We start from the raw sequence: 144,179 nt of genomic DNA on the forward strand, positions 1-144,179 counted from the left end.
TCTGGTGGAGAGCATACCTTTCACCTGATCTAGGTTCCTGGTGTTGTCTGCTGCGATGATCAAATCATCCACCCAAATGACGATTATCACTTTCCCTGACTCTTTTGACTCCCTTGAGTAAACACAGGGGTCTACTGGATTCTGTAGGAAGTGGTCCTCGATGAGGCATGTGTTGTCTGATCTCAAACATTTTACTTCCCCATAGGGGGCTACATCGGCAAGGAACTTTTCCGTGGCTTGGAGCGCATCACTCTTTGCTTTGAGGAAATAGACGAACACTACAAGGACAGTACGTAGTTAAAGCCACCTATGGACTCGTTCCTTACTGGACCGGCTAGGTCAGTGTTAACTAGCTCCAGCGGTCTCTTTACTTTCTCCGTGGGGCCCCTGTTCCTTGTTTGAGTAAACTTCCCTCTTATGCAAACTTCACATTCTTTGTCAGGTCTATGCCTCTCACCTTTAATGTGCATACCGTCTGTCACTGCTTGTAGCTTTAGCAAATCCTCGTGATTACAATGACCCATAATTTCATGCCACGTCTGGATGTCATGGCTAACAGTCACATTTGTCATTATTATTGCACTCCGTTTGTAAGTAATTGTGAGATTGTGGTCTGGAACACAGCCCAATTGCTGAATACACAGGAGAGGAGATAGGAGCGTTTTCAAGGGTTTTAATGAAATGAGCAACACAGGAATTGGGGGGAATAGAACGGGGTTATGTTCTGTCTTGTGGCTGCCGTGGTGGCAGCGAGCGAGCAAGTGGTCTTTGTTCTTGTCTTGGGAGCTGCTGGGCTGCAGCGGGTGAGCAAGTGTTCCTCTTCGGGGACAGGAAACGTCCAGGCAGGGACGGCGGTCCTTGGGGCACAGGAGAGAACAGGTTAGAGTAGGCAATACAAAGGATGGATTCCAGCAGAGCTTTAGGTAGAGACGTCGTACCTGGGTAGTGGTAATTAATACCACGGCGGCTTCTGGTCAGCGTCGAGGAGTAGAAGTAGGCATCTCATCAGGGGAGGATAGGGTGCAGCTGTGAAGAGTGAGGTGCCTGACCGCGTGTGAATTAGGGGGATGGAGTGCAGCTGGGCTAGGTGGCGTGAAGTTAAGTGATGCTGGACGTATATAATAATAATTTAGGACCTGCTCCGAGGTCATCAATTGGCACACATGCGATGCATGCATGCAATTCGTATCTGCGATTAACCCATCCCGTCGTCCTTCCCCCCCAAGGGCAGCCGGGAGCAGACAGGCGTCAACGTGAGCCGCGCCAGGGGACCAATCCAAGTGCTCCTGTCCGTCTTCGTCAAGGACGCCACAGCGTTAGCGATCTTGTTGTTGTGCATGTTTTTCCATTGGGTTTATCTTATCGGGGGGGAAACCCTTGCGAGCACGGGGAGAACATGCAAACTCCACACAGAAAGGCCTGGGAGATACCCCACCTGGGTAACTGGCATCATGGAAACCTGGTCCCCAAGCGGGAATCGAACCCTGGACCTTCTTGCTGTGAGGCGACAGTGTTAACCACTACACCACCGTGCCGCACATAAGGGTAAATGGAGGAGTGGATGGAGAAGGAGAGGATGAGGAGGAGTGTGTAGTGGATGGAGAGGGGGATGAAGAGGAGCGTGTGGAGAACGTGAGGGGAAAAGGAGGGGGAGTGAAGTATGCCCGTGCTGTGATTATGACAGTAATACATTCTCCCATATACGTCGATATTAAACCGCGTACCATCTCGTTCTACAAGAACATATTTACCTTCACTGAAGAACACTTTGGCACCGTTAGCAGTAGCAGATTTGACTGAGAATAGTTCTTGTGGGAACGAGGGTATATATAAAGCATTCTTTAATGTCACTGTACACCGGCGTCCCTTACTGTCTATAAGGCGTACCTGTGCGTCTCCTCTCCCTTGCGCCAACCCGTAGGTGCGCTTCCCGTCTGCCAGCTCCATGCTGTGTCCCTCCGGCTCGAAGGATTTATCGAAGTTCTTGAAACTGCTCCTGTCGTTGATGATGTGGGACGACGCACCTGTGTCTACGATCAACCCCCTCCTCGGGAGCTGCCGGTGCTGTGTTGGCCGGGTGACGCATGTAGTCCGCGCCCCGAAAACGAAATCCTCTCGTCCCGCCGCTCTTCATGCGTCATCTCGACCCATCACACGATCTCTGTTGCCGCCATCTTGTCTGTAGTCGCCATCTCGTCCACAGTCGCCATCTTGGCCGCGGCCGCAATCTCTCGCGCCGCCTCGTCTCTGGCCGACATCTTGCCCATGTGCGTATCGGGCGCTCTGGTCTCGTTTCTTTCGGCACTCTGTGTCTGTGTGCCCCGATGATCTGCAGAATTTGCACCAGACTGTCTTGTTGCAGTTATCTCTCCGATGCCCGTTCTCTCCGCATCGCCAACACGTCAGCTCCGTCGTGGGCCTGGCCCTTTCCCTCTGTGTTGCTCGGGCTTTCAGTGCTATCCCCCCCGCTTCCGCGACGTCTGGGTGGATATCCTCTGAAGCCTCAAAGTTCTGCAGCTTGGCTTTGAACTGCCCCAATGTCATGTCCGTTGAACCGTGGGTAACCAGTAGCGCGAACGGCCTGTATAACTCCGGCAGTCCTCTCATCACCATTGCCATCATTAGCCCCTCTCCTGGTGCCTCTCCTGCACTCTTGAGCGCCGTCATGATCTGCTCAGCTCGGATGATGTATTCTGTCATCGTCTCTGTGTGCCCCTTCTTCAGGTCCGTTAACGTTACGTAGAGGGACACTACTCTGGGCCTTCCCCGTCCGATGTAATGCTCCCTCAACACTCCCAGGCTTTCTTGGCCTTTGTCCTTCATGTCGCGGAATATTAGTCCCAAGCTCGTATCGTCGAGCAGCGGCGCCAACTCACAGTATGCGTCCGCGTTTAGTTTGTCGTCTTGTGCTTGGTCCTCCGCCGTCAGTGGCCCAGCAGGGGCCACCAGGATCACCGTCTTGAGTCCCGCGCTGTGCATGCAACATAGCATGAGCTCTTCCCAGAGCTCATATCCTTCCGCTTTCCCGTTAAATGTGGGCCACTTGCTTCTTCCCCTGGTCGCCATCCTCTTTCTTGGTGGTAGGTGGTTGGTATAGCTTAAGCTCCGTTGGCCTAGTATCTAGCCACGCGGTACTCCCGGTGCTGCTCTGGCCTACACGTCAGCTAAGCTAACTACCTTTATTATTTTGCCCCTGCGAGATCTGGGCCCATAACCTGTTAACAGATTTGGCAATGGGGCGACTATAATGTACACAAGAGGCATGGTATTCCAGCTTTGGCCTTGCTCTGCTGGCAGCGGTTTATTTATCACGTTGTCTCATAATACAGCAGCACATATGATCTCCTCTCCTGGAGGGGCAGAAGTGAGAAGAAGGAACAGTGGGAAGGAACCACGGTTTATATAGTCCCAACCTGGTGTAGACAGTAGACGCTACGCCTACAGTGCCCTCCAGTGGACACAGATATACATGCAGTCATGAGGGCAGTAGAGAGCAATTACAGTCAGTTACAACCATACATACACCCTCTATATTCAACAGTACCCTTGAATAAGTGCTCCTGCCAGAGTCTTCAGGGTATTCTTGTTTACCAGAGAGGAGATTCGGTACACGAATCTAGTTAGTTGGTTGACTTTTTTGATTACATTGGATGCCATTTTGTCACAGGAAAGATTTGCCTCTAGGATGAAACCCAGGTATGTAATTTCATCTTTCCTTGTGACAATATTGTCACCCACTGTAACTGAGAAGCCGTCGGCCTTGCTGAGTTTGTTATTTGAACCGAAGAGAATGGACTCTGTTTTACCCAGGTGTAATGATAGTTTGTTGTCAGCGAGCCAGGTGCAGATTTTGCCTAGTTCCGAGCTGAGTACAAGAATCCACCTCTGCAACAGGTGTCTGTTTGTATTTTTTATGCTGCTTTGACACTTTGAGTTAAACCCTGATAAAGGCAGTGGTGGATGAAACTTGGTGGTGGTAACATAGTCCTATAAAATATTTTTCAACAGCATGCAGGACTCGGGACTAGAGAGTAGGGGGTATCTGCAGAGCCGCAGAGCCAGGCTGGACGGGTTGGAGGCAGGGCTTCGTGGTCTGGACAAGTATTAGTGGTCTGGACAAGTATTGCGGATGAGGGGGGGGGGGGGGGGGGCTCTCTCGCTATGTGTTTGGAGTGCGCAATGTGTATGCGCATGCGTGTGGACTGGAGCACGTGAGAGTATAAAGAGTCAATTTTTTCCTAACTCTTTCTCACATCACAACAAGAAAAGAAGAAGAAGAAGAAGAAGAAGAAGAAGAAGAAGAAGAAGAAGAAGAAGAAGAAGAAGAAGAAGAAGAAGAAGAAGAAGAAGAAGAAGAAGAAGAAGAAGAAGAAGAAGAAGAAGAAGAACTCTTTCACAGTGTGGTGTGCGCGCACTGCGCCGGCAGAACAAGATGTCTTTCAGTAAAAACCAGACCAGCTGTGCAATCGAATTTAATTAGCTAACTGGCTCTCTCTTTCTCTCTCTGCTCTCTCTGCTATCTTTACTAAATATAAACGTGCAAGTACATGGTGTAGTAGGACTGCTATCTTTACTAAATATAAACTTGCAAGTACATGGTGTAGTAGTAAGCCATCTCCAAGTGGGCAAGTGATGTGGTGATTAGAGGCACAACCTTTTATTCATATTTTGAAAGTAATTATATTCTCTTTTTTCCAGGACCACATAACGATACGAAGAGGCCAGCCAGAGGCCTCTCTCATTGTACTGTACTTGTCTAATAGATGAACCCTTCAAGAGCAACGGGTACAGGGTCGATATGACCCTGATGTAAACGAGACACTAATCTCTCTACCCCGCGCTCGGTTGCTAACTTGCTATTGTTTTTTGACAGTCTGCCGTGAACATGGGAAATAATTGCGACAGCTCTGCTGTAAACACTGGGAATAACCTTGGTTGCTATGCCCACCACACAAAACCGCAAAACTTCACCCTGGACTCCGGTTTTCAAAGACCGGGGTTGCAGTGTAGCAAATCCCTGGTTGTGTGTGGCCGAACAGTGCAACTGCGCACATACAATCATGGTTATATTAAATCCAGCGCTCGTGTGGACTGGGCCTAACTTGCCTGCCATTACGTTGCGTTCTGAAAAGCGAAACTGACCCTGAAAACGAAACGAAAATGGCCCTGTGTGTAACTGCAGTCACGTTTTCAGTACGAGAAGACAAGACAAAACTTCTTTCTCTGGTCTGCATCCCCTTAACAATTGTGTGTATTGAGCCGTACTGTATTGTAATTTGTACCCATTCTGCAATCTTGTTGAAATAAAGTTTTCATTCACACTCAAAATCTGTGTTAATTTTTTATTTTGCATACTAATGTTCTGTGTCTTGAGTCGTACTTGTATTGAAAAACTGATTTTATATGTCTGAGGAGAAGACCGGTACTCATCATCTTCGTCTCCACAAAAAGAAAAATGACATGTGAAGTATGTTGTGTGCCAGGTTCAAACAGTGCTGTATATGTACAGTTTATTCCTACTCCTATCCAAGCTCCGGGAGGGTCATCAAAGAGAAGTCGGGTCATCAAAGAGAAGTCGCCTATTCTTAGTCCTTGCCCCACAATGGTGGAATGAACTACCCACCCCAGTTAGGACAGCCGAAACCCGTCCAATCTTTCGCTGTCGACTAAAGACTCACTACTTCAACCATTATCTAAATAAAACAAATCTAACCCTAACTAACCTTACTGTCATGCACTTGTCCTAATAAACTAACCTACACTGTAGCACTCAACACTTTATGAACATTGTTACTCAGCTGATAGAGTTGTGCCCTTCCTGATGGCTTGTCGTACAGAACTTGTAAGTCGCTTTGGATAAAAGCGTCGGCTAATCATAAATGTCTAGATGTAACATTACTGTCTATGTACCTATGTAAACGAGACGAAAGTTAAGTTTACTCTATTATTTCGCCGTCGACTAAAGACTCACTTCTTCAACCATTATCTGAATAAAAAAAATCTAACCCTAACTAACCTTACTGTCATGCACTTAAAGACTCACTTCTTCAACCATTATCTGAATAAAAAAATAAAAATAAAAAAAATCTAACCCTAACTAACCTTACTGTCTTACTGTAGCACTCAACACTTTATGAACATTGTTACTGAGACGAAAGTTAAGTTTACTCTATTATTACTAGATCTGGTATGTCATAAATGTCTAGATGTACTGTCTATGTACCTTTGTAAACGAGACGAAAGTTAAGTTGAAAATGGGGGAAGGTAAGTTGAAAATGGGGGATCTATGTAAACGAGACGAAAGTGAAGTTGAAAATAGTGCGCAGTAGTGCAAATAATTGTCCAGACCACTAATACTTGTCCAGACCACGAAGCCCCGCCTCCAACTCGTCCAGCCTGGCTCTGCGGCTCTGCAGATACCCCCTATTGGGACTAGAACAAGAAACGATCCTACTCTGTCCAGGTGGTGGCAATGGAGAGTCCACATACACACATCCCACGAAAGAGAACTAGAAGGATCGTCATTTCCGGCAAATCCCTGTCTTTTACTGCGGGCGAACCCGTCTGTCTTTCTTTTCGAGCATCATGGCGGACCGGTTCAATAAGGTGGGTAAGAGCGCTGAAGTCATTCTCTATTTATTTGTTAATAGTCGGAGATATGTATTTTTTGTGTTCATTCAGGGAACACGATTACACCACATCTTATTATAGTTGTCGTTTTATTCTGTCTATCACTTAAATAGGTGTCATGTGTTTGACAGCTACTGTTGACTCGGTAGACATGCCTGCATCATGGCAGCCTCCCGAACTAGCCGACGTCGTTAGCTAAAGTTACAGGCCCACAGGGCTAAAGTGAACAAACTAGCTAAGAAGAATAGCATAGTTGCTGTGAGAATTGTAGAATAGTATACACTAGTGCATTTGTCTGAGTTTGTGAATATTTACCATTAACGTTAGTCTGGAATAGTCGGTTGTGCTAGTAGTAGCTTGATTATGCCCAGCCATTGCGCGGCCCATACGCATGAATGTTCCGTTTACAATTTTAAACAAGCGTTTTATGTCGGTGATGATTTCCATATCACAAGTATTCGAGTTTAACGACCATGAGAATACAACATGCACTACCATCTGAGACATAACGCACTTGTCTGGTCAACATGCCATTTTCGTTAACAAGCTGGAACCTAAGAACTCGTAAAAACTGCAACTTATCTTTTCCCAGGTTCTGCTGCTTGATGGCAGAGGCCATCTACTCGGTCGCCTTGCGGCCATCGTGGCTAAACAGGTCCTGCTGGGTATGTACATAACTTTAGAATGGTTCTGAATGTTATAATACACTTAAATGTATTGTCCCAGAGAACATTTACAGTAGCCAAAATTGATATTGCAATTTTATGTATACTCTTACTTGCCATGCTTGAGTTGATCACATGACTACTGCTCAAGACTGGTGATCATATACCTAAATATTTACTTGGCTTTGTTGGGCCATCAAAATGGTTTCATAACGGCTGCCCCTTGCTTAGCGGTGATGACATCTTTATCACGAAACTGATCATCTCTTGATGAGAAACTTTTCGGATCTGATTTCTGAGCCAAGTCCGGGACATTGTATTTTCCACCAATTGTCTTTTTGACTTATTAAAAAGTAAACGTCCTGGCTGTGCCTTGTTCCAGAAGATGTCCGTTGTGTTTCTAGATTAAGTAGGCTATTTAACCAGCTTAAATACCACATTATAATAATAAACGTGAACTTGCCTGAAGGTAAGATGTTAATGTTTTGGGTGCTTGTGATTTTAGTCATTTAGCTGACTCTTATCCAAACCAACTTACAAGTTATGTACGACAAGTCATCAGGAAGGGCATGACTCTTATCAGCTGAGTAACAATGTTCATCAACGTGAGTGCTACAGTGTAGGTTAGTTAGGGTTAGATTTTTTTTTAGATGTTGACGTGGGGTCATGGAATGTTTATAAATGGAGGATTCTGATTACATAATGTAATTTTTACATGCGTTTGTTCAAACTTAATTTTGGGGGAAATACAGCCTCTACCGCTTGACAATAGAACCAAGAATTGTGAATTGTGAAGTGCTAGCATCTCCTTTTGATGACATGACTACTACCTGAGACTGGCTATTGAACAGAACAAATGTTTTCCCCTCAGGCCACAAAGTCGTCGTGGTGAGATGCGAGGGGATCAATATCTCTGGCAATTTCTACCGCAACAAACGTGAGTAAATGTTGTCATATCTCCGGGTTGACGTTGGCTGAGTTGCTTATCGTCAGTGATGTTTAACCACAGTAAATTATTTGAGTCTAACAACCATGAGAATACTTTACATGCACTACCATCCGAGACGTAAGCATTGCATACTAAATCTATTTTTTCCACATTACTGGCTGTTGGGCATAGCTTTAATTTGATTAAAGTAGTATTTTTGTGTCCATGTGTCTGAACAGTGAAGTACCTGTCTTTCCTGCGTAAAAGGATGAACACCAATCCTTCTCGTGGACCGTACCACTTCAGAGCTCCCAGCAGAATCTTCTGGAGGACTGTCCGAGGTAACATTTTAAAACCACTGGACCCCAGATGTACACCACTCAACCGCAAAATGTAGCAAACTTTATTTTACATTTTATAAATGGTAGGAAAAGGTTTCTCCTTCCAAAGCAATCATGGACTAAGCAAATGACAACATGTTTATATTTTTGCTGCATGTAAATGGGTTTAATGTAATTTGACTGAGAAAGTAGCAGGGTTTTAAGATTGGCATGGAGGGATCAAAACAAAAGATACTAGATATTATGAATCTTTTGGACTTTGTTGCAAGATTTATTCATTAAGAATTCATGTTACCCGGCACATTTGTCCAGTGCTCTACTGTGATGAGCACTTTATCCCAAAACTGATCTATTGATGAGACAAACCTAATGGATCTGATTGCTGAGTCGAGTTCAGGACATAATGTGCTTGGGTCAAAGAACATCACACCACTAACATGCATGGTATTGGTTTTCTAACTAGCGATTTAGAATCCTAATCTTTTTCTGGTCTGTCTGTACAAACCAGGTATGCTCCCTCACAAGACCAAGCGAGGACAGGCTGCCCTGGAGAGACTGAAGGTGTTTGATGGTATCCCCCCTCCCTATGACAAGGTGAATGAAGTCTTTAAAACCTAAGAGGAACAAGGGCCATATTTTGTGTCTGCCTGGCCCTACATGTGTCTTTTTTTTAACCTTGTGCTGTCTGTGATGCAACCTTTACAATTATCTACCTTGTTTGAATGACTGTGAGAACACATTTGTAACTGAGACATGCGGTTCATTCCATGAGCGGACCTGTTGTTTGCTTCTGTGTCTGATGTTTATTTCTGTTCCACAGAGGAAGCGTATGGTGGTCCCAGCTGCACTTAAAATAGTGCGTCTGAAGCCCACTCGCAAGGTGAGATCATATAGAATTTACTTGGCTTTTTTGGGCCATCAAAATGCAGCTTCACTAAGGCTCCGTTTAGACGGAAACGCTAGCAGGTGAATCCGCAAAAATATTTTTTCGGATGTGCCTTTCGTTTATACGGAAACAGCGTTTTTACGGGGTGAAACCGCAAAAAAGTGAGACTACCTTCCAGGGTGGAATTCCTAGAAACGTTAAACCTTTGCGCTCATTCATCTAAACTGTCAAACCGCATAAAACGATGACGAAAGGGTTGTCACGGCTCTGGTCGCGCGTACTGCTTACATCACAGGCATGCGCCGCCAGTAGCCTAGAAGCGTAAACAAAGCATGTCTGATTCTATCCATGGCGATCACCTGAAGGCTACATTGGCAGTACTTTTAACCCTTTCACTGCCACACAACAAGGTTAACCCTTTACTATCACACAACCGGCTGTCGTGTGGCAGTGAAAGGGTTAAATACACAAGAATCTGTCCTGCGGCGTGACTGGACCCAATGTCTGAGTGACTCTGCTTTGGTCCAATCACATTCCCCATCCACAGTCTGCGAATCAGAGTTTGAGTAGGGCGGATCTTCACAGCACGTCATGTGACATATGCGCCAATCGTGTGACAGCGGGGCTCCCGTTACAGCCTCGTCTGCACGGAGAATTCCACCCCAAAACGCTCGTCTAAACGCAAAATTAAAAGTGAAACCGCAAGACTACTTTTGCGGTTTCTGTTCAGACTTCCATCCCAAAACGCTCATCTAAACGTAGCCTAAGTCTGCTACAACGGCTGCCCCTTGCTTAGCGGTGATGACTTCTTTATCCCAAAACTGATCATCTCTTGATGAGACTAACCTTTTCCGATCTGAGTTCTGAGCCAAGTCTGGGATGATGCCGTTTCCAGCTATTGTAATTTAGTTTGAACCATTCAGTTGTGTTGATTTTTGACTTCACTTTTTTCAACACTTCTAATTAAGGCGAGACACCCCAGGTGAATAGGCAAATTTACTTTTTTTTGTTATATTTTGCTTCCTAAACATGTCTTCTATGAAACTAGTGACAATAAAACGTCAATAACACACGTTTATTTTACTTCATTTTGCCTTATTGCATCCATAAATGTGCATATTTAATGGTGAAGTGCCTCATTTGCATATATAAACATACAATTCAGAACTTGCAATATATTTTTTCTTAGTTTATATGTACATAACAAACTGGGAAAGTTTCATAGTGATATCTATTCAAATATTTTTTGCCTATTTAGATCATGTTTATTTGCATATTTAAACATACAATTTCAGAAGACTTGTAATACAAAAAAAGTCTTGTCTTAATATAAGTAATCAACTGGGGAAGTTGCATTGTGATATCGATTAGTTACATTTTTTACCCTATTCACCTGTATTGTCTCGCCTTAAATGTTGAAATTGGCCCTTATGTTTATTTAGCAATTGCACTACAAGTCCTTGTTCCAGAAGGTGTCCTTTGTGTTTCTAGGTGTAGTAGGCTATTTAACCAGTTCAGTGGTAAGGAGTCTTGTGTTCCCCAAAACCTTATTGGTGTTACCACCAGTCTTATTATTCTATCCTATCCTCTTGAGAGCTATTGTAGAGTGCATTGACATTGGCGCAGCCAGGCGGCTGCGTGAACACAAACCTGGCAGTTAGGAGTCATCACCATTATTATCAATCGTGACTTTCTTTTACCATAAACGAGTACATGCGCAATTAATCTGCACTCTGTACTATCCAAACATATAAACATGAACTTGTCAGAAGTTGATGTCAACGTTAATATTTTGGGTCATTATTATGAAGACAGGCTCACGGGAGGGGGCAGAGCATGTTATAAATGGAAGATTCTGATGACATGAATGTTAATTATTTTAACTACATTTTTGGGGAAATGACAGCTTCTTCCGCTTGACATTAGAAAACCAAGCATTTTGTAAAGTGCTGGCATGGATTTGATTGCATTAATTCATTTTGAAACTATATAATTTATTGTTCTTAATTGTTAGTTTCATTATGCATTGTGTGTTGAGTACTGACTTTTAATAATTTTTGTTTTGCAATAATAAAAAAATTATTGTTCTTTCTCCTGTACTCAGTTCGCCCTCCTTGGTCGCCTGGCCCACGAGGTCGGCTGGAAGTACCAGGCTATCACAGCCACCCTGGAGGAGAAGAGGAAAGAGAAGGCCAAGCTCCGCTATAGCAAGAAAAAGACCCTGCTCAAGATGACCAAGCTGGCGGAGAAGAACGTAGAGACTAAAATCTCAAAATACACGGATGTTCTCAAGCTATATGGAGTCCTTGTCTGAGCTAGTTTCCTTTGGCCAATAAAGAGAAATAAATGTTTATATAAAGTGTATTGACTTTGTCCCTGTTTTGGAGAGCTTCACTTAGACATAAAGAGAATTGTTACATGGGTATCCATGCAATTGCTAGTCATGCCTGGGTTTTTGATCCCTGTTTTGGAGAGCTTCACTTAGACATAAAGAGAATTGTTACATGGGTATCCATGCAATTGCTAGTCATGCCTGGGTTTTTGATGGGTTAATCAATAAATTAGGATGGTTAGATTTCCAGCATTTCAATGAAACTAATTATATTATCTAGCTTGCACGTGCAGTAACGTTACTACTACACTGAAATGCCGTATTGCCCCTTTAGTTGCACTAGTGAGGAGTGCGTCAGTCAACCAGCTGTAGCCCTGTTAAACGCTGTCGGAAACCCCGTGGATGCAGGGCATGCGCGCGACCAGCAGGCTCAGTTTACGAGCACCGGGAACTCATCGGATTCTCCGGCGAGCAGACTCAAATAAAAGGAAAATAAAAGTTAGCTAAACATCGCACCGCCATTATTCGGATACTACGAGAGTTTGTTATTTGAATATCTATTGAGGTGCGTTACGAAAAACGGTAGGCTGTGCTACTTTTTGTCCCTTTTGTAAAGGGTTTGGCGATTTGGCTAAATGAGTGGTCCAAGGCCCTGGATGGCTGGTTTGATGGGCTAACGTTGGCTAACTAATTATACCCATGTTACATCACATGGCGAGATAACGTTAGCGAACAATGACATCTGCTATGTTGACATAGCTATTAGCTAGCTAGCGTTAATAAAAAATTTCACATCAATGTCAACCTGGCGGTCTTGGGGAGGGGGGCGGGTCGCCGATTTTCAAACACCCTTCTAGTTAAAAGCTCGCGCGCCTGTCATTCCACCCCGGCCCTTCAAAAAGCTGTTCCTTTAGCCAGCGGTAAGCTACTAACTCGCTAGGTAAAAGGGTAGCTACCGGTATGCTACTTTTTAACGTTTTCTACGCCCCACATGTCTGTTGAGCCTTGTCACGTGACTTTTTTGTAATGGCTGCTGATTCAAAGTGGAAATTAAATTCCAAAAGCTTGGACCTACATACATTAACATTAGTGCTGGTCATTACGCTGCGCTGAATTTTCCTTATTACTTGAAAGGGCTTGTACATGCTCATTGGTCAATTTCAAATAGTTTTGAAATAAATGTATAATGTACTATTGTGTTGCCGCCGGTATTGAATCTTATAATTACACATTTTCTCTTGCAGCATCTATTTGGCATAGCAAATAAAGTGAACAGAAAATTAAGTTGTACGAAAAGAAAAAATACATTGTAACACAATCTATCTCTAATGTGTCAAGTCTGTCTGCACGTTTGTGCTACTGCTAACTATTATGTACCGATTTCACCTTTGACGTCACGACATTGTTCATATGGGAGGGGGCGCGTCGCCAATTTTCAAACACCCTTCTAGTTAAAAGCTCGCGCGCCTGGTCGATTCCACCTCGGCCCTTCAAAAAGCTGTTCCTTTAGCCAGCGGTAAGCTACTGTTAAAGTGATTATTAGCGCGATATAAACGTAACTATGCCAAGACATTTAATCTTTTGAGGCGTTTCTAACCTCGCTAGGTAAAAAGGTAGCTATGCTACTTTTGAACGTTGTCTATGCCCCACATGTCCGTTGAGCTCCGTATTAGCTATAACACTGACGAAGGAATATGTAATTCCGAAACATGTTTGTTTCAGGCTGCCATTAAATACTTGAACCTGAGAGTGCTGGTCTAGCTTCACTGCTTCTTTTTTATATAACCCCTTATCACGTGACATTTTTGTAATGGCTGCCTATTCAAAGTGGAAATTAAATTCCAAAAGCTTGGACATACATTAACATTAGTGCTGGTCATTACGCTGCGCTGAATGTTCCTATATAAATAAACCTATATTACTTGAAAGGGCTTATACATGCTGTGGGTACCGGTCAATTTCAAATCGTTGTGAAATTAATTTAGAAAGTAGTATTGTGTTGGTATTGAATCTTACGTTTTCTGTACCGATTTCACCTTTGACGTCACGACATTGTCCATATAGGAGAATGGCCACAGAGGTGAATGGCAGCTCAGCTCCTCCTGTCAAGGAGGTAGAAGAGCCGATGGACATCAGTTCTGGACACACAGAGAACTACCAGACACTCATAGATGCAGGTCTGCCACAGAAAGTAGCTGAGAGTCTGGATAATATATTTCAAACAGGTGAGTAAAGGCTGTAATGTAACATTGGCATTTCCCCAGTAGAGGTGCTTTATATAGCGCAATGCCTGAGCACAGAAAAGGAAAAACATCTCAAAGCTCACACGAAAAACACTGTCACTCCTTTATAAATGGATTTGAGTAGGCTAATATAGCATGTAATGTAGACAATTTAATTTATCAAGCGGACACATTTTCTCCATTTTGGAAATGACCAGTGACAACAACCTACTGTTGTTCAATTAATTTGACCTTTCGTCGGATTGGTCATGCCACTCTGGCTGGTGGTGAAACACTTTCGCGCTTGATTCCATATATAAACTAGGCCTGTAATGCTGTATAATGTATATGTGATAATGTGTTGTATCTCCCAGTGGCTATTTGAACTGCAAGTTCATAAAATATCAACCAAGGGGTTCCTGCAATGTTCGGTGTGCTGTAAAGTCCATTTGAGTGGAAGGGGAGAGTGGAGTATATCGACATGCAGTGATATGATGTGTTTGGGCAATTCCAGCGTTATGGATGTTACATTCAGAGAGAACATTGGAAACTTAACTTAACATTGACAAGGCATCAATTTGAATTGGAAGTATAATTTACACATTTTTGTTACACTTATTGAGATAAAGATGAGCCTGCAGTAAGAAATGGTTTGACCTTTTGGATTTTGAGATAGGTGACAAAATACACAGCGTTATGGATGTTACGGAAATTGACAAGCTTTTCGGACTCACTGAACACATGATGAAAACTCTGTGAATATCTTTTTCAAAGAATAACATGTTTACTATCACTTTGTAGGGAAGGGTTTGAGGTACCCAAAAAGCACATTCAGGAAAACCTGGCATTTCCTCTCAAGGAATGAATCACAAAAAAGTGCCGTTATGGATGTTACATTTTTGCGTTATGGATGTTACACGTCTGAAATAGACAAAAACCACTATCAAAAATAGGGCTTTACCCACATGTGTTTGATTTCGATGGACCGTTTTGAGGGTCAAACCAGTCTGGATTCATGTTGTAGTCTGAAAAAATGCCAGGAAATGCTTCTTCTTCTTCTTTAGAATTTCCGGCAGTGTAGACGCATCGTGGCGTATTACTGCCCTCCGCAGTTCTTTTGATTGAGCTCTTCTTCTTCTTCTTCTTTCTTCTTTTGAATTTCCCGCAGTGTAGATGCACCATGGCGTATTACTGTCCTCCTCAGTTCTTATACTACGCTAGTAGTATGGTTTCCATAGTATGGTCTCTGGTAAATCAACTTTTGATTGTTTACACTCTTCTTCTTCTCATCTTCAAAACACATTATACTTCTACTTTCTTCTTCTTCTTTTGAATTTCCGGCAGTGTAGACGCAACATGGCGTATACTTCTGATTGTTTACACTCTTCTGATTGTTTACACTCTTCTTCTTCTTCTCATCTTCAAAACACATTATTATCGTCTCTGTCTCCTTCTTCTCTGCTCCTCTTGTCTGTCTCCTTCTTCTCTGCTCTTGTCATACAATATTGTCAACACCCACCAAAAAAAAAAAATCAGACCCAAACACGGAACAAAAAACAGCCGACAGCCCACAAGTGCGGCCTCCACCCACAGCCGACCGCTCCAACACAGCACCCAACCAGAACAAAGCAAAAACCAATGAACAACAAAACATCTACAAAATGCAAACAAATGCTGAGAGAATTGTTGAATATATATAGATCACAAATGTTCTAGAATGTTTGATTTAGGGATGCACGATATTGATTTTTTGACACCGATACCGATAACTTTATGCTCCTCAAGCCGATACCGATACCCATAACCGATATTTATTGTATTATAATATTTTTTTTAACTGTATATATATATATATATATATATATATATATTTTTTTTTTATCAAATTTTTTTTTTTAGTATTTATAAGCTCCGACGTCATCGGTACTGCTATCGGTACTCGAGAAATTATGGAGTTTTTTTTTGAGGAATTTAAACGTCGCAAACTAATCTTGTTGGCCGTTGTCTATCTCTCCTGCCTCTGTGTCTCTCTGCCTGCGCGGGGAGCGGGCTGCCTGCTCTCTCCTCTCTTCCCCTCCCACACACACACACACACTCACTCACACACACACACACACACTCACTCACACGGGTGCTGCGCTGGAGTACAGACAGCTCTGCTCTCATAATGGCGGACAGAACGAAATGTTCAAAAGTCTGGGTCTATTTTACTAAAGTCGATGCTGACAACGCTCGTTGCCACAAGTGCAACAAGACATTTGCCAGTAATGTATAAGCGCTGGTACTTGTCAATGTGGCTGGCGGGGAGATAACGTTAGCTCCGAGTAGAGTAATGGCTGACAATCCGGAGGTAAATAAACGAACGAGAGCTTCTGATTGGTGGTAAGAAGAAGAGGTGGGTGCAAGCCGTGGGACGTAATTGGCAGATCGACTGTCTGTCTCCGAATGTAACGTGACTACGTCACAGCCAAGAAAGGGAGCGCTGGATTTGTGAAAAACTCCCTGTTCCTAAACCACACGCTATCAGTTTTACCACAGTACTGGCAAAACGGGAGGAGGCTATAATAAAAACAAGCGCCCTTCATCCAAATCCACCCACACCGGATTTCTTTTAACCAAAACATTTATTATGTTATCGGAGCTATCAATAATGTTATCGAGTTTATCGGGATGACGTCATAATTGCTGATATCGGCCCGATAATTATCGTGCATCCCTAGTTTGATTATGACATCATACTGTGACATCACAAATGTTCTAGAATGTTCTATTATGACATCATACTGTGACATCACAAATGTTCTAGAATGTTCTATTATGACATACTGTGACCACAAAAATCACAAACAAAAAACAATAATATTTTTTTTGGTCTTAAATAGTTTCAAAATATCAGTCACTTTATTTGATTAACATAAAACGTGTTTTCTATACAGAGAACAGCAATATTAATATCAGTTAAATCAGAAAATGAGTTTTGGAGCAATTCCATGAAAATGTCAACCTCACCATGAAAAAGAAAGTTATAAAAAATCAAGTCCAATTCACTCTGCCTGGACTGGTTCAGAGAAATGGTATCTCCCTCTGTTATCCATGTGAGGATTGAGGTGTTCACGAATCTGATCAAAACTGACCCAGGACTTGTCCTCTTTGGTTGGAAGTGCAGCGGTAAGCCTCCATAAGGGACATGGACATGTGGCGTTTCTGAACCCTCTGCTTGACTCCTTCTCTCTGCATCCTTCATTCCTGGGGCCTGTCTTGAAATGTTGTCCCTGGAATAATACTCATTTACTTTCTGTTTGGTTTCATTTGGGGTTTCTGTGTTTTTTTGGGGTGGGTTTCTTGTCACGATACTTGGTAAAACAATAACAAATACACATGTAGGCTGAGCAGACGCGAGGGGGAGATGGCCGACAGCAGCCGATTAGCAGTAGGCTAACGTGGACACTGCTCTGCCCTAGACCAACAATGTGTGAAAAAGTTGTGTCTGGAAATATGTTGGATTTTAATCAAACAAGGAGTCATAAAATACTTCTGATTTAAATCAAACAAAGGGGTCATAATTGGACTTAACAACACACATTTTTGATAGTGTTTTCTGTCTATTTCAGACGTGTAACATCCATAACGCAAAAATGTAACATCCATAACGGCACTTTTTTGTGATTCATGTGATTTGTGAAATGCCAGGTTTTCCTGAATGTGCTTTTTGGGTACCTCAAACCCTTCCCTACAAATTGATAGTACCGGTAAACATGTTATTATTTGAAAAAGATATTCACAGAGTTTTCATCATGTGTTCAGTGAGTCCGAAAAGCTTGTCAATTTCCGTAACATCCATAACGCTGTGTATTTTGTCACCTATCTCAAAATCCAAAAGGTCAAAACATTTCTTATTGCAGGCTCATCTTTATCTCAATAAGTGTAACTAAAATGTGTAAATTATACTTCAAACAAAGGGGTCATAATCGGACTTAACAACACACATTCGCAATGTAACATCCGTCACTTGCAATGTAACATCCATAACGGTAACATCCATAACACTTGTAAAGAATACAAAAAATAAGACCAGAATGACTAATTGTTGCTAATATGTCATCTTTATAAAAGTTAGCTTTGCTTAGGAAGTTTGGTTGACATTGCATTACAGATGCATGTTTTATGACAACTTTTCCTGGAAAACGTTATAGATGTTACATTCGCTGTCCCATAAAGGGGAATTATAACTAGGGATGGGTATCGTTAGGATTTTATCGATACTACTACTCTTATCGATACTGCTTAACGGTTCGGTACTTTATCGATACTCATATCGGTTCTTTTTGATTATTTTCTTGCAAGAAAAAAAGACAATTAATTAAGAACAGAATCGACATTGCTTTATTATTTATACAACTTTATAAATAAGTATTATAAATAAATATAATTTCTTCAGCAACAGCAGCAGCAATGTTCTTTTATATAACTTTATAAATAAATATAATAAATGAATATAATTTCTTCAGCAACAGCAGCAACAATGTTTTAAATGTGTCTGACTCTGAATTATAGACTTTTTATAATAAACAACTAATGCAAAAGGATTGCACTACAACTCGTACACCTTACTGTTATTGTACCTAAATTGTACCTCATCCCATTTCTGCTTTGCACTATATAGTATTGTATATTAGTACACTGCATAGTATTGTATATTATATGGTAACTCAGTTACGTCTATTCTGCATCGAACATTGTACATAATGTCTATACTGAACACTGTGACCTCATTTTCTACTTCTAATTTACATGCTATACTATGTTATTTGATACTTATCTTGTCTAGCACAGTCTCTGGAGCGTAACAGTAAGAAGCATTTTGTATAAAAGTATTCTGTACTTCTGTATGACAACTATTAAAGAAACTTGAAACTTGAGGCTAACAGAACTGTGACACTCGTTCACCCTATCCTCTGTCATCCTTCCTCTAGCTGCTAGGGAGAAAGGACTTTGGGTGGTGGAGGGAGGTAGAGGGAGGATGTGTGTGGTGGCTGGGCTCACTGGGCTGGGACATGGTGGCTGACGACTCAGCTTGACGAGCTATAAAAAGTTTTTAGATTGTAGTATTTGTAGCTAAACAATTATTTTGTTTATTAGCCTATTTGTAATAATTCATTATTAGCCTAGGCAACTCCGTATCTTGGCTTACCGGCTGCAGTGGACGTGGATGCAGATGGAACACTGCGCGCAAGGCAGTCGAATACCCGCATTTCTGCACACTAATATCATGTTTTGCCAACAGATGTTTTGATAAATTGCTCGTATGTATTGCCACCCTTACTGGCAAATGTTTTGTGGCAACGTGCGTTGTTGGCATCGACTCTTGTAAAGTATATCCATACTTTCGAGCGCTTCGCTCTATCCGCCATCACGACTCGAGTGCATGCAGAGGCAGAGCTGTCTGTGTCGCACTTCAGCAAGTTAAGAAGTACCCGTATGTGTATGACTATCGCGACTCGCGAGGAGTGTGTGTAATAATAATGGCTCGCTGCGGCTCGCTTCTCGTGCAGAGACAGAGAGAGGAGAGATCGTTTGCAACTTTTAAATAATAATAATAATTTCTCTAGAGTATCGATAGCAGTACCGATGACGTCGGAGCTTATAAATACTCCGGCCTTTTCTTTTTTGTATCCACTTTTTCTCCCATTTTCTATTTTTCTCCCATCCCAATTTCGTATCATCCAATTCAACCCTCCCCTGTCTCGAACGCTGTTTCTTGCCTCCCACAAGCCGGCTGCAATGTGGACTAAGTCATACATAGCACGAGTCCCCTCCGATACTCGAGGTAACAGCAGTTGCATCTTTTCACCTGCGCAGCGCGATCGTTCAGCGTCAGGGGTCTGCGCTTTGGAGGGGCGCCGCCCCCATCGCTTCCTGATTCTACTGCGCAGGCACACCAACCGACCTTTAGGAGTCGCTGTCCACAACGCCCGATCCCCACCCATCAGTTTCCCACCCCCTAATACTGCCAATGTGTATTAGTACGGACGACCAGCTAAACTGAAAGCAATGTGGAGCGTTGGGCTCGGAACAGGCGAACCCAGCATCTCCAGTATTCGTGGTGAGCGTCTTGCCCACTGCACCACGTAGCCGCCCATACTCAGTTTTTTTTTTTATTATCTTTTTCCCCCTCCTTTTCCCTCCGATTTTCTCCCATCCCAATGTTAGTTGTTATGCCAATTCCCAATCCCCTTCCTGGTCGCTGCGCACTTACCCCCCACAGTCGGTCTGGGAGAGTGGAGGCTATCACGTGCTTCCTCCGACACACGTCCAGCCAATCAACCGCTTCTTTTCACCTGGCAGCGCGGACTCTCACTGAGAGCGTGTAACGTGTGGAAGGATCACACTACCGCCCTTAGATCCTATCCGCGCTTAGCAGGCGCCCCGACCGAACTGTAGGAGTCGCTGTTTACAACGACCTGGACCCACCCCGCCAGCTTCTCCCACCCTCTAATACTGCCAATTGTATTAGTGTGAACGGCCAGCCAAGCTGGTGACAACCCCGGAGCTGTGAGCTGGATTCGAACAGGCGAATCCAGCGTCTCCGGGGTTGGTGACGAACGCAATCTCCGCTACGCCACCTGACCGCCTACTCCGGTCTTTTCTAATATAGTACCGGTTCCCGTTTAGAACCGGGGTCCGGGGGTCATCCCTAATTATAACAGCATGCTTCACCTGCCAATGGAAAGACACAAAGTACATAATTGATTCACATATTGATACAACAGCCCTTCATGACCAAAGGTGAGGTTAGAAAAATATCTGTTTATTTTTTTATTTTATTTTTTGTACCATTCTGGCCATTCAGAAAGTCATACAATTAGGTTAATCGAAAAATAATTTTTTACATCATTGTGTCTCCTGTAGTGTGAAAAAACATGCATTCTCATAAATATTACGATCAAATCTATTTTGTACTTCAAAATATAGACCTTGATGATACATTTGAAATTGGTTTGGTTATGACTTATGATCATGTTATTTAAATTTTTTCATGGTGAGGTTGACATTTGCATGGAATTGCCCTTTAGCCTCAAACACCATCATGCTACAGTGGCTTTTTTCAATGCACTTAGACACACATGGTTAGAATGTAGAAACTATAGGATTGTGGACGTATGAATAAATCGTTCATGACTCTCGTTCTGGCACTTGTACATTTGTTTCCACTCTCCCCTCCCTCTATTCTGGTCCCCCGTTCCCTCTTCCTTAATCTCTCTTTGTTTGTTCTGACTGCTTTCTAGGGCTGGTGGACTACGTTGACCTTGACGAGAGAGCTATCGATGCCCTGAGGGAGTTCAGCGAAGAGGGAGCCCTGTCAGTCTTGGTACAGTTCAAAGAGAGTGACCTGTCTCATGTACAGGTTAGTCCGACGCCCACTTTGACTCATTACACTGTCTTCTACAGTGCTTTACTGTCTACAGTTCTAGCCTTGCCTTGTGTGACCACTGTATATTGTGTTTCTGAGAGTACACTTAGGCCATATCCAGACCAAGACGGAACCGATCTTTTTCATTTTCATTAAAAAAAAACGTTTCCGTAAAGACAAAATTGTCTTAAGAAATATGTGCATCCAAACGAAACCACTGAAATGCTGTATCGCTGCCACAAATGTACAAAATAAACGTCTTTCCTGTTTTAGACCATGTTTCTCACAGGATTTTGTGAGACTGTGGTGGGTGAACCTCGGCCCCTCTAGGGGGGTCCGGGGGCATGCCCCCCCCCAGAACTTTTTTTAATAAATTTTTTTAGTTTTAAAGTTAAATGCACCAATTTGGTGCACTTCGAGAGCAAAATAAAGAGGCTAGATCTATGATGAACTTTGTGCTCAAAACACAAAATCGACTAGAGCATACATTTGAGCCATCAAAGAAATGAAGCAAAAGTGGTTAATAAGTGGTGTTGAACTGGTTTATTTTTTAGAACATAAAAAAATATACTGGATTACTATTACGACTACTACCACTGCCAATACTACTGATACATCCGTATTGGCAAACTTTATATTTAAAAAAATTATGATTTTTAAATGTATTTATTTTTTGGTTCATTATAAAACTGTGGCGGGACCAATTAGACTCGCCACAGTCTAGGTAATTAATGGGAAACAGAGTTGTCGCTCTTTTATTTAGAAACCCCCCGACCGGAAGTGTTATTGTTGTTTTCTCTAGCGGAACAACTTGTGTCGTCCGGTTCTGTGCTTTTGAGCTAACGCTTGTTTCCAAAGGAGAGGAGAGAGACACTGCGGCTCACATGCGCAAATGCAACTACAGGCAATCGATGATGAGGAGGAAGAGCTGCTGATTTTAATCGGCAGGAGAGAGAGAGTGCATCAAAGCCGTATATAATATGGTGCGGTCGTAGGCATTACAGCGCAGCTCGAACTACCTGTTGTATTAAATTAATTGATTGATGTTTAACTTGTCCCTGTGTCCAGTCCTTTCGACTAGCTCCACCCGTTCATTGTAAACAATGATGCATGTAATTGTATTAACGCATGCAGGTTAAGGGAGAGGTGGGGCTATCGCGTCATCGGTTCAGGAAAGATGCGTACTGGCTTGTAAAGACGGGAACGCAAGGGTGGCGTTGATTGATTGATTTATTGCGTCTTCAGATTTGTTCACTCTGGGACCTGTTCTCAGAAAATAGCGTATTCAGGCTCCCAGAACGCAGTTCCGTCTGGACGAAACGTACTTACTTAGGCCCATCGCTCCCAATGGAGCATAGGCCATCTACGACGAAACGTGCATACGATAAAATACTTTGGCGGATACACCCAAAATCATCGTCGTCTGGACATGGCCTTAGAGTAGCCTGCAATGAACAGTATTTAAAGGTGTTTAAAGGTACAATCTGTAATGCCATCATATGGCAACCTCTTGGCAAAAGCTCTGCTCTTGGTATTGCAATTTGTTTACATTTTATGTTGTGGTCTGAGGTGTGGGTTGGAGTTGAGTGGTGATAGGGGATCGTTTTTTTGCTACACTTCAGGTTCTGCCAAGAGCGGTCTGGAGAATTTTACCATATAATAATTGACTATATAGATATAATATGGTATATATATATTTGTCCGGCAGCGTGGCTACATGAGTAGAGCTCTGGACTCATGATCGGAAGATCACCAGTTCGAGCCCCGGTCAAGGCTGCTGTCGGAAAGTGGTGTTGTTGTCCAGCAGGGGGCACTCTGTCCTCTGAACTTGTCAGTAACAATGCCCCTGTTACGGTGATAGGGACACCGTACAGCTGCGAGTGCCGTCCTTCGGATGAGACGCTAAACCGAGGTCCTGACTGAATTCGGTCGTTAAAGAACCCAGGACGCCCTATCGTAAAGAGTAGGGGGTTCCCCGATGGCCAAATTCCCAATCAGGTCTCTGACATCAAGGCCACCTAATCATCCCTTCCCCTTAACACTTTGGTCGCCAGGCTTATATTCTTAATATACCATCCTCCGCCAGCTCTATTTGTCTATGGGGATGTTTACCTTCTTTGCAGGGCTATAACCTTTTAAATTGTATTGCTAAATTGACATTACTATGGCCCATTCAACGTCAAGTATCTATTGTTCAGGGTGTAGCAACGTTATACTTTTTCATTCACATATTCATACTAAAATACGGTCTACTCTAAAGTATAAGTATGTTTTTATCGTTTTCTGCAGCTTTCTCCAGAACGTGATTTATAGCCCCAAATGCATTATATTGATGATCAAATACAGTTTTATAGGAATCTGCGCGAGATAAAAAAATTCAAATGGACGTGCTTCTAGAAGTTACTACTGATCATCTGATGTTGACCGGATGGGGGGGGGGGGTCGTTTATAATTCCGTGGCCAACGTTAGATGATTCATCTAGTGTGGGTGATATGATCATTAGAGCAGTTAGTATCGAACACGCTAAAAAATAACGCTGAATCTTACCGTAGCTTCCTCATAGCGTTGGGCAATGAGCGTGGAACAGAAATATTCCTATTATGGGATGTAGAAATATGCGATCCATTTCCAGGTTGTATAATAGTATATATACGTCCAAATCATGTTGTTTATCGAGTTATTGGTAACGGATTGCTATCCGTTGTGTCTAGCTCGAGTCCTGGGACTATTACCGAGTGATCGGACCGAATTGAAATGAGCACCAGCTTCCATTTCCTGTTTCCGCTCTGGGCGATCCGCCGATCGGCCACCAGATGGCGCTCTTGAACCGCTGGAGAGTTGAGAGGGGCTCAACAGTAGATCTCAAGTCTCCGGGGGAGAAATATGATTTCGATCACAGATTTTTGAAATATTGATATCAAAGAAGTGGTACGGCGTCTTTGGCAGAATGAGCATGGCGGGGAAAGACGTGCTACGGCGTTTTTGGCGACCATAGTGTTAATTGGCTGATATTAATCCCTGTCCCCTGAGCCGTTCAGCCATTGTGTAGTGTGATGTGTGCCGCGTGCCAGTGTATGGTAGCCATTGAGCCTGCATAGCCCAAGGTTGGGTGCTACCAGTGGTGGTGAAGGAGGCAATTTCCACCCTACATTGTAAAGCGCTTTGAGTGTCTAGAAAAGTGCTATATAAACGCAAGTAATTATTATTATTATTATGTAAGGGATAATGTATCGAGGTCATTGTCGCAAAATAATTGACTGACACAGTGTTCTAAACGCAGTGAAGGTCAATTATTTTGCGACAATGACAGAGTATAGCTATACATTATCCCGCTTATTACATGGCTAACTTACTAACAATAATACGTAATTCATTTTACACCATCGACAAGACGAGATCAAATGCAGACGCAGTTGTTCCGTTGCTCCTCGGCAGGTGTGGACTTGATTGCACCTGATGTAGTGCAGCTGTGCGAGATAAAGCTGGGAACAAGGTCAAAATGCTTGATTGTGATTGGTCAATAGCGCTCTGTTGCCCCTAACAGCGGTCATTATTGCGCGTTGCCCCTGACAGCGGTGAATTATCGAGAAATAATTGACCGCTGCTATGGGCAACCGAGCGCTATTGACCAATCACAATCAAGCATTTTGGCGAATGTTAAAATGCCATGTAATAATATTATATAATATATACCCTTTAAATTATTCAAAAATATTTAGCAAATATTGATGACCTGTTTCTCTCTGTCTTTTTCTTACCTCTTTCTCTCACACAGAACAAAAGTGCTTTCCTTTGTGGGGTGATGAAGACCTACAGACAGAGGGAAAAGCAAGGAAGTAAAGTTCAGGAATCAACTAAAGGTCCCGATGAGACCAAGATCAAGGTATGATGTGGAAAACTGTACAGTACATAGTTACTATTCTGTAAACTCAAATAACTCATAGAACTGTATAGCACATAGTTACTGTTCTGTAAACTCAAATAACTCGTATAACTGTATAGTACATAGTTACAGTTCTGTAAACTCAAATAACTCAGAACTGTATAGTACATAGTTACAGTTCTGTAAACTCTAACTCAGAACTGTAACGCTGCTGGCGGGACAAAACCTCATAACTCCATTTAATTTTTTATTTTTTTTTATATAAATCAACTCCGTAGATCATCCTCCATATGTGTGTGTGGGTTTTACAAAGTTTAAACAATGGCAAAGCATTAAACCGATCATCTGTCTAAACCTCGTAACTCTATTCGCCCTCAAATCTGTGTTCGTTTTTTTCATCTGCTGAAAAGTTGGGTTTTTGGAGTTATGAGGTTTTGTCCCGCCAGCAGCGGTATAGTACATAGGTACTGTTCTGTAAACTCAGATAACTCATAGAACTGTATAGTACATAGTTACTGTTCTGTAAACTCAAATAACTCGTATAACTGTATAGTACATAGTTACAGTGCTGTAAACTCAAATAACTCGTATAACTGTATAGTACATAGTTACAGTTCTGTAAACTCAAATAACTCAGAACTGTAAAGTACATAGTTACTGTTCTGTAAACTCAATTATACAACGGCATGCACATTTCTCGATTCTGATTGGCTGAAACAGTCAAGTTACACGTGGGTATTTGTAATAACCTCACGCTCTTGGTCCCAGGACCCGCCCACAACCGCATTACTATCAATCCGCCATGCAAGTTTTTAGAAGTGAAAGCAAGATGGCGGACAGTAAACGTTACGAAAGGATATGGTGATAGGGTCATAAAGACTAAATGAAAAACTATTCTGTCACGGCGAATGTGTTAGTTTCTTAAACAATGTTGGATGTAGGGTGACCAAACGTCCCGATTTGTGCGGGACAGTCCCGCATTTCAGCCCTCTGTCCCGCATGCCGCAAGAGAAGACCAATATCCCGCATTTCAATAAGTGTCCCGCAATTCAATAAACAATTATTATTATTATTATTATTATTATTATTATTATTATTATTATTATTATTATTATTATTATTATTATTATTATTATTATTATTATTATTATTATTATTATTATTATTATTATTAATAATTATTGTTTTTGTCCTCTCATTAATCCCCAAAACATGCACTAATGCACGCACCGCAAGTACTACATACGTAACGTTATGTAACATAGCCTATAGTCAACCAGCACAAGCGCATGTAGTACCTGGTGCAAGCTGTTTATTTCCGGTCGCTCAAGTTGCGCGGCAATAAACAGCTCGCGCCAGGTACTATATATGCAAGCTGTTATTGGTTATTGGTTATTGGGGGATGACGTGACTGTATGCAAGGTCTACCCCATCCTCTCTACCCTGCGTGGGAAACTCCAGCAAAGGCTCACGGATTCCTTCTTTGGAACAGAGGCCAGTGTCCTTCTCCGCCACTTCCCAGATGCGAGAGCGACAAAGACGAGCAGACTTCACATCGTTCTACAGGTCTGCCATCGTCTACCTCGAGACGTGGTTCGATTTCTCCAATGAGAATGATCTGAAGGCTCTTTCTGTCATGTCTCTAAAGAGAAACGTCAGCTTCACTGACCTGTGTGCTACAGCTGAAGCCCTTATTGTTAGACATGGATGCGCTCTCGAGGAGTTTTGTTTAATCGTTCCATGTCAGAAGGAAGTGGTGGAGATGGAGGCGACTGTTGGAGTGAAGTGGGGGCTGCTGTTGAAGGACATCCAGACCCCCAACCTGACCCAGCTGGCTTCATTCTTCCTGCGCATCCCGGTCACGAATGCGTTCGTAGAGAGGTTGTTCTCCCTCATGACCGGCGGCGCGTGGACGGACCAGAGAAATAGATGGAGCGTGGAGCTCGTGAAGAGGGAAATACAAGTCAAACCTAATTTCTTTCTCACATGTGCAGCTTTTTATAAATATGCTCTTGGTCAGAAGGCTCTACTAGAAGCTGCACAGTCCAGTAAAAAATATAAATTCCTCAAGCACTAACGGCACTATGGTGCTCTCCATGGTGCTGAAACTTTCAGAGGCACATTTCTATGTTTGAGACGCAAATCGCGCATGTTACAGCCATTTGCTTAGCCTATAGCCTATTGTTCCCCATAGGATATATTTTGTATATATAGTTGTTTCCTGTTGTTCACTGCTGTTTTCATTAGTATATATATGTATTTCACTTAGAGGATAACACTCTAGGCCATAACACAGGCCTACTAATGCTCATGTTATTATATTCATCCTGTATACCCATTTACATTTAACCTGTTAATTAAAGTTTAAAACAATTAAATGTATATTTGATAAAAAAAAGTATTAAAAGTATTATCATTTTAATAATTGTACAATTTTGTCAGATTATCATTGAATGATAAATGAAATGTTTGTAGTGTTCTGCACAGGTTTAGAATCAAGGAAGCCACTACCAGTGTAGACAATGTAATACATGTATGCACTTCAGTATTACATTACAAGAGCGATCACAGGGTTCATGTATCTTAACTCTATAGCCATATAACCGCTAGGAGTCGGTAGGTAATTTAACAGCATGTTGGATTGTGGTATTCTTCTATACAGTGATTATGAGTATAATAAGCAATTAAGACATAACACTATTGTGTTTTTAATACATTAAATGCTTATATTTTGATCAAAATGAATACATTATGTAATATGATTATTGTATACATATTCATTACTGTCCCACAATTTCAACAAATGTCCCGCAAAATCGACACGCTGTCCTGCATTTGGATCATATGGATTTGGTCACCCTAGTTGGATGATGTAATTGATGGGTCATGAGTCATTGTGGAACAAAATAAAAATTGCGCGAATTGATTGATTGATTGATTAATTGCAATTTTTTTTTTAAATTGTTTTACCTACTTTCTATAGAAGCAGCTGGGAGGTGCGCTGTTTTAATGAGCGTGGATTATTGAATTGATTGATTGATTGCTAATTTTATTACTGTCCGCCTTGTTTCCAACTGGTTAAGTTTAGGCACTCTTTCGAAGTCGCTCTCTTTTGAAGTTGGTTAAGGTTAGAGTTTGTCTTTAGACTTTAGAGCAAGGCGATAGACCACCAGCCCTAATTCCAAACTCTAACCTTAACCAACTTCGAAAGAAAGCGACTTTGAAAGTAGGTTCAAAACAAAAGAAAAGTTGGATGTGTTCGTTTGTTGGATGTCTAGTTGAAAGACATTTGGATGTGTTAGTTTGTTGGATGTCTTAGTTGAAAGACAGTTGGATGTGTTAGTTTGTTGGATGTCTTACTGAGAACAGTTGGATGTACTTCCGAGCTGCTTCCACATGGAGGCAACTTCTCTTTTTCTTTTGGGAACTACTTTTTCTGCGGATGGTTTTTTTAATGTGTGTTTATTGTATAGCAATAAGGTTGGATGAATGCGCCAGTTGTATAAAAGCCATTACACCACGTGCAGTCGTGGGTTGTGAGAATTAGACCATGCCTAGGGGGGTCTAACGACCACCCCTAGGCATGGTCTAATTCTCACAACCCACTCCTGCGCGTGATGTAATGCTTTAATAACTCAGAACTGTATAGTACATAGTTACAGTTCTGTAAACTCTAACTCAGAACTGTATTAGTTACTGTTCTGTAAACTCAAATAACTCATAGAACTGTATAGTACATTGTTACTGTTCTGTAAACTCAAATAACTCGTATAACTGTATAGTACATAGTTACAGTGCTGTAAACTCAAATAACTCAGAACTGTATAGTTCATAGTTACTGTTCTGTAAACTCAAATAACTCATAGAACTGTATAGTACATAGTTACTGTTCTGTAAACTCAAATAACTCATAGAACTGTATAGTACATAGTTACAGTTCTGTAAACTCAAATACCTCATAGAACTGTATAGTACATAGTTACAGTCCTGTAAACCCAAATAACTCATAGAATCTTCATGCTTATTTTCAACCTAGACTTTATTTTCTGGTCATTTTGGTGTCCTACTGATCATTTCAGACCAAAATCACCTTTATTGGATTTGGACCGCAATTGAGTGAAATCGAGGTGGCTGCAGTTCAGTCAAGAATGATCAGACAATAACCAGAATTATCATTTAATTCTTATGGTCTGATATTAACTTGTTGTATGTGTTTTGATGCTGTGTCAGGCTCTCCTTGACAGAACAAGCTACACCCTTGATGTCACTACAGGGCAGAGGAAGTATGGGGGTCCCCCACCTAAGGAGGTCTACACAGGTTCACAGCCCGGGGTCGGAACAGAGGCAAGGAGAAACACTATTATTGATTGATTGAATGATTGACTAATTCAAAGAATGGGGGGTAGGGTTCAACCATTATATTGGGCTGATATTCATAGATTGTCTTTACTTGTTTTTTTTTTATATTGTGTTGGCCGATGTTGAATATCAGCCCGCTGGCATTAACATCTTTCACAGGCTAAATTTTAAGAATATAGCGAAAATCTAAGATAGAAGACAAAGTTGTCACTCAAGTTCCAGTAGGCTATATGTTAATTAATTGAGACAATGTCTGGATGCACTCTGTGTACTTCTTTAACCTCTTAAGCCCTAGCCATATTTTCAGAAAATTTGCCTAAAAGTACATACCCAAGTAAATGGAAGATTGCTCCACTTCTACAAGGTCCATTTGCATGTTCTTGGTATCTAGGGACATCTATTGACCTTATGGAATGTATTCCAAGTGTCAAAGTGTACAAAGAATCTAAGTAAATTAATAAAGGGCAGATGATTTACAGGGGGTTTTGTAGATACAGTACTGAATTTTGCCATCCGGACACATGCTATTTTAAATATGAATCTAGAATATCAGGCCTATAAATTACCTCATTATGGCCAAGTCATACATCTATGGATTGGGCCAAATCTCCTCTTTCCAATGGCAGAGTTCAATCTGGATTTAGTACCACCAGGGGCCTGTAACAGGGCAGCAAAGACTCTGCAGCAAAGAATCTACTTTAAGTACAGTTACTTTTTTTTTTTTTTTTTTTTTTTTAAATTGATCTTTTTCCCCCTCCATTTTCCTCCGATTTTCTCCCATCCCAATGTTAGTCGTATGCCAATTCCCAATCCCCTTCCTGGTCTCTGCGCACTTACCCCCCACAGTCAGATCATCTGGGAGAGTGGAGGCTATCACGTGCTTCCTCCGACACACGTCCAGCCAATCAACCGCTTCTTTTCACCTGGCAGCGCGGATCCTCCCTGAGAGGGCGTAGCGTGTGGAAGGATCCCACTATCCCACTCAGGTCCTATCCGCGCTTAGCAGGCGCCCCGACCGAACTGTAGGAGTCGCTGTTTACAACGACCCGGACCCACTCCGCCAGCTTCTCCCACCCTCTAATACAGCCAATTGTATTAGTGTGAGCGGCCAGCCAAGCTGGTGACAACTCCGGAGCTGTGAGCTGGATTCGAACAGGCGAATCCAGCTCACAGCTCCGGGGTTGGTGACGAATGCAATCTCCGCTACGCCACCTAACCGCCCGCAGTTACTTTTTTGTAATGAAAAATGCTCCGCCATTTTTCCATCAGATTGAGACACGTTTTTTTCTAGACGTTCACAGAAAGGTAAAGAAACAAAGAACCAAGTTCTATTTTATGGCAATAACGTTCAGGTTTGTTCGACCCGTGAGACATAATAACAAAAATAACATTCAAAAATTATTGAGCTGGGTAGTGTAGTTTTATGAAATGTCGACTCGACATCCATCGAAAGCCCTGGGTCTCCTCTTTCTTAGGACTACAACGATCTCATGACAGCGTAATTTCCTCACGTCTAAATCATTCGGTTTCTGATGCAATGAGCAGAGATTTTTATAAACTCATATTTAGCTAATAACACTTAACTTCAGCGCCAGGGGCGTTGGGCCGCCCACCCGCACCAGCTCTATTTTCTGAAAATCCGCCTAAAATACATACATAAGTAAATGGAATATTGCTCCACTTCTACAAGGTCAATTTGCATGTTCTTGGTATCTAGGGACATCTATGGACATCAGTGAATATATTACCAGTGTCTGTATATTGTGTATATTACTAGGCTTGCTTAAATTGTGATTAAACAAAGGAGAATATGAATTCTGATTTTTCTTTGCATCGTTGACCGTGAATAACACCATGCTAAAAATGACCAGACATGAGAAACTGCCACTGATCGCGTTCAGTACCTTCTTGAGATCACGTGTATAAAAAAATCTAAGGAAATGAATAAAGGGAAGACGATTAAACAGAAGGTTTTGTAGATACAGTACTGAATTCTCCCATCCGGACCAATGCAATTTGAAATATTATTATAGAACAGGGCTCCAGACTAACCTTTTACATTGGTTGCACCAGTGGGGGAAAGTTTGGCTTTCCATGTTCCACTCAGGGGTGATGTAGTGTGCAGTTACTGTTAAGTAGGGATGTCAATGAATATTCTATATTCAAATTAATAATCGACTTTTATATTTAAAAAAGATTAAAATAAGACACTGTGATCGTTACAGAAACATGTTTCAGGTTCGGTAAAATAGAATATACCTTACCTTAGGCAGAAGGTACTCCAAAACGAATAATTCCAATGATCCCATCGGCGATCGCTCTTACTTGTTAATATGTAATTACTCGTGTATACAGGAAACTATAGGTTTTAAGGTGAGCAGATCTCCTAGCGATTGCTCTGCAAGAGCTCCTCCCCTTCAGAGCGAGTCTTGACAGAAAGGGATCAGTAGAGACAATGTCTGAACTGGACTATCAGAGTTCAAAAGGTAGGCGATACTGCCACCTGGTGAGATTCGATCGGCATTGCAATTCCAACGTAGGCAAATGAGCCAGGGACACCTAGAGTTATCCGGCTGACCGTTTAGAACGGGGATCAAAGGGGAAAGATCAAAGGATCTAAAAACGAGATATATAATTTTTAGCGCTCAAGCGTTGGCGGTGAAACGCGAGATATTACGTGTTTGGCTGTCAAAGAGTTAAAATCATTGGTAAACAAACGTAGTGTTGAAAATATACACTTTGACTGCTGTTTTGATAGGGTTAGGGTCTTTACTCTTGGCTACATTTGAAAAAGAAACGCAACATTAATTAATACGGACTGTATTGATCTATTTATGACGTGTGTTACATTCGAGCCTAAAATATGGCTTGTGTAGGCCTTGAATGCAAAGACACAGGACACTGGACAAGAGTTATCAAAAATAACTATTTATTCGCACAGCAACTATTTTAGAGAACAAAAAGATGCTCCAGACTCCCTAGTTCAGGATATAATTATAAAGTAAAGCACAAAGGCAAAAAAGAACAAGCCAACAGTACAAGTGAAGCAGTGAGCAAAATGAGGTCTTCAGGTTAGGCCTCTGGAGAACCAGTGACGAGCGTCAGCTGCGAGAGAGAACGAGTTAGAACTGAGCTCTGTGTAGTGGGGACTCTGCAGCCTGCACTCTGCTCTGCTTTGTAGGGCGTGGTGCCTCATCACCACATCTGTGATAATTACAAGAACGGCCATTTTAAACAAGCAAAATGACAACAGAAAGAAAACAGAAGAGTGTGTCAATTAAACCACCAATTAGTGACAACACACTACTACCACAATGTGAATATGCACCACAGACAGTAAGTATCCCTCCACCGTGTGAAAGTAATACATAACAATGTGAAATAAATCTCTGCCCGGTATTGGGCCAATCGGGCTTAACACTTTCAGCGCCAGCCATTATATTCATCCTTGTAGTCAATGGGCCACGCTTTAAAATATAGGGATCTTCACTGTGCGTCACAATGTTTGCAGAGCTATATCTATATTCTATATTATAGCTATGGAGACACTACTATGGCTCATTTGACAGTCACTATCTCTCGTACATTTTTTTCATGTATATGTTTGCGTGTGAATGAAATATATTAATATTGTATAGTTTCAGAGTGATCCTGGCTAATTCCTGGAAGCTGCGTTATGGAGCGATATGTGAATTTTGCAAAAGGCGTTCGCGTTGCTCGCCTGGACACATTACTATTTCCAAAACAAAGGTATATAATAGGTATTATGTTTCATCATGAATGCATCAAAGGGGGGGGGGGGGGTTCGTTTTTTGATGCTCTGATCGTCAGCAATGGCATACGTGACATGATCCATGGATGTTGGATCAAAGTAGGATTGATGTCATATAGTCCTTACCTTTACTAGGAGGTATCCCAAAAAGAAAATTCCAATTATCTGATCGCGATTTCCAGTATTGATGTGACATGAACTGGCACAAAATATGCATGAAGTGTGCTGAACGCGTTCCAAAGTGCTTGGATGAAGCCATTCACTTGGCTTGGTCTAAATTCTCCGCCCGGACCATATCCAATGTAACACACAGTGTGAAATAAGGTTTCAAAGGGTAGGCGATACTGCCACCTAGCAGGATTCAGCCGGTATTGCACTCTCGGGGTCTCAGAATGAGTTCCAATGGTAACACAGAGGTCCGTGACAGTGTATAGCAGGGGTCGGCAATTAGGTTTGGCCGCGGGCCAGATTTTCCCCAAGCAGTTGCTTGGCGGGCCAGGATCAAAAACAATGGCTAATTTAATATACTGATATTGAAAAAAGACAAACGTTTTTCTCTGGTCTGCATCACCCCAACAACCGCGTGCACTGCGCCGCACTGCACTGCACCCACTCTGCAATCCGCCAAACAAAGTTCTCACTCATCCATTCATTCATGAACAGCTCTCAGCTGTTGCAGATCACCGCGGCGCCGGCGGGTGATGAACAGATCAGAATGCATGAAAACACGACTCACCATACCTCCTTTTTTGTTGTTAAGTCCTCCAAAATCCCTGCTAATGTTTGAAACATGTCATCCACTTGCCGCCCTCCAATTCCAGATTGGCGTTGAATGCAGCTACTTTATCTACCAACTTGCCTCGTTGTTGTTGTTGTTGTTGTTGTTGTTGTTGTTGTTGTTGTCGCCACATATTATGCAGAGAGGACGTCGGCTCGGCACGCAAGAATCACCGACCTGTTGCGATAAACCCGTATTTTAAGTATGGCTCCTGTTTATTAAAAGAAGCGTTATATTTCCCCGTTGCTATCCAAAGATGTTTGTTTTGTTTTCTTCAACTCGCTCGCGAGTCGCATCTCGAACGCGGAAGTGAAAGTGCGTTAGGGAAATAGACACGGGGCCCGGTGGGACTATTCCATTGGTTCTCCCAGTCCACCTGACCATTTCTAGCATTTCAATTGGCTATAGTGACAGACATGCTTTTGATGACTGCCGATAGATAGATACAGCTTCACAATAAAAGACACCCTGGCGTCCCGAGTGAATATTTCCCGCCCGTCAAATAAATATCATATTCTCAAAATAATCTGACGGGCCAGAAATTATTGCTGGCGGGCCAATGTTGGCCCGCGGGCCGCCTATTGCCGATCCCTGGTGTATAGGATATTAAAATCGAATAAAAGAAAAAACTATGAAAACCCGACTATACTCGGGTTCTGGCGCTCAATGCATGGCGAGATAACCCGACTATAGTTGTGGTTGGCCGTGAATGAGTTATGGAGTTAAATGTATTGTTCAAATATTTTATGAGTTATTAATATTATATTAACCATACGTTAATTTAAAGACAGGTGTGTGTTGGGTCACATTTCACTGTCACATATCGATTATCAACCTCCTTGATTTACTAATAACCTGTATCGGTATTGGCCCTAAAATACATGTAGTCTCACCCTAATCTGGAACTCATCCCAGCAGGCTCACCACCTCCCATTCACTTTATATTTTATATTATGAGGTTCAGCGTTTGGATATATCAGGGCTGAACGCTAAGCTTTTTCATTAGGGGCACAGGTGCTTAAATAACAATTTGACCATTATAGTGAAAAAAAAATATGTTCCTCCTGCCTCATTACTGTGGTCCTTTTATTTAACATTTAAGTGCTTTTGTTTTCAGGTTTGTATCTTTTATAATGAACCAACTGAGAAAGTGTGTAAATCACTAATAGAACAAAAACAACAATGTGTGTGTGTGTGCGCTTGTAGTGCTCCTTGAATGAGATCATCACAACTAGGGCTGTCTTAAATACTTCGAAGCTTCGAAGCTTCGTTCGATGGCACAAGCTTCGAACATAAAAAAAAAAATCGAAGTTTAAAAAATAAAATATATATATATTTTTTTACTTCGATTTTTTTGTGTGTGTGTGTGTGTGACACACACGCACGCCGGGGACAAATACACTGGAGGAAAGTAACCCAGCTCAGCACTGCCCAAATTATATCATCACTATTGCCTGTTTGAAGGATATCATTGTTATGGTTTGTAACCGACCCCAATCGCACAACACAAGACAGGTATGATGGTTTGCCAAGAAACAGATATTTATTGAACAACAGGGAAATACAGGGAAAAGGGCACTGTCCCTTTAAGGGAGAATCACAAATACAGGAATATAATATGAGGGGAAGGAAGGTGCCTTTAAGAGGCGGGCAGGAAAAGGGAACACTAAGGGAAAGTAAGGGAACGCCTAAGGGAAGGTTAAGGGAACAAGAGACTAGGTAAACCAGGGACAAGGAGAAACGGGGACTAGGGGAACTAGGGACAAGGAACTAGGTGGAACTAGAAGGGGAGAACTTGGGACCAGGAACTAGGTGGAACTAGAAAGGGGAGAACTAGGGAACAGGAACTAGGTGGAACTAGAAGGGGAGAACTTGGGACCAGGAACTAGGTGGAACTAGAAAGGGGAGAACTAGGGAACAGGAACTAGGTGGAACTAGAAGGGGAGAACTTGGGAACAGGAACTAGGTGGAACTAGAAGGGGAGAACTTGGGAACAGGAACTAGATGGAACTAGAAGGGGAGAACTTGGGACCAGGAACTAGGTGGAACTAGAAAGGGGAGAACTAGGGAACAGGAACTAGGTGGAACTAGAAGGGGAGAACTTGGGAACAGGAACTAGGTGGAACTAGAAAGGGGAGAACTAGGGAACAGAGGGGACTGAGGCCCGCGGAGGCGGGCTGGGAAACAGGGAGGAACTGGGAGGACTGGTGGAAATCATCTGGGCCGCTCTGCAGGACAGAGGAGATAGTTAATGCACAAAAGGGAAAAAACAGAGCAGGTGCAGAACAGTCCAAATAACAAAGTGAACAAAGTAATAATATCTTCGTGTGACAAACACACAGGGGGAGATGTAAAGTCCAAAAATACTATTCTAAGTGAGAACCAAAAACAGAGGCAATACGCTGGGAGAGTGACATCACAATCTAAACTCACCCAGACGTATGCGTAATGGTACAGGAAACGCAGCGGGAAGGGGGCAAGGGGCATTACGCTGAGTGAGTGACATCACAATCAAAACTCACCCAGGCGTATGCGTAAAGGTACAGGGACAGCAACGGGGCGAGGGCAAGGGGCACCACGCTGGGTGAGTGACATCACAATCAAAACTCACCCAGGCGTGTGCGTAATGGTACAGGGGCAGCAACGGGGCGAGGGCATCGCCACCGGGTGGCTGGCTGTCGGAGCCGAGGAACAGAGTGCTGGAACAGCGGCGGTGACGAGGATGTCGTCCACCGGGTAGCCGCTGTCGGAGCCGAGGAACAGGGTGCTGGAACAGCGGCGGTGACGAGGATGTCGTCCACCGGGTAGCCGCTGTCGGAGCCGAGGAACAGAGTGCGCGCCACACCTTGGTGTGCGCGTCGGAACAGTGGCGGTGGCGAGGATGTCGTCCACCGGGTAGCCGCTGTCGGAGCCGAGGAACAGAGTGCGCGCCACACCTTGGTGTGCGCGTCGGAACAGTGGCGGTGGCGAGGATGTCGTCCACCGGGTAGCCGCTGTCGGAGCCGAGGAACAGAGTGCGCGCCACACCTTGGTGTGCGCGTCGGAACAGAGAGACGCCTCGGGGTGCGTCTGCGAGGAGGAGTGTGCCAAGCACGAAGGTCTGGAAGATGCGCGTCGGCGCGCTGGTACGGAGGAGCGTGCCAAGCTCGGAGGTCTGGAAGATGCGCATCAGTGCGCTGGTACGGAGGAGCGTGCCAAGCTCGAAGGTCTGGAAGATGCGCGTCTGTGCGCTGGTACGGAGGAGCGTGCCAAGCTCGAAGGTCCTTGGAAGATGCGCGTTGCGCGCTGGTCTGGAGAGCGCGCTAAGCTCGAGGGTTCTTGGAAGATGCGCGTTGCGCGCAGGTCTGGAGAGCGTGCCAAGCTCGAGCGTCCTTGGAAGATGCGCGTTGCGCGCTGAGGACTGGAGAGCGTCTGCGCTGGTCTGGATGTGCGTCAGGACGAACAGCTGCGCGGGGGTCTGCAGTGGAACGCTGGGGTGCCTCCCGTGGAAGTACAGGGAGCGCAGACCAGTCTCCCCCACAGGCAACGGCGACAGCTGGCGAAGGCTGGAGCAAACATCTCGACGCCGGAGAAAGGAACAGCATAGGCAGACAGAGGATCTCCCGAAAGAGTCTAGATGTTTAGAGAATATGACTCGGCAAGTATACAACACGACCCCACACCAAAACGAGGGGAAGCGCCCTGGTATTTAAAGCCCACAGGGGAACTAATTAGCCTGCCACCACAGGTGCGAGAGATAATAGAATATCAAACAGGTGTGGCCACTAAGGGTAAGGAACGAGAGGGTGGGGGCTAGAGAGAGTGAGTAGGGAATTCCTAACAGTAGGCTTAAAGAAGACAGAGAATAGGGAATTCCTAACAGTAGGCTTAAAGAAGACAGAGAATAGGGAATTCCTAACAGTAGGCTTAAAGAAGACAGAGAAAAGGTAGTGAGCAGCGGGCAAAACCTCACAGTATCCCCCCCTCCAACGGGAGCCACCCGGCGACCCAAAACAAATACAGACAGAGTGGCAGGGGGCAAAACAAGAGGTACTGGCCAAGCCAGCAGGGGAAGCCACCACAAGAGTGGGGCTAGCAAAAGAAACAGGGTCGCCGAGGGGTAACTAGGGTAGCAGAGGGGCAACTGGGGGAACTGGCCTAGAGGAACTGGTCTAGAGGAACTGGGTCTAGAGAACTAGTCTAGAGGAACTGGTCTAGAGAACTGGTCTAGAGAACTGGTCTAGAGAACTGGGCTAGAGAACTGGTTTAGAGAACTGGTCTAGAGAACTGGTCTAGAGGAACTGGTCTAGAGGAACTGGGTCTAGAGAACTGGTCTAGAGCAACTGGTCTAGAGGAACTGAGGGGCAAGCAGGGTAGCAAAGGGGCAACCATGGTAGCACCGGGAAAGGGCTAGCAGAGGGAAGGTTAGCTGCCAGGGCACTGATAGCTACAGGGCCTATGCTAGCTGTACTGCTACATCAACATAGAGGCTGCGCAAGCTGCCGGAGCCAGGCTAGCAGACAGGGCTGGACCAGCATGAGAGAACAAGCTAGCTGGAAGGACAGTCCTAGCTGTGGGAATACTACACAAAAAGGTGGAGGCCATGCAGACAGGGGCTCTGCTGAGGGACTGGGTTAGCCGCCAGGGCATGGCTAGCTACAGGGGGGTCAAACAGGGCAAAACGGGAAGCAAACAGGGGAGCTAACCGGGGAGACTAACAAGCTAAACAGGGGAGTAACAGGCTAACAAGGGAGCTAAACAGGACTAACAAGGAACCTAAACTGGGCTAACAGGGAAGCTAACAGGGCTAACAGGGGAGCTAGAGGGGACAAGAAAAAAAAAAGGCAAACTCAACATACACAGTCTGTGCTGGCTGGGGTCGTAGACTTGGTGGGGTCGTACTGTTATGGTTTGTAACCGACCCCAATCGCACAACACAAGACAGGTATGATGGTTTGCCAAGAAACAGATATTTATTGAACAACAGGGAAATACAGGGAAAAGGGCACTGTCCCTTTAAGGGAGAATCACAAATACAGGAATATAATATGAGGGGAAGGAAGGTGCCTTTAAGAGGCGGGCAGGAAAAGGGAACACTAAGGGAAAGTAAGGGAACGCCTAAGGGAAGGTTAAGGGAACAAGAGACTAGGTAAACCAGGGACAAGGAGAAACGGGGACTAGGGGAACTAGGGACAAGGAACTAGGTGGAACTAGAAGGGGAGAACTTGGGACCAGGAACTAGGTGGAACTAGAAAGGGGAGAACTAGGGAACAGGAACTAGGTGGAACTAGAAGGGGAGAACTTGGGACCAGGAACTAGGTGGAACTAGAAAGGGGAGAACTAGGGAACAGGAACTAGGTGGAACTAGAAGGGGAGAACTTGGGAACAGGAACTAGGTGGAACTAGAAGGGGAGAACTTGGGAACAGGAACTAGATGGAACTAGAAGGGGAGAACTTGGGACCAGGAACTAGGTGGAACTAGAAAGGGGAGAACTAGGGAACAGGAACTAGGTGGAACTAGAATGGGAGAACTTGGGAACAGGAACTAGGTGGAACTAGAAAGGGGAGAACTAGGGAACAGAGGGGACTGAGGCCCGCGGAGGCGGGCTGGGAAACAGGGAGGAACTGGGAGGACTGGTGGAAATCATCTGGGCCGCTCTGCAGGACAGAGGAGATAGTTAATGCACAAAAGGGAAAAAACAGAGCAGGTGCAGAACAGTCCAAATAACAAAGTGAACAAAGTAATAATATCTTCGTGTGACAAACACACAGGGGGAGATGTAAAGTCCAAAAATACTATTCTAAGTGAGAACCAAAAACAGAGGCAATACGCTGGGAGAGTGACATCACAATCTAAACTCACCCAGACGTATGCGTAATGGTACAGGAAACGCAGCGGGAAGGGGGCAAGGGGCATTACGCTGAGTGAGTGACATCACAATCAAAACTCACCCAGGCGTATGCGTAAAGGTACAGGGACAGCAACGGGGCGAGGGCAAGGGGCACCACGCTGGGTGAGTGACATCACAATCAAAACTCACCCAGGCGTGTGCGTAATGGTACAGGGGCAGCAACGGGGCGAGGGCATCGCCACCGGGTGGCTGGCTGTCGGAGCCGAGGAACAGAGTGCGCGCCACACCTTGGTGTGCGCGTCGGAACAGTGGCGGTGGCGAGGATGTCGTCCACCGGGTAGCCGCTGTCGGAGCCGAGGAACAGAGTGCGCGCCACACCTTGGTGTGCGCGTCGGAACAGAGAGACGCCTCGGGGTGCGTCTGCGAGGAGGAGTGTGCCAAGCACGAAGGTCTGGAAGATGCGCGTCGGCGCGCTGGTACGGAGGAGCGTGCCAAGCTCGGAGGTCTGGAAGATGCGCATCAGTGCGCTGGTACGGAGGAGCGTGCCAAGCTCGAAGGTCTGGAAGATGCGCGTCTGTGCGCTGGTACGGAGGAGCGTGCCAAGCTCGAAGGTCCTTGGAAGATGCGCGTTGCGCGCTGGTCTGGAGAGCGCGCTAAGCTCGAGGGTTCTTGGAAGATGCGCGTTGCGCGCAGGTCTGGAGAGCGTGCCAAGCTCGAGCGTCCTTGGAAGATGCGCGTTGCGCGCTGAGGACTGGAGAGCGTCTGCGCTGGTCTGGATGTGCGTCAGGACGAACAGCTGCGCGGGGGTCTGCAGTGGAACGCTGGGGTGCCTCCCGTGGAAGTACAGGGAGCGCAGACCAGTCTCCCCCACAGGCAACGGCGACAGCTGGCGAAGGCTGGAGCAAACATCTCGACGCCGGAGAAAGGAACAGCATAGGCAGACAGAGGATCTCCCGAAAGAGTCTAGATGTTTAGAGAATATGACTCGGCAAGTATACAACACGACCCCACACCAAAACGAGGGGAAGCGCCCTGGTATTTAAAGCCCACAGGGGAACTAATTAGCCTGCCACCACAGGTGCGAGAGATAATAGAATATCAAACAGGTGTGGCCACTAAGGGTAAGGAACGAGAGGGTGGGGGCTAGAGAGAGTGAGTAGGGAATTCCTAACAGTAGGCTTAAAGAAGACAGAGAATAGGGAATTCCTAACAGTAGGCTTAAAGAAGACAGAGAATAGGGAATTCCTAACAGTAGGCTTAAAGAAGACAGAGAAAAGGTAGTGAGCAGCGGGCAAAACCTCACAATCATCCTCAAACACATATACTGTACACCTACATGCCTTGTAGAATTCCACACATAAGAAAGAAAGATACTGGGATGAATAAACAAAATAGGAAATAAAATGTAGAAATGCATGCAATACATAAATAAATATGAATCTCCATTATATGAACATAGAACATTTAGATTCAGATTCAGATTACTTTATTCAGGTACAAAATGGAACGTGATTTGACATTACAGTGCATGCTTTTTTCACAATTAACACTTTGACTGCCGGGAGCCGTCTTTAGACGTCTTTGCTGGCCATGCTAAAGTTGCCGGGGGACGCTGTACGTCAGGGGTCGCCAATTAGATTTGCCCACGGGCCAAATTTTCCCCAAGCCATTGTGTGGCGGGCCAATGATAATTGAACATTTTTTAACTGTAAAAAAAAAAACGACATATACATACACTGTCTTTTTTCTATTATAAAGTGCCTCTCAGACAGTGCATTACACATGAACAGATCAGTAATTTGATTTTAATGCAGGTGCTCGCATTATAAATCGAGATCAGTAGGGTGCATTTGATTTTAAGCACCACAGCGGGTGTATTATACAACGAATGTATTATTATTATTATTAAAACACAACACTCACCGGCATAATGCAGGCAGCCCTGCCCTGGACTTGATATTGTTTCTGCTTCGGTCCTCCAAAATCCATGTTAATAACATGTTAAATGTCCACTTGCGTTGAATGCCCACCCAACTTGAACACAGTTGCTTGCTCGTGTTGCCATGTCAACAAGCGAGAGTCACCGGTTGCTTATTGCAAGAGTTACCTGTTGCGATAAACCCGTATTTTAAGAATGACACCTGTTTATTAAAATAAGCTTTATAGGTTGTAGGCTCCTCTTCTGGCTCATCATATTTCCCCGTTGCATTGCAAAGAAGTTATTCAAAGACGTTTGTTTTGTTTTTGCAAACGTTCGCTCGCCGGCAAACGCGGAAGTGAAAGTGAAATTCCATTGGTTCTCCCAGTCCATGTGACCATTTCTAGCATTTCAATTGGCTATAGTGACAGCCATAGATATGATGAATAGATAGATACAGCTTCAAAAGACACTCTGGCGTCACAACGAGTGAATATTTCCTGCGCGTAAAATAAACATCATATTCTCAAAATAACCTGACGGGCCAGAAATTATTGCTGGCGGGCCCATTTCGGCCCGCGGGCCGCCTATTGCCGATCCCTGCTGTACGTCGTCTTTATATCAATATTTCAAAAATCTGCGATCGGATTCATAATGTCCCTCCGCTGGCCTGAGATCCACCAGCAGGACCCACTGAGCTCTCTGGCGGTTCAGGAGCGCCATCTGGTGGCCGATCGGCGCAAGCGCTTAACAGGAAGCGCACTAGAGGTTTTGCTAGACGTCCGTATTGCTTCCGGCCACTCGGTACATGTTCCGTGACTCTAGCTCGTCACACTACATAGCGATCGATTGCCAATAACTCGATAAACAACATGATTTGGACGTATATACCATTATACAAGCTGGAGATGGACCGGGTAATAATATATCCCATAATGATAAAATTTCTACTCGACGATGATCGCCCAACGGCGCGCGGAGACTGGGGTGAGTTTCAGCGTGTAACGTTACCGTCTTCGATAATAACTGATATTATCAACATTTGACCCACATTAGATGATTGGTATAACGCTGCCCACGGAATTATAAACGCCCCCTCGCCCATCCGGTCAACATCAGATGACGTGTAGTAACTTCTAGAAGTACGTCTAGTTGGAATTTTTTATATCGCGCTGATTGCCATCAAACTGTATTTCATCATCAATATAATGCATTTGGGGCTATATATCACGTTCTGGAGAAAGCTGCAGAAAGAGATGAAAACATACTTATACATTAGACCATACTTTACTATGAATATGTGAATGAAAAAGTTTAACGTTGCTACACAATGAACAATACATATAGGACTTTGAATGGGCCCTAATAATGGCAATGTAGCAATAGAATTTAAAAAGTTATAGCCCTGCAAAGAAGGGGACTTTCTCCATAGACAAATAGCGCTGGCAATCTATGGTATATCATTAATTTAACCTTAGGCAACCAAAGTGTTAAGAACAATACAACAGTAAATAAATAATTATAAGTAAAGTGCAAGACAGGACAGAACAGTGAGACAACAATAAGACTGTGAAAAGTGCAGTGGTTGGGGACATGGATACAGTGCAACACAAAGTTCATGTCCAGAAGTCCAGCCCTAGCAGCTCGCCATAGAGGGGGGGGGGGGGGAGCAGGGGGTACTGAGTAAGGTGCTGGGTAAGGTGCTACTGAGATGTTTTGGTGAGTTCTTTGTTTTTTTGTGGAAGTAGCCCTTCTTAAAAATGCATGAACATTCACTGATAATTGGTCTGTAGTGGAGTCTACAAGGTCTACATTGCCGGACCATGTAGAATCCGGACCTTGTAGACTGACATAATTCTGTACATAGTTTAGTCTACACAGGCCATATTTCAAATAATCAAAATCTTACTTCATTCATCTTAAACATTCTTGATTTGGGGGATTGGTAGTTCCCATGAAATCTGAAGTTGTTCAAACGACAACAGCGATCCACCTTGAATTAAATCACACAGCCGAGTGAAACCTTGTTGGCTGCGTCACAGTCACGAAAGGGGCTACTTAATTAATTAATCCAATCCACTTTATTTATAGAGCACATTTAAAAACAACAACGTTTACCAAAGTGCTGTACAAGTCCCACAACATAAGATAAAAAATAAAAAATAAATCATAAAAAAAATTAATTTCCTTTTTTATTTAAATTTTTTTTAAGCTTCGAATTAAAATCGAAGCTCGGCCCCGAAGCTTCGATTGCCAAAAAAAGCTTTGAAGGTCAGCCCTAATCACAACACACACACCATTGCATTAATCAGGAGTACAAGAAACTCTGCATACCTTTGTTTCACAATGAAAAGTGCTTTAGAAATAAAATGAATTATTTATATTGTAAATAACCCCATGAAAGGTTTATTATTTTTATGGGTAATTACCTGCTTCATATTTGTGATGTTACTGGTTTCAGTGTGTGCCTAAAGTGATCAATGTGTTGGGCCGTTTATAGAGATCTATGCCAATTAATGTTTATGTATATCCGGGACTTTTTTTATAAGAATTGAGAGGCCTACTACGGTATTTGTATATGTTACCTTTATTTTGAAAAACGCGTTGCGACGCAACCTTGTTTAAGTTTGCGTTTTTTTTTTTTTTTTTTTTTTAATCTTTTTCCTCCGATTTTCTCCCATCCCAATGTTAGTCGTTATGCCAATTCCCAATCCCCTTCCTGGTCGCTGCGCACTTACCCCCCACAGTCGGTCTGGGAGAGTGGAGGCTATCACGTGCTTCCTCCGACACACGTCTAGCCAATCAACCGCTTCTTTTCACCTGGCAGCGCGGACTCTCACTGAGAGGGTGTAACGTGTGGAAGGATCACACTACCCCCCTTAGATCCTATCCGCGCTGAGCAGGCGCCCCGACCGAACTGTAGGAGTCGCTGTTTACAACGACCCGGACCCACCCCGCCAGCTTTCCCACCCTCTAATACAGCCAATTGTATTAGTGTGAATGGCCAGCCAAGCTGGTGACAACGCCAGAGCTGTGAGCTGGATTCGAACAGGCGAATCCAGCGTCTCCGTGTTGGTGACAAACGCAATCTCCGCTACGCCACCTGACCGCCCCTAAGTTTGCGCTTTTGACAGTGAAATGTTCAGTTCAACTTAGCTCGAAGGAAAGACTCTAATCAAAAAGGTTTAATGGACCCGTATGAGGCCATCGCTCTTACGGTAGGACTTTGATTGTTTATAGAAGAGGAATGTAATACTATGCAAAACGAGAAATAAACAGTGATTTTACCAGCAGTAAATTGCAAGCCACCTTCATACGGCGAACCGTGACAATTATTAGTATTACCTTATTTGCATATTGTCTTGTTATTAGATAGATAGGTTGATACTTTATTGAACCCCGGAGGGAAATTTAAGTAGACAGTATTTAAGTATTGAAAAACGTCCTAATAGTGGGCTACTCACCTAATGCATGGCTGTGCTCTAGTTCCTGTTGCCTGATCAGCTTGTTCGTTGGCTTTCCATTTATAATTTATTTAAAAGCCAACGAACAAGCTGATTCTAAATTATAATGATTCGAACATAGACAATTTCACATTATTTGTTAGAAGTGTCCGTGTCCCCGTCAATCATCACTGCCAGATCCGACTTAATTTAATCGGCTATGGTCTCTTATCATCTCTCCACATCGGACGTGGTTGTCATAAGATGGACTGATATCCGCTCTGTTCTTCTTGCAGAGCAAAATTAGCGGCTTAAACTTATTGAAAGGAAGTTCTTCTTTGGCGATGCAATAGGCCACATTCATTTTCATCTTCACGGAGTTTCGTTTCGATTGTTCGCTAGGAATTATGGGATTTGGTGTTGGATGTATGGACTCTACGCAGACGGGGACATGGTCTTTAATCGCACGATATACTACAACTACCAAGTAGAATAGCGTGGCCCAGATTCACTTCACACGCAAATATTTTGTTCACACACAGGCTATCGCACGGGGGCTAACTTCATTCATCGCACAGACAGATTCTTTCATAGCACCGCAACATTATGTCGCACTGTACAGCCCTGGTTGTAGGCTAATTTTGTAATTTTTTTTATCCAATTTGTATGGATTAATTTAGGAGTGAAATGCGAATGAAAGGGTTGAAATCACTACTCGCAAGGGTGCCCCCAAATATTTTTCTCTACTCGCACATGCTATATTTAGGCTCAATATGCGATGCCCTCGTCGGCCTGTACAGCCCTGTATATGTATGAATTTTTTTACATCGGTTTGAGGATGATGCAGTGTGTCTGATGGGTAACATTTTCTTGACTAGGTTTCACAGTATTGAGCACCTAGTTTGACTTAATACCCCCCCCATATGCGTTTATGTAGACAGTCGTTGTGCAGTAGTGCCCATCCTCACCTTTGTCATCCCTATGTTGAATACAGGTGTTCGTGGGTAAGATCCCCAGAGACCTGTATGAAGATGAGCTGGTTCCACTGTTTGAGAAAGCAGGTCCCATTTGGGACCTGCGCTTGATGATGGACCCCCTCAGTGGACAGAACCGTGGCTATGCCTTCATCACCTTCTGCTATAAGGAAAACGCTCAGGAAGCTGTCAAACTTGTAAGAAAATAGTGATTTGCGACCGTTTCTATTGTCCCAGAAGGATGTTAACTTCTGTATGCCTACACGCTGCTTGTTCACTCTCATCTTTGTAGCTGTGATAATGCTAGAATAGGTTCAACCACCACTGGAGAAATTGGACACTCCTGTGCCCATTTAGTCAGATCCGTAAATATTAAGCAAACATGGGAGCATAAGGAGGCGACGTCTTCCTAGAACTGGATGCATCATGTACTGTGTTGTGTTATGTGATGTTATTGGTGTATTGAGACTGTGTCTTTGGACAGATTGATTTATTGTGGTCTGTACAAGTTTTACAATAACTGCATAAAAAGGCAACCTGTACTGAGGGGAAAAGAACATGTTTTTATTTTCAACCCTTTTTTTTGTTTTCTTTTAGTGTGATAATTATGAAATCCGGTCGGGTAAATATCTGGGTGTCTGCATCTCTGTCGCAAACAATCGGCTGTTTGTTGGTTCAATACCAAAGAACAAGACAAGGGAGAGCATATTGGAAGATTTCGGCAAAGTCACAGGTTAGAGAAAGATCCTTACAAATTCATGTGATATTTCTATCTGCCATCAACATTAAAAACATCCATAGGGATTTGCATATAATTATATTTATATTATATGAAAAGGAAATGTATTTATTTACCTGTATATAGCATTACAAGAAGTCCTTTTATATGTGGTTGTATACCTGGGTAGCCTGCTAGACCATTTGCTGCTAATCACTTCTGTCTCTGTACTCCATGTCAGTAATGTCACCTGCCAAAGGTTTCAGTGTGTCATGTTTTCAGTATTGTTATACCCAGTTCCGTTCATGTGAATGTTGTCTACCCGTCCGAGGAACTACCAAACTAAGCGAAAACCTAGTGGTTATCTGACGGCTCCTGTTCTGTGTTTTCACCACCAGAGGGCCTTGTGGAGGTCATCCTCTACCACCAGCCAGATGATAAGAGAAAGAACAGGGGCTTCTGCTTCCTGGAGTATGAAGACCACAAGACGGCAGCCCAGGCCCGGCGCCGGCTGATGAGCGGCAAAGTGAAGGTTTGGGGGAATCCAGTGACAGTGGAGTGGGCCGACCCTGTAGATGAGCCAGACCCCGAGGTTATGGCCAAGGTGAGATGCTGTGTGTCATCAATCTATCTATCTTTACGTATGTTTCAACCAAAAAGTGATATTGGAGATATCTAGTGGGGGATATAATACATAACACCTTTTTGTGAACATGAGATTGTTATTTAAAAAACAAAAAACTAAATAATTTGCTAGTCAAGGAAAGCCCTTTCAGATTTGAATGGAATTCGGTGCCTCTTCACAAGCTGGTAGGGCTGAACAATTTGGGGGAAAATATGTAATTGTGATTATTTTGACAGATTTTTGTGATATATGGTTCACAATATTGAAAGGAATGATAATTTCTGTCATTCTTGTTTTCATCGAAAAACATGAAAATGAGATTTGTACCAAACAAAGATGTTTGTAGAATATGATTTGTAGGACAGCTATGCATCACCACAGTACTTAATTTAGAATGGTATTTTGACACACATTCTTTATAAATAATGCAGCCTCCTACGATTTGGATATTGCACTAGGCCATGTTGCAATTTTGACAAATTGTTCAGCTCTACAAGTTCGTTATATGGTACTTTTTTCAGTTACAATGTATCATCCTAAAAATTTAAGACCAAAAAGGTGATTTCTGGTGCAGGGCTTATCCACAGAAGAGTCTTTAATTAATGCAAGTGATACTTTCTTACCTCAGGTGAAGGTGCTGTTTGTGAGGAAGTTAGCCGCTCCTGTAACAGAAGAACTCTTGGAGAAAACCTTCTCCCAATTTGGAAAACTGGAGCGTGTAAAGAAACTCAAGGACTATGCGTTTGTCCACTTTGAGGAGAGGGATGCTGCTGTGAAGGTGAGTAGCGGCATCATTAAATAGACAGGAATGCTACTGTGAGGTGAGTAGAGGCATCATTAAATAGACAGGAATGCTGCTGAGAAGGTCAGTAGAGGCATCATTAAACATTTCTGTGCTGCTCGTTTGTGTCTATACTGACGGCAGTGGTTGAGTGTCTAGTCTGTTTTTACTTGCACACTTTTGCATACAGGCCAGTATCAGTCTGTGCATTTTGGTGAATTCCCTTGGATATTGATTTCTATATTAATAATAAACTCTTGTGGGCTGTAATGTGCATTTGTATGCAGATGACACAATTATTTACTGTTATGAAGATTCTAGCTGCAAGTGTTATGCTAGTATTTCCCCTTGGTTTCAACAAGGAATGATAATAAAGCTAACATGCCATTTCTGGGAAACAAAAAAACACATGTAAACCTTTTCCTTTTCAATTTATTATGAATTGAAAATGGGGGACCCTGATGTAAACAAGACGAAAGTATTTCTCTGGTCTGCATCCCCTTAGCAATTGTATGTATTGAGCCGTACTGTATTGTACCCATTCTACAATCTGTTAATAAAGTTTTCAATCAATCAATCAATTCCTCCAGTGAGGCAAATATCAAGTGAAGAAAAAGAATCAACTGGAATTGAAAAAGTTTAAATGCAAATAAAACAAAGTGCATGTTGTTCTCTAGAGCCAGAGATAGTAATTATACTATTTTTCTTTATTTTTTTTTATTGATCTTTCCCCCCCTCCTTTTTCCTCCGATTTTTTCGCATCCCAATGTTAGTCGTTATGCCAATTCCCAATCCCCTTCCTGGTCGCTGCACACTTACCCCCCACAGTCGGTCTGGGAGAGTGGAGGCTATCACGTGTGGAAGGATCACACTACCGCCCTTAGATCCTATCCGCGCTTAGCAGGCGCCCCGACCGAACTGTAGGAGTCGCTGTTTACAACGACCCGGACCCACCCCGCCAGCTTCTCCCACCCTCTAATACTGCCAATTGTATTAGTGTGAACGGCCAGCCAAGCTGGTGACAACCCCGGAGCTGTGAGCTGGATTCGAACAGGCGAATCCAGCGTCTCCGGGGTTGGTGACGAACGCAATCTCTGCTACGCCACCTTGACCGCCCCTTAATTATACTAATCTTAATATCTAATATAGAGACTTACAGAATATACACATTTTGGCATCTAGAATAATGAGAAATGTACTTGTAAATTAAAATTGGCTTCTTGTACAGAAACTAAAGCAGCTTTCCCATGCTTAGTAGGAAACGGTTTGTTGAAGCAAATTCCCTGTCAGGTTTGGATTATGGTGATATAATTGACAGATAAAAGACATGCTGTTATATCTACTCTTAAGCCCTTAGATTCTGTATGTCACTCTGCACTCACATTATCACTGGTGATAGTTATGGTACTCATCACTGTATCCTGTACAATAAGGCTGGGTGGTCCTCTCTGGCAGAGAGATGTGACATGCATAGGCATCTATTTGTAATATAAAGCCATTGTTGGAGGTCTTCCACCTTATATAATTTCATGAATGGACTGGACCTTTGGACTTTTATCATATTTTAGCTGCTTTTAGCTTCCGTGCTCCAGACACATGGAACATCTTACAATATCTTAGTTGCAATGCAATGCAAAGTAAATGGTTAGTTTGGATTTCTTTGACATGAAGTGGTGTGAAGTACTTGCCAGTAGTGTAATCGATGCATAGCCATTATAGCCAACACACAGGGACTTGTAACAAAAAAGCTTAAGCCACACCACAACATGCAAACAAAAGTTGTAACAGTCCACAACAGAATACAACAGTCCTCATGTATTTCCGAGGCTCGATTCTTCTCTCGGACCGATGCAATGTTGGATCTAGCCAGCTAGATAGCCCCAGTGCGTCATAATACACTGGCCATCATCACTTCAGACTTAGAGAAGAATTAAGCATTGGTAATACAAAAGGACCGTTGTATTCCGTTGGTTACACTTTTATTTGCGTGTTGTAGTTTGGCTTAAACATTTCTTTGTTAGCTCTCCAGGATCAGCATAAACAAGGCCACAAGTGTGCCTGGCAGCTGGCAGCACCAATCCAGTATGTCTTAAATCTCTCTCTGAGGCTAAAGAGGGTGCCCCAAGAGGGTGTTGCACGTCATGAAGACCTTCGACAGGCTGGTCCTGCAACACCTCAAGCCCCGGGTGAGTGACTCCCTAGATCTCCTGCAGTTTGCATACCAGGCAGATATCAGAGTGGAGGACACCCTCATCTACATGCTCCACAGAGCCTATACGCACCTGGAGAGGTCATGCAGCACAGTGAGAATCATGTTCTTTGATTTCTCCAACGCCTTTAACACTATCCAGCCTCTGAGGCTAGCGGAGAAGCTCATGGCGATGGACCACAGCCTGGTGGCCTGGATCACTGACTGACTACCTCACCAACAGACCACAGTATGTCCGACTGAGACCTACAAGTTCCTGGGAGTACACTTGAACAATAAACTGGACTGGTTGGACAACACAGATGCAGCTCTTTACACGAAGGGACAGAGCAGACTGTTCTTCCTGAGGAGACTCAGATCTTTCAAAGTGTGCAGCCGGCTACTGCAGACGCTTTACCAGTCTGTGGTTGCCAGTGTCCTCTTCTTTGCTGTTGTATGCTGGGGGGTAACATCAACTCAAGAGAACAAACTGAACAAGCTGGTAAGGAAGGCTAGCTCCGTAGTGGGAGTTGAACTGGTCAACCTAGAGGTGGTGACAGGAAGAAGCTGGATGCTATACTGGAAAACCCTTCCCACCCCCTCTATGAGGAGCTAGGCAAGATGAGGAGCACATTCAGCCATAGACTTATCCCCCATAACACACCACAAACGCCTAGGCCAGTCCTTTGTGCCAGTAGCCATCAGGCTACACAACCGTGGGCACGGACTGCTGCCAATTGCTGGAGAACTAATGACTGGTGAACTTGAGAACTGTTAGGACTATCTGACTCTTAATAATAAACACTGTTAGGACTATCTGACTCTTAATAATAAACACTGTCAGGAGTCAGGACTATCTGACTCTTAACACTTTCTGCGCCAATCACGTTGTACGACGTGTTTCAAGTTCATGCTAATTCTGCCAGATCACGGCGTACGACGTTATTGTGATCATATTTCATATTTTCGCCATGGTATTCATATTTCACTCACGGAGCCTTGTCTGATGCTGTGGGACTCAGCACAACTCTGCAACGCTTCAATACTGCCACCTGGTGGATGATCGGCGAGTTGCCAAACTGGATATGCCGGTTGGATCTCGGTGCGTTTCCTAATTACGTCCGGCCACTCGCATATCATCCCAGGACTCTAGCCACACACCGTGGATATGGATCGCTTCCATAACTCAATAATCGACATGATTTGGGCGTGTATTAGTATTATACAAACCGGAAATGGATCGCCTCGATCCCCATCAAATAACTGGGATCTGTTTGCTCCAGTATCATCACCCAACGGTAAGAGGAGGCTGCTGTGACTTTCAGCATGAGTGTTTATTATTATCGATGCAAACTGCTCTGATCTATATATCACCCATACTACATAAATCATTTAACGACGATCACGGAATTATAAACGACCCCCCCCCCCGTTCACCCGCGCATGATCAGTCATAACGTTTAGGACCATGTACAGTTGAAATTTTTAATATAGCGTCGATCGGTATCAAACGGCATTTGATAATCTAATATATGCATTTATGCCTATATCTCACGTTCTAGGAATTACTGCAGAAAACGATAAAAACATATTTACTATTTTCGTATGAATGTGTGAATGAAAAAGTAAAACGTTCCTACATCCTGAACGATAGATAATCGATGTTGAATGGGCCATAGTAATGTCAATTTAGCAATACAATTTAAAAAGTTATAGCCCTGCAAAGAAGGTAAACATCTCCATAGACTTAGACTGGTGGCAGTGATCAAACATTGATGGATATAAGCGTGGCAGTTAATGTGTTAATAATAAACACTGTTAGGGCTATCTGATTATTATTATAATAATAATAATAAACACTGCAATGTGTTACCATCGTTTGGACTATGTATACCATCATCACCATTACTACTGTCTGATTTAATTATGCCACCCACTACTGTTCACTACTACTAGTGTTATCATTATTGTCATTATTACTTGCACTTTGTTCTATGTTCTATTATCCATGTACCTACCCTACCTGTACCTCTCCAATCTCCATGCTGCTATGGTACTTGAATTTCCCCAAGGGGATTAATAAAGGAACACTTGACTTGACTTGTCCCTGTGTGCTGCCTGCCTGAATCTTCTCTGCTGCATCGTTTACCCTACTGGCAACAAGTATTTCATACCACTTTATGTAAAACTAATTAAATCAATACTATCCCCTTAAAACTCAATACATTGGTATCCATTGGACAATTTGAATTGTTGATCGCTAACCATCTTACCCCCGTCTATAGTTGTTTTGATTATCTGTTTATTTTTTTCTCTCTTCTGTGTTAGTATTTATTGTGTTGCTGTGTATTGTATTCTCAACATCGTTGTAAACTAGGCTTGCTCTCAATGATCTATTCATTGAGATTAAATAATGGTTGAATGAATGAATGACTATTCTTTTCACTTTTGTAGGCCATGGAGGAAATGAATGGGAAAGAGCTGGAGGGGGAGGAGATAGAGATTGTCCTGGCCAAACCTCCTGATAAGAAGAGGAAAGACCGACAGGTCTTACAGGGCCCTAGGAATCCAGGGTGAGTGGACGGAGGTCCATTCCATGAAATTCCAGCAAACTCGCTTTTCATACATCCTAAGTTATTTACATTTTACATTTACATTTAGTCATTTAGCTGACGCTTTTATCCAAAGCGACTTACAAGTTCTGTACGACAAGACAGCAAGAAGGGTACAACTCTATCAGCTGAGTAACAATGTTCATCAAGTGTTGCGTGTTACAGTGTAGGTTAGTTTATTAGGACAAGTGCATGACAGTAAGGTTAGTCAGGGTTTTAAGTTATAATGGTCAAAGTTTTTTTCTTGGAATCTTCTTGGACAGTGGTTGGTTTGACTGCCATAATCAGTATTCACTAGGGTTGGGCACCGAGAACCGGTTCTAATAGGAACCGGTTCCTAACTTCCGTTTTTATTTTTTTTAGCTGTGAGAGAATGTCCGCGGGAGAAAGTTGTTGACACACCAACTTGGTGTGTATCTGTGTGTCTTTCCATTGGTTAACATTATTGGGCGAACAAGAAAACGAAAGAAAACTAAAATTGTAATGACCCTGCTGTGTTACAAACATGATATATAATTCATTCATGGTTTTGTTTTAGGGACACCCGACACCTGTAGTAATGGGAGGGGAGGAGGGGAGAAACAGCCTGCAGTGCAGAGGGTCAGACTCAGTGCGCGTTGTTAATTTGTTCTGTCCGCTTGTCATCGTGCATGCGTTTACAAGCTTCAGCGTTTTATTCATCATCTAAATTTGGCAATACAAGTTTAATATTCAACGTTAAAGATCAATGTAAAAAAAAAAGATCAATGTAAGCCAGTGTAAAGTAAAGTAAAGATATTGAGCATAGATTTGTAAAATGTGCAACCCTAGTTTCACCTAGTGGTATGAGACGTATTCTTCGTATGGCTGCATGTACGCCCGTACCGTAAATTCGCGGGACAAATACACGTACCGTTACACCCCTAGTATTCACCATACTTGGCAGCCTACCTCAATAACATCCACCACAAATCGATTTCTCAAAGTGATACTTAATAAATCTTGTATAAACGTTCCTTTCTGCTGCTCACTCTGAGTTAGCAATGCTGATGATCTTTATTATTCCCACTGGATCAATAACACATTGCTATTTGTTTTCTCTTTATTCCTGCTCACCAGGTATGATAATTACTACTATTTACCTCCTCCTTTCATGCCACCCCCAATGCGGAGCCGTGGCCGGGGTGGAAGAGTGGGTGGCGGTGGCTACAGCTACCCCCCAGATTACTACGGCTACGAGGATTACTATGACGATTACTATGGTTATGACTACTATGACTACGGGGGTGGCTATGACGACCCTTACTATGGTTACGAAGATGTCTATGGCGCTAGAGGGAGAAGCAGGGGGGTTAGTCGGGGTGGTCCCCCTCCACCCAGAGGCCGTGGAGCCCCACCCCCTCGCGGCAGAGGTAGCTATGTTCCACGGGGGGCTCCTGCAATGGGCGGTGCTAGAGGCGGCCGTGGGGGCCCTCCCCAGATGATGCCAAGGGGCCGTGGAGGCCGCGGGGGCCCTCCCCAGGGGCCATTAAGGGGAAGAGGCATTAGAGGAGCCAGGGGAAGCCGCGGTGGAAACATCGGAGGGAAGAGGAAAGCTGACGGTTACAACCAGCCAGACTCCAAGAGGCGGCAGACAGCCGTCCACCAGAGCTGGGGCTCACAACCCATCGCCCAGCAACCACTGCAGCAGGGTGGCGACTACGGTAACTATGGTTACAATACTGACAACCAGGAGTTTTACCAAGATTCTTATGGGCAGTGGAAGTAGACCAAAATGGAACTGATTGGGCAGACCTTAAGACCTACAGGATTTGATTGGCTCTGTATACACCATTTAAAATACCATACTTAATACTCACAGGAAATAGTTAAAAATAAGTAAAAACCTGCAAAATTCAGTGCAACTCACCATTTGTCAAATATCGATTGGTTGCACTTGGAATGAGGTGCAGATCATTGTTGTGAATATACATAATTCATTTTCTCTAATCATTTGTTTTGCTTTGCTTGTTGTGGTAACTTGGAAACTTTTAATAGCTTTAAAAGCAAGAAAATCATTATTTTCAATTTTGAAAGGTTCATTTCTGATTACTTTGGATTGTGGTTTTGATTATGCCATTTTGGGGGAATTAGTATAATAATATGTACAGTATCTTGCAACAGTATTCGGACCCTTGACCAATTCTCACAATTTACTGAATTACAAATCATTTGTGATATTCCATTTAATAACACTGATGACTCAAAATGTATTATTATAAGGTTTATTATGTTTGAAAATATCTTAAAGGAAAAATAAACAGAAATATGCTTTTTATACTTATTACAGCATATTTCAGTTTTTCATTTTCTTTAAAATATCTGCTGACGGATATCTAATTTTGTTTTTGAAAATGTACTATTAGTAATTAGGGAAAAAAAATTGTGTGAAGTATCATTTGTAATCCAGAAAATGTTGAAAACCGTCAAGCGGTCTGAATTATTTTGCAAGGTACTGTTGTTATATTACAGTTATATTACAGTTAAACAGATCAAATGTTCTGAGTCTAGTTGAGATGATGAAGAAGACCATTGAATGAGCCTCATTACCTTTCTTGACTCGCCATACCCATTGGACTTCTTCCCTCATCAATACATGGGTAGACATAGGACTTGCTTGTAAATGCTTTGAAATAAGAGCTTTATTTCATATTTGTTTTGCGAATGTGGGGAGAAAACGTTTTTTTTTGTTATATCAAAATAGTAACACTAAAGTTAAGTGTTTAAAATTGTAGCTGGTTAAATTACTGTGTTTTTTCTAAAAGTGTTATTTCAACTTCAAAGAAGTGTTCTCTAAAATTTAACATTTTAGAAGATGTCTGGCAAAACTAAAATTGCCTAGACAGTTTGTTCCATCATGTGTGTATTTTTAAATTGTTCTTGTTACATTTCAATAAAAATCAATCAAACTCCATTCATTTATCAAAAATCTGAAATTCAGTTGTGTCATGGCATATTTTGATTCGGCCGATTGTGACCGACCTGACAGATTGCACTTTGTGAGTGATCGTCAGGTCTTGAAAGCCTCTTCTGAATTCTACAGAAAGTATACCAGTGATACTCAAGTGTCATCAAAGCCAAAAATCATAACCCCTTGTTTTTCTACTGCTTTATTATTTTGCTTAATGGAAAATCGTAAAGGCTGGTATTTTGAATACACACTGTACAGTAAATCCCAAAGAAATTACCATGTCGCCATAAAATACCGGCGATTCTTTGTTGTACATGCCACTCTTTGTTCTCCCATGATCCCAATCCTGCCATCCCCTCTGTACTATCCAACAGAACAGTTTAATTTGGTCACATTTTGTTTTATATATTTTTTAAGATGTTGGCTAACAACACTGTCTTATTTATTTATAAATCATTTTGTAATTATTTTTTAGTTTGTTTGAAGTTTCTCCTTTTATTCCGAATTACCCAGGTGACCGTGTGAGCGAAAAGGCACCGTGCATTGAGTGAGTGAGGAACATGTCTGTAGTGGGCTGTGTTCTTCATCCCCCTCCCAGAGAAGGGTGAGCCTAGTTTCCCTCCTCGACGCCGAGCTGAAGCATCTACATAGATGCTCTACATATATCTACTACATAGGGTACAGCCAGCCTCACGTGTCCTGCTCAGTAGAAACAAGTACATCATCCATTAGCAACTGGAGCAAATCGGAATAAGGCTTTTTGCCAAGTACATCACACATAAAATGTATTTGGCTTGGTGCTTTGCTCACACAAAGAAGACTAAAATAACACATTGAATAATATAAAAAGGATTATATAAATAGAAGGAAAAAATAACTAGCATAGCTATTTCTCAGACTGGGACAGTTGGGAGAGTTACCCCAAACTGAAGAAACCTTTTTGGATGTTTCCAGTAACTTCCAATGGTGCTCTAATGACAGGGATCTTCAATGGAAATAATGTAGGTCCAATGCACTCATTAACTGATTAAAGGGCCATACCAGTCTAATTTGATTTATCATTACCGGGGATTGCCCTTGTCTAACCAATTTTGTGTTTGTAGGCGTATACGGTGAGTGTTTTAGCTGATATCAGCTTGTCTTATTAAATGCCATTCAAACTGCCATTAATGTTGAAAAGGGGTGGACAATACTCCATGAGACTTGAAAGTTGCTGCTAGGCATAGTAACTCGGCTTTCTGAAAACCACTGAGTTTAACTTTCGCTAACTAATAATAATAATAATAATAATAATAATAATAATAATAATAATAAATTGAATTTGTATTGCACTTTTTGTTAGCTGGGATCCCAAAGTGCTACAGGGTTAAAACATAGTTAAAACATTTAATAATTAGGGGAGCTCCCGTAGCTCACCGCATATCTCGGCGCTATTTCTGCGTCGGGGAAAACCGTGCTCGTCACGGATCTGGGGGACACGAGTTCGATTCCCGGACCCGCTGTCATTTCTCAGAATGTCTTCCCCTGCTCTACATCCCATTTCAACCTGTTTCTGTCGGTCATGCTTGACCAGAAAAGCGATAAAGGCTAAAAAATAAAGTTTAAAAAATAAAAATAAAAAATTTAATAATTATTAGTAAAAAAAAAATAGAAAAAATACAGAATAAAAATAAGATAAAAATAGAACATAGTTAAAAACAGTATAAACTGAAAATTAAGAACAACAGCACAAGAAAAAAATATATAAAAAAAAAGCTAACAGTCAAAGGCCTTTTTAAACAGATTTTCAGGCCTGCTTTAAAAGAGTCCAGGCTCTGTGGTGCCCTCAGCTGGATGGAGTGCTTGTTCCACAGGCGTGGTGCAGCCGTGCAGAAGGCTCGGTCACCCATGGTGCAGAGCCGGGTATTGGGGACCCGAAGGAGCAGGCTACCTGCAGATCTGAGGGTACGGGTGTAGGATTGTGGAGTGATGAGTTCCTGAAGGTAGAGGGGTGCGTGTCCGCACCTACAACAAGCCCTGCACGTCAAACTTCTGCATTCAGTTGGGTGCACTTGTTATTAACTCCTGGGTGCTCCCGGTTGCTGCGCAAATTTGAATTGAACTTGTAGTAGAGTAATAAAGTAACATTAGTGAAAATAAACAATACAGTGATTTTCACAAGGGTAAATTACCTATGTCTAGTGACTTTCAAGTTTCATGGAGCATATTTTCAACCCTTTTCAACATCAATGGCAGTGTGATAGTTAAACTGAGATCTACCAAAACATACACTTTATACACAATGTATTAAAGACATGGGACAATCTCTGGTAATGGCAATAAGTGAAAATTAGACTGGTATTGTCCTTCAAAAAGCCTTTATTTTCCGTAGGTCTAAAATATACAAATAGCTGGTGACCTACATGTTGCAGCTACATAAGCCTGAGAGAACCCTGACAAATATCACCAGCTATTTCTTAAGTTTTAGGCCAACCGAATAAAGTCTAATAAATTAATGCACATGAGTGCCTTGGACCTTCATTATTTCTATTGACTATATTTGTATATGTTATCCATAAACAAATTATATTTGATTAGATATGAGTGTTGTGCAAAAGGTTTGTATCTCCAAAATGCAAGCTTTTGAGAATACTTTGATGCATAATTATCAGATTTCCCCTTGGTACCCATACATTTTGACATTTCTTAATTTGCTTGATTCCAGGGTGAAAACATTCTTTACATGTAGTAGTACACTGTTATTTACAACAAAAAATGAAAGATGCTAAGTATCTTTAAAATGTAGACACTGTTCAGACCTGGCATTAACATGCGTCTTGGGTGATCCGATCAACAAGTGGCCAGTTCTTCACAAGTACAGGTGTGAACGCATTAAGATCTGACCGCTCAGACCACATTCAGAGGTGGACTGGGCCCCACTTATGACCACTGTTGCGTCCTGGGCTACATTGAAGGCCCATCTAGTCAACTGTGTCATGGAGTTGTTATGGAGTCGTATAATTGTATGCTGAAAGGCGAAAGTATTTGCTCAAATTCTTTCATCCTCCTTTTTCTCATCTCCAGTTCGATCTCATATATATATATGTATATATATTAGAGGTGGGCGGGCGGCTATGTGGCGTAGTGGGCAAGGCGCTCGCCACGAAATCTGGAGACGCTGGGCTTGCATGTTCGAGCCCAGCGCTCCACATTTGCTTTCAGTTTAGCTGGTCGTCCGTACTAATACACATTGGCCGTATTAGGGGGTGGGAAACTGATGGGTGGGGATCGGGCGTTGTGGACAGCGACTCCTACAGGTCGGTTGGTGCGCCTGCGCAGTAGAATCAGGAAGTGTCGGGGGCAGCGTGAGCCTCCCACGCGTTACTCCTCGCCACTGAGAGATCGAGCTGCGCAGGTGAAAAGATGCGACTGCTGTTACCTCAAGTACCGGAGGGGACTTGTGCTATGTATGACTTAGTCCACATTGCAGCCGGCTTGTGGGAGGCAAGAAACAGCATTTGTGACAGGGGAGGGTTGAATTGGAAGATACGAAATTGGGATGGGAGAAAATATAGAAAATGGGAGAAAAAGTGGATAAAAAAATATATATATATATTAGAGGTGGGCATAGATACTTTTTTTAATCTAGATTAATCTATGCAATCCTGGAGTTAATCTAGATTAAAATGGCTCATTTGAAGTCTGCCGAAGGCATTCAAAATATGTGTGTTCTACTTAGGGATGGGTATCGTTAGGATTTTATTGATACTATTATCGATACTGCTTAACGGTTCGGTACTTTATCGACATTGCTTTATTATTTATAACTTTATAAATAAATATGATTTCTTCAGCAACAGCAGCAGCAATGTTCTTTTATATAACTTTATAAATAAATATAATAAATAAATATAATTTCTTCAGCAACAGCAGCAACAATGTTTTAAATGTGTCTGAATTATAGACTTTTTATAATAAACAACAAATGTAAGATAAAAAAAAAATATATACACTGAATGATTAGTTGTTACCTAAAGCCCTTGGACTCCACTGTAGAGAAGGGGTGCAGGCCTTTGACAACAAACTGGGTCACAGCCGTATTATCTTGGCTTACCTGCAGTGGATGTGCATGGAGATGGAACACTGCGAGCAAAGCAGTCGAAAACGGCGCATTTCTGCAGTAATGTTATGTTTTGACAACAGATGTTTTGACAAATTGCTTGTATTGCCACCCATACTTGCAAATGTTTTATTGCACTTGTGGCAACGTGCGTTGTCGGCATCGACTTTCGTAAAGTGTACCCAGAGTCCAGACTTTCGTTTTGTTCTCTCCGCCATGATAATAATAATAATAATAATGAGCGCAGAGCTCGGTCTGTGTCCTCAGCGCTTCAACACTGAGCCACAGATAGGCCCCGCCCTTAAAGGGGAACTCCAACATTTTGGGAAATTAGCTTATTTAACATCTTCCCTGGAGTTAGACAAGAAGATACATACCTTTTTTGTCTCTGTGCGTGCATTTTAGCTTTGGGAATAGACGCTCCGTTAGCATAGCTTAGCTTCATCACTGGAAGTGAGGCAGGACAGTAGCCTTACAGTGCCTTACAGTGTATTGCAAGGTCTGAAATTGACCAAATTTGATATGCATGACCTTGGTGGGCTCTAGGTCAACTCCTGAAAAGGGGGTCAATGTCAGACCTTGCAATCAAAAGTTAGGGGGCGCACTGAAATTATGGCAAGGGTTATTAGCCCCCTAACTTTTGATTGCAAAGTCTGACATTGACCCCCTTTTCAGGAGTTGACCTAGAGCCCACCAAGGTCATGCATATCAAGTTTGGTCAATGTCAGACCTTGCAATACACTGTAAGGCACTGTAAGGCTACTGTCCTGCCTCACTTCCAGTGATGAAGCTAAGCTATGCTAACGGAGCGTCTATTCCCAAAGCTAAAATGCATGCACAGAGACAAAAAAGGTATGTATCTTCTTGTCTAACTCCAGGGAAGATGTTAAATAAGCTAATTTCCCAAAATGTTGGAGTTCCCCTTTAAGTACCCGTATGTGTATGTGTGAGTGAGTGAGCGGCTTCTCGTGCAGACAGAGAGAGGAGAGGCGAGGAGACCCAAGTTTGAGAAATAGATTAACGGCGTCAATTGTATTATCGCGCGATAACAGTCCGGCGTTAACGCAGCACGTTAACGCCGTTAACAGCCCAGCTCTATAAAAATCTAAACCCATATATAGGCTATATTAGGGCTGCCACCAATATAAAAATGTAAATGTTGAACGAATCCAAAGTAACATTTTGTTTTTATGTTATCATCTTCTATTATAATGTGGGCTTGTTCAGCGCGCTCCTTCGGTTGCCCCATGATTTCTCATAATTGCAAGCATCAACAAAACAATCATTAGCCTAATTAAAGCCCTTTCGTATCCAAATTGTTGCTCTGCAGGCAGTTCTTTTAATTGCTTAAAAACCTCCCAATTTGGAGTAATATTCCAGCGTCCCATCAATTCTTCCCCCCCCCAAAAATCTCTTATGTATTTGTTTTATGCCTCATCATATATGGGAGCGGGAAAATGTCACTGATATTAGGTTTTCTATGGTTTATGCATATTTTCCCTTTAGTTTTGCAGCTGCTTACCTAATTATGATCATTGCATTTTGACTGGTAGCTGAAGTTATGCCTTACAAGCAAGTAAATTGTCCTCAGATAGTGCTTCTATTCCCAGGACAGGAATATGCAAGGAAAGTGCTATGTGATTTTTATGAGATTGGATTTTGTAGACAGCGGCCATCGCTGGTCCTACAATATCTGATCATTCCGATGAGTGGTTTTATCTGCATTGTGTTTCCTCTTGGGTAATTTGGATGACGGAAAAGCTAAATTCATGCAGAATGCAGGCGAGGCTAATATAGTATAGTATAGCCCGCCCCCATATATTAGGGGTGTAACGGTACACAAAAACTACGGTACGGTACGTACCTCGGTTTTGAAGTCACGGTTCGGTGCGGTTTTCGGTACAGTGGGGGGAAAGTTTGGCTTTCCATGTTCCACTCAGGGGTGATGTAGTGTGCAGTAACTAATTGTACTTGTAGGGCTGACAATGAATATTCTATATTGAAATTAATAATCGACTTGTAAAACATAATTATAATAATAATTATTATATTAGATTGTGAAAAAAACAGCCCCCGATGGGCGGTCGTTAGTGGTTAACATACCGTTGTATTCGTACGATACACAGCCGTTTGGTACGGTACGGTACACACTGAAACGGTTCGGTACGGATACGTGTACCTTTACACCCCTACCATATATGCATGCATAAATGGCACCGTTGTACGCAGATCGTCTTGCCTCCTTATAATTTCAAACAGGAGTATAGTTGATAGAGAGAGAGGGAATCAAGATGAGCAGTGTGTAATGTTACAATAAAAGTTTTGCCAGCATGGTGCCCCTTCCTTCTCACTGTTGGGAAGCATTTGAAAAGTTGTGTAGTCTCTCTAATGTAAAGGGATTTCACAGTAACATTATAATTGTAATGGAAACGCTGCATGCACTCTATTACATTATTTAAATTGCATACTTATTTAGTAGCCTGTAGGCCTAAGTGTTTATTTGCATATTGAGCGGGGAACCGAGATCCAATCACAAGTGGTCACTCGAGACGTGTGTGGAGACACAGACGCACTTAGAGCTGTCCACTTGTGATCGGATCACTCGGATCGTATCTTAACACCAGGTCTGAACAGGGCCTTAGGCAGTGGATTCTACCTGATCATTCAAGATATCTGTGCAATTTCAACTCATCCTGGTGTGACAGTATCCTGAGGGTCCACATTACAAGTCCAGTCCTGTCATTCATGCAGTAACTCTTCTATCCAGCTTTGTGGAGAGTGGAGACATGCACATGCATCTGAGAATATAGTGAGCATGTTCTTACTCAATAAAACTCACCAAAGGCAATTATATATTACTCTATAATTTTTGTTTATTCAGGGCAAGCACATACATGGATTGTACTGTTCTATGATAGTTCATGGGACTTCTTGAAACATGTTAAATATGCTCATTCATCAATTATGGTAATGTTTTTTAAATTGTGTTGTGCTTTGTTAGGATTTTTTTATTTATTTTTTTTAAACTTTTGATGAACATTCTTTCAACAATTTAATCCAACATAATGAAAGCTATTTGGAGTTAATAGCCGTGTTTCCATCAACGTATTCTTATGCACATTTTGGAGTATCAGAAAAGCTTGATGGAAACTGCAAAATTCAAAAAGGTTTTTATGCTCACTTGAGGTGGTTCTTTAAAATTTTACTAAACATTTAATGTGGGGAAATAGGAGATGGAAATGCATTTATGGAATAAATAATGACGTCTAGGATGAAGTCTTACATGACTGATCAGCTGTTTGGTCCGATTCCATTGTACAAACATTCTTAACTGGGTTTAAATTATGCAGAAAAAGGCTGTGTAAATTATCTCCACCACAACTTCCACAGAACTGCCAAATGCAGCGCTGCACTCAGTGCGCTGGAGAGAACTGTCAAATGGGCAGCTGCTGCTGGGGAGACCGGGAGTAAGACGTAATGTAACATGTTCATTATAATGTTGTTATATTAGTCTGTTGGGAGCAGCTATATCAATCAGAGCGATGTAACATATCATGCCTATCCCATATCTCATGGCATAATAGCTTTAGGTAGCCTGATACATCACCCCTGTTACAATTGCTCCCATTCACTCCTTTGAAACACCTGTTGGTTTGTGCATCAAAATATTGGCCTGCAGTTCTCTGTCTTCATTTTGCTTCGGAAAGCAAGAAATATGGTCTTATATGAGCTGACACGAAAAAGAAACCTGCCCAATAGTCAATTCTAGACAGCTAAGCTTAACATTTTCATTGGATGTTTTTTTTCTGCCGTCGCTACTTTCCGTGTTCAGGTAGAACGTTTATTCGCCCCAACCCAGTTGATGGAAACGGACCTACCATTATTCATATTCTCTTTTTTGCAACATTTCAAAAGTTAGCTTAAAGATTCAGTACAATGAAAAGTGTGTTTTTCCAATCTTGTTGCATTTCTTTTTGCAGAAGGTATGTAACATTACTCAAAATGTTCTTTGATCTCTATCCCCCTGGATATCAACATAATCAAGCCATTTCAATCTGCTTGGAGATATCCCATAATATACTCTGGTTACCGTGATCGGTACAAAACACAAATGACACTCATGACATTAACATTCCACAATAACATTTATGACTCAATTGAAACATCATTGTATTGGATCTTTAAAAATTTGCTTGACAAGTGAATGGAAACACGGCTATTGAGTGTCATGGACCAAAGCAGTATTTATGCTTGTAAATAAGAGCTCTTCTGGACATTCTGGACACCCAGGAAGAGATCCCAGTGTGTCACTTAAACCAGGATTTTAACTGCTTGCTTTTGTCACTTGGCTTATCTATTTATTAGGGTGTGCGTGTATCCAAGGGGCCCCGTCCCAGACTTTTCACCCTGTGGACTAGCTTGGTGGGGCTCTGTGGCTGACGCAGCTAGAGGGACCTGTGGGTAAGGACGTTTCTATCCAAAAGAAGTTTGCTGTTGCTCCTCTGTGTTCTTGGTGTTGCATTGTCTCTCTCCCTCCCTCTCTCTTTCTATCTTTCTCTCTTTTTCTTTCTGTCTGCCTTTTGTTCTTCCTTCTCGTCTTTTGTCACTGTCTCTTTCTCTCATCTTTCTTCTCGCCTTCTCGTCTTTCTCTCGCTTTGTTTCTGTCTCCGTTCTCTCTTCTGTCCTGTCGTCTCTTGTCTTTCTTTCTTGCCTTCTCGCATCTTTTTCTCTGTCGCTGCATGTCTTTCTCTTGCTTTATTTCTGTCTTGCTGTGTCTGTCTGCTTTTTCTCCTCTCCTGTCTCCCTCTCTGTTTATCTCTCTATCTGCCCCTCTTGTCTCTCCTTCTCTCTGTCTCCCTCTCTGTTTCTCTCTGTCTCTCTGTTTCTCTCTCGCTCTGTCTCTCTCTCTCTCTCTCTCTCTCTCTCTCTCTCTCTCTCTGTCTGTCTGTCTGTCTGTCTGTCTGTCTGTCTGTTTCTCTCTCGCTCTGTCTCTCTCTCTCTCTCTCTCTCCCTCTCTCTCTCTCTCTCTCTCTGTCTGTCTGTCTGTCTGTCTGTCTGTCTGTCTGTCTGTCTGTCTGTCTGTCTGTCTGTCTGTCTGTCTGTCTGTCTGTCTGTCTGTCTGTCTGTCTGTCTGTCTGTCTGTCTGTCTGTCTGTATTCCAGGTCCTATTTATTGCTGGATGACTAGGTGCCTGAATCAGACTGCATGTGCCTGAATCAGACTGCAGGCTCTGAGGAAGCTTATACAGTAGGTAAGGAGAGGAACATCCCTCAAGACTCAACAGGTCGCTTCTATACTTTAAGCAAGTGGCTTGTCCTTCCGCGTTCTCGTTTTGCGCTCTGATTGGCCACACGCGTTTCTGGTCATGTGACATGTGCGGCAATCGTGGAACGGCAAGTTTTTGGACGGTTAAGCTTAGGCGTTCTTTCGAAGTTGGTTAAGGTTAGAGTTTGTCTTAGTGCATGGCGATAGAACGCCTGACCTGATTCCAAACTCTAACCTTAACCAACTGCGAAAGAGTCGCCTAAGCTTAACCAGTGATAAACTAGGCGTTAAGTAGTTTGCAGGCTGTTAGACCCGGAAATAGGCGCAGAACTTGCCGTCCCACGATTGGCGCACATGTCACATGACCAGAAACGTGCGTGGCCAATCAGAGCGCAAAACGGGAACGCGGAAGGACAAGCCATTTGCTTAAAGCATAGACGCCAACAGGTCACTGTGGTTACCGTGGTTACTGTGGGGCCGGTCACCTAAACAAGATACAGAACAGCTAACACTTAATATTGAAGGATTCCTCCTTGCTTTCCCACGTTGGATCCAGATACGTCTTTGGCCTGAACCAGGTGCAACAGGAATATATGGGGGTACACTTAGTCACCTCTAATGCTAAATTAAACAGGAATGTATGGGGGTACACTTAGTCACCTCTAATGCTAATTAATTGGGGCCAACGTAAGGTGACACAGTAGATCCATGGGTCTAACTTGTTATGCTAGGGCGTGCTTTAAAATTGGAGCAAATAATTATTTACCTTTTTTAAAGGAGCATTTCACCCAAAACACAGACAAAAAAATAAATAAACTCCCCTTTATCTGGAGTGCTACCATCCACCCAGATGGTCTAGGTGTGACTTGCTGCGGTTTGGAGATATCGGCCAGAGAGATGTCTGAAGAGTTTTTAGAACTATTAAAAAATAGTTCCCAATGAAACTGTTCACAATGCAGTCTGTGGATCATTGTGAGTAACCGTATCGTGATTTCTAGAAATAATAAATAAATGCTGTTGATTTCCCCCAAACTTAATGTTTTGGCACCACAAAATAAGGCTCATTGAACTCTGTTAATTCATCCCAATATTTCCCAATCTCTTAGCATTAGCAGTGGACCAGTGACTGGATGATTTAGTTGACTTTGTGTAGTGATTATCAGCTAACTTTAATTTGCTTGATTTAAATACAAATATACAATACAAACAAACAATACGATATTATGCACAATGTTAGAATAATACAATGTTCATTGTATTATTGCACAGATGTGAGAGCAACCTTGTTATGTGCAAACTGAGGCATGGGTCTTTGCCTCACCATTCCTGTGTTCTGTAACTTGCAGTGGTCCAGATGTCTCACTTAACCTCCGTATTCTCTGCTGCTCTCATTAGATGTATTATAGAAGCAGCATAAATGTTGCAGGATGCATCTCGGGGCACTGAAAAACTATTTAAATCTAAATAATTGCATGCAGCATTTATTATTGAGTCTAGTTTGACCCTGAAGCACTCAACGATTTCTCTAAATTACCCAATTTGTCTCTCCCCTCTTTCTAATGAATCTCATCTCTATATAATTGAAAAATAAAGCATATTATGCCCTCAGCTAATTCTGGACTGAATAACGTGACTTTCAACATGATGAGCAGAAAATCTTTTTGTTTTGTTTGCTGTCATAGCAAATTCATAGATCCATTCATATTGTAAAAGCCAGAGGCATGTCTCTGATGATTTCTTAGACAACTGGCTGACTGTGTGGAAAAGGAGCATGGAGTTCAGATTAGTGCCTCAGGCGTAAGCAGGTTTAATTACATTATATTACATGCTTTGGAAATTTATTTAAATGACAACTTCTCAGTCTGCAGTGAAATCAAAAGCATCCAGAAAAGCAATTTTTTTCAGATGTAGATAGAGATTGAAACCACCGAATATACTCTATACAGAAACTGAACTTGAGCTTTTAACTCTGTTTTACATGTCTGCTTGCACCGTTACTCATGTCTTTTAACTCTGTTTTACATGTCTGCTTGCACCGTTACTCGTGTCTTTTAACTGTTTTACATGTCTGCCTGCACCGTTACTCATGTCTTTTAACTCTGTTTTACATGTCTGCCTGCACCGTTACTCATGTCTTTTAACTCTGTTTTACATGTCTGCCTGCACCGTTACTCCTGTCATTCTGCATTATTTGATACGCCTAGGCCATACAAATTTCCATATGTTTTTAAGCATTTGCCACAGTTGTGGTAAATTAAGGAATTTGGATTTTTAAGGAATTATGGTCTGCATTTCATTTATTTTTATAATGGTCTGCATTTATATAGCGCTTTTATCCAAAGTGCTTTACAACTTGTGCCTCACATTCACCCATTCACTCACACATTCACACACCGACGGTGGAGGCAACGATGCAAGGTGCCAACCTGCTCATCAGTAGCAGGGTTGCTCAATGACACTTTGACACGCTGCCCGGGAGGAACCAAAATAGAACCGGGAACCTTCAGATTACCAGATGACCGTTCTACCTCCTGAGCCCCTATTATGCTTCTCATTTTAGTTTAGTTTCTATTTAATTTAATTTCAAATCTTTATTTCAACTCGTAAGGTTACCCTAATTTACAGTGACGACAAGCTTACAAAACAAAGGCAGTTGATCAGCAAATTCATACATATATGCACAACAAATAAGAATAAACAACAGAAATCAGCTAAGACAGTACAAGTCGACACACAGTCGTCTGATATCATACTTTTAAATGCAGCAAAAGAAGGAATAACCTATAATAGTGGTATTATACTATCACAATTCCTAGGTTACTTACACACTGGATACTATTTATGGCTTAATGTGAGTGTTAAAGTGTGATTGTATATTATTCATGAATGAATAATACTAATGATAATGATAATAATAATATAATAATAATAATAATAATAATAATAATAATAATAATAATAATAATAATAATAATAATAATAATAATAATAATAATAATAATAATGAATAACACTTGAACTCATCTGTCATTGTGATCTCATTATAAGAACATTTTAAATGTGCCACATGCCCCTTACTGCAGTTGCACCTTTTTACCAAAAGAGGGTAGTGTTGCGTTGTGGTGTGGTCTATGAAAAATGTTCCCCCTCAAAGTAATAATTGGCAAAAATAAGCATCTTCTCAAGGCTGTTCAATTTACAATTAAGAAAAAGGTATCCCATGTCCATTTATAGAGAATAGAAGCAGACTACTAACTACAACTTTATATGCTTTATTCCCCCACTGCAATGAGCAATTAAATCAAGCACTCTTTACAGAAATTAACATTGTTGTTGCTAAAAAGATGAAGTTAAAGTATGAATCTAAGGTTAAGCCATTTATCCACCTGTGCAAAGTGTGCAAAAACCCTGCAGGGCACCCACTTGAATCTTACAAGACTGTTACAAATAGACTCCCAACAGGATTACAAACAATATAAACTACTGGATTGCCAAGGGACTGTGGCGTTTAGTTAGTCTCATTGGGAGTGAGTAGTATCAATCAACTGTATTTATAAGTAGAAGGCTGTATGGCTGAGCCCAAACGTTTGGACCTTCGTTCGTTACGTTGGCGTTCGAATTCTAAATCAACATTAGAATCTTTTTACATTAGAATCTTTTTTTTTTCACCATCACTTTCGTACCAACCGTGCCCTTATTGGATTATTTATGTTGACGAAACTGATGAGTTATATTCATTAAAGAAAGTTGATTTAATTAACAAAGACTAATTTAATCAGATTAATCACTATTCAAATTGAGGATTTAGGTTGAGGATATTTTATATAAAAAAAATTAAATTATGATATATATATTTCTTTTAATTAAAAACAAAGGTTCGAACGTCCGTTCGAAAAACCCTGACGAAGTTCGAAGCCCAAAAACAGGCTTCGGGGACAGCTCTAGAAGGCTGACTGAGGTTTAATCTAAACCTTCATTGAAGACAACCTGAGAAATAGCGGGTGGCTCAGGGCTTCGCTGGTCTCTTTCTCACTCCCTTCTGTAACTCAAATAGGACAGACTTCAAATACTCAAAGAACAAGCTGAGTTACCGCCCGTCTTTTTAGTTCTGCACCAACAGCTATGAGCTTGATACGTTTTTTTTTTGGCCTTTTCAGTTATACCTCTTTAGTCAGACAGACAATTAGTAATATGTTGGTTCTTAATTGTGTTTTCCTTACACTATGTAGTTTTCATAATGCTCTGTATAATGTAGGCGACGTATTACTTACTTAACTTGATTGCAGTCATAAACAGATTATGGTTGCTGGGTGGTATGACCTGAAATCCATATCACAGTATATTTTAACATTTACCTCTGTAACAACAAATGAAAAGATAATTCCATTTTTAAATGCCAGTGCACAAATACCACATTCTCCATTGTGCTCTGTGAACATGTTTGTAATCATTATTTATTTGTCAACATGTGATTGGTTGTTGTTGTACATTCAGTTGAATTAAAGAGGCACAAAGTGAGAGAGCCTGTGCACTGGAGGAATTTATTTACATAACAGCGATAAACTAGGTCTGTAACATATTCATATATAATGCCGGCTTCTGTACATCTTCTGTATATCACCCAGCTTTAAAACAGATACACACCTTGCTGATTATAATTAAACTGTCCCGAGTGTAGCAATGTGGTCCTTTCAAGATATACGCCAAGGTCTTTGTATGTAATCGAAAATAAGTCAGTCTGAATCCTTTTCAGTGAGTGTCAAACTGAACTGTTTGCATATTATCTGTTGAGACCACGAAGCTCATATTGTGTGTATTGTGTGTAGTGCAAATCTGATCAACTTCAAGTATCTTACTCTTTTCCTTTTCACATCTCCTTCCTAGAAATATCATTTTAGCTAAATAGACCATGTGTGGGGGAGTTTTAAAAATACAGACTTGAGTTCTGTAAAAAGAAATTCACCCCTCTGTGTTTCTGTCATTGCAATGCATTCTAAAGGACAGCCTTCAACAAAAGGCTTCTCATACACCTGCCTCACCGAGCATCTTGAGATGTGTTAATGTGATTGATGTGGGTTTATGTGGGCAAGGCGTTACTTATCTTCATTAGGGCATTATGGAATGTGGAGGATCGCTTGCGTTACTGAAAGCATACAAGCATTTGTAGTTTTGTACATAATGTTTCTGTCCCCTTTTTAGCCTCTTTCTCTTTCTTTCTCTCTTTCTCTCTCTCTTACACACACTCAAACACATGTTGGCATCTTAACACTTTGATTACCGGCCATTAACATGGTAAAACGTGGCGGTCATGTGGCGTAGCGGAGATTGCGTTCGTCACCAGCGCTGGAGACGCTGGGTTCGCATGTTCGAATCAATCGAATTGTCACCAGCTTGGCTGGCCGTTCACACTAATACAATTGGCAGTATTAGTGGGTGGGGAAAGCTGGCGGGTGGGTCCTGGGCGTTGTGGACAGCGACCCCTACATTTCGGTCGGGGCGCCTGCTCAGCGAGGGTAGGATCTGGAGAGAGGTAGTGCGGCCTCCCACACGTTACACTCAGGCATTAAAGCGTTCCGTTTTGAGACGGATTTCCGTCTATTTGATTACCGTAATTCCTCTAATAGTAACCGGGTCTCAAATACAAGCCGGGTCTCTATTAATGGCCGGGTGCGCTCTTGAGCTAAGCAATTATAAGCCGGCCTCCTAATACAAGCCGGGTTACTAATATACTGAGCTGCATACTGAGCTAGTTACTTGATTTCACTTTGAAAACGTTGAAATGACCAGTGACCACCTGTAATTGCACTGTTTACTATTTCATACAGTACTTGGTTTCAATAAATGAACCCAGTACATTTTACTGGGTTCAAACTGACACAAAATGTTGATTTATTCATTATGATCCGTTTGAAAATTTGAAATATAGGCCTCCCTCTTATACAGGCCTCCTCCTAATACAAGCCTGGTACCCGCTACAGTTGAAACAAATACAAGCCGGGGTTACTATTAGAGGAATTACGGTATATTTATATAATATTTAAATTTATATTAATTAATATAATTTTTTTTTTTTTTATAAATATAAAGTTTGCCAATAGGGATGTATCAGTAGTATTGGCACTGGTAGTAGTCGTAATAGTAATCCAGTCTATTTTTTTTTCTTCTAAAAAATAAACTAGTTCAACACAGGCAACCACTTTTGCTTAATTTCTTTGATGGCTCAAATGTATGCTCTAATGTCTAGTCGATTTTGTGTTTTGAGCACAAAGATCATCATAGATCTAGCCTCTTAATTTTGCTCTCAAAGTGCACCAGATTGATGCATTTAACTTCTGGAGGGGCAGAGCTTCACCCACCACCACAGTCTCACTAAATCCTGTGGGAAACACTGAAGATTCAAATTTTTTTACGGCTGTGGGTAGGGCGTTCCACATTGTTGTGGCATAATTGCGAAACGTGTTTAGTCCCTTGTTTGTATGATAACAAGCCTTTTAGTTCATGGTTCAAAGTAATGGGAAAAGGGTGCTAGCTCACCATCAATCAGAAGCTAGCCACAATACTTGCATTCATGCTCTCCAGCACACAGCCTCCCTGCCTGGCACAACAACCACAACAGTAGGGTCTATATCAAGGGTCAGCAACCTTTTTGACATGGAGTGCCTGTTTGAAATATAGTTGTAACTAGTGTGCCTCAACAATATTCCATGCATCGTAATTTTTTTTCTCATAATCAGGTCTTTTTAATGATAATTTTTACATTATTACATCATTATTGTTATTGTTATTATTAACAATATTATTATGATGGTTGTATCAACCCTAAATCTGAGTTGGGGGGGGGGGGGGGGGGGGGGAATGCAATGCAGACAAACAGCTGCATACAGTGCAACCATTTCACTCACATTTGCCCATTCATTTTTGGACACATCACACACCATCGGTGTGTGTACTGTACGTGTGCTGTCATATCTCCACCTACAGGCCTAATGGAGAACACCAGGAGAACACCAGGATGTGAATGGAGGGTGAATGTGAGGTATATCGTGTAAATACGCTTTTATTGATCGCAAGACTACACTGTAAAAAAAAAAAAAAAAAAAAAAAAGTTACCAGAACTTAAAAATATTGAGTTCAGTTACTGTGCATTAAGGTTTTCAGTTTTCAATCATAATAAGTTAACAGAAAAATAAGTACACAACCACATTATTTCAACCTAATAAAACTATGTTTATTGTCATTGTTTTAAGAACACAAGTTGACTTGGTAATACTCACATTTTGAGTAAAAAAAATTGCTTTTAACATGTGCAATGTTCAATGAAATAGAAAAATAAATAATAAAATTTGTTGATTAATCCCACTGGTCACAATGGTGACCGTAATAATGTTTTTGTTATAAGGCTCTGCAAATGTTACTGAATGATGTAGCAATGTATTTCCAGCTAAATTGAAATAATAAACAAATAAAGGGTCTCAATTAAATATGTGGTAGTAAAAAGAACCTGTGGGAGGATTTAAACAAGATAAATGCGACAACCATGCAAAATATTTCACTATAATATTTCAAAGCAAAAAAATAAAAATTATAATATATATATTATTTTTATGCTGCCCCCTGTGCCTATGAAAAGGCCCCAGCGTGCCTATGCAGGCACGCGTGCCTAGGGTTGCCTACCCCTGGTCTATAGTCACAGTCAGGACAGTAGGCTCTACAAGTAGGCTCCCTTAAAACGCTAACGATATTAAAAAAAAAATACAGTGGAGGTTAAAATAAGAATAGACTTGGCCTGAAAAAAAGTTCAGTCAGGAGATTTTTTTTGCTTTAATCCCTGTACACTCTCCCAGTGAGAATCTGCGCGGCCAGGCTGGCTGCCGGCTGGCTGCACATGCGTCGGAGGAAAGCATGTGACAGTCTCCGGCCTCTCGGACCAACAGTAGGGGAAAGTGCGCAACAACCAGGAAGGGGGTTGGGAATTGGCATAACGACTAACAGTGGGATGGGAGAAAAATCGAAAAAAACAGGGGGGAAAAAGAGAATAAAAAAATAAATAAAAAAAACATGGTAAAACGTGGTTAAATGCCACCACCCACTTCAATGATAAATCAAATCAAATTTATTTATAAGGCCCGACAACACACGTTAATGTCCCCATGGGCCGTACAGGTCTTCTTTAAACAAGTCAAGAAGAAAACATAACAATAAGTCAAGAACAGAACAAGAACACCATAAGGTCAAATTTTTTTTAGATGAATGCAAAAAAAATAAAAAATTTAAGAATGCAAGCACTCCCAGACTGAATGATAACGTTGTGAACGCATAATCTCTGTCTTAAATTATGGCTATGTGTCTAATCTGCCCGTCGTTTATCAATTACTTGTTTGCAGTCAACATTGTGGAAACGGATTGTTTTTTAATCGCTTCATTTCCGTTTTATAGCATTTTGAAAAGCCCTCGTTTTCAAGGAAAATATAAAGATTCCGTGATAAAAGGCATTTACTGGAATATTCTGGAATACACAAAAACGTTGTAATTTTTCTGCCTATTTATGAATCGTTTTCAAATAAACGGTAGATTCTCGATAGTATATGTGTACTCATGCACGCTATAGAAGCGGGCTGAAATATCGATTATCTCATTTCCTGATTGCTCGCACACACACACACACACACACACGCATAGGGCAAACGCTGATATATAGGTGAAAATAGCTCTGATTATCCCAAGACTGGTAAAATAGATTCCTTACCTTAGATCAGATGTTATCCAAAAAGATTATTCCAATTCCTGATCGCCATTCCAAATATCGATCGCGTTTATTGATTCAGCATTGGGTACTGTAAATACATAATCCCCGCGTTTTCCGGGCCGGCGATCACAATGGATTCTTCAGTTGGCCTTGACGGAAAAGTAAAATGAGGAAACTGCCCCCCCCCCCCCCCCTTCAGCAGTCGAAAGTAATGGGGTGCAGTTACACAGGGAGAGACGATAGGGGGCGGTGTCTTCCCAATTGAGCTCAGAGAGAGTCTGCAACACTAACCTGAGGCTCGATTGATGAAATATGAATTAAAATCGCCAATAAAAAAGAAATACGACAAACAAACGCTATATAGCGTTGGCGGGCACTCAACGGTCGTCATGAACTAACAACAAAACGCGTGGCTGGCATCCAAAGTGTTAAAGCCGGGTCCTTCACGGATAAGGAGGAAGACCGGTCTGTCTACCAGTGTGTGGAGGAGGGCCACTGTCCCCAGCAACCAGAATCACTGACGCTCTAAAAATGAGGGTTTTGTTTGGATGGTGCCTGTAGATAACACTCTAATCACACAATTGAAACAGACTGAAAATACCTTGATTGTGTGGAACTGCTCCCTCAGGCCTAGACTATTTATGGGCTCCAACCATAATAAACATCATTGTCCCATTTCAAAAGCCAGAGAAAGGGAGTGCTGATCTCTGTGTAGGGGCTGTGGAGTCTTTGCTTGGTCTGGTGGAGTCTCTTCTTGGCCTGGTGGAGTCTCTTCTTGGTCTGGTGGAGTCTCTTCTTGGCCTGGTGGAGTCTCTTCTTGGTCTGGTGGAGTCTCTTCTTGACCTGGTAGAGTCTCTTCTTGACCTGGTGGAGTCTTTGCTTGGTCTGTTGGAGTCTCTTCTTGACTTGGTAGTCTCTTCTATACCTGGTAGAGTCTCTGCTTGGCCTGGTGGAGTCTCTGCTTGGCCTGGTGGAGTCTCTTCTTGACCTGGTAGTCTCTTCTTGACCTGGTTGTCTCTACTTTACCTGGTAGAGTCTCTGCTTGGCCTGGTGGAATCTGCACCTGGTATTATCACACATTCTGTATCCAGATTGTATCTAGTTATCTATGTGGCAGGAATAAACTTTGTGGGGATATTTCATGAAACTAGAAGAATGCACTTAATGCAGATCTTTGGCCAAACAATCTCCCCACTCTGCCGCTATTGCCCTCTAGGGGTCATGAATATTCACAGAAAGCTTTGTGACTGAATGACTAGAGACATGGGGTCTCATTCACCAACGGACTTAAGACAAATAAAAAGATCAGACAACATTTTGTCCTAGCTCCACTTTTCGGGCAGATTTTGGGATTCACCAACGGTCCCTTCTCCTGGATTCGGTCTTAACTAAGAGCAGGATTTAGGAGCGCTGAAGAGCAGTCGTAAGTCGGAACAGACTGGTGTGCGCCATGTTCTTGTATGTGTTGTATAAAAGTTGCGATTTTAATTTCAAACGTATTCAAGTATTAACATCATGAACATGTCACAACAGCATGTAGAATGTATATTATCATCAATACGTTAGTTTAGCAATAGTTTAAAAGTGTCACACAGGGAGAGACGATAGGGGGCGGTGTCTTCCCAATTGAGCTCAGAGAGAGTCTGCAACACTAACCTGAGGCTCGATTGATGAAATATGAATTCAAATCGCCAATAATAAAAAAAATACGACAAACAAACGCTATATAGCGTTGGCGGGCACTCAACGGTCGTCATGAACTAACAACAAAACGCGTGGCTGGCATCCAAAGTGTTAAAGCCGGGTCCTTCACGGATAAGGAGGAAGACCGGTCTGTCTACCAGTGTGTGGAGGAGGGCCACTGTCCCCAGCAACCAGAATCACTGACGCTCTAAAAATGAGGGTTTTGTTTGGATGGTGCCTGTAGATAACACTCTAATCACACAATTGAAACAGACTGAAAATACCTTGATTGTGTGGAACTGCTCCCTCAGGCCTAGACTATTTATGGGCTCCAACCATAATAAACATCATTGTCCCATTTCAAAAGCCAGAGAAAGGGAGTGCTGATCTCTGTGTAGGGGCTGTGGAGTCTTTGATTGGTCTGGTGGAGTCTCTTCTTGGCCTGGTGGAGTCTCTTCTTGGTCTGGTGGAGTCTCTTCTTGGCCTGGTGGAGTCTCTTCTTGGTCTGGTGGAGTCTCTTCTTGACCTGGTAGAGTCTCTTCTTGACCTGGTGGAGTCTTTGCTTGGTCTGTTGGAGTCTCTTCTTGACTTGGTAGTCTCTTCTATACCTGGTAGAGTCTCTGCTTGGCCTGGTGGAGTCTCTGCTTGGCCTGGTGGAGTCTCTTCTTGACCTGGTAGTCTCTTCTTGACCTGGTTGTCTCTACTTTACCTGGTAGAGTCTCTGCTTGGCCTGGTGGAATCTGCACCTGGTATTATCACACATTCTGTATCCAGATTGTATCTAGTTATCTATGTGGCAGGAATAAACTTTGTGGGGATATTTCATGAAACTAGAAGAATGCACTTAATGCAGATCTTTGGCCAAACAATCTCCCCACTCTGCCGCTATTGCCCTCTAGGGGTCATGAATATTCACAGAAAGCTTTGTGACTGAATGACTAGAGACATGGGGTCTCATTCACCAACGGACTTAAGACAAATAAAAAGATCAGACAACATTTTGTCCTAGCTCCACTTTTCGGGCAGATTTTGGGATTCACCAACGGTCCCTTCTCCTGGATTCGGTCTTAACTAAGAGCAGGATTTAGGAGCGCTGAAGAGCAGTCGTAAGTCGGAACAGACTGGTGTGCGCCATGTTCTTGTATGTGTTGTATAAAAGTTGCGATTTTAATTTCAAACGTATTCAAGTATTAACATCATGAACATGTCACAACAGCATGTAGAATGTATATTATCATCTATACGTTAGTTTAGCAATAGTTTAAAAGTGTCATTAGATAGATTTAACTTTTCGATTTGACCAATTCTATCCGTGAGGGTGACCATTTTGGATATTTTTAACCATGGGGATTGTAGTCTTTACTGCCATTTTGTAGCAGAGTTCCACAGATATGGTTCTGCGTTGAAAGTTTTTAAAACTACACTTCCTGGAAGATTTTATGGGGTTCAAGGTTCAGAGTTCTGTATGAATTATTTCAATAACTGTTAATATTCGGGATAATAAGCCACAAAAGGTAACGTTTTTGACAAATATTGAAAGTTTCTCTTCTCTATTGTTAACATGTAGGAACAATTAGATCTGAAATTAGTTTCGAAACGGTTGCACTGTGGGGAAAATAAAAAAGTACACTAGATTACAGTAGATATCATTATCTGTTCTTATGCACGCCTGGTGATACTAAATCCAAATTGAACTTGGGCATTTGAAAGATAATATATGTATATATATATAAATGTGCAAATTGGCTATAATAAGGTAATTTATAAGCCTCCTATTCTATATTCTATAAAAATATTTCAAATTGCATTGGTCCGGATGGGAGAATTCAGTACTGTATCTACAGAACCTTCTGTTTAATCATCTTCCCTTTATTAATTTCCTTAGATCTTTTGTACACATGATCTCAAGAAGGTACTGAACGAGATCAGTGGCAGTTTTTAATGTTTGGTCATTATTAGCATGGTGTTATTCACTGTCAAAGATGCAAAGAAAAATCATAATTCATATTCTCCTTTGTTTCATCACAATTTAAGCAAGCCTAGTAATAGACACAATATTTCTGACAGTGTGAATACATTCCCTGAGGTCCGTAGATGTCCCTAGATACCAAGAATATGCAAATAGACTTGTAGAAGTGGAGCAATATTCCATTTACCTAGGTATATATTTTAGGCGGATTTTCAGAAAATAGGCTCCGGGTGGAAGAGGTTAAGGGCTTTATTTGGGCGGAATCATGGTGATTGCATTCATGTCAACTCTACAGACATCCTTGGAATTAAATAATCATAATAATAATAAATATGACTATTTGTATGATAAAAGTTACATTTACGGTCATGCAGGGCAGCCGGGTAGCACAGCGGACTAAGCGTCTGTCTACCACCGCAGAGACACTGGTATCGAATCCGGCTGTCAGCGGTGCCTCGTCATACTGGCACAATTGGCAGTGTCAGCGGGAGGGAAGCCGGTGGGTGGTAATCTGGTCGTTGTAAACAGCGACTCCTACAGGTCAGTCAGGGCGCCTGCACAGCGAGGGAGGGAAATGGTGAAGGTAGTGTGACCTCCCATGCGTTACACTTCACCAATGAGAGTCCTCGCTGCCAGGTGAAAAGAGGCTGCTGGCTGTCTCCTATGTATCGGAGGAAGCATGTGATAGACTTCAGGGCTCCCTAGACCGACCAGTGGGGGGCACATGCGCGCAACGACCAGGAAGGGGAGGGGGGAATTGGCATAATGACTAAATTGGGATGGGAGAAAATACAGAAAATATGAGGATAAAAAGTGGATAAAAAAATACATTTACAGTCATGCCTCAAGAGCAGTGGTGGCTGATCCCCCCCCCCCGGTGGAAAGTGGTTTGGGATTTTTCTATAATAGTAGATTTCGACCGCTAAAATATATATAATCTTTTTTATTTTGTCACTTTAAGTATGTTTGTGTTTAAAATGCACCATACCGTGTAATATATACTATATAAATCATTGTTTGTGCTTCCTGATCATCCCCTCTCTTCTGGGGCGCTAGAAACATCGCCCCATTCAGTGCGCAACGCAGCCAATTGAAAAATTACATAGCAAAATAAATGTTGCCAATCAGCGTCTTTAAATATGATGCCTAATGGGCGATTCATTGACATGATGACGACAATGATGAACACAATGAATGAAATGAAAATTAATGCAGCAATCAAATGTTGAAACGTATAAAAAAAAAACTGCTATATATATAATCCATGCCAGAGGTGGGACCAAGTCATTGTTTTGCAAGTCTCAAGTCAGTCTCAAGTCAAGACAGGCAAGTCCCAAGTCAAGTCCCAAGTCCTAACCTTTGAGTTTCGAGTCCTAAACAAGTCATAATACGCACTTCACCAAAAAATGTCATTATCAACTTGTTGGCAAAACATAATCAAATTTCTATAAATGTAATAATATTCAGAATCAGGGTTAGTTTTACAACTAGATACATTTGGATCCGTCGTTATTAACGTTCTAACGTTAATTCTTCTCTTGCGCAAATTGATTGGATGCTGTCGGACTGTTTCAAACAAAGTGGGCAGTAGATTGAGCCAAGACACAATTTACATTTAAAGGGGTTATGCACTGCTATTCCTAGCACTATTTGGGCAACTTTACACACTTCCTGTGAGTCTATGTAACACATCTGTAATTTTTATTACAAAAATAATCATTGTTTTATATTTCTAATCTTGTACTCAAAACCAGCATTTTTCAGCCTCATGAAAGCAGGCTATTATTGGCTTGGCTCCACCCATTCTGGCAGAATGCTTTGAGTGACAGCCACCCACCAAATAGCTCCGCCCATCTCCCCGTCAGAGATTAGGTTTCAGGTTACATACAAATATGGTATGTCATAAATATAGAGATGTAGCAGTACTGTCTATCTATATATATATAATATGTTACCATGAATTGAAATTGGGGGACCCTGATGTAAACAAGACGAAAGTCTTTCTCTGGTCTCCATCATAGCAGTACTGAGCAGTACTGTAGCAATACAAATATGGTATGTCATAAATATAGAGATGTAGCAGTACTGTCTATCTATATATATGTTACCACTATTTGTAAAAGCCACAACCACGTTACCATATTTGTAATAATGTAAATCATTGTGTCGTTGTACATATTGTGTATACACCGTTAGAAGCTAACATAGCTTAGCTTGGTAGCTATTGTGCTAACAACATATCCCGACGTCCGGCTCGCTGGCCGGCATGCACGCCCGACACAAAATGGTTCTCTCCTCTCTGTACACCCCCGTCCCCACGGGTACCCTGCCGGGGAGCCCATGGACGCGACAACGGCGGCAGCCGTAGGGTGCTCGAGCCCGCCGTAACGCTAGTGGTACACAATAGCTATGAGCTAACTAACGCTACGGCCGCCGCTGTTGTCGCGTCCACAAGCTCCCCGGCAGGACACCCGCGAGAACGGGGGCACACAAGGAGGAGAGAACCACCCCAAATCGAGCACTCATGCCGGCCGACAAGCCGGACACCGCGGTTGTTGTTAGCACAATAGTAGCCCACTGTGATGCACCGAGTGGGCCACCATTGATCAACATGCAGCGATGTGTAGCTTGCATGATGCGTGTGCAGTGCTTTGCCACACAGGTCTGAGAAGAGGACCTGCACATGATAGCAACCGGGAGCGTCGCGGAGCATTCAGCCTGCTGGCTACCTAGCTCCACTTCAACCAGCCGAGCGTCGGGAGCTCCAGCAGCTTGTCGATGTGCTAATAGCCTGGAGCCAGCTACCGTTAGCTTGCAGAGGCTCCAGCACACCGACAAGCTGTTTAGCCAGCTACCGTTAGCTTGCAGAGGCTATTAGCACACCGACAAGCTGTGTAGCCAGCAGGCTGAATGCTCCGCGACGCTGGTTGAAGTGGATCTAGGTAGCCAGCAGGCTGAATGCTCAACGGCGCTCCCGGTTGCTAACGCCGGCCCCGGCTGGTGCTAAGTAGCTAGCGATCGCTCCCGAGTCCCGAGAGCTAACGCCGGTCTGTCTGTCGAAGACCGAGGGAACCGCATCAGGCTTCAGCTGATTAGTGATCTTCTGGACAAACCTTCCACCCTGCAGGTAGCAAGAATGGAGGCGGGCATTACTAAAACCACAGAGCCAATCACATCACCGTGCGCTATAAACAGCGCCCTGTGACGTGCACCAGGTCGTCAAATCAACATGACCTGATTTACTAGAGGCAAAGAGGGGATGGGCTGTAGCTGAGGAATTCGCCAATATAGTATTTAGGCCCAAAAACACATTGATACGAACTCCTATTACTATAATACAATGCTAGAGACTGAAAAATGACATTTATAATGCATACCACCTTTAACTAAAACGTTCTTTTCTTTGTGCTCAACAAAAGAGAAATAGTGAGAATATTCAATATCATGTGTAAAAACTCGACATGGGCGCCGCCATGACAGTCTAACAAGTAAACAAAACACGGCCACAACGTGTCTCCGCAGGTGACACAGGAGCCACGACTGCGCGAATTAAGTGTCTATTAGCTGGAAATGAATTAATTCACGGCACATTTAATAACATCATTTTTAATCGTTGGGCATGGGGGAAGGTATCAAGTCTTCTCAAGTCAAAAGGCTCAAGTCCAAGTGAAGTCACGAGTCATTGGTGTTAAAGTCAAAGTCGAGTTGCAAGTCTTTTTTGATTTGTTCAAGTCAAGTCTAAAGTCATCAAATTCGTGACTCGAGTCTGACTCGAGTCCAAGTCATGTGACTCGAGTCCACACCTCTGGATATCACAATATTACAATACTATCCAAATGTGCACTGGATAAAATATATACGTTCACAGAACTTCACACTAATAAAACGAATAGTCTATTTGCATTCGTGTGACATCACGTCAGGGAAATAACTAACGCTAAATAGTTGTCATCGTCGAAAATGTATAATAATCGCTAGATACATTCAGTATTGTATTTAACTAAATGGATTTATGGACACATTCATGGAAAGTTCAAGCCTGGAACACAAAGCTTCTGAAAGGGCGCGAAACACAACGGCTCTTCCAATTCGTTCTACCGGCAGCAAAAAAAGTGAGTCTCAGTCTCTGCGTTATGATATTATGATATGAAAATGTAATTGTAGTGCTGTCAGACTCTTCCGGTCAAGATGCAAAAAAGAGATAATTTTTCCATCCATACGTTCCCGTGTTATATCGTGGTGAATATAAGTATGGTTTTAGAGCGGTCTAGGGTAATTCATGAAATGCTTAGTTATGGCAGTATACGTCGATTCCATTGTAGACGTTGCCGTTTCTTGCCTGAACCCGGTATTGTTCCGGAATCAAATCTACATCATAGGTATTATGTTCCACCATGAATGCATGAAAGGGGGGGGGGGGTCGTTTCTGATTATTTGATTGTCGGTAACGGCATTCGTATTCAACACTAAAAACGCTTATCAGCCCGATCGGTACAAAAGCCTTGCAGGATCAAGCTAAAATGTACATCAAATCGTCCTTACCTGCGACCGGGAGTATTCCAAAAACAATATTCCAATTTCTTGATCGCCATCTGGTACATCCAATGTCCATTTGCTCTACGGCATAATCCACCATAACATATGGATCGGGCCTATTTGACGGGCTTCAATGTAACCGGCAGAACCGTTCGTCTTGCCCGACAAGGAAAAATGTAACCCGAAACCTTTGGCCATCCCATAGCCCAGGATACAATGTTAGAAAGGGTGCTCGATACCGCCGTCTAGCGTGATGCGGCCAGTATTGCACCTAGGCATTCTCAATGCGATTCCCAATGTTAACCCCGAGTCAGTGGGCCTGTAATCAATAGAAATATCGAATAAAAGAAATAACAATCAAATAATGAGTATACTCGTTGTTGGCAGTGAATGAGTTAAAATCACAGCGATTTTCTTCATGTCCCCACACCCCTACAGGGGTTTGGTTTACAAACATGTCACCTTTTTCACCTCTTATCAGTTTGCAGGTCTGGTTATATACTGAAACTGAGTGAATATGGCACAGCCCCACCTAGAAAAGATTTCACCAGCCGCCACTGCTCAAGAGTCATCGTGATGTCCGAAAATAAATAAAGACACTACACCAACACTGCAAATGACAGTGGATGAATAAATAAGAACTAAAGCTAATCTTGTGAATATAGCTATTGGAATAGACTGTATTTATACCATCTTGTTGCACGCTCCTGGCCACCTGTTCAGCGCACACACATACACTATACAGTACACATCTTAGCATGACATCTTAAGGCCGCCACAGAGTCGGGCGTACTGTGAGCGGACCGGACTCAGCACAGCATGTCCGCAATTGTTTGTGGTTTCAGTCAAGCGTACCACCACTTACCAATTTCCTACATTTCTCATGCCAGTTTACTACATTTAATGCAGGTCGATGTCAACCAATATGCAGAGCAGCCTTTTGTGTGACACCGGTGCGCGACGTGGACCACTGTGGAGTCTGGTCCGCTCACGCCCGACTGTGGAGATGTCACGCTAAGATGTGTACTGTACTGTATTAGAACTACAGTATGACTACTATAGGGCAGCGCAGTATCTGCGATCTAATAATAAAACAAGTCATTAGAATAATATATGCCTACTGTTCATTCATTATGCACGTAGACTATACAGTATGCGTGTGTGTGCACGCTGCGGCAGGTGGCCAGGAGCACGCAACTAGACTATAAATATGGAATATTAATACAGTCTATTCCACTATATAGCTATAGGTGATGATGACAATACATTTGAATCTGATCTCATTTTGATCCGTCGCAAAGCGCTTCACTGCTACCTGTTGGGATCAGCTAATGCAATGCAGACCCATGTTTTGCACACGGCCCTCGCATTATAATGAGCTGGAGGGGCGTGTCTTTATGCAAATGAAGTAAACGAGAACGCGCAACCACAGGGTTCCCATGGTACCTGGAAAACATGGAATTTATTTTTTCATTTTCCAGTATGGAAAAGTCATGGAAACTGAGCAAAAGTGAACACTTACATGGAAATTGAAACAGTTGTCCTGGAAAATGTTATTGGATGATGTGTAAAATAGGAATCAAATGAAACTATTGAGCACATAATTAAGATGAGTTTATAAAAACCCTTTACATGTGAACAGCTTTTAGAGCATGCTCTTGGCATCATATCTAGTATATTGGATGTTGGAATTGATGCAGGCAACCTGGTGATATGGACTTTAAAAGTATAGTTTCGGATTGGTGGACTTCCGAAATAATAACCGAGAACCGTTACTCGCGATCTCAATAGAACGGTCAAATACATGCATTTCCCAGCCAACACAGGAGCCTTGACATCTACAGTGAAACTTCTTATGCAAGTAGCTGTGTTTTATCTGTGTGGTAAACCTGGGTGTATCAACGTTAGTTAGTAAGCAGTGCAATCTTGCTAGCTAGCAGCTTACACTAGAATTGTTGGGGTAATTTTTCCCTTGCTTTTAAAATACTAGAACTATGTTTGATCCCCATATGTACTATTTCACTCATTGACTTTTCCTAAAACCGTGTTATTCACCACATTTAGGGGAGTTTGTTTTGAATTTGGATTCATTAATGATGGTTAGCAAACACATGCAGTACAATCTTGCTAGCCAACATTCAGTTTGCTAACTAACTAGCTAGTGTTGGCTAGCTTGCATTGATAGCTAACTACCAATACATTTTCACATTAGGCTGTGACATTACTTCTATACTAGTTGACATGACCAGTCTAGTTTTGTTCTACTTTTAACTATTTTGTGATTACATTTTTTTTTCGTTAAATAAATTATACTAATAATAGGAACATTTGGGGTGAGACATTTTTGAAAAATCATTGATCATGACCATTCAGATCTTCAGACTGTAGAGAGGAGGAAGAGGAGTGGAGAGGGGGAGGAGCCAGGAAGGCACAGAAGGAAAGAGGGAGGAGGAAGAGAAGAGGGGCGAAGATGAAAGAGGAGAAGAAGAGGAGGATAAGAGAGTAGAGGATGACGGAGGAGAAGAGTGGAGAGGAGTTAAGAAGAGTAGGAAGAGAAGACAGGAGCGGACAGGATGAGGAGAGGAGTGGAAGAGAGAACATATATCAATCCCAGTGCTCATGTGTCTCAAAGTTCCAGTTCAATAAATTGTTGTTCATCTACAGCAGGGGTCCCCAAACTTTTTCCTGTGACGGCCACATAACTTTTCCCTTCTCTGATGGGGGCCGGGGTCAGTTTGTAACCAGGGTTCGCAGCTGTGATCATTTGGCAAGTTAAGACAACCTCTCCATGCGTTGGTGAATCCGGGGGTAATTGTCGCCGGCTCTTACGACCTTCCAAGGAGGTTGTCGTAAGAGAAATCTTAAGACAATGTTGGTGAATGAGGTTCAATGGTCCTTTGAAAATGGAAAGTTTGGCCTGATGGAGGAGCTAGAGGAAAGGTCATGGGGTCACAAAAAGCAATATATTTCTTCCTCTTGAAGTCATGAATGCACAGCAAATTTTATAATTATCCATCATCCAGCCATTATTTTTCTAGATATACTCTGTTTGGTCTGATGGTGGCACTAGGGGAAAGGTCATGGGTTGACAAAAATCAATAGATTTGTTCCTCTAGGTGTCATGAATGTTCACAGCCGATTTTCTGACTAAACAACAAACGGGCCAGGAGATGTGCTCATTTGACAATTGCGGCCTGATGGGGGTCACAGAATTCTATGGGTTTCTTCCTCTTGGGGTCACAAATGTGTACAGCAATCTTCATGCCAATCTGGCCATTACTTTTCAAGATATACAAAACAAACACACAGAAAAGGGCAGAAACAACCTTGACGGAGGAAATTACCTACCTAAAAGGTTAACATCCTGGTTGTCTAAATCCGCTTACATATAACCACAGGGTGTTTTAAAAGTGTACTGTGGGTGAATAATGTAAGTGGTGAATAGGCTTCCCGCCATGCTGTTACTGACTATTTGATCTAGGATTTACTTTGATGTCAGTGATGTACTATCAATATTGCTACATGATGTATTGTAGTGGAAGGTAAATCCACCTAAACTCAGTTTACCCATAATTTTATTTGTCAAATAGTTTACACACCTCTATAAACTGATTTAGATCTTAATGATGTTAATCTTAATTGCATAGGCTACATCATAGAATGTAATGTCACATGTATAATCTGGAAAAAATACAGTATATATTTTTGTATATTGGTGGTTGGCATTACTGTAATGTTGGACTGAATTTCATTGTCTACCCACCTTTTATTTTACCACAGTATCACTGCACTTATCTCTACATCACACGCCTCATCATTATTTAACCAAAGGTAATTATAAAATCGGAGTACAGAAAGGTGAAGCTAGTATATGCACAGTTTCAATAACAGTCTAACTCAAATGCCATTCATTATAAAAAAAGGTTAACAAATTGAATTGGCAGAGAAATACTGTACAAGGTTTTGTTAACTGAGAACATGCATACTGGAACAGAAAGAGATAGAAACAGTTGGATTCTGCTGCGTTGTGGAACAGCTTGGGAGCGACGTCCAGAAAACATTGAGCATGACTGAAAAATAAATGCCAAAGGCGTTATCCATAAGTCGATTGCACAGCTTCAAAACCTTTGTCAGGATGGGCTGTTACATGTCTTTGTCCATATAATGACTCACTGACCTCGATTACATTCTGGAAATCTTAGTATAACCATCTACATGCCATTGAAGTACACTGGATGTCCTATTTGGTCTTCCTTGTTACTCATACACATACAGTATTTTAGGGCTGTCCCCGACTAAGGATTTGGATAGTCGACTTTGATTGGCCGAAATTTGCAGATAGTCGACCGACTACCCCCCTGAATAAAAGAAAATTTAACATTCCATTTGGGCTGATGTCTGAAGGAGTCGACTGAAGGCTTGTCCGCCGAAAGCATGCAATTGGTCCACTGATGGATACATCTTGATATTTGTTTAGTCTAGTGTGTTCATTAGACAGGTGAAATCCTCTTTCAGTGCCTCTGTGCCCGTTTTTTTAGGCAGTTAGCCTCGCTTATAAATATTTTTTTTATTTTTGTTTGCATTCTACTAAGAGGTTGGCAGTCGACTACGGCTCCTTTCGATCGATTAGTCGACTATTTGATTAATTGGGGTCAGCCCTACAGTATTTATTACCATTGTGTGTTGGCGGAGAGCCCTTTATCATTTGTCATTTACCTCATCTGCTTTATTGACTGGAACATCAATAAAGTACTTAGGACGATGTTCCACTGATTTACATTCACACCAGAACTGGACCTATACATACAGTAATATAACCAAGACATACCTCAGAAGAGAAGGTTCTCCCACCACACATGAAAACACACATGCAGTCAGTCGAACATACACGCACACACCCACACATTCTCCAATCCATACAGCTGTTTATTATAGGTCATAGCCTAGGTGACTTTCATAAGAGCTTGTTTAACAATCTATGTGTTATGGAAATGTTATGTCCAGAATATTTCGCCTAAAGGTACCTGCCTAAGTAACTGGACGGTTGCTTCTGCAAGGTCAATTTGCATGTTCTTGGTATCTAGGAACATCTAGGGACCTGGGGGTATGTATTTATGTATATTGTGTCTGTTACTAGGCTGAGTAAATTGTAATGAAGAAAAGGAGAATATAAATTATGATTTATGATTTTTGCATCTTTCATCAAAAATGTATACGGGTAGGAGAAAATGCTCACTGAGCTCATTCACCACCTTATTCAGATCATGTGTACAAAAAATCTAAGCAAATGAATAAAGGGAAGATGATTAAACAGAAGGATTTGTAGATACAGTAATTAATGATAATAGATTTTAATTATAAATTCATATTTGACCTTGAACTTGACCTTATTATGGCCAAATCATACATCTATGGATAGGGAAAATGCTCCTCTTTCCAATGGCAGGGTTGAATCTGGATTTAGTCATTTCCTTGCGGTTTTTACGATTAGCATTTTCCGATAAATTCGTATTTCCGATAAATTGTATAAAACATCGGTAAAAATGAAAATATACACTTTGACTACTGTTTTTGATAGGGTTATGGTCTTTACTCTTGGCTACAAAAAAATGAATATTTAAAAACATTAACATCCAAGGGCCCACATGTGGATGATTCTTTGCCGACCTCTAGTGGCTCGGGTGTGCATTTCTTTTAATACAATACATAGATAGAATTAAAGCCCTATTTGTCGCCTGTCGATTGCCCTTTCAGGTGACAAAATCCGTTCAGCGGTTCTCGAGTTACATGCCGATATGTGAGGCGTGCCCCAAAGTACGCAAAAGTACACATTACCACCCCCGACTCCCGGGGTTCTAGCTCCGTCAATCATTTGGCGATCTCGAAAATCTTTGCACAGGGTTGTAGCCAATGAGTGTGGCTTTCCAATGATACCCCATGATATGATAATTGGGGATCTAATACGGTCTCTATCTAATACGGTCTCTGCTTATAAAGAAAAGCAGGGTCCCCCTATAGGGGGACCTTAAGGCTTAACAGGTTAAATCTCTGTACAGCTTGACTAGTTTAATATGACCAACTAGTAAACTAGTCTGACTACAGCAGACACTAGGCTACAGTTCTGACTGAACTCCACGACAGGGAAGAAGATGACTTTTGACCTAATCTTTTCCTTTCCTAGTGTGGGAGCAGTAGAGCAAGGTTATTTTCCCACTCCAATTAGAGACATAATAATAACACAGCCTAGCCAAGCAGATTGTTTATTCATTTCTCCCTCTGGGCATATTTTGGTTATCCTTTCCGTGATATCTGGATGTCTAATGTACGCCATTTTCATGTGTATTTAATCGTATGTCTGACCAGGGCTCTGTCTCACTTCCTGGTCAGATACTTATGTACACTCTAGTTCTCTGATTAGGAACTGAGCATTTTCATGTGTGGCCACAGATGAATACATTTTTTTTTTATTTTTTTTTTGATACATCTTTTTTTATTATTATACACATGAAACAAGACAACACATTAAACACAATCACAATACATAGAACTTCACAAGAAAATAACAAAAACAATAATAATACAGAATAACAATTTATACAGACAAAGAGAAAAGAAAACAGAGTTCAACCTTCTAAATTTTAAATCCAAGGGGTACTATCTAATAAATGGTCTTTCCCAGTGTTCAGCCCCGATTCCCGGCTGTGTGACCCTATATTAATAAAACGTACATCTCCAATTCACCACAAGGACCACTTTTTGAGAACACGACCCGAAAACAGAGCAATGAACCTTATGACAAAACAAAAACCTGTAGAGGTGTTCCATAGACTCACAGAGACAGTGTAAAAGTGACCAAACAGTGAAGAAATAGTTAAATAGCTGCCCCCCCATAAAATCCCCAGCTAAACTCAAGAGGACAAGACAAAAGACAAGACAGACAAAACATTTCCTCCTCCCCCTCCCAAGAGACCCCCGGACTCACCCGAACACGCACCTCAACCCCGCTCAGCCGCACATGGCGGTCCTGACCTTTTCGGCTGCTGCAAACCACAGGTCAATACCTGCCTGTCCCACCCCAATCACCCGCGCCGTGGATATCTCAAGATAAATCACATCCAATAGTGTTAGGGACCAGTTAATCACTGTAAGCTTCTCAGGCTCCTTCCATCTCATTGCTATTAGCTTCTTCGCTGCTGTGACACCCGCTAGGACAACCCTTTTTAGTTGAACGGACGCAGGTAGTGTCGTTATATCGTTCAAGAGTAGCGTAACAGCTGTGAATGGGATAGTTAAGCCACACAGATCTGAAAGTTTGTCCGTTATTGACCTCCAGAAGCGGGCCACTGGTGGGCAATCCCAATACATATGCATATAAGTGCCAGTGGCCTTTTGAGAGCACAAAGTGCACTGAGAGTCGGTTATCAGTCTCATAGCAAATAGCTTCCTAGGCGTAAGATAGGTCCTATGAATATAATTAAAATTAATTTGCTGGTGATTGGGGTTGCGGGAAGATAATGCCACATTTGCCCAAACATCATCCCAGTCAAACTCGGGGTCCAACTCCGGGATATCCACCCGCCAGATTGTATCCAATGATACATTTTTATACGTGGATTGAATTAAGAGCCTATAAAAGTCTGAGACAAACCCTCTGGAGGTCATCCTGTCCACTATGAGCCTGAGGAAGGGGTGTGGGTGCAAAGCTTGAGCCCACGGCACGCCATGCGCCCTCAGCGCTGACCTTAGTTGAAGGTAAAGAAAAAAGGACTCGCCGGGAAGATCATAAAATTCTCTTAAGTCCTGAAACGCACGGAGGCCGTTCTTATCATAAATATCCTCCAGAGTATGAACTCCCCTCCTCTGCCATTGAGGAATATTAACCGGCTTGTGCCCAACAAGTAATTGCTGGTTATTAAAAATTGGAGAGTCCAGGTGCCATGGGCATTTAACCCCACACGACCTCTGTACATTACGCCACGTTTGGATCACGTGAGTTATGATCGGTCCATACCTCAGCCGGCATTTCGAAATAGAGACAGTGGAGTACACCACATCCTGCAATCTTAGCGGTGAGACCGCCGCTTCTAAGGAGCGCCAAGTTACAGCATCTACAGGGTCTAGCCAGCACATCAGAGGTCTCAGTGAGAAGGACCAGAAATAAAGCTTAAAATCAGGGATTGCGAGGCCCCCATCTTGTTTCCTACGTTGAGTAGTAGCTCTTTTGATTCTCGGGCGTTTGTTATTCCAGATAAATTTAGATACCATCGATTGTACCTTGCGCCAGTGGTCTATTGGAGGGGGCAGGGGGAGCATTGAGCTAACAAAATGTATCCTAGGCAGAACGTTCATTTTGATTATGGAAGCTCGGGCTTGTAGGGAGTTAGGAAGGGACGACCATCTGTCTAGATCCTGGCGTATTTTATCATAAGTACCCGTGAAGTTGTACTTAGTAGTTCGACTCAGCGTGGGGAATATCTCTATACCTAAGTATTTAAAATGTTCCACTATGGGGATATCAGCTGGTAGTCGCACCGCCTTGGCCAGCTCATTAAGAGGTAGGCAGGCTGATTTGTTCCAGTTAATCTTAAAGCCTGACAATTTACCAAAGTCGTCGATTATTTCCAATAATTTTGTGGCCGACCGGGAAGGGTCATCCATAAAAATCAGTAGGTCATCCGCATAGAGAGCAATTTTGTGTGGTGTATTATTGATCATTATGGGGACGATGTCCTCTGATTGCCTAATAAATTGGGCCAATGGTTCGAGGGAAAGCGCGAATAGTCCCGGGCTCAGAGGACAACCCTGTCTAGAAGATCTGGAGACTGGGAAAAGTGTGGAACAGTTTTTGCCTGTCAGTATCATTGCCCACGGCGAGGCATACAGGACTTTAATCGTATGAATAAAATTCTTTCCCAGACCCATGACCTCAAGTACCTTCCACAGGTATGACCATTCTAGTCTGTCAAACGCCTTCATGGCATCCAAAGACAGAACAGTGGACGGAGCTGTATTGTCTTTACTGTTATCGACTACATGCAACAGCCTCCTAAGATTATCTGCAGCCAGGCGCCCCGGGATAAAACCAGTTTGATCGCAGTGTACCAATACCGTCATAAATCTCTGCAGGCGGCGGGCCAGCACCTTGGCAAACACTTTTAAATCGGCCCCGAGAAGACTCAAGGGCCTATAGCTACCACAATCATTGGGATCTTTGTCCTTCTTGAGAAGTAAAGAAATCAGCGCCATGTTGACATCTCTTGAGAACTCCCCCTGTTCGATAGCGTAATTGATCATATCGAGCATCAATGGGCCCAGTTGGTCCCAGAAAGCTAAATACACCTCGGGTGGAATACCATCCCAGCCTGGTGCCTTACCCCTCTGCATTTCAGCGATCATCTCCCTTAGTTCCATAAGGGTGATCGGTTTCCCCAGTTCCTTAGCCTCTTCCTCAGAAATGTGGGGTATCTCAAGCCCGCCAATGAACGATTCAAATTTAGAGTCGTCGAGATTAACCTCTGAGCTATATAACTGTGAGTAAAACTCTTTAAAAGTGTTGTTGATCTTTTTTCGAATCAGTAGTGATTGTACCCTGTCGCGTCTTGATCGAGGGGATATCCGAGAAATGATCATTCGAGCGTATTTTCATTGCCAATAGATGGCTAGGCCTGGAGCCGTGAAAGTAGTAATTTTGCCTTGTCCTATGTATCAAGAACTCAGACTGTTGTTTAAGTATGGAGTTTATTTCCTTCTTGACTATCTTACGTTGTGTGTTTAGTCGTTCACTATAGTTAGTTTGCAAAGATGCGTATAGATCCGCATATAATGTTTCCAGTCCTTCTAGTTTTTTTTATCGGGATTTACGTAAGTTGGAGGAGAAAAGTGTGACATGACCCCTGATAAATCCTTTCAATGCATTCCATAGGACCCTGGGGTCATCGACCGTGCCAACATTGATCTGCAAGAATTCAGCTAGTTTACTCCCGAACTCAGAGCAGAAATCATCGTTCTTTAATAAGGTTGAGTTAAAACGCCACCTGGGAGCTCTCGTGGAGAGCCTGCCAAAGGTTGCCACAAGGAAAATCCCCTTGTGGTCCGAGAGAGCCAGGGGAACCAATGAGACGTCGAAACTATCAAACAAATTAGGGGATGCGAATGCATAGTCTATTCGAGAGAAGGTTTTGTGTCTGGCAGACAGGTGAGAGTAATCCTTGAGGGTGGGATTGGATAAGCGCCATAGGTCTGCGAGCCCAGTGTCCTGGGCCCACATCCTGAGGGCCTTAGAGGACCGTTTTTGGTCGCTCGTTTCAGAGGACCCGGACCTATCCATCTCCGCATCCCAGCACGCATTAAAATCGCCACCCACAATGAGAGCGTATCCAGTAAGTTCCAACATATTCTTCGTGATTGTATTATAGAACGCTGAATCAAATGTGTTAGGGGCATACAATGCTATTATTGCCATCTTCCTATGAGAGAACTCAACTTTTGCTATAGTAATCCTTCCCTCCGTGTCCGACCACACATCCAGGACTTTGATATCAAGGTTACGTCTTGTAACTATGACGACTCCTTTCGTCTTATCATCGGCTGAGGATGAGGAGATAACGTGATATTGTCGATTTGCTAGCCTTGACACATCACCCACCAATAAATGCGTCTCACTAAGGAGAGCAATGTCAATATTTCTTCTCTTCAATAACCAAAGGACACTGGCACGCTTGTGTGGGGCGTTAAGACCTCCTGCGTTCCAAATTAAAATATTCAATTTAGCCATGGTCGAGTTTGTCTAAATGCGTAGAGAACATACCAGTGCAGCCAGGCTGAGTACAGAGGCGCTGATCCAGGCGGGCCCAGACGGTCAATCCCAGGAGTTCAGAGGAGGAACAATTACACACATATAAGACAACAGTACATAAAACACATAAAAATACCACCCCAGTTACAACCCCCCCTCCTTCTACTCTAAACCCTAACCCACCCGTCCTATTATAAGCCCTCCTATACCCACTCTCCAATCCCCTCCCTATGCCCCATCCACTAAGGATGGTCATCTTCCTATCATTTCCCACTGGAGTCATGGATCCAATAAGACGCTCCCCACTCCGACCCCCCTCTAGATAAACCCCTGATTAAACCCCCACTAGTCCAATAAACACAAATAATAATAAAAATAAAATTCAATAAAGATATCGGTCGAAAACCACCTGAGCCTTGGCCCTAACATGAGATTACCATAATGGAAAAAATAGCCATTATTATATAATAACTCAACATCACCCCTGCAACCATCTATTTCCGAGTCTGCGCATCAACGTCGCAATGTTATAGCACAAATGGATAAAGGAAAATTCAAAACAAAATTAAATTAAAGCATACCAGCAGATAGTCTAAGGCAGGATCGGATCACAGGTAAATTGTGCAAACAGATGTCATTTAAACAACGACAATAATAAGAAAGGGAAAAAAGGGGGTTATGGTCAAAGTGCACACCTGTAACAGCCCCTCTGAACAGGCACAACGGTTGGAATGACATAACCTATGTAAGAATAGAATTAAACACATTCATTAACCCGGGGATGGTAATAAGCAATACCTGACACAACCTGTTATCATATATTGTTTCAATAAAGATATCGGACGAAAACCACCGTGAGCCTTGGCCCTAACATGAGATAACTATAATGGAAAAAATAGCCATTATTATATAATAAGTAATAACACAACATCAACCCTGCAACCATCTACTTCCAAGTCTGCGCATCAACGTCGCAATGTTATAGCACAAATGGATAAAGGAACATTCAAAACAAAATTAAATTAAAGCATACCAGCAGATAGTCTAAGGCAGGATCGGATCACAGGTAAATTGTGCAAACAGATGTAATTTAAACAACGACAATAATAAGAAAGGGAAAAAAGTGGGGTTATGGTCAAAGTGCACACCTGTAAGTGCCCCTCTGATCAGGCACAACGGCTGGAATGACATAACCTTTGTAAGAATAGAATTAAACACATTCATTAACCCGGGGATGGTAATAAGCAATACCTGACACAACCTGTTATCATATATTGTTTATATATATATTCAACCGATCTTCTCCTACCGAAGCCCAAAGCTCAAAACAGCCTTGATATAAAAATAAAAGCATACAAGAAGTTAGTTAAGGACCCGATCACTGTTGAATTGTGCGAACCGATGAAACTTAAACAGCAACAACAACCAAAGTGCGTAAATATTAACGGGTCTCGAATGTCTCTATATTCCAAATAAAATAAGTCCCGAGTCCGTGCTGCTCCCATTGCAAACAGCCGGGCTGGATGCTGGATTTTGCTAGAAGCATATGTAGCTGCAGAGCCGCCGAGCCAGCGGCGCTTTCAGGTCTGGTCACAGCTTTCAGCCGTTGGGTGGGGGGGCGCTGTTGAGCGGACCTGACCTGAAAGCGCCGCTGGCTCTGCGGCTCTGCAGCTTCATGCTATTCGCAAATCCACTGCTGCAGCCGTCCTCCCGGCTCCCGCTGCAGCCGTCGTTATCATAACACTACACGCATATCATAATGTTTACAGCAAACTCTAGTTGATCACCAGGTATGTTTTATTAACGTAGAATAATTCATATAAGAAAAACGATAGGGACATCTCTTACCTTTCTCCACTGGTTAAAAATGCCAGGAACTGAAATTGAAACTTGCTGTGCGCCGCGGTGATATGTGTTTATTATGAAATGACAATTGCGTGTTGACACGCCCACTGCGCGAAGCCTCCTAAATAACTTTTTCCAGTTTGCACATATCTATTATCTATGACTAATTCTAGCTATTTTTAGGGGCAAATGCGATTGAAATTGTCGCGCTGTGGTTACATGACGTCATTGCTATTTTAGAGCTGCTCTACCGGTTACACGGTATAGTCAAAATCCATTGATTGATTGATTGAAAAGTTTATCAACAGATTGCAGAATGGGTACAGTACAGTACAGCTCAATACATACAATTGTTAAGGGTATGCAGACCAGAGAAAGACTTTCGTCTTGTTTACATCAGGGTCCCCCATTTTCAATTCATCATAACATATATGACATACATGACATACAGATAGACAGTACTGCTACATCTATACATTTATGACATATCAGATTTGCAAATACAGTACTGTTTGTGATACAAAAGTGTCCAGAAAAAGAGTGTATATACATTTGGCGTAGAAACTGTACATTGGAGGAGGTTGGGTGGGTGGGGTGGGGTTGGGTGGGTTGGGTGAGGGCTGTACATTGGAGCCCTCATACCGTAGAGCAAATTAATACCGTTTATACCGTATACCGTTTATACCATCCAATGCATTTTCACAAACGTGTGATAAGAGTACTATATCATGCTCACCGGCTAACGACGTCACTGACGCGCCGGCTGTCGTGGAGGGGGGGGGGGGGCACTCTCTCATTGACGGAACACAGTGTGAGAAGAGCATTTATGCGGGTGAACACCAGGAAGGCTGCTGGCCCAGATGGGATAACATGACGTATACTTAAGTCCTGTGCTAACCAGCTAGCCCCAGTGTTCACCACCATATTTAATCTATCCCTGGCTGAATCCGTGGGTACCTGCCTGCTTCAAGGTGTCTACTATTATCCCGGTACCAAAGAAATCCTCCCCAACAGGTCTCAATGACTACAGACCGGTGGCACTCACCTCTGTGGCCATGAAATGTTTTGAGAGGCTGGTTAAGGATTACATTTGTGCCTTCCTCCCCAGTGATATGGACCCTATGCAATTTGCATACAGGCCAAACAGGTCCACTGATGATGCGGTCTCCCAAGTACTGCACAGCACCCTCTCTCACCTAGACTGCCAGAAGGGGGGCTATGTGAGACTGTTGTTCATTGACTACAGCTCAACGTTCAACACCATAGTCCCCACCAGACTGGTGGACAAGCTGACCGAGCTGGGTCTGAGCGCCTGGATACTGGACTTTCTGAGTGAAAGGCCCCAGACGGTCAGGGTGGGGGGTCAGACCTCCAACACCATCACCCTGAGTATCGCGTAGAACTGCCGATGTTTTCCTTACCGCACAAATTTGCGAAATATTTCCTACCGCCGCGGCCCGCGGTTATCGCACACAAAAAAAGATTTTTTATTTTTTTTTGTAGTCTACTCTTTATAGCATATAGCAGGGGTCAGCAACCTTTTTGACATGGAGTGCCTGTTTGAAATATAGTTGTAACTAGTGTGCCTCAACAATATTCCATGCATCGTCATTTTTTTCTTCTCATAATCAGGTCTTTTTAATGATCATTTTTACATTATTACATCATTATTGTTATTATTAACAATATGATTATGATGGTTGTATCAACCCTAAATCTGAGTTGGGGGGGGGAATGCAATGCAGACAAACAGCTGCATACAGTGCGACCATTTCACTCACATTTGCCCATTCATTTTTGGACACATCACACACCATCGGTGTGTGTACTGTACGTGTGCTGTCATAGCTCCACCTACAGGCCTAATGGAGAACACCAGGATGTGAATGGAGGGTGGATGTGAGGTATATCGTGTAAATAAGTTTTGATTGATCGCAAGACTACACTGTAAAAAAAATTATAATAATAAGTTACTGTGCATTAAGGTTTTCAGTTTTCAATCCATAATAAGTTAACAGAAAAATAAGTACACAACCACATAATTTCAACCTAATAAAACTATGTTTATTGTCATTGTTTTAAGAACACAAGTTGACTTGGTAATACTCACATTTTGAGTAAAAAAAATTGCTTTTAACATGTGCAATGTTCAATGAAATAGAAAAATAAATAATAAAATTAGTTGATTAATCCCACTGGTCACAATGGTGACCGTAATAATGTTTTTGTTATAAGGCTCTGCAAATGTTACTGAATGATGTAGCAATGTATTTCCAGCTAAATTTAAATTATAAACAAATAAAGGGTCTCAATTAAATATGTGGTAGTAAAAGGAACCTGTGGGAGGATTTCAACAAGATAAATGCGACAACAGTGCAAAATATTTCACTATAATATTTAATAAAAAAAAAAAGTATATATTTTTTTTATGCTGCCCCCTGTGCCTATGGCAATGCCCCCGCGTGCCTATTCAGGCACGCGTGCCTAGGGTTGCCTACCCCTGGCATATAGCCTGCCTCTAGTCTAAATGTCTATCTTTAGAGGATGACTTTGCAGCATGAATATTGTTTGGGATTCGGCAAGCACGCATTCGTTATTGAAAGTGAAACACGGATTCGAAGTCTCCCCTCTGGTCGTGCCCCGTTCACTCTGTGTCGCGGGCAGCGGTGGTAGCGCCCGGCGGTTACCCCCCCCCCGACCCTTTCTTCTTCTTATTATTATAAAGTTACTACTTATGATTAACAAAGGCATTCGATGCCGTTCACACTAATACAATTGGCAGTATTAGAGGGTGGGAAAGCTGGAGGGGTGGGTCCGGGTCGTTGTAAACAGCGACTCCTACAGTTCGGTCGGGGCGCCTGCTCAGCGCGAATAGGATCTAAGGGGGGTAGTGTGATCCTTCCACACGTTACACCCTCTCAGTGAGAGTCCGCGCTGCCAGGTGAAAAGAAGCGGTTGATTGGCTAGACGTGTGTCGGAGGAAGCACGTGATAGCCTCCACTCTCCCAGACCGACTGTGGGGGGTAAGTGCGCAGCGACCAGGAAGGGGATTGGGAATTGGCATAACGACTAACATTGGGATGGGAGAAAATCGGAGGAAAAAGGAGGGGGAAAAATATATAAAAAAAAAAAGGCATTCGATGTGTGTTCTATTATGATATGTGTGTAGTGTTCTGATAACGACTATTGGTGAAGCGATGTCGAGATTCATTTGGTTTGGCAGCGGGAGCTAGATTTGCGAGAAGCATGCAACTGCAGAGCCGCAGAGCTGACAGTTGTGCGCGCACAGTGCAATACTCCAATTCAGCCATTGGCAATTCAGCTGTTGGGTGGGTGGCGCTGCTGAGCTTCCCCAGACCGGACCTGAGAGCGCCGCTGGCTCTGCGGCTCTGCAGTTGCATACTTCTCGCAAATCTAGCTCCCGCTGCCAAACCGGCGGAGATATAATAGTCATCACGCAACGTTTATATTTCACGATAATGTTGCCGTCTCTCTCTGCCAAATTTCTCAGTTCTTCGCTTGATATAATTAATACAAATGTCCAATATAACGAAATTCGTTAGCTCATAAAAATGTGATTATAACACACTGCTGTATTTAATGTCGGGCCGACTGCCGCGCATTGCTTTGGTTGAGAGTATTATTATAAAAAACAGCGGTGATGCGGTATTCAGCTAAACTCTGCGGTGGGCGTGATGTAACAGCGATACCGCGGTAATGCGGTAATCGCGGCAGCTCTAGTATCGGGTCCCTCCAGGGCTGTGTTCTGAGCCCCCTGTTGTACTCACTATACACACATGACTGTGTGGCCAAGTTCAGCTCCAACTCCATAGTGAAGTTTGCGGACGACACAGTGGTGGTGGGGCTGATCTCTGACAACAATGAGAAGGCCTACCGGGAGGAGTTTGAGGTACTGGAACGCTGGTGCCAGGACAACAGCCTGCTCCTGAACATTGGTAAAACCAAGGAGCTGATTGTGGATTTTAGGAGAAAACAGCAGGGGACACACACACCACTGAGGATAAACGGGGCTACCGTGGACAGGGTGAGCAGCTTCAAGTACCTGGGGGTCCACATCTCAGAGGATCTGACATGGACAACACACATAGACTCAGTCGTAAAAAAGGCGAAGCAGCGCCTCTACCACCTGAGACAGTTAAGGAAGTTCAGAGTATCGGGGAAGATACTCCAGTCCTTCTACTCCGGAGCTGTAGAGAGCATCTTGACTGGAAACATCACTGCCTGGTATGGAAACAGCACGGCACAGGACAAGAAGGCCCTACAGAGAGTGGTACGCTCAGCTGAAAATCTGCATATGGCTCGCTGATAACAAACTATCATTACACATGGGCAAAACAGAGTCCATTCTCTTCGGTTCAAATAACAAACTCAGCAAGACCGACGGCTTGTCACAAGGAAAGACGAAATTACCTACCTGGGTTCCATCCTAGAGGCAAATCTTTCCTGTGACAAAATGGCATCCAATGTAATAAAAAAAGTCAACCAACGAACTAGATTCTTGTACCGGATCTCCTCTCTGGTAAACAAGAATACCCTGAAGACTCTGGCAGGAGCACTCATTCAAGGGTACTACGACTATGCTTGCACCTCATGGTACCAAAGCACCTCAAAGGCGCTAAAAACAAGATTACAAACATCACAAAACAAACTGGTCAGACTACTACTTGACCTTACTCCCAGAACCCACCTCACCCCTGCCCACTTTGACAACCTAGGATGGCTTAGAGTAGACGACAGAGTACAGCAACTTGCAATGGGCCTGGTCTACAAGATACACTATACGACTAAGGTACCCATGTACATGTCAAAATACTTCCCAAAGGTCAGTGAATACCACAACCACTACACCAGAGGAAGCTCAACAAATCATGTTAAGGGGCGGCTAGGTGGTGTAGTGGGCAAGGCGCTCGCCATCAACGCTGGAGACGCTGGGTTCGAATCCAGCTCTCGGCGTTGCTATCAGCTTGGCTGGTCGTTCGTACTAACACAATTGGCAGTGTTAGGGGTGGGAAAGCTGATGGGTGGGTCCTGGGCGTTGTGGACAGCGACCCCTACAGTTCGGTCGGGGCGCCTGCACAGCGAGGGTAGGATCTGGAGGGAGGTAGTGTGACCTTCCACACGTTACACTCTCCCGTGAGAATCTGCACTGCCAGGCTGGCTGCCGGCTGGCTGCACATGCGTCGGAGGAAAGCATGTGACAGTCTCCGGCCTCCCGGACCAACAGTAGGGGGGAGTGCGCAACAACCAGGAAGGGGGTTGGGAATTTGCATAACGACTAACAGTGGGATGGGAGACAAATCGGAAAAAGGAGGGGGGGGAAAGATAAAAAAAAAAAATCATGTTAAACCCAGATTCGGCTCAAACAAGGGACTAAACACGCTTCGCAATTATGCCACATCAATGTGGAACGCCCTACCCAAAGCTGTAAAGGGATGTGAATCCCTACCCACATTCAAAACCGCTCTTAAAGAGCACCTACGGGAGGCTGCAATTTGAAACTGGCCACCGTAAATGCCCAAACCCCCCACCACCTCTTAATAGACAGTCTCCACCCCACCGCATGTATATATTCTCTCCCCGCCGTATGTATATTTCTCTCCCACCCACCCTTCCCTCCAAATGTACAGTCTCCACCCCACCGTATGTATATTTCTCTCCCACCCACCCACCCCCTCCTAATGTACAGTCCCCTCCCCATCATATGTATATACTCTGTCAGGATCTATGGGTAACGGTACTGTATATTTGAATACCGTTTATGTCACAAATGTATCAGTACTAAATACCTGTATGTCCCTATGCCATAAATGTCATGTATGTTGTGTATGTCATAAATGTCGATATGAATTGAAAATGGGGGACCCTGATGTAAACAAGACACACGTCTTTCTCTGGTCTGCATCCCCTTAACAATTGTGTGTATTGAGCCGTACTGTATTGTACCCATTCTGCAATCTGTTAAATAAAGTTTTCATTCATTCATTCACCCCTGCAGGTCCTATATAACAAGAGGTGCAAATCCAGAGCCTGCAGAATAATGAAAGACCCTCACCACCCCAACAACAGCCTGTTCAAGCTGCTGCGGTCAGACAAACGCCTGCGAACACCAGCAACTAGGACAGAGAGACTTCGGCTCAGCTTCTTCCCCCAGGCCATCAGAGTCTTGAACACTGAACTCTCCACACACGAGCACACATGAGCACACACACACAACACGCACACTGTACACGCTCACACACTAGCAGTCACTTTAACATGAACACACACACACTCATGCTGCACACGCTCACACTTATGGTCACTTTACAAAATGAAAGGTCACTTTAAAAAATAGTATAGTATAACTTGAGATTGTATAATATAGCATTGTATAGCAGTGTACATAAAGACCCAGTGCCTCATCCGTAGCTAACAGTGTATTGCACTATCACAGGACCTAGCATGTCTTACCATGCTCTTGTAAAACTCATGTACATATACCTGATATGCCCTACTGATTACTTGTATTATTGCACAAATGCCGTATTCTCATCCTATTGGATTCTTATTATTGTATTATGCACAATCGTTGCGGGCAAGACCCCCCACATTTCACTGTATACTTGTATGCTGTGACAAATAGAACTCTTGACTTGACTTGACTTTACTTTGACACAGTCAACCATCAGATCCTCTCAGGAATGGGAGTGGCTGGCTCTGCGCTGACATGGCTGACATCATACCTCAATGACGCTCCTACCAAGTGTCATGGAGAGGGACCCTGTCGGCCACCCGCCCCCCTGCGGACGGGTGTCCCCCAGGGCTCGGTCCTAGGACCCCTTCTCTTCTCCCTCTACACTAAATCACTGGGTAACATTATCACGTCTCATGGCTTCTCGTATCATTGTTATGCCGACGATACTCAACTCTTCCTCTCCTTCCCTCCCTCAGATATCCACGTCTCTGAGCGGATCTCGGCCTGTCTGTGTAACATCTCCGCCTGGATGACGACCAACCACCTCAAACTGAACCTAAGCTAAACAGAATTGCTCCACCTGCCGGCCAAATCCTCCCCCCTGACCGACCTTTCCATCACAGTCGAGAATGCAGCTGTGACCACGTCCCCGACCGCCAAGAACCTTGGTGTTGTCCTCGACGACCAGTTGAACCTCTCTGCTCACATCGCAGCGACAACCAGAACCTGCAGATTCCTCCTGAGCAACGTCAGAAGGATCCGCCCCTTCCTGACAAAAGAAGCCACCCAACTCCTCGTCCAATCAACAGTCATCTCCCGCCTCGACTACTGCAACGCACTGCTCGCTGGCCTCCCGGCCACTGCCACCAAGCCTCTTCAACTCATTCAGAATGCAGCGGCCCGCCTGATCTCAAACCTACCGAAGTCGGCCCATGTCACCCCACTTCTTAGGGACCTGCACTGGCTCCCCATTGCTGCACGAATCCGCTTCAAGGCCCTCGACCTAGCATACCGTGCGGCAAAGGGAACCGCTCCCGCCTACCTCCGGTCAATGGTCTCCAACTACACGCCCTCAAGACCCCTACGCTCTGCATCTTCTGGCCGCCTCAGACCTACTCCTATCCGAGCTCCGGGAGGGTCATCAAGGAGAAGCCGCCTATTCTCAGTCCTTGCCCCACAATGGTGGAATGAACTACCCACCCCAGTTAGAACAGCCGAAACCCGTCCAATCTTTTGCCGTCGACTAAAGACGCACTTCTTCAACCATTATCTGAAAAAAGAGATCTAACCCCAACTAACCTTACTGTCATGCACTTGTCCTAATAAACTAACCTACACTGTAGCACTCAACACTTTGATGAACATTGTTACTCAGCTGATAGAGTTGTGCCCTTCCTGATGACTTGTCGTACAGAACTTGTAAGTCGCTTTGGATAAAAGCGTCAGCTAAATGACTAAATGTACTTGACTTGCTTTGTTTATATTCAATGACTGCATTTGGAACATAAGTTAAGACACGCTTCATTCAATCATGCTCTCATTTCATTCTTATTGAATTCATTAACAGACGCAAGCAATTATAGTAGAATTTAAAGGGAAGACAATCTTGGTAATACACTGCCATTGGCCAGGCAGTGTTACAAATTAGATTCAGAAATGAGATCCTGGAATAGAGGGGGAGGGGGGACAATCACACTTATCTGCAAGACTGATGAAAACGTCCCTTGACAAAAGCACACGGGTGTATGCACACACGAATATATGCATTCACATGCATGGAGCTTTCACAAGCTCAAAGGGTGGTTAGAGAATCTGTCTTGACTGGAATGTTTAAATCCCTGCAACAGCTAGTGTCCTTCAACAAGACAATAAACCCCCACCTGTTCCAGGGACACCACTAATCAGCCACTAACCGGACCGCCTCTCTGTGAAACAAGTACATGTGTCCCAGCATGATATACCATATGAAAAAATGAATACATTCCTTATTACTTTATGCGCAGTATGGCTCTTGGGTGAGGAAAGAAAACCTCTTCTCTATTTTGTTTTCTCCATCTGTTTCTTTATCACACATCCATGCCATTTTCTTTAAACAATGCATTGTGACAGATCTGGGTATTAGTGTTGTTCACGTGGAGATGATGGGTCTACTACTGTCATCATGGTGCTGGATTTCATGATTTAGCAGTGTGATGTATGTGTCTGTCAATACAGTACTAAATGGGAATGATCTGCACCGTCAATGCAATAAGCTCAAGTGGCTTGTTAGTCGATCCCAGGCTCAATTGTCAGGAGCACTTTTTGCAACGAGAATTAAAAGTGATTACCACTGTCGAATCATTATTTTGATGGGGGGTGGGGGGTCTCTTTCTATTTTTCAGTTGACATTGCTTTAATGATAACGTTTTTCAACACATATTTACTTAGGAAATGTTTACTTACTAGGATTCAGGCAGGGTTTCTCTGCTACATCTGGAAGTAGATTGGGTAGGTATTGATGTGTGGGGTGTTTGGGGGACTGACTGTTCCGGGGGGTTCACATGCCTTCGAGCGACACTGTACTATTGTACTTATTTTATGCCTATTCTTAAGTATGCACGTTTACATTGCACTACTTTTATAGTTTTTTATACCTATTATGTCAGCAATTTTCTTTATTCAGTAAATTTATTTGCTGATTTTATGCCTATGTTCATTTTATACTAATTGCTGTGGTGCACTCTGGACTGCGGTCCATGTGTGAAAAGTACTATATAGATAGTTATTCATATTTATTATTGTTATATTGTAGAAATGTGTCCATTGAAATGTCTTTTCGAGAATAAATAAAGGTTGATGAGATTGTATATTGGACTACTTGGCTATGGGATAGATCTAGGTGCCTTTGGATCACCAATCGGTTCTTACCTGTGTCCTGGTTCAGCTTACTTTCACCCTTGTAAAATCACGTGGGGGAATGTGCTTTGAAGATTCTGCTGAGGTTGCTCTACGGTTCACACCTGAGTTGTAGTGCTGACCTCAGCAGTGCGGAAAAAAGATTAACTTAGTTGTTCAATGTAAAGTAATTGGCTCTACCCTGTCAATATGATCAATGTCTGCTTTCAAATGGGTTTAGCAGGTGTATTAATGCACACACCAACTAAGCTTATTCTCCAAGGACATGCTGTAGGTGGCATTTGCTAGGCAATTTTATACAGGGAATGAAGTGCAACGTAACATTGTACAGGTAAGTATTGTATTGGCACTAGTCTACTATCTTGATAATTGTAAGGAGGGACTGATATCGAAAAATACAGAAACGTAAATAAATTTGCTGGCTTGAATTCCTCGACTAGCTGGCACAATCTAGGCAGGAGTCGCTTTCTTTCATTCGTCAATAACTGCTATAATGTGCTATTGAGCAAAGCACTGGCCTGTGACCATGAGTACAAAGGTGTGATTGCACTGGGCAGTTCTCCGTTATGTGTGTGTATATGTATGTATAATTGTCCCTCCCCCTGCAATTATTACCCCAGGCTGTTGCTGTAAATAAGAATGTGGGTTATTCTTGCCTGGTTAAACTGGTGTATGTGCAAAATAGCCTAAGGAATATACATTTATATACATTAGTATCTGCCTTTTCACCTCAAAATACAGCCAACAGTATAGTTAGGGAATTTTAGCAAGATGTTTGGACCATCTGTGAAAAAATTTATTACCAATAGCTTTCTTCACCAAAGTGTTCCTATAGGTGTCTACTAACACCTCTCAATTTATTCAAACCCAAATCCTCGGGGGAAATTCTGGAGAGCCAATCAAAGTTAAGGAGCCCAGGGGGCTTGGGCGGGAAAAAAAATCAAAATCAAATATTAACGTGTGGGGTGACTAACTAGGGGTTTTCAGGGGTGCTGAATCTATTCCAACCATTAGTTTTGAGTAAAATTGGCTCCCTGGCCATAAAACATTGGTATACCCAGAGGGCTTGGGTGAAAAATATGAAAAATCAAATATTAACTTGTGGGGTGTCTAACTAGGGTTTTTCAGGGCGCTGAATCTATTCCAACCATTCGTTTTTTAGTAAAAAAATACTTTTTTTCCCCCATAAGAACATATATTTTTACTTTATTCCAAGATAAATGTAACATTACATAGAATGGAATGGTATAGAAATGTGCATTATTGATACATGGTTTCAGTTTTTTTTACTAAGCCACTCGTCTGTCTGGTTGTTATGACACTCTCCTTTAGACTTGCCACAAGCAGATATGCACTTGACCCCCTGTTTTTTACAGCAGCACCTGCGTGTACTGCACTGCAGTCTCCCTCACAGTTGCAGCTGATGAATTTCAGGAGATAGTCTGGGGCAATGGGGTCTGTGGTAGGGACTGGTGCATAGCCTTCTTCTCCCAGTTTCCAGCCATAGTCCAGAACATCCAGTGATGGACTTTGTATAGTAGAAGCCAGTCTCTGGTTTGGAGATATGCCCGGAGAGAATGTTGTGCTGCTGCTGCTGTAGTCTGGGGCAGTTTCTCAGTTTTCCCTGCTGCAGCCCGCTTGCTGAACATTTCAAATCTCAAGTCCCCCAAGCCTTTGGGTGGTTTCCCATGGAACATGAGTTTGAATATTTCACAGCCGGCTGTGATGATGGTATCTTTCTGGGCTTGGATGTCAAGAAAAACGTCCATGGCCTTCTCAGTTTGGTCCGTCTTGCAGAGTGTGCGTAGCAAAGTTGGTTTGCTAAAGCCAGAAATTGCAGACACGGTATTGCAGCATGAAAAGCTGTGTAGAAAGAGCAGATATTTCCTGTATTTCTCTGGGAGGGCCTCTTGTATCTTTCCAACATCGTAAGACACATTGTTTGCTGTTGTGAAGAAGACTGAGTGGTCTGCATCATGATGAATGAGCATAACCAGGATGTCCGTATCCTCAGCTCTCCCCTCAACAGCGGACTCTCTTGCCTCATCTAGAGCTGCCTGGACGATAGAAGTGTCTGCATCATCAAAGCATTGATGTACACGGATTCCATTACTACTGAATGTCTCAGCTAGAAGCAGGATAAGCTGGGCCTTGTTGTTCTTGTTGTCAAGGAACTTTTCTCTAGGAATAATGGTTTGGATGTCTGGGAGAATCTGGATGTCACAGCATGCATGCTTTGTACGTCTGAGATGATCATGGTCCTTGGTCGAGTTGTCATATCCATCAAAAACCACAGTGATCCGGAGGTGCTGGCTTCCCATGGCCTTCACAAACCGGAGGTAGCTCTCAGCGATGTCCTTCCAGGTGAGGTTAACCTCCCACTTGACATTATGCAGGAGCCACCCACCATCAATCACAAGGCTCGTGCATGGGGTTTGCCAAATGTCTTTAGGAACTTTGCTAGGGCAGCCTTATCTGGCTTTCGCATCTTCTGTTTTTTGTCAAAAAGAGACATCGGTGTTGGCGTCAACTCAAATAGCAGAGCTTCTTTGGTCTTGACTTCACGCTCACTGATGATGATGAGGCGGTTGAAGAGCCCGAGTGAGTCAATAACCAGCTTCTCCCCACTGACTTTGGGTCCAGATCTGAGGGTTGCTAATGATTTGACTTTGTACTTTGTTTGCATTGTATCATTAACAGTTTTCCCATCCATCTGGGCCTGTATGGTTCTGCCAATCTCCTCTGCCTGATCCGCATTTACTGGGTCTCCGGGAGAGCTGCTAAATCCTGTAGAGAAGGACACCAGGGTCTTCCTGTCCCGTGTGTTATCGAAGGGGTTTACTTCTTCCAACCATCCAACTATGGTGGAGCTGCTAGCACTTTGACTACTTGACCCAGACAATACGCTGCGTCTGTTCAACCTGTCTGGCCGTTGGTCTTGCTCATCTTGCCCTAAACTCCTAAAGAATAGAATTTGTTAAAAGTTTTTATTAAATTGAGATGTCACTCACAACATAGAATATGATTGAAAACTGCAAGTGCTTTCATCACAATGAAAAATAAAACAAAAACGTACGATTTCCAGTGGATTTACTTCTTGCACCATTGTATAGCTCGGTTCTGTATTCCAAATAGCGTCTAAGCTTGGGGTCATCTCCGTTTTTCCAGTCTTCATGTAGTCTTCTGATTAATGCTTCATCGTCCACACTCTCAGAATAAGACAAAATCTGTGTGTAGCCTTTTTGGGTGACTTTTGAGAGCTTTTTAATCCCAGTCTCAGGACCACCACAGATGAAGCACCAGCAACAAGCTACAGAATACTCTTCCATGTTGTAGTCTACTAAAAGACAAGTGTCATGATTCGTGTCAAAACATACAGAACTGGTCCACACAGCAAGACTTATTGATGGAGTGAGTGAACTACAAGATTATCTTCACTGAAAAAGTAGATCACCACACCAAGTCCAGCTGATCTTATAACCACTCTGATGCTAGCTATCTATCTAATGTTAGCTGTAAGCAAACTTTAGCTATGTGAATGGTTGTTTATTGTTAGCAATAAACTAGAGACAATTGATAAAGTGCTACATTTACAGTTATCAAACCTTTTGCCAGCAGAGGAAAACCAATTACTCTCCCAAAGAGTAGTTAAACGATCATACCTTAAAATCGTTTTTGTTGTGCAGAAATATTTGCCATGATGCAGCACTCCTGCTCCTTCCCCACATGCAGACAGTGTATCCTACTGAGCATGTGCACAGTAGGTGAACACTTATTAGTGTTTTGCAATATTTTCATATTTTATTTTCCAGAATAGAATCAAACCAACAACACCTCAGTCCCATACCGTTGATTATACCCTTTTTCCTGTACATTATATCTTAAAATATATTATACTATATATATAAAATACCAATATTTTATGGCCAGGGAGCCATTCTTACTCAAAACTAATGGTTGGAATAGATTCAGCACGCCTGAAAACCCCTAGTTAGTCACCCCACACGTTAATATTTGATTTTTATTTTTTTCATATTTTTCGCCCAAGCCCCCTGGGCTCCTTAACTTTGATTGGCTCTCCAGAATTTTCCCAGAGGATTTGGGTTTGAATAAATTGAGAGGTGTTAGTAGACACCTATAGGAACACTTTGGTGAAGAAAGCTATTGGTAATACATTTTTTCACAGATGGTCCAAACATCTTGCTAAAATTCCCTAACTAGTAGGATATTTCACCTCATGAATGATACAGGACACATACAAATTGAGTAATGACTATGGGGAACAGTAGGCTAGACAAAAATAGAAAATTGTTACATTTACATTTAGTAATAGCTACATGAAAGTAATATCATTCACACGCTGGTGGTAGAAATGTTGAAGGTGCATTTAAAAGGTTGCCTGTTTGTGTAGAATTACAGTACTGTAGGTACATTAGGGGCCGACAGTGAATTACATGAGGGGCCGACAGTGGCTCAGGAGGTGGAGTGGTAGTTGGAAGCAGGGGCGGATTTAGGATTATAGGAGATCCGGGGCTTAGCCCAGATAGGTGCCCGCCATTTTTTTTAATTTTTTTCTTAATTTTTTTTTAGTTTTTTTTGCAGGCAAGGGCAGATTTTTTTTGAGTTTAATTAACCTATACGTGCAATTTCCTGCAATATAGAGCCTTCAATCTTGACCAATAAAGTTGCTCTTTTCACTATAAAACTGTTAACTCAGTAGTTATGGTTAGATTTATATATTGGGGGGGGGATATATCATATTTTTTATATGATCAAAAAGTGGTGGAGCAAGAGCATACCTTTGCTCCCCCAAGTTCAATAGTGGGAGAGCAGAGATGCTCCGAATGCTCTTATGGCCAGGCGTCTATGATTTACTGATACAAAGTAAAATAGTGCAGTGCAATAAAATAGTTAGTAAAATAGAATAAAATAATGCAATAGTGCATTGCAATAAAATAGTTATCATCGTATTTCTTCGGGAGGCCAGTAAGGAGTGCATTACAGTAGTCGAGTTGGCTTGAAATAAAGGCATGGATCTGGTTTTCAGCGTCCTTTTGATTTATAAATGGCCGTACTTTAGCTATGTTTCTAAGGTGGAAGAATTAAGTTTTTGTCAACTTGTTGATTGTGATTTAAAGCTTAGGTCTGAGTCTACCATGACACCAAGACTTAACTCACTCAAATACAGTTAGCAGCTGGATAGACCACAGATGGAAATTAGCTTCTGCTAAATCTGCTGCAAACATATTTTCATGTAACAATGATGAATTATCAAAAAAAAAAAAATTTTAATTTAAATTATTATTTTTTTAAATAGATTCGGGGCTTTTCAGAAAACATTCGGGGCTTGAGCCCAAGTAGCCACCCCCTAGCTCCGCCCCTGGTTGGAAGGTCCCCGGTTCGATTCCCACTCCTCCCGGGCAGCATGTCGATGTGTCCTTGAGCAAGACTCTTAACCCCTAATTGCTCCTCATGTGCAGGTTGGCTCCATGCATGGTTGCCTCTGCCATCAGTGTGCGTGAATGTCAGGAACAAAATTATAATGTGGTCGAAAATATATGTTTCATCCTATTACATAATGCATCTTACTGGGTATGTTCATAGCTCTGTTTAAATACATATTCTCTGTACATCCTTGACTAGTTAATATAGTTAACTAGTATACAGCTCAGACACTAGGGCGACAGTCTTAACAGTGTTCTTAAAACAATGGCCAAGTCCCAGGACAGCTTGACTTAGATATGATACGTCCAAGAAGTATCACATCTTGTTCTTTTCTTGTTAGTCTTCATATCAGTCTTGTGTGAGACACGACAAAACCCCTAACACTCGTATTACACTTGTTTTATTGTAAACTGAGGATACTTTTCTGTGGCCACAGAAATAAAACGATGTTCTTTTTATTCAATTTGACTCATCTGAATTTCTACAGTTCACTGTCTTGGCTCATTTAAAATATTCCACAACACGCTATATACAGTAAATGCACCATTTACAGTACAGGCCAGTGCCTTGTCTTGTCAAAGAGCAGTTCTCTTCTGTGATTCTAGAGCTCAGTATGGTTGGTAGAGTTTTATTTTTTTTTAAATGTAAGATATTGCAGGTGTGTGTGCTCATCTGCACTATCAGCCACTAAATTGGTTAAAGTTATGGTTAACCACGCCTGTCCATCTAGCAATGTCCAGACAGAACTGCAAACTGCTGCTCATTCCGCTGTAGGAGAGAAAGAGAAAGAAAGACACTCCAGACTATACATCTGGAGGGGATCTTTAAAATGAGCATAATTCTAAATCAATATTTGTTTGCAAAACTGTTTTATAAAAATAAAATAGAAAAGGCAGAGGCAACCATGCAAGGTGCCGACCTGCTCATCGGGAGCAATTAGGCGTTAAGTGGTGACACTTTGACACGCTGCCCGGGAGGAGCGGGAATCGAACCGGGAACCTCCAGCCACTGTTGCTCATGAGGTAGATCGTGTGAAAAATAGAGTCCGCGCACACTAGATAATGCTCCCATGAACATTTATTGATATACCACCTTAGGATGTCTGCACTGATGTGAGGTTTTGTATGATGGCTCTAATATGTATGTATTTATCTATTCAATCTAACGTCTATTAGGACCAGGCCTTGAAGGTGTGTCTTTATATACAGTTGTCAAAGCAACATTTCAAATAGAGAAAGACATTCCAAAGGGCCGTCATCGGAAGGGAAAACCAAGAGGGTCAAGGTTCAGATTCAGATTCCTTTATTGTCACGTATTTCAGTACCTTACAGCAAAGAAAGAGTGAAATAAAATGTGTTGTGGTTCCATATTTATTTGTTTAAATAAACAGCATAGCAGCTTCCAATAATATAAATACAATACATAGAATATAATAAGATAAAATATGACTAAAATAAAGATGAATATAGAAGTTCTAAAAAGTGTGCAGTGCAGATAACAGGATGTAGATATTATACTACATACAATTTTAATAACAATTGCTATGTACAGTTCCAAAAAAGTATATTGTGTGATGTGCAATGTGCAAACATTTAGCAGTGTGTAGAATGCAATGTGCAATACAGATTTATCAGCAGCAACAGATGGCTTGGGGGAAAAAGCTGTTCTTCAGCCGGTTGGTTCTGTCTGTGTGGCTGCGGTAGGGGTCTGCAAGGTGTCAAAACAGATGAAGGCCTATTATGATGTCTGGTAATTATTTGTTTTATTTTATTTGAGCCTTTAGGTCAAAGGGTAGGTGAGGTTTCAAAATGATATAAAAAAAAAAAAAAAAACTTTTACTAGTATGCACTCTGCTAAGAAATCGACCATGCCTATATTATTACCTACTATGCTATGCACTCAATTCTGTAGCACTCAAGTTCGACATTGTACTCTTCCTGCTGACTTGTGCAGAAGTTGTAAAAATGACTAAATGCTACTAATTCTAAACCATAAAAATAGGAGCAAATTATTATAGAAATTTGAATTATATTACCTTTACATTATATTACCTTCCTATTTCCGCCCTTTCTTTACACATAAATGTTAAGTGAAAGAGAGTAAGTTGCATGTGTCGCAAGGTGTATTTTTCTTTATTTTATTCTTTTTACTCAAGTTTCCACTGCAGACTTGACATGTGGAGAAGATGATCAATAATGCATGCTTTATGAATAGATCTCACACTCCAGACCGATCAATAGTCAATAGGGGGTACAGTCGTAGAGTGAATATAGATCACGAGTGGCTGCCGGCTTATTGAGTTACTATGGCGATGGTTGCTATGGGAAGGAATACAAAACGGTGTTATGCCGGAATCAGACCACACAAATTCAGACGGATTTTGACATGATTCTGGATCCACAAATGCGTGTCTTTACCTCTTGTTGTGTGACATAGTCAAATAACACCCTGACGACAAGTCTAGCGTGTTAGAATTTGTAGATTTTTTACTTCTAGTGTGACAATCTCTGCAATGTGTTTTTGGCTTTGACTATCTAACTATAAAGGAAGGAATATCTGTCTCTGTGTGCATGTCTGTCTTGAGAACTGCTCATCCGATCTTCTTCACACTCAGCGGGTGCATTGCTGAGGACCCAGGGGAGGAGGGTTTGGTGTTGAATTTGGAGCCATTTGGCCAGATGACGAACTTTACACTTTGGCCTGTAACCTTTGAACCATTCATCCGATCTGCGTCATGCTCTGCGCGTGTATAGAGGAGGAGAGAGCAGGGAGGAGAGGAACCTTTGAACCATTCATCCGATCGGCGTCACGCTCTGCGAGTGTAGAGGAGGAGAGAGCAGGGAGGAGAGGAGAGCACTGATTAGAGAGCCAGTCTGTGTCAGTCAGTCAGTAACAGCATTACTACCAGTCACATTGCAGTCCACAGGTCACAATGGGCCTATAAGTGCAGTCATTTTCACGGGGCCCCCTCCTTTTTTACTCAATGTTGATAATGTTGATGTCAAAGCCATTATGTGGGGGCTAATTACTCTTCAGAGGAGCCTGGCACTGGAGAGACACTGTTGAAGCGCCACAAACATAATTTCTTGTGTGAGCAGTATCCCTGGTTGTTCACACCAGCAGTGATTCCCCCACATGCCAGTCTGCTCCACTGCTCTTAATAATCACAGGTAGAGCTGATCTTTATCATGGGTTAAAAATCAAGAGCTTGGTAACTATTGGACATTTTAAATCCATAATTCTAAACTATTCTGTCTCTGTGCCTGTCTCGGAACGAGAGAGAACGTGTCTGTCTCTTTATCACCTTGTGCTGTTCCTCTCTCCCTTTTCTCTGTTTCTCCACTTGCATAACCCCACATATGTGTGTGTCTTTCTTTCTCTGCTTTCCCTCCTCTCCTTACTGCAAATGGACTTAATTTATATATATATATGTATATACATTTACATTTAGTAATTTAGCTGACGCTTTTATCCCAAGTTCCGTACCACAAGTCATCAGGAAGGGCACAACTACAACTCTATCAGCTGAGTAACTGTTCATAAAAGTGTTGAGTGCTGCTACAGTGTAGGTTAGTATATTAGGACATGACAGTAAGGTTAGTTAGGGTTATATTTTTTTATTAATATTTTTTATTTCATTTCAGATAATGGTTGAATATCGTGCGTCTTTAGTCGACGGCGAAAGATTGGACAGGTTTCGGCTGTCCTAACTGTGGTGGGCAGTTCGTTCCACCATTGTGGGGCAAGGACTGAGAATAGGACCCTCCCGGAGCTCGGATAGGAGTGGGTCTGAGAGTGCCAGAAGATGCAGAGAGTAGGGGTCTTGAGGGTGTGTAGTTAGAGACCATTGACCAGAGGTAAGCGGGAGCGGTTCCCTTTGCCGCACGGTATGCCAGGTCGAGGGCCTTGAAGCGGATTTGTGCGGCAATGGGGAGCCAGTGCAAGTCCCTAAGAAGTGTAATTATATATATATTGTTACATTGGATGAAAATACTCTCTTGTTACGTTTGACTCTTATTTCTCTGTATATATTTTGTATATTATGTATTTCCTTCTTATGTGCACTGGAGTTTGTCACTTTAAAAGCAGTGTGTATCACATCACTTGCCTTCCCAGTTATCCCCAACACACTTGGACATGTGATTGGCTACTCAACCCACCTGGGACTGATAGAGAAGGCAGAACAGCTGTGTTTGAATGATGCACATGCAACTTATCCTATTTAATTACTGACGCACCACAAAAGGGATGCTGTATAACATGTCAATATCACAACACTATCTGTGGAAAGTGTTTCCCCCTGTGGAAAGACCGGAGAGGGAGCCGGGAACAAAAACGTACGCCTGGGGTGGATAAGTGGTGCTCATGACACCATACCCCAGTGCTCTATTGTGTTTGTGTTAGATCTCGTTGACTTTCAATTACTGTTACTTATCCTGTATTATTTCAGGACAGGACTCTGTGTTGTTGGATGTAAAGTAAAGTCACTCTAATTAAATCTCCCCTTGCTATGATAGACACACAGGCTCTTGGTAGTATTTTATTAACACAGGTGTGTTGTATTTATGCTTTAGATAAATAATCATTCGGGACAAGGAGAGGGGATCATCCCTATGTTCCCCGGGTCCTATGTTCCCCGCTTGATTGATTAATAGATTGAATTAGATAGATTTATACATTTTTATTATTTTATTAATTATTAATGTCCGCCTTGTTTTGAACTGGTTAAGCTTAGGCCCTCTTTCGAACTGGTTAAGGTTAGTTTGGAATCAGGGCTGGTGGTCTAAAATTTTCAATCAATCAATCAATCAAAGCGGGGAACATAGAACCCGGGGAACATAGGACCCGGGGAACATAGACATGCTCCCAAGGAGAGTACGTTAGCTTCTTTATTGCAACATGAGTGTGACTCTATCCTAGGCTAGCAGCCAACTGGCCACCAGGACCCTGTGTGCAGGTACTTAAACAGAAAGGTGCGCCTAGCGTGCCTGTCGTAAATGACATATTCAAGGCATGAATATTACATCCTCCTTCTTTTAAAGAAAACTTTATGAGCTATTAACAGAGACTGAAAGTAAAATATTATGCATTACTCTGTAAGACATTCTTTGTAAACATTAACCATGTGTGTTAACACTATGTCAGGGCCAGGCAATGTAAACAGGTAAGCATTAATATGTTAGACATAAAAAATATACTCTTGTATCAAAGGTATTACAGTTCGTACCGTGTGCACTCTTATTATGGAACAGCCTGCTTGAATATTTGAACATTTCAGCAAGTGAATAGGGTATGTAATCAAAGCTTAAAGTATACTCTGTCTCACAGTTCTTACCGTATGCAAATCTTATTCACAGAACAACCTGCTTAAATATTGGAACATATTCGACATGGTAAACAAGGTAAGTAAGTCATCCATTTCAGTAGACATTAGTATTCAAGTTACATTTCTCTTTTAAATTTTTTTCAATAGGGCAGCGATCCGCCTACACCCTGTACATTCACAGGTCTAGTATGTCCCGTCTCCCGAGGCTTTACTGCTCGGCCTGACCTGGTGTAGTATGAAGCTGAGTTAGCTTCTGAGTCATCTGACAGTTCAGGGGTGTTGGTATCAGGTGATTGATCGACGCCTTCTGTGCTTGGCAGACCGTCGCTTGCCAGAAAGTGTTCTTCTTTTGTGTCCCTTAGGTGCTTGCGGTTACGGCAGTACTCGTGTCCATCTTGGGTGCGAACGTGGTATGAGCTCGCAGTGTCGGCTGGCTGGATGACTACTGCTGGCCTCCAGCGTCCATACTCTTGGAATCTGACAGACTCTCCACTGTGTAGTGGGGGCAGTGGTCTAGCTCAGGGGTTCCCAAACTTTTCAGGCCGGGGCCCAGAAAATAAGGCGTCAGAGAGCCGCGGCCCAATGCACATCGTCAGGCCTTTTTTTTTTTTTTTTTTTTGCCAGGCGACCGATTTTTTAAGCCAAATATCACTTCAATCCTATTAAGTTAGTTCAAGTTAGTTATCCATTTATATGTGCTATTTATGAGAGGGCTAACTTGTTGCAAAATAATAATGATAATAATAATAGCCTCATTAAAATACTATTGTTGCTTCGGTTGTTTTCAGCGTTTTATGTGCATAATCTGTTATTTAGTTTGAAATGTTCGTTGAAATAAGTAGATTTTTCGTTTTTGTTTATTTATTAAGTTAATATAAAACCATATAGTCACATTTTAGAATACAATAGAATAGAATTTTAGAATACAACTAGAAACACTGTCCTGGCCTGCTTCTAAGTTCAGTGGCCTGACAAAAAAAATAAAAATAAAAAATAAAAAAATAAAAATAATATATTTTTTTATTTTTTTTATTTTTATTTTTATTTTTTTTAAATCATCTCGCGGCCCACCCGTGGCTGCTCGCGGCCCACCTTTGGGTCGCGACCCCGACTTTGGGAACCACTGGTCTAGCTGACTTGTCATAGTATCTCTTTTGGTGCTGTTGTCTCTGCACTCGCTTGTCATGGCCATCTTTGGGGCTGACTACCCCTGGCTGCAGCTGTTGGTTGGTGCTTGGGAGGGTTGAGCGCAGCCTGCGGCTCATCAACAGCTGTGCCGGCGATTTGAAGTTGTCGACTGGGGTGTTACGATATTCAAGGAGACTTAGGTAGGGGTCTCTTCCGTCTGCTTTAGCCTTGTCCATGAGTGATTTAGCTGTCTTTACGGTTCTCTCCGCTAGTCCGTTGCTCTGAGGATAATGTGGGCTTGATGTGACGTGTGTAAACTCCCACGACTTGGCGAATGCCTCGAACTCCTTAGACTTAAATTGTGGTCCATTGTCTGAGACAATGGTCTCTGGGACACCATGCCTGGCACAGGCTGCCTTTAGCTTGTGGACTACAGCTGCTGATGTGGTGCTGTGGAGTCTGTCTAGTTCGAAGAACCTGCTGTAGTAGTCGACGGTCACAATATAGTCCTGGTTGTTCCAGTTGAAGAGGTCTGTCCCTACAACCTGCCAGGGACGGTCTGGGATGCGATGAGGCATCATGGGCTCCTTGGTGTTTGATGGGCGGCGCTCCTGACATATTGAGCACTTTTCCACGATTTGCTCTATATGCTTACCCATTCCAGGCCAGAACATGATGTCTCGTGCTCTCAGTTTGCATTTTTCCATGCCCATGTGGCCTGCATGGATCTTGATCAGCATCTCTCCTCTGAGGATGGTAGGGATGACTATTTTCTCCCCTTTGAAGATGATTCCATTCGTTTTGGATAGTTCATCTGGTTCCAGTATTCAGTGATGTTCTGGGGGCATTGTTTTCTTTCCTCAGGCCATCCCTCCATGATAGCCTGGCTAAGCAGCTTGAGCTGTGTGTCATTGTCTGTTGTTTCTCTGATCTCCTGTAGTCTGTCGTCGTGTACAGGTAGGCTGTTGTACACCATGTGTACCTGAAGGTCCATCCCTTCACTGAGTCTGTCGTCGTGAGAGGCGAGTGATTTCCTGGATAGCGTGTCGGCAACTGGGATATCCTTCCCAGGGCGATGCACGATCGTGAAGTTGTACTTGTGTAGCTGTAGTATCATTCTCTGTAGCCTTGGTGGGGCTGCGGCGATAGGCTTCTTCATGATCGACTCAAGGGGCTTGTGGTCAGATTGCACCATAACATGGCGACCGTAGGCATATTGATGGAAACGCTTGAATCCATAAAGGACTGCGTACATCTCCTTCTCGATTTGTGCGTAGTTGACCTCGCTGTCTGTGAGTGATCTGGATGCGTAGCTAATGGGCCTTCCTTCCTGCATCAGCACAGCACCCAGCCCATACTTTGATGCGTCTACCTGCAAGCTGAGCTCCTTTTCAGGGTCAAAATAGATGAGAACTGGCCCCGGTTCACTGGTGAGTATGTCTTTCATTTTCTGGAATGCAGCGTCGTGCTGTGCGTCCCACAGGAACTCATTTGATTGTTTCAGCAGCCTGTCTCATGGGTGCGTTGATCTCGGAGAGGCTCGGGGCGAACTTGGCCAGGTAGTTGACCATACCTAGCACGGTCTCCAGCTCTGCACGGCTCTTTGGCGCCTCCATCTCCTTGATGGCAGCTATCTTGCCTGGGTCCGGCTTCACGCCGTCAGCTGAAAGAACGTGCCCGAAGTAACTCACTTCGGTGGCTCCGATGGTGCATTTGTCTGCATTGAGCCGGACGCCTCTCTCCCGTGATCTCTCTAGCATTGCATGGAGATTCTTGTCGTGCTCCTCTCTGGTCACGCCATAGACGAGGATGCCGTCTACTATAGCTGCTACTCCGTTTAAACCCTCGTATGTCTCGTAGATTTTCCGTTGGAATTCATCCTGAGCAGAGGCGAGTCCAAACAGTAAGCGTAGGAACCTGTACCGTCCGAATGGTGTGTTGAACGTCAGTTTTGATGATTCTTGAGAGAGCTTGATGGACCAGTATCCTGATCTTGCATCTAGTACGCTGAAATAGCGTGCACCTGTTAGTCTGGGTGTGATGTCCTCTAGTGTCAACAAAGGGTAATGCGGGCACTTGATAGCCTTGTTTAGCTCCCTTGGGTCCAAGCATATTCTGAGCTTGCCTGTGCGTGGTTTCTCAACGATGACTAGTGCACTGACCCACTCCGTTGGTTCAATGACCTTGGTGATGATCTGTGTGTCTTCCATATGTTGTAGCTCCTTTTTCAGGCGGCTACGCAGGGCGATCGGTGTCCTTCTCAGTGGGCAGACCACTGGCGTGGCATCTGGGTCTATAATATGGATGTGACACTCTCTCGGGAACAGTCCAATTCCTTTAAACACATCGTGGTATTCTTCCATGATGGTTTGTTTGTCTGTGTATGCAGTGACTGACAACACTAGTTTAATAAGGTCCATATTCAGGCATGATTGTAAGCCTAGAACTGGGGGTGCCTGAGTGTCTACAATGTAAAAGTCCAATAACATGTCACACTCTTTGTATTTACAATTCAACGTGCATGTGCCCTTTACTGCGAGCTTCTCTCCACCATATCCTGTCAGTCTGCATGAAGTAGGCTGGATTTTGCATTTATCTTGCAAGCTGTGATACTCTCTCAAGGGAATTACATTTACATGTGCCTAGTTTAAATTTAAGCTCTGTGCCCTGTTTTCCTATTTGTATGTCTGCAAAAGCTTGTTCTGTTTCATCAAACCGTCTGTCTGTAACGGTGTCTACATCAGGGGCGTTTTTAGGGTTAGAAAACATTGGGGGCTTCAGCCCAGGGGGGTGGAGGGGGGGGTCACCCCCCCCCCTCTTTTTTTTTTTTTTTTTTTTTTTTTAAGCACAGAAATACGCAATTTTAGATTAATTAGAGATGAATACTGAATAACTAGAATCATTAGAGGTTCTCAAAGTGAGGTCCAGGTCCATGAGAGGGATATGGGCAGTCCCTAGAAAATTCAAAGTTAACAGGACCAAATCATCAGTTTCTTATTTATTTATTTATTTAGCCAGATAAAACATTGATCTGGTCCAAGAAGCCCCAACAGGAGTACAAATATACGTATATACACATATATATACATATAATATATATACATATACTGTACATACATACACATATACACCAATAACAAAATTAAAACACAGTTAATTGTAGATACACAATCAGGTTTAAGCACTATAAAAATGCAGCAGGTGAGTTCACCTGTCTTCAACCAAAATGGAAGGAGAGTGAAGTACTGTACACAGAGAACGTGAAAATATACAATACATTCACCAAACACTACACAAGACAACCAATGATGCAGACTGATGAAAATATACATTTTCTCCCATTTTCCCAAATCAGTCAACATGGAGAATCACAACAAAAAATTATCTTGCCAGATCCAGCTAGGCAAAGAGATACTGTCTAGTATTTTCTGTTTAAATTTTTTCAAAAAAAAAATTGTGTTACTGTAATTTTAACCTGTACTGGATACAGTATTTTATGTTTGTCTGATATTTGCTGAGCTTACAGTGTTATGCACATAGTAGCATGAAAACTGGGACATGTATTGTTGTGATTCTCCATGTTGAAATGTTGACTGATTTGGTTATATGGAGAGAAAATGTAATTTTTTTCATCAGTCTGCATCATTGATTTGGGTATATGTAGATAAATAAATTATATTTTCATCAGTCTACAGCATTGGTCTTGTGTAGTGTTTGGTGAATTTATTGTATATTTGCACATTATCTGCGTACTTCACTTACAAGTACTGAGAAGTAGAATTGCTAAATGTGTTTTAGGTTAAGCACAGCAGTGTGTGTAACTGGTTCAAACAGAATTAAGTCATTATGTAACGTGTGTTTCATATGGTAACAAAATTAGTGTATGGTTTTGACAAGTGTTTAATTTAGCAAAGGATCTGAGGTGTTCTGATAATTGTGTGTGTGGTTGTGCTAATTGTGTGTTTTGAAACACCGGGCCCCGTTTTCAAAATCATGCTTAGGCAATCGAAAAAAAACTATTGTGTGTTTCATTATATACATATGTTTCAGTCTTCTCATTAAAAAAAGATTCGATTTTTGGGTCTTTTCCTGCCTTTGGTCCGCTTTGCATTCACATCTCAAATGAACCGCAGCAGGGTTCACTTGCAAGAGTGAATGAGCTTTCACACCACCCCAAACCAACCGGACTATCCGAGGTTCGATTAAAGCTTATTATAGGACACTGGACATGGGTATGGATGGCTCCAGGTGCTGCTGCGTTAAAGTGCACATCTTCAATATCTGTACTATTTAAAAGCACAGTGCAGGACACACTCAAAGGTTATCGCACATCAGAGATGGCAGTGGACATGTATGACAGGACAAAGGCCATATGTAATGGCCTTTGGATTGAGGAACATACTACCAGCCAAAGGAGGAAGCAGAAAAGGATGGACGAGTATGTAGTTGAGTCATCTTGTGGCACAAGCTCAGACCTCAGCTCAGGAGATCAGCTGAGACAGAGACTGTTCTATCCAGTCGTCGACAGAATGCTGCAAGAGCTTGAGAGCAGGTTCTCATGAGTTGGATAACAATTTATGAGAGGCATACAGGCATGTTAACCAGCCTCAGACCAGTTTCTCTCAGTGGAATTGCTGCAACCCCTCGCCACACATTACAATATCCAACTATTGCGAGGAGATCACAGTTGCAAAGTGTTTCCTGGTCAGGACACGCAGAGATGCAGTCCCTACTATCCAAAGTGTCTTTTCCCTCCTGGATGATAATAATAATAATAATGCATTTGATTTATAAGGCGCCTTTCAGGACACTAAAAAAAAAGTCCACAAATCGGTGAATGAAAGAATTATAGGATCAAATGAAAACTACTTACTAAAAATGTTTAAAAGTACTAAAAACCAACAAAAAATACCAAACACTAACAAACATTCAGCACAGACAATGGGGATGCTGACATAAAAAAAAAAAAAAATGTAAAAAAAAAAAAAAAAAAAAAAAAAAATGTAAACAATTTTATTTTTTTTTTTTTTTACATTTTTTTTTTTTTTTTATGTCAGCATCCCCATTGTCTGTGCTGAATGTTTGTTAGTGTTTGGTATTTTTTGTTGGTTTTTAGTACTTTTAAACATTTTTAGTAAGTAGTTTTCATTTGATCCTATAATTCTTTCATTCACCGATTTGTGGACTTTTTTTTTAGATCCAGGGCTAGGAGAAAAACATCCGGGGCTAAAGCCCCGGAAGCCCAGGGCTAACGACGCCACTGGTCTACATACAGTTCGTCTGACTCTTCGCCTGACTCAGGGTGCATGCTCACCTCGTGCACTGACTTTTTCTGGAAGCTACCTGCCCTGCAAACTTGAGCAAAGTGGTTCCATTTTCCGCATTTCGTGCATTGTTTTCCTCGTGCCGAACAGTTCTCTCCTTCCTTGTGTGCTCTGTTCCCACAGTATCCACAGTTCCTTTGTGTGTCTGTGTCACTTGCTCTGTGAGCTCTCTCTGTCCACTCTGTTCTGGGGCGATACCTCTGAGCGGCATTCTTCTGCTCATGTCTGTGCACTTTGTGCACGAGCTGTTCATGCGCGCTGCTCGTGGCGCCAGTAAAACCTTTTATCTGAGATTGTGCCAGCTCGTGAGCTCTAGCTACATCTATTGCTTTGTCTAACGACAACTCTGATCCGACATTTAAAAGTTTCTCTCTTACTTTTGCTGAGTGTATGCCAAACACTATACGGTCTCTAACCATCTCATCATTGTTCACATATGCACAGTCCTTCACGAGCAGTTTCAATGCAGTGACAAATTGTTCAAACGACTCGCTAGGTTGCTGGGTTTTTTCATGGAATTTGTAACTAGCGAAAATCGTGTTCCTTTTTGGAATTACGTATGCTTCGAAATTGTCATAGTAGCTTTTCAATACCTTTGCTTCCTCTGTACTGAGAGTCCATGTGTTGAAAATGTCTCTCCCTTTTTCTCCACTCCACAGTAACAGGTAGCTACATTTTTCATCCTCTCCTTTATTTTTTAACGGAAACATTAGCTCCGCGTGCTGTCTGAACTTCTTCCATTCTCCCGGCAAGTCCAGAGAGTCCAAATTCATCCGTGGCGATGGAACTCCGTTGAAGTCCATGTTGAATCCCACTTCTGACACCATGTTGTATTTATGCTTTAGATAAATAATCATTCGGGACAAGGAGAGTACGTTAGCTTCTTTATTGCAACGTCAGCAACATAAGTGTGACTCTATCCTAGGCTAACAGCCAACTGGCCATCAGGACCCCGTGTGCAGGTACTTAACACTATGACGACCGGCGCAGCCCGGCGATTTAGGCCTCAGAGGACAGCAGAGAGTAAACAAACCGATGTACTTTCTAAGAGCTTTATATATCATTTATAGTATTGCTATCTGTCCATTCTCATTGTCATTTGAGTGCATAAACCGTGCTTTCATAATGGCTTAAAGAAAATAAAAATCCATCGGTTGGTTGTCATTTTATAGCGTCGTGAATATAAGGTATAACGCACTTTTCGTCTAGGCTTTTCTGCAGGAAGCTAGATAATAGGCTAAACGTTGGCGCCGTTATATCAAACGCCATTTCTGCTGTATATATACGAATGAAATAAAACAAACTGCGTAGCATCCGGACTATTACAGAGCATCTATGGATGAAATGGGGGCGGCGGGGAACGCCGATTACTATTATTGATCCGCAATACAGTGTGCATTCAATATAGCATTTTCATTGACCGATCACGTTACGTTATAAAACAATGTCCAATCCAGCTGTAATTTGGGGTAATATTATCCTACCGTCAGGCCATGTGATCGCCGGCAGCATTTCCTCACCAGTCATCGGATTCTGGTAGATCGATATGCACATTGGCTAATCATAAATCCCATTATTCCACGCTGAAAAAACCGCTCGCCAAGCTGATCCAAGATGGAGGATGTTCGGCTGGGATCAAGGAACTATGATCCGCCCACAGAACTGTACTTTTTTATTTTCTTTTTAAATTCACATGATACTGCAGTGGAGCGATGGCACCCCTAAGCGGGTTTGGCCGGTACTGCATGTTTCGAAAATCAAATATCTGAAAAGATGCTGGTAGTGGATCGGGTACCTAATAAGCGTTATAAATATGGAATAAAACAATAACAACTCGTCACGTATATACTCGTGGCTCTGGTCCACAACGCTCTTTTTCGAAACATGTATATACTCGTTCTCGGACGGCATAGTGTTAAACAGAAAGGTTTTGATAGTTTATCAGTGAGCTGGATGCAATCCTACCTGGAGGGGAGAGAACAGATGGTAGAGGTAAACAGTACCCTATCCCCCCCCCCCCTCCCAGTGAGCTGTGGTGTTCCACAAGGAAGCATACTAGGACCGTTACTGTTCCTAATTTATGCAAATGACATGTCATCAGCTTGTGACTGCAACTTGTTCCTGTTCGCTGACGACTCAGCCCTGCTGGTCTCTGACAAGAACAAGTTACAGGTTGAACAAACCCTCAGCTCGGAACTCGGCAGAATCTGCACCTGGCTTGCTGATAACAAACTATCATTACACCTGGGTAAAACAGAGTCCATTCTCTTCGGATCAAATAACAAACTCAGCTTCTCTGTTACAGTGGGTAACAATATTGTCACAAGGAAAGATGAAATTTAATTACCTGGGTTCCATCCTAGAGGCAAATCTTTCCTTAGATGGCATCCAATGTAATAAAAAAAGTCAACCAACGAACAAGATTCTTGTACCGGATCTCCTCTCTGGTAAACAAGAATACCCTGAAGACTAACAGGAGCACTCATTCAAGGGTACTACGACTATGCTTGCACCTCATGGTACCAAAGCACCTCAAAGGCACTAAAAACAAGATTACAAACATCACAAAACAAACTGGTCAGACTACTGCTTGGCCTTACTCCTAGAACCCACCTCACCCCTGCCCATTTTGACAACCTAGGATGGCTTAGAGTAGACGACAGAGTACAGCAACTTGCAATGGGCCTGGTCTTCAAGATACACTACACCACTAAGGTAACCATGTACATGTCGAAATACTTCCCAAAGGTCAGTGAATACTACGACCACACAACTTTGGCTCAGGGGTAGAGCGGGTCGTCCAATGATTGAAGGGTTGGTGGTTCGAATCCTGCTCAAGCCCATGTCCATCCCATTGCCGTTGTGTCCTTGGGCAAGACACTTAACCTACTTGCCTCGTATGAATGTGTATGCATGTGAATGAATGTTGGTGGTGGTCGGAGGGGCCGTAGGCGATGATTATTCGCCACGCTTCCGTGAGTCTGCCTCAGGGCAGCTCTGGCTGCAATTGTAGCTTACCACCACCGGTATGACTGTGTATGAACGAATAATGGACTCTGTGAAGCGCTCTGGGTGTCATGAAGAGCGCTATATAAATCCAAGCCATTATTATTATTAACACCAGAAGGAGTTCCACAAATCATGTTCAACCCAGATTCGGCTCAAACAAGGGACTAAATACGTTTTGCAATTATGCCACATCAATATGGAATGCCCTACCCACAGCCGTAAAAAATGTGAATCCCTACCCACCTTCAAAACCGCTCTCAAAGAGCACCTACGGGAGGCTGCAATTCTAAACTGGCCCCCGTAAATGTCCAAACCCCCCCTCCCTATGCTTGCACCTTGCACCCCCCTGAGGCAAGTAAAAGAAGCCTATTTTATTTCGGCCCTTGGTCCTGGAATGACCTCCAGACAAACAAACAATATCTGAAATCTTTGCCACCTGCTGCTCCTGCTTTGATGTGTAGCACTTTTCTACTTTACCTCTGGCCTCTGTCCCCTCAGTACGCTGAGGTTGACTGTTACTGTTTTATTGGGCTTGTATTTTATTAAAACAAGTTAACATTCAACGGCCATACAATATAACATATTATATATAGAATTAAAGCCCTATTTTTTGCCGTTCGAATGCCACCTCACTTGACAAATTCCGTGCCTCGGTTCTCGAGTTACATGCTGATATGTCAGACGTGCAACTTTGTACACGCAGGCGTCAGATTACCACCCCGGACTCCCGAGGCCGATTGCGAAAATGATTGGACAGGGTTGTAGCCAATGAGTGTAGCTTTCCAATGCTACCCCACGTGGGGGTGTGCGTGTCAGGGATCTAGGTGAAAATTGACAGAGCGAAAATTGACATTTTACCAAAATCGCTCTTTCTGCGCCCAAAACGCTTTACAGCGATATTGGCCGCCATGCGCATTCTGCCAATAACGCTGTCCACCGACTTTGAGATCAATATTAAATTTTTTCGCCATGGCATTCATAATTCATATATACACCTGCGATGCTGCAGCTGGACCCTATAGGTGACGGCAACGACGGCTCAATACCGCCTGGTGGATGGTCGGGCGAGTTACACTCACCTACAGGATATGGCTGATGTGCGTCGATTAAACTCATCCGGCCATCAGATATCGTTGCATGACCCCCGACAGACACAATGTACATAATGAATCGCTTTCTAAACTTAATAATCGATATGATTTCGGCGTTTATTGCGACATACAAACCAGAAATGGACCTAGGCGATCGGCGTCGTATACCTGGGATCTTTCACCGCCAGTCTCTTTGACCCACGGTAAGAGGAATATAATGTTATTTTCAACCCAATTGTGAGTTTCCTTGTGAGCAAACCGATCTGATCAATATATCACCCAACCTACATAAAGCATTTACTGATGATCAGGGAATTATAAACGACCCCCCCCCCCCTTTCCTCCACGCATGATGAAGCATAACGTATACCGATCATATACAGTTGCATTTTTTAATATAGCGTGTATAGGGAAGAAACGCCAAAATGCTTCTTACTGGAGCGTAACAGTAAGAAGCATTTTGTATAAAAGTATTCTGTACTTCTGTATGACAACTATTAAAGAAACTTGAAACTTGAAACTTGAAACTTGAAACTTGAATCGATAATCTATATATGCGTTTAGGCCTATAACTCACGTTCTAGGAATTACTGCAGAAAACGATAAAAACATACTTATATTCTAGAAGGTATTTTTGTATGAATGAAAAAGTATAACGTTCCCACATCCTGAACGATAGATAATCGATGTTGAATGGGCCATAGTAATGTCAATATAGCAATAACATTTTAAAAGTTATAGCCCTGCAAAGAAGGTGAGCCACTCCATAGACTTATAGCGCTGGCAGACTGGGTACAATGATGGGTACAATGGCTGGCAAGGAATGTGTTAATCACCCATTTCTGAACGAATTTTTATGAAATTTGGACCTGTACTACACAAGACAGTGTTTTCCAGCTTTTTCGGATATAATAATTGGATATTGCAACTACTACAGAAAAACGTGAGTACACAAGTTCAAGTTCAACTCAAGTTCAGACCTATGTTTCTCTATTTCATTAGCACTAAAAGTGATTTTTCTTTATTGTGTAAGAAACTTCAGAATGTTATCTTTCAAAAGAGACCAGGCTTATGCATGTGCTATAAGTATAAAGATAAGCTTTTCAAAAAAAAGTATGCAGTCCTCAAGTTCAAGTTAAAAAAAATTGCCGCTTTTCTGGGCACATCTTATGCTGAATTTAATTTTTAATTTTTAATTTCGGTTGTATGGTAGTCTACTGAAAACTTGTATGTGTATTGTGCTTTGTTATGTATATTGACATAATTTGTGCTTGCCTTCTTGGCCAGATCACCCTTGAAAAAGAGACCTCTGTCTCAATGGGTTTTTATTTCTGGTTAAATAAAGGTTTGATCATGATATATATGATATAATAATAATAATAATAATAATAATAATAATAATAATAATAATAATAATAATAATAATAATAATAATAATAATAATAATAATAATAATAATAATAATAATAATAATAATAATAATATAAATACATAAATAACAATGTATAAATGCAACATCAAAATTGGTGCTGAACCATAAAATGTATTTGACAAATCAAACAGATTTTATTGACAAAGCACATCGTACCCTTCATCTGTACCTTCACTGATATAATATTTATTATTATTCATTATTATATTATATTATATTGTAATTTACATATTAAAACCACAATAACGTGCTTGTTTATCCAGTTTTGGTTTTGGTTTTCCAATCTGGTACATGTCTGATTGGCTCGTGGGGAAACCATGGCCATTTGTATATTCATTATGGTGAATAAAGTAATCTGAATCTGAATCTGCAGCCCGCAAGCTGGTCGTGGCGCGGCGGGTCTGAACAGTATTCTGTTAACAAGGATGCCGAAAATAAATTGGCTGCCGATCCCGGCGCTTCGGGCTGTGCGGTGTGCCAGCGCCGTCAGTGAGAAGGTCAGAAAGGATGTTCTGTAATCCAATATTAATGAGTGTCTGCCAGTCATACATTGAATGCCAGAATGGTGGGTGTAGAAATTGCATGGAAAACTACAAAATAAATAAATAAAAGCACAGTCTAGCAGGAGCAGGCAGGATGTTATCTGGATATGGCTGTGCCATTTTGAAAACCTCTTTGGGCCCCTTTATACCAGGGGCCCAGGGGCAGGTGTGCTCCATGTATTTATGCCCCAGCAGAGAGACATTTAATGGTGAAAGCATGCCCACGTGCCAAGAAGCAGGTTTATACCTACCAAGTAGCTTGGTTTATGATGCTCAGGTCAGAAATGAGGTCTGTATCTTGGCTTATGATGCTTGTTATGGAAAATATGATATGTTTCATCCTATTACATCATTTGTACAGCTTACTGGGCCTATTCGTGTACAGTGTACTCTAGACAGCATGTTCATAGCTTTGTTAAATATTCTCTGTACAGCCTTGACTAGTAATATATATACAGTATACAGTTTATCAGACACTAGGGCGACAGTCTTAACAGTGTTCTTCAAACAACGACCAAGGCCCAGGACAGTTTGTTTTAGAATATGTCATCTTGTCCTTTTCTTTGTTGTCTTTTGTTTCATATCAATCTATGAAATCTTTGTTTAAATTTTGTCATCTTTGTTTTAATTTGTCATTCCAAACTGTTGATTTAATTGTAAGTCTGACCAGAGCTCTTTCTCAATTTCTGGCCAGACGCTCATGTGTTGTCTCTGATTGTAAACTGAGGATACTTTTTCTGTGGCCACACAAACAGAAATAAACTATGTTCTATTTTTATATACAATTGGACTCATCTGAATTTCTACAGTTCACTGTCTTGACCCATTTAAAATATTCCACAACAATGGCAAGGCTGTCAGAAATCCTGCAATGTCATCGTTATATTGTGCTGCCCTATTCGATACGGTTGATCATTCTCTTCTGTTGAATAGACTGTACAGTATTGGTTTTGATGAAATTGTTTAGAGTTGGTTCCGGAGCTATTTATCAGGCAGAAACCAATGCGTGAAAGTGGGCAAAATCCAGTGAGAATTATTACCCATTACAAAAGGTGTTCCACAAGGATCGATTCTAGTATGACCGATCGTATGTTACTCCTTCTGCGTTGTGTTAAATGTTGATGGCCCGAGGGAGTTTCGAACCTGTGGATATTACTCACGGACCTCCGTTACACTAGGCCTGTTGTATTTAATATTTATATTAATGATATTATTTTGTCAAGCTCATTTATATGCGGACGACACAATTATCTACTGTACCACGGATTCTGTACATATAGCTACTGACAATCTACAACATTCATTTAATGCTCTGCAAGATGAGTTTATAGGCCTTAAACTAAATTCAGGGTCATCTCTCGGGCCAGAAATATTGATCACAACAGTTTGCATATATCGACTAGAAATGGGTCTGACATAGAAATGGGTCCGACATAGAAAGGGTAACTAACTAAATATAAATATCTTGGAATCTGGCTCGATGATACATTTTGGTTTAAATATCATATAGACAACCTTGCCAGTAAATTGAGGTAAAAATTGGTTTCCTGTACAGGAATATATCTAGTTTCCCAATGATGTGTAAAAAGAGGGTTATTGAAGCAGTCTTTCTATCTGTCTTGCACTATGGAAATGCTGCCCCTTCGACTTTTAAGCCACTTTCACAGCTCTCACTGAAGATAAAACTACCTATAACACAGGGGAAGTTTAGCGGCTTCTGGTTGTTGTTTGGGCGGATCATGAACATGGTGGTGGTTGGATGGGGGCGCATGTAGCATTATGGGTGGTCTGAGATGGCACTGGGACATTTGGGGTGCTATGGATGGGGGTTGTGCTGGGTTCTTGTGGGGGGTCCCTGGGGTGTCAGTGGGTTGGGGGAGTTCAGTGTTGGGGACTGGTGTTCGGCTCTGGGGGAGGTCTGGGGGGGTTGGTTGGAGCCTATGGCTTCGGCTGGACCTTTCCCGGACCTTTCTTGGAGTTTGGTGCAGTTCTCTTGCTTGATGGATTTTGGTTGGTTCTCATCGTTGGGCTCCCTCGGTTCGCTGGCGTTTTTGGAATTCCTTGCGTGGGGGGCTCGCTGCGGCTTCTGCTGTGTTTTGGGGTGTCCCGGGGGTCCCGGTGTCGTCTCGGATCGTCCGTGGTCCTGCATGTCTTCTTGTTTTGCCGCTGTTGTGTCTGTCTGCTTGAGTGTTTGGAGTTGTTGCCCGTCGCCATGCATGGCGATGTGAGTGGCATGCGGGCTGTGTTTTCCTTCGGTCGTGTCTTCGATGTGGTGGGGATAGATGTGTGGGGTGTTTGGGCACTGGCTGTTCCTCAATTGTCCTTTTTGAGAATAAATAAAGGTTTGAATGAATGACTAAATAGTATAGGCCTAATTATAAGTAAAAGTAAAAATTAAACTGAGGTGCACTCAGCGAGCATTGATTAACTTATCATTAAGTGAACATAAGCAAAATTTGCTTCCAACCTACAGTATAATAGCTTAAAGAGAACGTCTTTGGCCCCTACTGTCATATAAGGACTCTAAAGTATAGGAGTCACCCATTGTAGCCAGGGGATAGTAATTGTGAAACCTTGACAAAGTTGAGAAAGAGGATAAAAATAAATAGAAATCTAAATAAAATAATAGTAATTAAGAGGTTTATACAGTTACAAGGGCTTCACGACTCAGAGGTATTAATGTGTACCAAAGATATGTATAGAAAAATAATTTGGCTAGCCACATTTGGTAGTTTAGAAATATGTATCCAATACGTATGCATAAGTCTAATCGTCTTACCTAATCTATCTTATCTGATTAATTGGTCTAATCAATTGAACCTAGTCTATCTATATGTATAGTCATGTGGGAGCAACGTTTCATTCAGCACACTGAGTAAATTGAAATGTATATATAAACCTTCATTATATAGTCAATTCTGTCCAGTCTATTTGCCTGTCCTGACTCTGCAGTATATGAAAAGAAGAGAAAAACAGACATTTTGGCTAGAGGGCCTGACACTGTGACACCTTCAAACGGTAAAATATAGCGTGTGCATCTTGAATCGGTTCATTCAGCACACTGAGTACACTTGAAACATGTATATAAAACCTTCATTATCTAGTAAATTTGGTCCGGTCTATTTGTATTGAGACCTTCAAACAGTAAAAGGAGCGTGTGCAACTTGAATGAGTTCACCGTGCATAGAGAATCACATGTAAAAAATAAAGAGAAAAAGAAAAAGGCATATAGGGGAGAGTGGGGTGAGTAGTGCCAAGGGGCATGTAGTTCCACCCCTGTTATCTAGAAAACCATAGAAGAAGTTGGTCATGTGACAACATATTTTTGAAGAGGCATCCATTTCACTCAACCTGCAGAGAAGGGAGACACCTGGCTTGAGAGGTAAGCACATTTAAGTTTGCCCTCCAAAGTAAAATTTGTATGATCAAGGTTTTTTGATTGCTGTGTTTGAACAATTATAGACAACTTTGAAAACAGTTCACACATGTTTTAGTGCTTTAGTAAGCTACACCATGAGTCTATACAGTTAGCATGATGCTAGCTCAAAACAGCTGGGGGATGCATTTTTTTCAAAATGGTAGGCTTGGGGTGATTTGTGCCAAAGGGCCTGGGTTAAGTTGTGCCAGATATTCTCTATATATTACTTTATTGTATTTTATTGTTATTGTACATTGCATTCTTGCATTTGATCACTAAAACTATGTGATATTCTTAATTTTAGACCAAAATCCATCATGCCACGCAGATATACAAATGGAAGACAGACAGGGTTTCAACTCCTCTTGAGAAGTTGGAAATAGCAGTGAAAGAGGTGCAACAGGGGAAGACTATACGCCAGGTTGGAAAGGAAATGAAGATCTGCAGGATGCTTTTACCGCTTTTGAGATTAAAATGATCTGTTTTACATAAAATTATCAATGGCACAATTTACCCCAGTGTATTCTCTCTAATGTCACAATTTACCCCACACCGGGGGCAAGGTGTGCCACAAAACCACTTTTTTTTCTAAAGCTATATTTCTGAAACAGTTTATTTAAGATCCAAAGTGATTGTCCCCAGGGATGCACAACATCCTAAACTATATGTACATATTTTAGTTGGGGGCATTACTGTAATCCCCTTGCTTTAAAGGCACTTTAAGTAAAAAGTGGAACTACTCACCCCACTCTCCCCTACCTAGGTACAAGGTCAGAGTTGGCTATTTGAATAGTATGAAATTATCTTTCAAAAATCTGTCTAATTAACGTTACTAATGTTTCCCCATGAAGTATAAGTGTCAAGTCTTTTGTGACTAAACAATTTAATCCAAACAATGTAATTTCAGCCGTGCATTTTTTTTTTTTATATTTTTTTTATTATTGCAAAACAAAAATTATTAAAAGTCAGTACTCAACACACAATGCATAATGAAACTTTCAGTAAAGGTGGTTAAAATACATGCAAGTACAGAAACAAGATAAAACAAAAATAGTCTATAATAACATTTTAACCGTATACAGTGTATATCCAGCGAAATTACAATTATATAAATGTTAGTATAGAATATACCCCTAATACCTATTTTCTAAAACCCTACACACATATGCTCCAGCTCGAACCCCCCCCTCCCGGACCCCCTCTTGGATAGTACCTCCATTATCCCTCACTCCTAACCAGACACTACCATTATAAGCTAGCTTTTATTCTCTCCACCACTTCTAACCACATTGACATTTTGGATTCATTGAGACCCAGAATTCTTGCTGTAGATATTTCTTGATATATCACATCGAGATATGTAAGAAACCACACTTTTCGGCAAATTTTTTCCGGTTGAAACCAACGTGATGCGATCAGTTTTTTAGCTACTGTGATACCCGATAAAACCAATCTCTTTAGTTGTGGATTCACTGCAAACTCAAAAACATCATTCAATAGTAATACCGAGGGGTGTACAGGTATATTCCAAGATACGAGTATTGATAATTGTTGGGACACATCTTTCCAGAATGCCTTAACTGGTGGGCAGTCCCAATACATGTGCATAAATGTTCCTTCGTCCCCATTTGTACATTGGGAGCATTTGGAGTCTTGTTTAAGCCCCATTTTGCACAGCCTTATAGGAGTCAAGTATGTCCTGTGAATATAGTTCAGATTGATTTGTTGATGATCCGGGTTCCTTGATGTAAGTCGGACATTTGCCCAGGCTCCTTGCCAATCAAAGTCATTTTCCAGGTCTGGTATATCCCTCCTCCAGACAGTGTCTAGTTGAAGGGTTTCATACGAGGACGTTAGTAATTGATAATAAAAACCTGATACAAAACCTCCCAATGTTTCTCTTTCATAGAAAAATTTGTGGTATCTGTGGTGTTCAATTGGTATGAGTAATGGAACACCGTGAGACCTCAGACAAAGTCGTAACTGTATGTAAAAAAGCCATGTGGACTCGGTGAGGTTAAACTTTGTGCATATTTCGACATAACTACAGAGGCCCTGGTTATTAAAAATATCCCCTAATGAGTGTATGCCTTGCTCTTCCCATATAGGGAATCTTATAGGGCGTTTTCCCATTAAGAGTGCATTGTTATTGAATATGGGAGTGTGATTATGCCATTCTTGAGGGTTAGGATATTTCTTTTGTGTTTCCCGCCATGTTCTGATTGCATGGGTAATTATTGGGCCAAATTCTCGCTCACAATGCTTGATTGAAAGTTTAGTCTTTCAGTCTCTGTGGGGCTACTATGTTTTCTTCTAATTCTCTCCAAGATACCAAAGCCTGGGGGTCAAACCATATCTTCAATGGTCTTAATGTGAAAGCCTTAAAATATTGTAAAAAATCTGGAACTGCCATGCCACCGTCTGCTTTATTTCTCTGTGCGGTGGATCTTTTTATGCGAGGTGGTTTGTTATTCCAAATAAATTTGTATGTGGAGGTTTGTAATCTTTTCCAGTAGCCCTCTGGAGGAGGTAACGGAAGCATTGAGCTGAAGAAATTGATTCTTGGTAATACATCCATCTTAACTATTGATACCCTTGCCTGTACTGAGTTTTTAAGTTTTGCCCACCTGTCCAGGTCGTCTTTGATTTTGTTCTGTATTTTTGTGTAATTGTGCTTCACCGTTTGTCTTATGGTGGGAAATATTTCCACACCCAAGCATCTAAAATGTTTGACCATGGGTATCGCACCTGGGAGGGTTGTGTCTTTTTTTGCACTGATGTTAAGAGGAAGAAAAGCCGACTTCGGCCAATTTATTTTAAATCCCGATAAATCACCAAAGTTCTCTATCAACTTGAGTATATGCGGCAATGTGTTGTTGGGGTTTTGCATGGACAATATTACGTCGTCCGCATATAAACAAATTTTATGTTGTGTGCCCTTGATTACTATTGGTTCTATGTGTTGGGATTGTCTTATAAATTGTGCTAAAGGTTCTAATGATAGATCGAATAGTCCGGGACTAAGAGGGCAACCCTGTCTGGCTGAGCGTGATACCGGAAAGATATCGGAGATGAATGTGCCTGTTGTAATCCTGGCCGATGGGTCCTTGTATAGTACTTTAATCATATCAATGAATCCTTTTCCTAACCCCATCCTTTCTAATACTGCCCATAGAAACGACCATTCCAACCTGTCAAATGCTTTCATAGCATCCAGGGATAGCATCGCCTTAGGTGTGGTGTCCTCTTTGTCTGCATCTAGTACGTGCAGTATTCGCCTTATGTTATCATTGATCAGGCGACCTTTTATGAAGCCTGTTTGGTCCGGATGAACTAAAGACGTCATATGCTTTTGCAATCTGATGGCTAATATCTTAGAGTACAGTTTGACATCGGTTCCGAGGAGGCTTAAAGGTCGGTAACTACCGCACTCAGTGGGGTCTTTGTCTTTTTTGTGAAGAACTGAAATGAGTGCGATATTTTGGTGTTTATGGAAGCTTCCCTCTTTGACTGAGTATAAGATCATATTTAGTAATAAGGGTCCAAATATGTCCCAGCAAGAAATGTACATTTCTGATGGGATACCGTCAATTCCCGGAGCCTTACCGTTTTTCATTCCGGATATGGCCTTCTTGAGTTCTTCTAATGTGATCGGTGCTTCTAACTGTTTAGCGTCATCCTCCGAAAGTTTAGGGAGAGTAATTTGATTAAGATATGTGTCTAATTTGTCTTGATCAAAGGTCGTTTCTGAATTATACAAATCGGAGTAGAATTCTTTGAATGTATCGTTTATTATTTTGGGTTCTGTTACTAGAGCTTGTTGTTTCCTAATGGCAGTTATATCTGCAAATTTTGCATTAATTCTTAATCACATGGCTAATAGGTGACTAGGTTTAGATCCTTGGAAGTACTGCTGTTGTCTTGTGCTGCGTATTTGCAATTCCGATTTTTGTCTGTATATTGCTTTGATCTCTGTCTTTAGAATGTTAACTTGGTTTTCTAGTCTAGTAGAGTTGTTGTATTTTAAAGAATTAAAAAGCGTTGAGTAAAGCGTTTCCATTTCAGACAGTTTTGTGCATTGATTTTTGCGCAATATGGAGGAAAATCTATCCGTGAAATCCTTGATCATACTCTTTACCGACATCCATAATATTCTGGGATCTTGCACCGCGTTTGCATTATCCCGTAGGAATACTGTGAGAGCTTCTTTAATTTGTGTAATGAATTCCTTGTTGTTAAGCAGCATAGAATTAAAACGCCATCTTGGGGCCCGGGAAGATAGTGTACCAAATGTTGCTTTCAGGATTAAGTAGCAGTGATCTGATAGCGCATTGGGTGTCATTTCCACTTCATATTTATCAAATATTCTCTGGGATGCAAAGACGTAATCAATTCTGGATAGTGTGTTGTGTCTCGCCGAACGACAGGAGTACTTACGGGTCATGGGATTAAGTGAACGCCATAAATCAATTACCCCTGTTGATTTTGACCAATCTTTTAATGCTTTAGATGAATTTTTTTGTTCGTTGGAAAAGGCAAGGTAAGTTTTGTCCATCCTTGGGTTCCAAATGGCATTAAAATCCGCACCTATTATATATGAGTACTCGGGATGGTTTAACATTTCTCCGGTTAGTGAAGTGAAGAAACCCACTTCGTAAAAATTTGGGGCATATACCGCTGCCAACGCAATTTTCCTGTTATTATGTATAATCCTAGCTATAGTTATGCGCCCCTCAGCATCCGACCATACCCCTTTCAATTCGATATTTAATTTGCGTCTGACGACTATGGCTACCCCTCTAGTTCTCGTAACAAAAGAAGAGTGACTAATATTATGGTATATGTTATCCGCTAACGTATTTATGTCTTCCTCTAAAATGTGCGTTTCGCTTAATAGAGCCACGTCCACATGTTCTTTTTTCATCAGCGTGAGCACGCTTTTGCGTTTGTGTTGTTTGTTTATCCCACCGGTGTTCCATACCATTATATTCAAACTAGCCATAATCTATGCATGTTTTTGTGTAGTTTTTGGTAATGCTTCTGGAGTGCGAAGCTACAATAGATGTACATCCAATTAATGAGGTCCCGTTGAGAGCTGAGCTTAAAAACATATATATATATACAAATAAAAATCCCCTATTTTCCCCTCACCCAGAAAGTCGTACAGGCCTGTGTTCCAAAAACACATCCTCCGCGATTGACTTTCTCCCATAGTCCACCGGATTGCCCAAACTGAGCATTGTAATCCTAATCTTCCTATGCTAATTGCCATAGGATCTAACATTTCCATTCTATTGCAATAGAATGTCGCTTTTGGTCTTGCACCTTCCCTTACTGTAATGAAGTATTGTGATAAATGACAAAAAAATAAAAATAAAAAAAGAGAATAAACTTTCATCGACATATTCATTTGAACCCTCTACTAACGTGTAGGAAAAAAGGAAAAAAGGAAAAGATTGTAGAGCAATATTGACACCTTAATGTGAAGAACAGTGGAAAAGAACAATGTAAGTTAAAATATATATAAAAAATAGAGTAATGAGAAGAAAAAATAAAATAAAATAAAAATTAAAGGAAAGATATAGATAAGGAATGAGAGATAGAATAATTATCAACGTGGAGAAGCCACTAGAACCGAATTAACAGATTAGATAAAATAGAAAAGCAGAGCCTTTTAGAGCTTCAATGTGCCAGTCACTTCATCAATGGAGTGATTACTTAAATTGTTAGAATAACCTTGTAGTGTTCATACGTTTAGGTGTGGTTAATTTTTAAAGTATTATTAAGGACTGATTGAACTTCATTCAATTGATTATCTGCTATGTGTATACACACCGGATGTTTATTGTTAGAGTTGTAGGCCTTCGTTGTCATGGTGCCTTATATTCTAGAAGGTTGTAGAGTATACTAGTGCAATAGACTATTTTTATGTTCCAGAATGATCTAAGAGACCCAGGGCATTTGAGCGATAAACCCAGAATATTCCAGATAGATCTTTTTGCAATGATATGTATTTGTCCAGAGACCAGAGTCTGAAATTATAATGTATTACGAATCGTATTATACACAGTACACATTGTTATAGACGGCTTGCATATCGTCTGCTACCTTGATGAACACAATAAAGTCATTCTAACACTGGTATACATTGAGAAAGAGGCTTATCTGTTTTCGGCATTGTCGTCCTGCCTTGGGGTATTTGCTCCATTTCGATTCAGAAAATGCCGTGCATTTTGTATGTCACAATCATGTCCATTTCTGCCGGTGCTAGGTTCGATTAGCCACGAGGTGTTTGTTAGCTAGCAGTCTATGCTAGGTAAGCTTAGCCTTGAGGTACCTTTCAGCATCGTCAACACAGTCATCATGCGTACTCTATGCCCGTTCTCCTCCGTAATCATCAGTTTGGCTGTGTTAAAGTTAGAGGTTCTATGTAGGATTGCTAGTAACTGTCTAACTGCATATATAACTGTTTCCATTAGAGGGCGCTCTAGGCGGAGCCACTCATGATACCACCAGGTGGCGACTATATAAAGAGATGTCTCCTCCCCTTCTACCTCTTTCCCACCAGCCTCTCAGTGAGAGGAGAACTCTAGAACTGCTGTTTAACATGTGAATGAATAAACCATGCCAAAGGCTAAAGATAGAAACCATGCCTCTTGACCACATTATTGTCGCCCCATAGCCAGATTCTGTCAACAGGTTATGGGCCCAGATCACGCCGGTGCGAAATAATAAGGGTAGCAAGCTTAGCTAAAGTATAGGCTAGGTTAGCACCGGGAGCACCGCGTGGCTAGACGCTAGGCCAACAAGAGCTAAAGCTACGCCTACCATCAACCAAGAGGATGGCGACCAAGGGAAGGAGCAAATGGCCCTCATTCAATGGAAAAGCAGACTACGAGCTCTGGGAAGAGCGCATGTTATGCTGCATGCACGGTGCGGGACTGAAGGCGACGATCTTGACAGCCCCCACGGGACCACTGACGGCGGAAGAGCAAGCCCTGGACGACCAGCGTAACGCAGCCGCGTACTGTGAGATAGCGCCACTGCTCGACGACACAAGCTTGGGGCTGATATTCCGAAGACAAAGGCCGAGAAAGCCTGGGGGTGTTGAGAGAGCATTACATCGGGCGAGGAAGACCCTGAGTAGTGGCCCTCTACATAACACTGACAGGACTGAGGAAGGGGCACACCGAGACGGTGACCGAATACGTCATCAGAGCTGAGCAGGCCATGACGGCATTGAAGAGTGCAGGAGAAGCACCAAGCGATGGGCTAATGATGGTGATGGTGATGAGAGGGCTACCGGAGCTGTACAAACTGTTACGAAGGATCAGATTAAACCGAATATATATATTTATTTATTGATATATATTGAATAGTATTTGTATATCGTTTGATATCCCTTGTATATTCCTTGTACATATACACGGAATATCCCTTTAGCCTACTATAGCCCATAATAGTTCATTCTCTTATTGGACAAAAGGACCAGGCGCCAGGGGCCAGCCCCTGGCGTCAAGTTCAAAGGTACCGACGAGACATGTCCGTACTAGCCCCGGCTCCGCTCAGGGATACGACTACCGAAATGAGAGTGGCACTATTTGTTCACCGTGCATATAAATATGGCGCAAGTAAATGTAGAAGACTCTTAGTCCTTTACCCTTCTACCCAACTAAGTAACAGAACGTGAAGCCTCACCCACGATACCGCGTGCGGTGTAGTATGGCCTGTTTGGCCTTAGAATAGCATCGAGACCTCGTGCGAATTAATAGCTGAATTGTCAGAGTTTGGCACTGTACCGTCGAGTGCGACGTATTTCTATTAAGTAATAATAGTCTATCGTGTATGGTGCATCGTGCGGTTAGAGTTCTAAAGTGACCAGCATCTCCAACGCTTCCTCGTGTTATCTAGAGTCTTAACCAGGCTGGGCCGACCACATGGCGCCTTCATCCGAGGAGATCTAGACGAGGACCGAGGGACATGTACACTGGATTACCTACCCGACGACTGCTGAGCCCTATGCGGCTGGAATATATTTGCTTTGGTACTGTGATTTATGGAGCGGATAATCGCCGACGCCTGTGAGTGTTGGATTTACCCCCGAGAGGAGTCAAGTTGAGTCGGCGCTCAGAGAGACTGAGGTCGCCTAGCTTCTTCTTCATTGTGGATCTACAGCCTACAAGAGAACCAAGGTGTATTCATCTGCGGATCAAGAGTCTACTGCACTGTCTTCTGTACTTGAAGTCTCCCTAGATATCGTTGACCAGACGGTCTACTACCGACGGCTCTCCTACCCCCCCTACCGGCTTACAACCGGGAGGACCCCTTCCAGAAGATCCCGCTATATCATTAAGTGTACCATAGTTCTAATTCCCTAAGAGCCAGGTTGTATACTTGCTTCCTGCGTAACCAGAGATTGGACATTCAGTGTTGATTTGCCTACGAGTACTCATTTGCCTTACAAGTGCATTCAAATCATAAATGTAATAGTAAATATCATATGTACCTTTTGCTATATTAAATATTTGATTATTACCTTTGTGTGGAACCGATTTCATTGTGGGAAAGTGTTCATCATATTTAGATATCGTGTACTGTATGGCCAGTAGTTAAAGTACATAAAGCGGTAGTGGTTTAATGATACCATACTTATCAATACAGTCAGGGAATTGTACCCCTCAGTTACAATTGGTCCTTCGAGCCGGATGGTAATTAGTGTAATATTAATATAGTGGTATTAATATTGAAATGGCCTATGATGAACACTCCACGAAACGGTCCTCCTAAAGTAGAACGCCCGCAGCGTAGACGGCAGCCACCTCAGTACTTAGAGGATTACGCTGCCAGTATACTACCTAGCCTTCTACAAACGGTAAACGCGGTAAAAGTAGAAAGTAAAATTATGTCCGACCCTATCAACCAGGATACCCCGACCACAGAGGCCCTAGTGGGTTCTAATGTAACTGACCAAGCTCACGGTGGGGACCAGGAGGGAACTGACCCGACTTTACCCCCCGCCAAGACCGAAGAAGTAGTCCCCCAAGAGCTCCGGGAGGAAGACAACCCTCCAGAGATGGAACTCTGCACGGAACAAGATGAGGAGAGCGCCGAGGAGATAGAGCTCCAGGACTCCCCGCAGGGGAACGCATCCCCAACGGGTACTGCCAGGAGCGGATCACCTCAACCAGCGTCTTCCCCCAGCGAGGCGGAGAGGATGCTGGCACAGGCGTTCCTTGCCAGCCTAGCAGCCTCTACGGAGCGTGATCGACTCCAAGCACAGACGCTTAGCGAGCGCGAACATTCTACCATTGAAAGAGAACGCCTCCAAGCGCAGCAACGGAGCGAAGAAGAGCGCATACGTCTGGAGCTGAGACGCCTTCAGACGGAAGAGAATATGGCAAGAGACCGGGCCGACACCCAGCGTGCCGCTGCCGGTGCCCAAAGAGAAGCAGATCTCACCAAGCGCGAAGCCGAGCGCGACAGACTACAAGCCGAGCGCGACAGACTACAAGCGCAGCTAATGGAGCAGCTGATCACCAGGGCAACACCCCCTCCCTCCACAAGGGGTTCCAGGGCCTCGTCAAGACACGGGTCAAGGGCACCCTCCCCTAACCGATTAAGCGACCCTGAGCCCGACCACCAGAGAGAGTCTATACCCCCCTCCGAACTCCTTCCCCGACTGGTCCCAGTGAGACCCAGCTACAAGGAAGGAACGGCGGACACCGCGGAGAGACTAAATAGACGACTACAGGATCTAGAAGACCTGGCAGAGGAAGAAGAGGGAGAAGAGGAGAGTCAAGCCCGACAGCAGCACATTACTCCACAGGACCAGGAGGTCCAGTACAGCCCAGGCTATACCCCCGCGGCTCTGCGCTACAGACCCCCGACTCTATTCACGGGTGAGCATGACGCACGACCAGTCCCGAGGAATAGCACCTGGACCAGCGGGCCATGGTACCCTGCCGGTACCAGCCCACCGAGAGGCGTAAGAGGAGACTCGCCCAGGAGGCCTCTCTTCCAACGCTCACCGATGTGCCAGCCATCCACGGCGTCATACATTGGCACACCGACGTTTCCAGACTTCACCCATGAGAACCGAGCACAGTACACGGAGCTACGGATGTGCTTAGAGACAATGATGGTGGATGTAGCTGATGAACGCCACAAGTATGCTATCCTATTGAAGCACCTGAAAGTGCCCAGAGCGCACAACATAGCGCTGGCCTATGCCACCTCTACTACCCCATACACAGCGGCTCTAGCAGCACTAGACCAAAGATATGGACGTATATGGGATTACGTAATACAAGAGATAAGGCATATTGACCGCCTACCCCCAGCAACAGACAATCGCTCACTAGACGACCTGTCTATCAAAGTACAATCCCTGGTAGGGATGCTGGGGGCGCAACGAGAAAAGGGTATGCACGAACTATACGCAAACTCGAACGTCGAGAGGATTTTAGAGAAGCTGCCGCCCGCCCGACAGGAGCGCTTCAGGCGGCAAAGAGACCACCGTGATCCTAACGGTCCCGAGCCATCCCTCCTAGACCTAGCCGACTTCCTGGCGAGAGAAGTCAGCAGCCTACGGTTGGATACGTTCGTGCGGAGCACACCAAGCTCCAGAGAGGGACCTAGGAGAGCAAACGATGGCCGAAGATCGGTGACTGTCATGCACCAATCAGAATCAGTACCGAGCAGCAAGAACCACAGTACCCCCTCGATGAAAGAGAAGTGGAAGATGGTGTGCCCGTACTGCGAAAAGGAACACTGGTTGTCACAATGTGACCTGTTCAAGAAGATGACCGCTGAAGAAGTGAGTCAATGGATAAAGTCCAACAGGCGCTGTTACCGATGTGCGCGCAGTCACATGGCAGCCGAGTGCCGCCTCAAGAAGAGGTGTAGTCGGTGTGACGGAGCCCACCTAGATGTCCTACACGACAGTAACAGAAGAAAGCCTGCACCATCCAGCAGCACAAAGGCAAGTGTTATGTACATTGACCCCGCTAGCAGCAGCGGCACCCAGGTGCTCTTAAAGGTGGTCCGCGTAACACTGAGTTACCAAGATAAGGTCATGGACACTTACGCCGTCCTTGACGACGGGTCAGAGAAGACCCTTCTCCTCGCGTCCGCTGCGGCCCAGCTGGGGCTGCGGGGGAGCGAGAACCAGATGACGATTCGGACAATAAGAAGAGATCTAAAGACGATAAAGGGCGAGAATGTCTCCTTCACTATCGCAGCAAGCGGGCAGCCCGAGAGACGGTATAGGATTACTAATGCTTTCACCAGCCAAGAAATAGGACTATCGCAGTACACCTACCCCATCGCCAAGCTGATGGATAAATATGTGCACCTGCGTCAACTCCCTATCCCGCTCATAGACGGTGCCACCCCGACCCTGCTGATAGGCTCCGACCATGCAGACCTCATAGTCCCGATAGACCGGGTCCATACAGGACCCAGAGGTTGTCCTGCAGCAGTCGAGACCCGCCTAGGATGGACATTACAAGGCCCCCTCGCCAAGTCTCTTAACCGAACAGCAGCCACTAGCTGCCTCCACTCCAGAGCGACAGAAGAAGACACCACACTCCTGCAGCATGTCGAGAGGCTATGGACACTAGAGACAATGCCCTTTAAGAACGAAAAGAAAAACATTCGTTCTAAGGAAGATATTTACGCTATAGCCCTCCTCGAGCAAGGGACAAAGAGAGTCACAGTCAACGGAGTGATGAGATACGCAACTCCACTCCTGAGGCGAGAGGGAATGCCCACATTTCACGCCACAAAAGAGGCGACGGAGCGGTATATATTGAACACAGAGCGGCGCCTAGCCAAAGACCCCGCTCAAGAGGCTGTGTACCGCGCTGAGATTAACAAGCTAATCACAGCGGGACACATAAAGAAAATTGACATTAAAGAGGCCAATCAGACGACCGAATCATGGTACGTGCCGCACCACAAGGTCCACCACAACGGCAAGGATCGTATTGTGTTTAACTGCAGCTACCAGATCGGATCACAAAATCTGAATAAAGAGCTCTTGGCCGGCCCAACACTCGGCCCCTCTCTACTAGGCGTGCTACTACGCTTCCGCCAGGACAAGGTGGCTATCAGCGGAGACATCAAAGGGATGTTCCTGCAGGTGAGACTAGTGGAAGAGGACAAGCCCCTGCTGCGGTTCCTATGGAGAGAGAGGATCGGAGATGAGCACCCAGCCATCTATCAATGGGAAGTCCTCCCTTTCGGAACCACATGCAGCCCATGCTGTGCTACGTTTGCACTACAAAAACACATCGCAGAGGACCCAGCAGCAGATGAAGAGGTCCGACAAAGTGTGACAAATAGTTTCTACGTGGACAACTGTTTACAAAGCGTCTCGACGCCAGAAGAAGCCGAGGCTCTTCTACTCAAGCTCCGCGCCTCCCTGATCAAAGGCGGCTTTGATCTCAGGCAGTGGGCCAGCAGCGACCCGCAAGTACTGCGCAGCCTCTCCCCCGAGGACAAGGCAGCGAGCAGCGACACCTGGATGGCGACCATCCCAGGAGAAGCCCAAGAAATGACACTAGGACTAGTCTGGCGCTTCAAAACAGACTCGCTCCATTATAGACACAAACCCCTGACCAAGGAGCAGGGAAGGTCGACGGCAATACCGACCACCAGACGGAGTGTATACAGAACACTCGCCAGACAATATGACCCGTTGGGATGTATTCTACCTTACACCACCAGGGCAAAGATGATTGTAAGAGCGCTATGGGACAAGGACCAGGGCTGGGACAATCCCATACCCGAACACCTTGCATCCACATGGAGAGAGTGGGAGACGGAACTCCGCTCACTCCCAGGTGTTAATATACGCCGCAGCTACTTCCCACCCACAGTGAGGCCAGAGACATGCAAGATCGACCTGCACGTATTCAGCGACGCCT

The 144,179-nt window shown here is 42.7% G+C and overlaps 2 protein-coding genes across 6 annotated transcripts; both read left to right on the top strand.

Annotated features, from left to right (window-relative positions):
• Positions 1–6,531: 6,531 nt before the first annotated feature.
• On the top strand, positions 6,532–11,812 carry rpl13a (ribosomal protein L13a). Its single transcript, XM_084309447.1, has 7 exons — positions 6,532–6,606; positions 7,223–7,295; positions 8,167–8,232; positions 8,463–8,564; positions 9,073–9,158; positions 9,385–9,444; positions 11,555–11,812. The coding sequence occupies exons 1-7, from the start codon at positions 6,586–6,588 to the stop codon at positions 11,762–11,764; spliced, it is 618 nt and encodes a 205-aa protein (XP_084165573.1). The 5' UTR covers positions 6,532–6,585; the 3' UTR covers positions 11,765–11,812.
• Positions 11,813–12,209: 397 nt separating this feature from the next.
• On the top strand, positions 12,210–102,549 carry LOC311225503 (heterogeneous nuclear ribonucleoprotein R-like). Of its 5 annotated transcripts, none has more exons than XM_084310809.1 (12): positions 12,210–12,364; positions 13,847–14,007; positions 21,291–21,409; positions 25,192–25,299; positions 29,530–29,643; positions 46,395–46,571; positions 46,972–47,107; positions 47,491–47,696; positions 48,346–48,495; positions 53,141–53,259; positions 54,397–54,980; positions 101,182–102,549. In XM_084310809.1, exons 2-12 carry the CDS (start codon positions 13,851–13,853, stop codon positions 101,190–101,192), a joined length of 1,881 nt encoding a protein of 626 aa, XP_084166935.1. In that variant the 5' UTR covers positions 12,210–12,364; positions 13,847–13,850; the 3' UTR covers positions 101,193–102,549. The 5 variants fall into 5 exon arrangements, with proteins under 5 accessions (XP_084166935.1, XP_084166934.1, XP_084166931.1 ...); XM_084310808.1 differs by lacking the exon at positions 101,182–102,549 and adding an exon at positions 56,741–56,979; XM_084310805.1 differs by lacking the exon at positions 101,182–102,549 and having other exon boundaries at positions 54,397–56,533.
• Positions 102,550–144,179: the final 41,630 nt, after the last annotated feature.

The sequence above is a fragment of the Notolepis coatsorum genome (assembly GCF_963971535.1).
Source record: "Notolepis coatsorum genome assembly, chromosome: 3".
NCBI classification, from domain to species: Eukaryota; Metazoa; Chordata; class Actinopteri; order Aulopiformes; family Paralepididae; genus Notolepis; species Notolepis coatsorum.

Excerpts from the sequence above, each read along its gene's own strand:
- rpl13a (XM_084309447.1), top strand. The coding sequence starts at position 6,586 with ATGGCGGACCGGTTCAATAAG. Across the intron at positions 6,607-7,222 it reads TGGCGGACCGGTTCAATAAG|GTTCTGCTGCTTGATGGCAG; the intron begins GTGGGTAAGAGC and ends ATCTTTTCCCAG. Across the intron at positions 8,565-9,072 it reads CTTCTGGAGGACTGTCCGAG|GTATGCTCCCTCACAAGACC; the intron begins GTAACATTTTAA and ends TGTACAAACCAG.
- LOC311225503 (XM_084310805.1), top strand. The coding sequence starts at position 13,851 with ATGGCCACAGAGGTGAATGGCAGCTCAGCTCCTCCTGTCAAGGAGGTA. Across the intron at positions 14,008-21,290 it reads GGATAATATATTTCAAACAG|GGCTGGTGGACTACGTTGAC; the intron begins GTGAGTAAAGGC and ends ACTGCTTTCTAG. Across the intron at positions 46,572-46,971 it reads CTCAGGAAGCTGTCAAACTT|TGTGATAATTATGAAATCCG; the intron begins GTAAGAAAATAG and ends GTTTTCTTTTAG.